Source organism: Nicotiana tabacum, chromosome 4 (genome assembly GCF_000715075.1).
Source record: "Nicotiana tabacum cultivar K326 chromosome 4, ASM71507v2, whole genome shotgun sequence".
NCBI classification, from domain to species: domain Eukaryota; kingdom Viridiplantae; phylum Streptophyta; class Magnoliopsida; order Solanales; family Solanaceae; genus Nicotiana; species Nicotiana tabacum.
In genome coordinates, this window is record NC_134083.1 from 34547088 (window position 1) to 34691266 (window position 144179).

Consider the following 144179-nt stretch of genomic DNA (forward strand, 5'->3'; position numbering starts at 1 on the left):
AATCTTGACTGGTTCTTCACACAGACTCTGATCTGGACCTTGATGCTATCTAGCTGCAGGTGCTAGTTCATTCTTCTACGACTTCTTCTGATCAAAATAGGAAATGTAAAGCTCGTAACTTTAGTCGTCTTGAGCAGTCCATATCCTTTCCATCTGCTTCTGCATTTGGATTCACTTCTCTTTTTTCTTTTCTTTTATTCTGGATTAAGACTTCTTCTTTTGATCATCTCGAACCCTGTGCCTCGAGGTAAACCTGCTCAGACACCAAAACAAACAAATGAACAAAATTTTTCTGCCCCAGTTTTCACTTGGAAAATTTCGTGATTTATTGTAATAATATTCTAAACTAATTCTTTATAGAAAGCAATAAAAGGTCGGGAATGGTGTACCCTCAAAAGATCATGATGATATTTTTTTGGATGGTATTCCTTTATTGTCCAAAAAAGATATCTCAATTAAGGATTGATGTACCTTATATTGGGAAAATGTGACCAGAGAATGGTATACCCTATATTGGCAATTATATCAAGGAGTGATGTACCTTGTATTTAAGATCAAATCAACTAGGGAGTGGTGTACCCAATATTGAAAAACACAGCTAGGGATTGGTGTACCATATACTGGTAAGGAGATTAGGGAGTGGTGTACCCAGCATTTAAGCTCACATCAACTAGGAAGTGGAGACACTATGTTGGAAAGCATAACTAGGGATTGGTGTACCCTATACTGGTAAGGAGACTAGGGAGTGGTGACCCTATGTCGGAAAACACAAATAGGGATTAATGTACCCTGATACTGGTAAGGAAATATAACCAGGGGTTGGTACTTTGTATTACGGGAAAAGAATGTAATCAGAGGTCTGAAAAGAAATGTAACCAGAGGTTGGTACCCTGTATTACTGATATGAAATGTAACCAAGGGTTGGCGCCATATATTACTGAAAAGAAAATGTAACCAGGGGTCGTCACCCTGTATTACTGAAAAGGAAATATAACCAGGGGTTGGTGCCCTATATTATTGAAAAGGAAATGTAACTAAGGGTTGGTGCCCTGTATCACTAATATGAAATGTAACCAGGGGTGGACACCTTGTATTACTGAAGAGAAAATGTAACGAGGGGTTAGTGCCCTGTATTACTAATAAAGAAATGTAACCAGGGGTTAATGCCATGTATTACTAAAAAAGAAATGTAACCAAGGGTTGGTGCCCTGTATTACTGAAAAGGAAATGTAACTAGGGGTTAGTACCATGTATTACTGATAAAATATTGAATCCCCTGGGTGAAAGGTTCTACCTGGGTTAAACTAAGAAAAGCAAGCCTGGGCGAAGAGTACTTCTACCCGAAAATATAAGCTGGATCCCCCTAAGAGAAAAGATTCTACCTAGGTTAAGCTACGTAAAACAAGCCTGGGCGAAGAGTACTTCTACCCGGAACTAAGTGCTGGATCCCCCTAGGCGAAACGGTCATGCCTGAGTTAAGCTACATAAAACAGCTTGAGCAAAGAGTACTTCTACCCGGAAATATAAGTTGTATCACCCTAGAAGAAAAAGTTTTGCCTGGGTTCAGCTGCGTAAAATAGCCTAAGCTAAGAGTACTTCTACCCGAAAATATGAGCTGGATCCCCCTAGGCGAAAAGGTTCTACCTGGGTTAAGATACGTAAAATATCCTGAGCGAAGAGTACTTCTACCAGGAAATATGAGCTGGATCCCCTAGGCGAAAAGGTTATACCAGAGTTAAGCTACGTAAAACAGCCTGAGCGAAGTGTACTTCTACCCGAAAATATGAGTTGGATCCCCCTAGGCGAAAAGGTTCTACTTGGGTTAAGCTACGTAAAACAAGCCTGGGCGAAGAGTACTTCTACCCGAAAATATGAGCCGGATCCCTCTAGGCGAAAAAGTTTATACCCGAGAAAAGCTACGTAAAAGAGCCTGAGCGAATAGTACTTCTACCCGGAAATATGAGCTTAATCCCCCTAGGCGAAAAGGTTATACCTGAGTTGAGCTACGTAAAATAGCCTGAGCGAAGAGTACTTCTACCCGGAATATGAGCTGGATCTCCCTAGGCGAAAAGGTTCTACCTGGGTTAAGCTACGAAAAAACAAGCCTGGGCGAAGAGTACTTCTACTCTAAAATATGAGCTTAATCCCCCTAAGAGAAAAGATTCTACCTGGGTTAAGCTACGTAAAACAAGTATGGGCGAAGAGTACTTTTACCCGGAACTAAGTGTTGGATCCCCCTAGGTGAATAGGTTCTACTTGGGTTAAACTACGTATAACAAGATTTAGCGAAGAGTACTTCTGCTTGGAAATATGAGCTGGATCCCCCTAGGCATAAATGTTCTACCTGGGTTAAGCTACGTAAAACAAGCCTAGGCGAAAAGTACTTCTACCCTGAAATATGAGCTGGATCCCCCTAGGCGAAAAGGTTCTACCTGGGTTAAGCTACGTAAAATAAGCCTGGGCGAATAGTCCTTCTACCCAAAAATATGAGTTGGATCCCCCTAGGCGAAGAGGTTCTACCTGGGTTAAGCTACGAAAAATAAGCCTGGGCGAAAAATACTTCTACCCGGAAATATGAGCTAGATTCCCCTAGGCAAAAAAGGTTCTACATAGGTTAACCTACGAAAATGAGAGGTATGATCAGTAGTGATGCATGCTAAAAATAAAAGAAATTGGAGTTTGCGAAAACTTACCTTTGGTGACATTCGTCCTTTAAGAATCGCCATTCTGCACTGCTTTGTTCTTGCTTCAAAACAAAGAAACATTGTGAGTTTTAAAAGTGGTGGTAGGTTTGTGGCTTTGATGTCTTTGGCAGCTTGGCTTTGTGCCCATTCGCTTTAGGAAAACCAACTGTATTGGTAGTTGGCTACACTATTGGTAGACTCTGTTGTTGCTTTCATGAGACTTTTGCTCTCTGTACCAACCCTTTTTTTTATATCTTGCATGACTTTTGTTTTAAAGCCATTTGTCTATCAGAGAAAATCATAACTGGATATGTGCCTTTTGCATGATGTGTATACACCATAGTCTTTATTCGGTACTACAGAAAATCCATGATTAATCTTGTGGTCTTTTATTTGCTTGTTTTTGACAAGTAGGCCAACATGAGTATTTTTGGTAGGAACCTTTGTATTTCACGAATCCTCAAGATATATCGATTGTATCAACTGAGTGCATGTTTCTCCCTGGACAATGGTATCTTGAATGTTCTAGCCAAAAAATTTTTTGTGCAACTAAAAAGCTGGTAACAGATTTTGAAAATCCTTTCTTGCCTTTTTTTATGAGATTTGACTCAAAAGCAAAAAGACAAAGCTATGCACAAATAGAAGGAAGAAATTTTTAAAAAGAGACGCAACTTTTACGGGAAAGGAAGGAAGAAGGGGCTCATGTGAGTGTGGTAGCCAACCTTAGTGATCATAACATGCATTTTGGACATAACGGCCTGATCTTTCAAACCAATCTAACATTTGCTCTTGTCATTCCATCGAGCTTTGAAACCGAGCATCTTTGTGCCAATTATTTTGCATCAGACTCACGACTCACCTTCGACTAATGGTGCCCCGAGGGGTTTTCACCATCAAGACTCTCTCATTTATTTATCTCTACTTACCGTCACCTTAAAGTGCCCGTGAAGGTTTTTACTAGTAAGGCTCTCTCTCTTCTTCTTCTTTTTTCTTCTTTGCTTTCTTGTGTGAACAACTGGACAGTGTTCTAAGTCGCGTGACAATTATTGCTCATTGTATGCTTCTCTTGGCATTCTTGAAGATTGATTAGGAGTTCTTTATATGAAAGGCTTTTGGATAAGGTTAGAAAGAAATGGTTGCATAAAGGCCTAAAATAGATTCAAGATTGGGGGGGGGGGGAGGGGTGTATCTTACAACTCTTGGAATCGACTCTTCATAAAAACATAAAAAAAAAAACTTCTACCCCAGTTTTCAGATACTGGAGAATTTTTATTTTTGATTTGGTTGGACTGAACCCTAGTATAGAGAGCCTACGTATCCTTTAAAGGAATCAAGTCGAACGTAGTTCAAACATTTGACCTAACTATTTTTTTTTTTTTTTGCAAAATGCCCTAGCTCTTATGTTCTAGGGACATGGACCTTAGACTATTTTTTTTCCAGACTTTAGACTCTAAACTTAACTCCAAGAGAGGGGGGTCAAAGATTATAACATAGGCTCAAAAGGGGCAACAAGTGGTATAAAGTATTTGGGTAGCAGATAAAAGGGCATCCTAGCCTCGAGAACGCCAAACATATTATCTATTCACAATTATGACTTTGATAAACATGTGTCTTCTGGGTCTTGTCCGGCGTGAAGCTGTATAAGCAATAATTTCCTCGCAGGGAATGACCCTTGTTAATTTGGGTGACCTTTCTTTCTTGATATGGAAATGTGCATTTCGATACTGATTGATTCGTTTAAAATTATTTGTATTGCACCTTTTTTTGAAAAAATACTTTCTATCTTTTAGTGCTAAACAAACTTCAACCCATCTGATCATCCTTGAGCCCGATCTTCACAAGAATTTATAGGTAGAGATCCTTAACCTTCATGGGTACGACTGCTTTGGTTCCACGTATACTTGGCTTATACTTATTTTCTAAGTGTTATAACTCTTTATTCATCTTCAAAAGTGTCTCTTTCTTTTAGTTATCAAATTTAAGACTAGATCAATTTTCTAAAATCTGGCCAAAAATTCCGCATGCATGTCATTTCACTAAAACTAGCGGAAAAAGAACTATGCACAAAATGGACAGAACATGACTGACTGTCTTTTATTGAATAAAGAATGGAAGGGTCCGATAACACAAAAAACAAGAAGAAAAGATGATAAAATAAGCTACCATGACTCCTCCCCGGCTGAAAGAGGAGTGACTTTTTGTAACGATCCGACCGGTCGTTTTACTTTCTAGAAACCCGTTCCCCTAAATAAGACTTTCCGTACTTGATTTTACTGATTTATGACTTGCGGGGATGCTTGGTTCGTGATTTGGAAGAGTCTGGGTTGGAATCGGAACCCTTGGTTCCTTAAGGATGGCTTAAAAGGCCAAGTTTGACTTGGATCAACATTTTGAGTAAATGACCTCGGAATCAGGATTTGACGGTTCTAATAGGTTCGTATAATGATTTCGGACTTGGGCATATATTCGGATCGGGTTTTGGATGACCCGGGAGCGTTTTGGCTCCCAATAGTGAAAGTTGATTCTTGAAGAACTTTGAAGTTCTTTAAGTTTGGTTTGGAGTAGGTTTTGGTGATATCGAGGTCCGAATGGAAATTTTGAGATTGGGAATAGTTTTGTAATGTCATTTAAGACTTGCACGCAAAATTTGGTGTCAATCCGAGTAGTCTAAGTATGATTCGACGCGTTTAGAGAGATTAAGAAACTTGAAGTTCAAAGTTTGATTCAATTTGGTTTTGGGGTGTGATTCTTGATTTTGTTGTTGTTTTACGGGTTTCGAGAGTTCGAGCAAGTACATATTATGTTTAAAAACTTATTGGGGTAGTTGGACTGGGTCCCGAGGGGATCGGGTGCGTTTCGGACCGCCCGGAGTTGAGTTGAAACACACCAGATTTCTGCTTCTGGTTTCCTTCTTCGTGAACACGGTCAGACCCTTGCGTTCGCGATGAAGGATTTGGGGTACTGTGCGCTGGGGAGCTTTTACCCTTCGCGTTCGCGTGTGTAGGACCGCGTTCGTGGAGGTCTGGGCCCTCTAGCCTTCGCGTTCGCATGACCTGGCCCACGTTCACGTAGAAGAGTCTGAGCTGGGTGGTCGCTGTTCGTTCTTCGCGTTCGCGAAGAAGCCCTCGCGTTCGCGTAGGGTAGGCCAAGCAAGCCTCCGCGTTCGCGTTGCTCCTGTCGCGTTCGCGATGGGTAAATTTTCCTGGGCCTGTGCCATTTGCCTTCACAATCGCGAGGCCTCTTCCGCGATCGCGAAGAAGGCAGACCTGGGCAGAAACCTTTTAAAAACGGGACTTAGGGTATTTTTGCTCATTTCTTCCATTGTTGGGCGATTCTTGGAGCTCTTAGAGAGGGGATTTCACTTAGCATTTTAAGGTAAGTAATTTCTACACAATGTGAGTTAAATACATAGTTTAAGGGTAGATTATAACATGTAAATTAGTGAAAATCACGGGTTTAGGAGAAAAACTTAGGGTTTTGATAAAAATATGATTTAACCACGAAATTCGTTATGGAATTTAGTAAAAATCATTTATTTATGTTCCTAACAACTTTCTTTAAAAATTTCCGAAATCCGGGCACGTGGCTTCGGGGTGAATTTTAGGAATCTTGCAATTTAGGTTGGGTAATCACTCAAATGGTGGAATTATGAACTTTTGAGCATAGATTGATTACTTTATGTAATGTTTGACTAGCTTCGAGTCGTTTGGCGTCAAATTTGGAGGTTTGAGCGCGTTCTTGAATTGGGAAGTAGACTTTGAGGCGAGGTAAGTCTCTTTTCTAACCTTGTAAGAGGGAATTAACCCCATAGGTGAATTAAATAAATGTTTGTACCTAATTGTGGGGGCTATGTACGTACGAAGTGACGGGAATCCGTACGTAGCTACTATTATGCTATTGTCCGGGTAGTTTAGGAGCCGTATCATGCTATACTTGGAATGTTTGTGCCCTTACTTGCTAATATAATCACTTAAGTCATGATAGAAATTGATAAAAGAATTGTATAAGGTTAAATTCACTTACTTGAAGGTTTGTTTGAGATACTTGACTGTAAATGAGAAACCTGTGTTTTCTTTAAAAAAAATTGTTATTTGTGGATCGGGCCGAGCGCCTAGGTAGTAAATAGATGCATCTATGGTTCGCGTCGTTCGATCCTCCGGCAGTGCACAATTTGAATATTTTGTTGGGTCGGGCCGTACGACCTCGGCATAATTGCGCATGCTAATTATTTGGAAATTTTCCATGATTTATTCTACTTAAATGCCTTGAAATGTAAGTTGCTAAATAGTATTACTGAAATTTATGTCATAATTATGAAATAAGGACTTATCTCTTCCTGTTGTTGAACTGACAGTATCATTCATGATATCCATGCTTAGCATAGTACTTTAATTATATTATTATTGGCCTAGTAAGTGTCAAGTCGACCCCTCGTCACTACTTTTCGAGGTTAAGCGGGATACTTACTGGGCATATTATTTATATACTCATACTACACTTTTGTACTTAATTGTATAGGATCTGAGGCAGGTGCATCTAGTTACCCGCCCGATGCGCATACTTGAGCTTGGACCGAGACTTCACGGTGAGCTACCCCTTCTGAGTCGTTCAGCAGCATGCCGAAGTTTCTCTTTTGTTTTTATCTATCTATTCTGTTTCAGACAGTAGGATAGTCATCTTTTGTTTATTCTACTGGTTGCCCACACATTTGTGACACCAGATCTTGGCACGTATTAGTAGACTTGGGTTTTTGAGTTATAATTCAATAGTTATAATTGTTTTTAGATGTTTCCGTTTGTTTGCCTTAAAAAGAAAAAAATCCTTTATTTACCAAATGTTATAAAATAAGTAAAGCTAAATGGGGAATCACTAAGTTGTTCGATGTTGGCTTGTCCAGCAACGATGCTGGACGCCATCACGACCTGACATGGAGTTGGGTCGTGACAACATAGTCTCCGAACACTAGGTTCACGTAGGTCTCACAAGTTATGGGCAGGCCTAATAGAGTATTGCGGATCGGTGTAGAGACGTCCGTACTTATCTTCAAGGGGCTTTGGGGTGTTAGGAAACTACTCATTTTTTATCTACTATCGTGCAATTTATGGTATACTAAATTTCCTTCTTCTATTCTCTCACAGATGGTGAGGACACATACGACGGACGTTCCAAACCCGGGAGGGGTTGTTCCCCCCGTTGCTAGAGGCAGAGGTAGAGGACGGGGGAGGGCACCGGCCCGAGGTAGGGGACAGGAGCATCCCAGAGCTGCCCCAGTAGCACCACCAGCGGATCCAGTGGAGGATCCCATTATTGAGGAGCAGAGCGAGGCGCCCGCAGCAGAGCCAGTCCTGGTAGATTTCACGATGGCATCGGGCTTTCAGGAGGTCATGGGCCGTATGTTACAGTTCATGGATTCTATGACCCATGCTGGTTTATTTCCAGCAGACCCAACCACATCTCAGGCGGGAGAGGGAGCACAAACCCCTACTGCCCAGGCTCTCGGGTATCCAGCTGCAGTGTATTAGATTTTGGGTACATTAACTGCGGACGTTGCCCAGCCAGTTGCAGCAGTGGCACCTGAGCCTAGACCGACTGCGGACGGCGATCCGCGGAAGTTATTGGACAGATGGACTAGGTTACACCCTCCTGTCTTCGGAGGCGAGCGTCATGAGGATGCCCAGGATTTCATTGATAGGTGCAGGGACAAACTGCACAACATGAGGATACTGGAGTCTCATGGGGTTGACTTCACTACTTTGCAGCTAGAGGGCATGGCCCGTAGATGGTGGCAGTCTTATCTTCTTGGCAGACCGACGGGTTCTCCTCCCATGACTTGGAGCCAGTTCACACAGCTTTTCATGGATAGGTATATTTCACCCTCCAAGCGGGAAGAGTTGCGGTATCAGTTTGTGCAGCTTGAGCAAGGTCAGATGTCAGTGACCGACTATGAGGCAAGGTTTTATGAGTTGTCTTGCCATGCACTTATGATACTTCCTATGGATGCAGAGAGTGTGTGGAGGTTTGTTACTTGGCTTCATTATGATATTAGGACCAATATAGCGCAAGAGGTTGAGATGGGGACTTCTTATCAGCTGGTAATGGAGATTGCTCGGAGGATAGAGGGCTACCGTCAGAGGAGGAGAGAGCATACGCAGCATGACAAGAGGGCCCGTTTCTCTGGAGAGTTTAGAGGTGCCTCGGCTAGGGGTAGAGGTCAGTTTGGGAGGGGTCAGCCTATCAGGCCCCCATATTCATCACCACCACCTCCTTGAGGTGCTCCAGCGCGCCCCTATTTTAGCGTCATGCCCGACAGTTCTTACTACCCACCAGCCATCTAGGGTTCTTCCAGAGGGTACTCAGGTTACCAGGGTTCATCCAGTTCCTATTTTAGTGCTATGCCGGAGAGTTCATACCGCCCACCGGCTATTCAGGCTTCTTCCAGTGGGTCGACAGGACATCAGGGCCAGACATCAGGGCAGCAGATCGCCGCACTGAGGGGCTATTTTGAGTGCGGAGATCTCAGTCACATGAGGAGATTCTGCCCCAGGCTTCGGGGCAAGGCAGTGCGGCAGGGCCAGCATCCTATGATTTTAGCACTGGCTGTCTGGCCGCCCAGGGGCGGAGGGCAGGCTAGTAGGGACCGTCCTAGAGGTGGAGGCCAGTTAGCTATTGTTCAGTTAGGCGGGGGCCAGCCCGCCGGCACTCCAGCCAGATTCTATGCTTTTCCGGCCAGACCAGATGCATTGGCCTCAGATGTCATGATCACAGGTATTATTTATGTACGCGGTAGGGATGCTTCAGTATTATTTGATCCAGTGTCTACCTATTCATACGTGTTATCTCTGTTAGCTCATTTTCTGGATATTCCTCGTGGGTCCTTGGGTACTCCTGTTTATGTGTCCACTCATGTGGGTGATTATGTGATTTTGGACCAGATCTACCGGTCCTATGTGGTCACGTTTTGTGGTTACGAGACTAGAGCGGGCCTTCTACTACTTGATATGATCGACTTTGGGGTCATCCTGGGCATGGACTGGTTATCTCCATATCAAGCCATCCTTGATTGTCATGCTAAGACTATTACCTTAGCGATGCCAGAATTATCGAGATTGGAGTGGAAGGGTTCCTCAGTTAGTACAGCTAGTCGGGTCGTCTCTTTTCTAAAGGCTCGACATATGGTCGAGAAGGGTTGTTTGTCTTATCTAGCTTATGTTCGGGACACCACCGCAGAGTCTTCGATGATTGATTCAATGCCAGTGGTCTGGGAGTTTGCTGATGTGTTTCCTTCTGACCTTCCAGGCATGCCACTAGATCGTGATATTGATTTCCATATTGATTTGGCTCCAGGCACCCAGCCTATATCCATCCCACCATACCGTATGGCTCCGAAAGAATTAAAGGAGTTGAAGGAGCAGTTTGAGGAGTTGTTAGCAAAGGAGTTTATGAGACCAAGTGTATCGCCTTGGGGTGCACTAGTGTTATTTGTGAAGAAGAAAGATGGACTATGCGGATGTACATTGATTACTTCCAGTTGAACAAGGTTACCATCAAGAACAAGTACACGTTGCCGCGTATCGATGATTTTTTTGACGAGTTGCAGGGTCCTAAGGTATTTTCTAAGATCGACTTGAGATCAGGGAACCATCAGTTGAAGATTCGGGACTCAGATGTTCCGAAGACTGCCTTCCGTACCAGATATGGTCATTATGAGTTTCTAGTGATGTCCTTCGGCTTGACTAATGCCCCAGCGGCGTTTATGGATTTGATGAACCGGGTGTTCAGGCCTTATATTGATTCCTTCGTTATTGTATTTATTGATGACATATTGATTTACTCACGTAGCCTGGGGGAGCACGAGCAGCACTTGAGAGTGGTACTTCACACCTTGCGAGAACAGAAGCTATATGCTAAGTTCTCCAAGTGAGAGTTTTGGCTAGAGTCTGTGGCATTCTTAGGGCATGTTGTATCAGGAAAAGGTATTAAGGTGGATCCCAGGAAGATTGAGGCAGTTCAGAGTTGGCCTCGTCCCACTTCGGCGACCGAGATCAGGAGCTTCCTGGGGTTGGCAGGTTATTATCGCCGGTTTGTGCAGAATTTCTCATCCATTGCAGCACCTCTGACTAGATTGACCCAGAAGGGTGCTCCATTCCGTTGGTCCGATGATTGTGAGGTGAGCTTCCAGAAGCTTAAGACAGCTTTGACTACAACACCGGTTCTAGTATTGCCTTTCATCTCGGGGATGTATACGGTATATTGTGACACTTCACGTGTTGTCTTGGGTTGTGTATTGATGCAGGAGGGGTGAGTTATTACATATGCTTCATGTCAGCTAAAGATTCATGAGAAGAATTACCCTGTGCACGATCTAGAGTTAGCCGCGATTGTCCATGCTCTTAAGATATGGAGGCATTATCTGTATGGGGTGTCATCTGAGGTTTATACCGATCATCACAGCTTACAGTATTTGTTCAAGCAAAGGGATCTCAATTTGAGGCAGCGTATATAGCTCGAGTTACTGAAGGATTACGACATCACCATTTTTTATCATCCGGGCAAGGCAAATGTGGTCGCGTATGCCTTAAGCAGGAAGGCAGAGAGTATGGGTAGCTTGGAATTTATTTCAGCGGAGGAGAGGCCACTAGCTTTGGACATTCAGTCCTTGGATAACAGACTTGTGAGGTTGGAAATTTCAGAGCCCAGCCGAGTTCTTGCATGTGTTGTTACTCAGTCTTCATTATTAGGGCAGATCAAGGCCCGACAATTTGATTATCCGCACTTGGCAGTTCTTAGAGAGACGGTACTACAGGGTGGTGCCAAGAAGGTTTCTATTGGCGATGATGGTGTTCTGCGACTACAGGGCCGTCTATGTGTTCCTAATATCGATGGCTTGAGGGAGAGGATTCTAGAGGAGGCACATAGTTCTCGGTATTCTATTCATCCAGGTGCTACGAAGATGTATTGTGACTTGAAACAATACTATTGGTGGCGGCGGATGAAGAAAGACATAGTGGAGTATGTAGCTAGGTGTCTAAATTGCCAGCAAGTCAAGTATGAGCACCAAAGGCCAGGTGGCCTACTTCAGCAGATGACTATACCTGAGAGAAAATGGGAGCGCATCATAATGGACTTCGTAGTTGGGTTGCCACGTACCTTGCGGAAGTTTGATGCAGTTTGGGTCATTGTCGACAGGTTGACCAAGTCGGCATACTTCATTCCGGTTGTGACTATATATACTTTAGAGAAGTTGGCCCAGATTTATATTCAGGAGATAGTTCGGTTGCATGGTGTGCGTGTTTCCATCATATCAGATAGAGGCCCTCAGTTCACCTCACATTTTTGGAGGGCCGTATAGAGTGAGTTGGGGACCCATGTAGAGCTCAGCACAGCATTCCATCCCCAGAACGACGGCCAGTCAGAGCGGACAGTTCAAATATTAGAGGACATGCTAAGAGCATATGTGATTGACTTTTGGGAACAATGGGATCAGTTCTTGCCTTTGGCCGAGTTTGCTTACAATAACAGTTATCAGTCCAGTATCGAGATGGCCCCATTTGAGGCTTTATATGGTCGGCGATGTCGTTCTCCCATCGGGTGGTTTGAGCCCGGTGAGGCTAGGTTATATGGTACTGATCTGGTGAAGGATTCTTTGGAAAGGGTAAAGTTGATTCAGGAGCGACTTCGCATAGCGTAGTCCAGACATAAGAGTTACGCGGACCAGAAGGCGCGTGATGTATCATTTATGATAGGCAAGAAGGTTCTCTTGAAAGTCTCGCCCATGAAGGGTATTATGAGATTCGGAAAGAAAGGCAAGTTGAGCCCAAGATTTATAGGCCCATTTGAGGTGTTGAGGCGAGTTGGGGAGGTTGCTTATGAGCTTGTTTTACCTCTCGGCCTATCATGGGTTCATTAAGTTTTTCACGTATCTATGCTCCGGAGGTATCACGCCGACTTGTCTCATGTGTTAGACTTCAGTACTATTCAGCTAGATAAGAGCTTGGGGTATGAGGATGAGCCAGTTGCTATTGTTGCTAGACAGGAACGCCAGTTGAGTTCCAAGAGGATTTTCATGGTAAAAGTTCAATGGAGAGGCCAACCAGTCGAGGAGGCGACCTGGGAGTCCGAGGAGGACATGCGGAGCAGATATCCACACTTATTCAGCACTTCAGGTATGAATCTAAACCCGTTCAAGAGCGAACGTTTGTTTAAGAGGTGGAGAATGTAATGACCCGACTGGTTATTTTACTTTCTAGAACCCCGTTCCCCTAAATAAGACTTCCCGTACTTGCTTTTACTGATTTATGACTTACGGGGATGGTTGGTTCGGGATTTGGAAGAGTCTGGGTTAGAATCGGAACCCTTAGTTCCTTAAGGTTGGCTTAAAAGGCCAAGTTTGACTTCGGTCAATATTTTGAGTAAATGACCTCAGAATTGGAATTTGACGGTTCCAATAGGTTCGTATGATGATTTCGGAATTGGGCATATGTTCAAATCGGGTTTTGGATGACCCAGGAGCATTTTGGCGCCTAATAGTTAAAGTTGGTTCTTGAAGAACTTTGAAGTTTTTTAAATTTGGTTTGGAGTAAGTTTTGGTGATATCGAGGTCCGAGTTGAAATTCTGAGACGGGGAATAGTTTCGTAATGTCATTTAAGACTTGCACGCAAAATTTGGTGTCAATCCGAGTAGTCTAAGTATGATTCGGCGCGTTCGGAGAGATTTAGAAACTTGAAGTTCAAAGTTTGATTCAATTTGGTTTTGGGGTGTGATTCTTGGTTTTGTTGTTGTTTTACGCATTTTGAGAGTTCGAGCAAGGCGTATTATGTTTATAGACTTGTTGGAGTAGTTGGACGGGGTCCCGAGGGGATCGGGTGCGTTTCGGACCGCCCGGAGTTGAGTTGAAACACACCAGATTTCTGCTTCTGGTTTCCTTCTTCGCGAACGCGGTCAGACCCTCGTGTTCGCGATGAAGGATTTGGGGTACTGTGGGCTGGGGAGCTTTTACCCTTCGCGTTCGCCGAGGTCTGGGCCCTCTAGCCTTCGTGTTCGCGTGACCTGGCCCACGTTCGCGTAGAAGAGTCTGAGCTGGGTGGTCGTTGTTCGTTCTTCGCGTTCACGTAGGGTAGGCCAAGCGAGCCTCCGCGTTCGCGTTGCTCCTGTCACGTTCGCGATGGGTAAATTTTCCTGGGCCTGTGCCATTTGCCTTCGCAATCGCGAGGCCTCTTCCGCGATCGCGAAGAAGGAAGACCTGGGCAGAAACCTTTTAAAAACGGGACTTAGGGTATTTTTGCTCATTTCTTCCATTGTTGGGCGATTCTTGGAGCTCTTAGAGAGGGGATTTCACTTAGCACTTTAAGGTAAGTAATTTCTACTCAATGTGAGTTAAATACATAGTTTAAGGGTAGATTATAACATGTAAATTAGTGAAAATCACGGGTTTAGGAGAAAAACCTAGGTTTTTGATAAAAATAAGATTTAACCACGAAATTCGTTATGGAATTTAGTAAAAATCATATATTTATGTTCCTAAGGTTATGGGCAACAACTTTCTTTAAATATTTTCGAAATCCGGGCACGTGGCTTCGGGGTGAATTTTAGGAATCTTGCAATTTAGGTTGGGTAATCACTCAAATGATGGAATTATGAACTTTTGAGCATAGATTGATTACTTTATGTAATGTTTGACTAGCTTCGAGTCGTTTGGCGTCAAATTTGGAGGTTTGAGCGCGTTCTTGAATTGGGAAGTAGACTTTGAGGCGAGGTAAGTCTCTTTTCTAACCTTGTAAGAGGGAATTAACCCCATAGGTGAATTAAATAAATGTTTGTACCTAATTGTGGGGGCTATGTACGTACGAAGTGACGGGAATCCGTACGTAGCTACTATTATGCTATTGTCCGGGTAGTTTAGGAGCCGTATCATGCTATACTTGGAATGTTTGTGCCCTTACTTGCTAATATAATCACTTAAGTCATGATAGAAATTGATAAAAGAATTGTATAAGGTTAAATTCACTTACTTGAAGGTTTGTTTGAGATACTTGACTGTAAATGAGAAACCTGTGTTTTTTTAAAAAAAAATTGTTATTTGTGGATCGGGCCGAGCGCCTCGGTAGTAAATAGATGCATCTATGGTTCGCGTCGTTCGATCCTCCGGCAGTGCACAATTTGAATATTTTGTTGGGTCGGGCCGTACGACCTCGGCATAATTGCGCGTGCTAATTATTTGGAAATTTTTCATGATTTATTCTACTTAAATGCCTTGAAATGTAAGTTGCTAAATAGTATTACTGAAATTTATGTCATAATTATGAAATAAGGACTTATCTCTTCAAATTGTTGAACTGACAATATCATTCATGATATCCATGCTTAGCATAGTACTTTAATTATATTATTATTGGCCTAGTAAGTGTCAAGTCGACCCCTCGTCACTACTTCTTCGAGGTTAGGCGGGATACTTACTGGTACATATTGTTTATATACTCATACTACACTTCTATACTTAATTGTACAGGATCTGAGGTTGGTGCATCTAGTTACCCGCCCGATGCGCATACTTGAGCTTGGACCGAGACTTCACGGTGAGCTATCCCTTCTGAGTCGTTCAGCAGCATGCCGAAGTTTCTCTTTTGTTTTTATCTGTCTATTCTATTTCAGACAGTAGGATAGTCATCTTTTGTATATTCTACTAGTTGCCCACACACTTGTGACACCAGATCTTGGCATGTATTAGTAGACTTTGATTTTTTGGTTTGTAATTCAATAGTTATAACTGTTTTTAGATGTTTCTGTTTGTTTGCCTTAAAAAGAAAAAAATCCTTTATTTACTAAATGTTATAAAATAAGTAAAGCTAAATGGGGAATCACTAAGCTGTTCGATGTTGGCTTGTCCAGCAACGGTGCTAGACGCCATCCCGGCCTGACATGGAGTTGGGTCGTGACACTTTTTAGTTACTAAGCGATATCTTAGCCAGGGACTTGCACATCAGTATTACTATGGCATTCACTAATTTTGATTGCTTTGGAATCAGCATTCAAATTTTGACTTTTTGATTGAACCGTTCCCAATATTGGCTATCGGATTTCAGGACTGACGGCATGAGAAATTTCATAGCAACAGATTTGCCAAAAGACTTGGAAAAATTCTCATATCTCCCTATCATCACATATCGTCTCACACAAAGCATTGCTCAAACCTGGTAAAAGTCAACCAATGTTTGCCTCTATTTTTCACCACCAAACTGTCTACTTGCCTTTTCGCGACCTTAGTTGGATCAACAATAGCGGTGCTTATTCCCTTGGTTGAGAAGATGATAGAGGGATTCTGGATTGTTTTCGTGATTCACCAGTGCAAACCAATAAACCGACCACCTTTAACTAGCTTTTATTCCAAAATAACAAGCATGTTAGATTGAACACACTCTTCTTCTCTTTTTTTTTTCTTTTTCTCTTTTTTTCTTTTTTTCTTTTTACTTTTTTTCCAAAATTATTCGATCGAACCTGATGTGGGTTGCCTACGTATCATGTGGGAACATGAATCAGATCTTACGTAGTTCGGAAGAATCAGGAATAAAGTAAATAAAATAACTCTTTTTTTACTCATATACAAATAATCTCACAAAAGCTCCTAACAAGGAAAATATTTTGGATTTTTTTTTTGTTGAAAGAAAAACTTCTAAAGAAGAAAGAAAAATATATTTTTTTTTGGATTTCAATTTTTTTTGTTTTTTTTTTGTTTTTTGTTTTTTTGGATTTTTCGAAAGAAAGACTTCTAAAGAGGAAAGAAAGTATTTTTGGATTTTGAATTTTTCCTTTGAATTTCCGAAAATAATTTTAAATTCAGAGTTTTCTTTTTAATTTTTGAAAGAATAACTTCTGAAGATATGTGTTATGAATTGTTGTGGGTTAAAGAGTTTTTTCAATTAAAGTGACATACTTGAGTAGGGATTATTTTATTTACAGAGTCGCCACTTGGAATTGAGTTTTTGGGTGTTCCAAGTCATCTTTTATTTGAATCCCTAATCAAAGGAAGGTTTGACTCTATTATTATTGGTCTACGAAAATAAAGTCCGGGTAAGAAATTCTGTTGACCGGGGAGAAGGTGTAAGACATTCCACGAGTCTCGTGATTCTAGCACGGTCGCTTTATTGACTATATTTGGCTTATATTATTTTTGGATAAACTGTATTTTATTGGTTTTCATATTTTATCTATCTGCTTTTATTGCTTGATTATTCGTTTGTTTAGTGTCACGCGTACGTGTACACAATTAAGAATACTTTATTATTATTGAGATTGTTTCGTCAAAGTTGCAGGGACGCATACCTTGCCTTTATTTTTGAAAACCGATTATGTCACGCGAACGTATACATAATCACAATGGATTGATTAAGAGCGTGCCAAAAAGCACACTACATTTTTTGTGCTATTTTCTTAAACTACTTTTGGATTTTTGTAAAGGCCATGGTCTATGAAATTTATTGAGGGAGGAATGAAGTAAATTATTTATGGAAAGATGCACTAGCTAATTAAAAGGAAAGATGGGCAGCTATGTTATTTAAGGCTTGCTGGAATTAGAATTACTGCTTAACGCTTCGTGGGCCTAGCAGAAGAGAAAGATTCAGCTCATATATATTAAAGGCATGCCTACAAGTCAGATAATGACATACTTGTTTTTGTATTTTAGATAGCCAATATGCCTTAGCTAAATTCACAAACGAAATCATATAAACTAATCAACTTTCATTTTTAAGCTCTTAGGCCTAGATAGAATACTAATGTTCACGTAAGTGACTAATGAAATGCTTCACAACACCAAATCAAGTAAACATGGAAATAACTAATTAAGACTAAAGGAAAGATATTTAAACGTAGAAAAAGAATAAACTAGACCAAACACTTAGCAAAACTAATGCAATAACATTAAAGGACAAGTTGAGAAGTGACCTTTCTTTAGCAAAAATTTCTTCAATAATACTAAAACCTCCAGCAAATAATTTTTACATCGACTGGTTTGTTCGGACGAGAGTGACACCCAAAAGAACTTGAAAGAAACAAAGGTCTCTCGCCGGAGCTCGAAATCTCGCCGCAAAGCTCGAACGGATCCCTCAGACTTCGAACTGGGTTTGATAGAGACAGAAGCGAGCTATTTTGGGGTAGAAATGGAGCTCTGTTTAGCTAGTTTTTGGCTCGGTTTTACTGCGTTCTCTGGGCTGAATTTGGGACAGCTTTTCAGCTGGTTTCGCAGCTGACTTTCAGTTGGTTTCACATTTGATTTGAGCTTGTTTTTGCAGGGGTTCGGGGCTATTTTTAGGGGTGGTTTTGCTACTATTTTTCAGCTGGATTTTGGATGAAGAAACAGTGTGTTTCAACTGCGTTTTTTTGAAGCTGTTTTGGGCTGTTCGACAGCTTCTTTCGGGGAATTTTGAAGCTGCTTTTTAATGGAGTCTTGGACTGGTTTTTGACGGTATCTAGTGGCTGTTTTTGATGGTAAAAATGGAACTGTTTTGTGGGTGGGAAAAGACGATGTTACAGTAGGGTATTAGAGCTAAAAGACGTGAAAGAGAAAGAGCTTTTTTTCTCTCGTTTTTTTAATCTTTTTTAGATCTCCCCTCTCTCTATCTCCCTTCAGTGTGTTTATGTAATGTGAGTGTGTATGGGATGTGAGTGGGATGTGAGTGGGAAGGTGAAAAGTTAGGTATTGAGGAGATGAGTGGAGAAAAATTTAAGTACGGTTAAAAATTAAATGCTTACAATATCTATTACGAGAGCAAGTCCACGTGTGAACACACCTGAAAAGGTTAAAAAAAATAATCATTTTGTCTTCATCCTAACATAGAACTTTGGAAATATTCAATTACTATTAAATCATGGCATTTTATAAAGTTAAAACATACCTTAATATTTCATAGGGACGTGAAAATTATGACAATGGTAAAAAAATAATATTTGTCAAATTCTAATATTTCTCATTTAACCTCAAAAGTCCAAATTTTTGTACTCTAAATTCTCAAAATGGGTAAAGAAAACTATTATTATGAGAAAATAATTTCTATCTTTATAATAAAGAAAATCCCATTTATAAATTTTCTCATATCAAGCGTATAATTTAAAGCATATCCGAAAATAGTAATAATAGTAACTATCCACAATTATACTTGATATATATTAATTTGTAATGGCTAAGGTTAGGGGTGTTCAAAATCGAACCGAAACCGAAAATCGAACCGAAACCGAAACTTAATGGCTTATTGGTATCGGTTTAACGGTTTAACGAACGGGAAACGGATTGAATTTTTTTTATTAACGGCTTATCGGTTTGGGGCCGGATTATTCAATTTTCTTAACGGATAATCCGTTAACCCTTATATATATATATATATATATATATATATATATATATATATATATATATATATATATATATATATATATATATATATATATATATATATATATATGTATATATGTATATAAAATTTATTTTTATCCATATATATATAGAATATATATATATATATATATTAAATAATCAAAAACCCTTCTTCCACTTCCAGTACTCTATCTATTACTAATTTACTATTAGACATTTAGTTATAATTTACTATTCCAGTTAGTTACTATTAGATAATTTTGATGCCATGTGTTATACCCAGTATTCTCTTTTATTTCTTCTGATAGTTATAAGTTATTAATAGGCTCATCCCCAGAGATGATTCTACTGGAAAATACGCTGGAATGTAGCTCTATATTTCTTCTATTTAGCTCTCTTCTTAGGTGCCATATTCTATAGATTAGAATGTAGTCTGCTCAGCATAGGAATTTTATTTTGAGTCACAGCGATCAGCAAACAATCCGATAACCGCCCGATAAGAGCTAAACCGATACCAATCCGCCCGATATCTTATCGGGTGGCTAGCGAATTTATACATTTAAAAGCCGATAACCGATAAGCCAAACCGTTAAGAGTAAATAACCGCCCAATCCGCCCGATAAGCAGCCCTAGCTAAGGTGCCTTGGACGGTGAAAGAGGCAATATTTGTCTTTACTTGCCGATAGATCTTTTACAAAGAATACATATATATACACATAAGCACCCACCATTTCTTTACTAATCATAGGACCTATATTATGCTAATCATGTGTATTATCCATATTTACATGCAAACATATGTTATTTAACATCATTACAAACCCTCATTTTACTACGGAGTATAACTTCAACGTAATACTGCGGGGTGTAACAATTGTTCCCCTAAGCAGGGTTATGTAACATCGACGTAATACTGTGGGGTGTAACAATTGTTCCCCTAGGCAGAGTTATAGTAGCTCTTCTAGAGCCTTCAATTAAATTACTACTATCAGAAATTGTAGTAATATCTGTCTTACACATACTTAAATGAGAGAAATATATATTTTTTTAATATTATATGTGTCGTACATGAATCAATTAAGAAAATATTTTTACAATTGAATTTTGATCCAAGTTTGCTTTGTGAGATATTCATATTTGCTTCCCATTGTTTGACATACAAAAGAAATATACGAATAAACATTAGTATTTTCAGAGAAAAAGGGAAAGAAATAAAGTTAAATCAATAACTCAATAATGGCTTATTCAATTAGTGTGCCGATAATTTTCCGTAAGACACTTTCTTTGATTGAACAACTTAATTAGAAAACAAATGTTGCATTTCAATACCATAGTTTCATACAGTACCAGTCGATTTAAAACCAATCCTTTTCAACATATGGAAAATCTTTAGCAAACAGTGGTACATCAATTTAATTTAGACTATGTACTAAGAGTACGAACTTAAGTCTATTTTGCATGTTTCGAAAAATTCTTTTACCATATATTAAAAATAACATGATCAATTGAATGAAGTAAACAATGGGCAAATCTTTACATCTAACAAAGTACGAAAGTAGATTCTTGTTGGTCTTTTAATAAGATCAATATTCAAACTCAATAAGGTAGTGCGATAACAAGCAGACTAAAACCAAACTTTATTCCATGAAGTATTATACTAATTCGACATACTAATTAATTTTAATTGCAAAACTACTACTCATGTAAATTACGATAGTTACATGATATTTGTTCACTAACTTATACGAATAAGCAAAAATTAAAATCAAACTATTCAATCTTCTTTATTCACGGATCCATCACCGATCAAATGGTCTATTTTTTCATCAGGGTGCTCAAAGAAGTCTGTCACATCCAAGTGAGTGATGTCAAATTCATTGTCAGAGACAAAATTAGCTTCAGAGCCTTTATTCTTTAAGGATGCTTGATAAAGCTCAACCAAATGTCTTGGTGTACGATAAATATTTGCCCAATAACCTTTTCCACCGCAGTGATAGCATTCAATTTCTGAACCATTTGTTTTTGGCTTCTCATCTTTCCCTTTTCACTTTTGGTGGTTATTTTTTGGGGGGATGATTAACACTAGAAAAATTTCTTCCTTGGCCATGACCACGGTCACGGCCATGGCCACGAACAAGGCCACGACCTTTTCACGCTTAGCATAATGGGAATACACCTCATCTACTTCAAGCAATGGTATAAACCCAGTGGGTCGATTTTCGTAATTTCTCATGAGCAAGTCGTTGTTTCGTTCAGCCACAAGGAAAAGAGAAATCAACTCAGAGTACTTCTTGAAACATTTCTCTCGGTACTGATGTTGTAAGACCATATTGGAGGCATGAAACGTTGTGAACGTTTTTTCAAGCACATCATAGTCAGTGATACTATCTCCATAGAGTTTCAATTTAGAAATAATTTTGAACATCACATAATTATATTCAAAAACAGACTTAAAGACTTGGAGCCTCACATGAACACAATCATATCGTGCTTGTGGAAGAGTGGCCAACTTTAAGTTGTCATATCTTTCCTTTAAGTCATTCCACAAAACAAGTGGATCTTTGAATGTGAGATATTCTATTTTCAACCCTTCATCAAGGTGATGGCGCAAGAAAATCAAGGTCTTAGCACAGTCTTGGGTAGATGGTTTATTTTTATCTTTAATGGCGTCTCCAAGACCCATTGCATCTAAATGGATTTCAGCATCCAACATCATGTCATATAGTTCTTGCCCGAAATTTCAAGAGCAACGCACTTTCTTTTCATAATATCAGTCATAATTAAAAGAGGAGAAAAGTTATACCTTAATTTTTTCAAATAGCTTCTTGAAACGGTAGAGTTTCGTGCTGGTAACGTGAAATAAAATAATAAAGGAAAAGAAGAATATTGCATAGAAAAGATAGAGAATTCTATTGATGTTGGGATGATTTACAATGGGGTAAAGCCCCTCTATTTATAGGGAAAAAATGACTTAGCCACAAAGTAATAAACTCTCTTAAAAATAGACATTCATTCTGAGTACAATTCTATTCATAACAAGATTCAAAAAATTATTAGTCAAATTATTGTTTTAATTAATTATTTTCTTAACAGGAATGATGTGTGCGAACGGAGAGAAAGGAAGGAGTTTAGTTTCTTTTTTCTCCTCCAGTCTTATGTTGCCAAGCAGAAACTGCAAAAAGAAATACAAAGCAAGAATATAATGATAGGGATAGGAGCTGCAGCAAATCTTGTGAAAAAAGACAGCAATATGGATTGCCATACATTACACCAGAGTATACTGTATGTTGGGAATTTTCTTTTGTTTACTATATACAAAATTTAAGACTACTACTAGTTTCGTGTCCCACAAGTATGGTGAGATTAAAAACCAGTGAGCCCAACATTCATCTTCTTTCTAAACAAACCCAGTCAAACACTACTAGAGAGTCTAAGCATCAGAGACAAGCAGGAACCTCATTTCCCCATGCCTGAAGAACATGTGGTATCAGGTCCACCTCGTTGCTGTTTTTTTACTAACTTTAATATTTGGTTGTCAGAGGGACATGTTATAGTACTGGAAAAGGTAACAATGAAGTAAAATCAAAAAGACTAGAGTAGTTTTAGAAGGAGAAATAAAGGAACAAGTTTGAAGAAGGATCAAAAACCAGTGACCTCACGATGGCTCTTTCATGCATTCAAATTCATATATATATATGCTAGTTGGAAACTTTGATTCAATATATATGTATATATATGGTCTTATCATTAATGAAAACCCATCTTAGTAATAATAAATATAAGGAGAAAAAAGGTTCAATAGTTCTAATAGGTTGAAAGCTTAAATATGATGAAATGTGTATGCTAATCAGTATAAATAGTTGATGGAACAAAATTGGTCGTGATTAACTTGTATAACGAATAGCTAGTCAGGGAGAAAGGCTCCTTCATAAAATAAGTTGAAAGCATGTATCCTCACAAATTAGGAAATTCTTTTTCATCTGAAAATCCATTAAAAGAAGATTGTGCTGAAAGTATGCCTCACCTTGATCACAATTCACAAACTCTACTAAGTAAAACAGAAAAAGGACTCCAAAATTCCACATAAGCATACATCTAAAAAACATTCTATATATCCTCTTTCAAACACCAGATTGTACATTATTCATGCATATGTACAACATCACCAGCATTTTATACATGTATAAGTCCAATTTCAACGAGTTTCAGGCATGGCAGTGTTTAAAACTCTGTCTGGTTTTACTGGCTAATAAGCTCTAAAACAAGATACCACTCAAGCATAGCAATCTCATGTTCTTTTCATCCCGGGTTCACTATTTTTCAGCACATCTTGATCAAAACCACAAAGGAATATTAAAACTGGTATAAAATAAATACAACACTTGATCATATTATTTTAGACCTTTTTCGCTTTGGAAGATCAAAAGTAGAATTACAGTAACTTTGCTATTAGGACACAAAACGAAGTACTGATCTGCAGTATGCTTGTTGCTAAAATCTAATTCTTGTTCATCAATTAGTGCATTATCACTAGTAAAAAGGATCCTCGGAAAGGCCAGGGAAGTTCAGGAACATTTCGTATTCGCATTCTAGCATGTCTTCAACAAATGATGATGATGGTGATGTACCCTTTGTAGACAACGTGGTTTCAAAATCCTTCGTTGCTGGTGCGTTGTTTTGTCGATATTCTTGAGCTGTCCCAGACACTAGCTTTTCTTCTATGTTTACTGTCTCTTGTTCTTTGAAATTTGATGGAAGCAATACATCGTCAAGAAGATAGTCACACCAGTTGACTTGATTACTGGTTAAAGAATGAGATGCAGATGATGATGAGGACGACGACAAAGGCGAAGACAAAGAGCAATCAGTTATGGGATTGGTATAGGAGAAGATTGCTTTTGGGGAATTGTTATTAGAGGCCTCTGTTACAAATTTTATAGCTTGTAACTCAGAGAGTAGATCAACAGGAGGCTGATTGTTGCTAGAATCATAATTGTTGCTTAAGAAACAATCTTCTGAGGTTTCAGTTTTTTGTAGCCTAATTGTTGTCACACAATGGCTGTTGAAGTTTGGAAATCTTTCTAGAGGATGCTGAAGTTGTTCTGGTGTAGACATAAATGCACCCTTTAACTCTCTGTTAAGAGATACAAAACGAGTTCTGGCTTTTGGGAAGCCACCAATGTTTCCATAGTCAGTGAGAATTTGAGAAAAGGGCTTGTGAGTGACTGGATCAATCCCCATTGCAGACAGCTTCTTTTTCAACTTTGTGTTCCACAAGTTCTTCACTTCGTTGTCTGTTCTCCCAGGTATTTGTTGTGCTATTATAGACCACCTGGGAACATTTGCAACAAGGGTGAGAAACGGACAAAGGAAAGAAAATACCAAGGATCAAACTCGGGCGGATTTAGGCCTAAAATACATGGCACATAAACCCATGGTCTCTTTGCCAAATTAGGTATTTCATATACATATTCCTGTAATATTATCTGTTAGCAGTCCAAACAGGCTGCGCGGTGCACCCATGTTATAGAAATTCTAAATTCACCTCTGATCAAACTATAGGTTTACAACAACAATAACAACCCAGTATAATCCCACTAGTGGAGTCTGGGGAGGGTAGTGTGTACGCAGACCTTACCCTTACCCTGGGGTAGAGAGGTTGTTTCCAATAGACCCTCGGCATCCTTTCCTCCAAGAACTCCCACCTTACTCTTTGGGTGACTCGAACTCACAACCTCTTAGTTGGAAGTAGAGGGCGCTTACCATCAGAGCAACCCATCTTGTCAAACTATAGGTTTACTTGAACAAAAATTTGGACAAGCAATGTAAAGGCAAATATTTGTCCATGCACCTTCTAAAAATTTGCAAATTTACAAAGGTGAGAAGTACAAACGCTTATATTTAAGCATTTAACTGCTTATTTATAAAATCAGTTTTCGCACTTAATACTTATAAGCTACTATATATCAGTTAGGCTAAACGGGTTTTTTAAGTATCAGTGAGTAGTAACTATAAATGGCTTAAATTGTCCAAAATAAGTTACTTGTTAGAAGTCAGTCAGTTCAATTTAGTAAGGTGAGAGCATGATCGAAAGACCAGGAACTATTATATTTGTTTAGGATTGACACACCTGCTTCCTATAGTGGCATGAAGCTTAATGATCAGTTCCTCTTCTTGGTGTGTGAAGCTGTCCTCCTTAAGATCAGTCTTCAGGCGATTACTCCACCTGTTCTTCTGACTCCTCCCACATTTCCCGGTTCCTGTTCAAAATTGCACTCATATACACAAATCTTGAAATTTAGCAGCTGACAAATTGTTAAGGAAATGAACCTTAAGCCTAATGAAAAGACAACATCATATTCCTTCAATCAATTTTGGACAACCTAACATGTTCCGTGCACCTAATCAAGATAACTGGAGTGTGGATAACATAATATACGGCCCAACATTGGGTAAGACGAGAACATGGATGAGTTTTACTCTATTAACATGTTTAAAAAAATTGATTTGTGTATAACTCGTGATGTGAGGATTGTCAAGACCATCTAAGAAGACAACTCATTCTCTTATGTCTTAACCAATTTGGGACAATCTAACACAAATGAACTTAATTATGGATTTCATGTATCAATTGAAAAATAAAACAAAACAAGGAGAGATAGTTAGTTACCTGATTTCTTGGACATGGCCGTCCAATTACCAATTCCATGTTTGGAGACAAATGTAGATGTATTTGCATCCTCTTCCGTCCAATTACATCTTCTACTATGCACCTTATCACTGCAACAAGGTGGCCTCCCCATCTAATTTTCTCTAAAAAAGACTTATTTTCTAGCACTGAAAAAGGGACAGATGAAGGTAACAACAAATGAAAGAATTCAATGTTGAAGAGACAATAATAAAATCCCAATTTTTGAACCTTCTTATTGATTTATGGATGCAACCCTAAAAGGGAGGCAAGAAAAGCATGGTATCACTTTCCATTTAACTATTTAACATGATGGAATGTATTTTCTGTCGAACAGTTTTTAGATGAACTATTAAAAGAAGTAAGAAAGAGGTAAATACTTTTAAGTTACAAAGAGCGTTTCAAATAGGTTCGAATTGGGTGAATGAATTTGGTTAAACATAGAATTATTATTTTGCAAATAAACTACTATATTCTACAAAGCAAAGAGTACTTCATGATCACAAGAAAGTAAATAGATTTCAGCTTTAGTTCTAAAGACACAAGTTTGAGAACTATTATAAACAAATACTGTATTCAACTAACTGAAGAAAAGCCAATATGAAAATGGCCATTTGAGCTCTGCTTAAGAACCCACAGCTTTGGCATGATAAAGAGCTATACTTCATTTTGGAAATTTGTTTGACATTCACTACCTAGAAGTAAAAGGAACCAAACAAAAACCATAAAGCAGAATAAAGTAACTTTAGAAACATTTTCCAAGTTAAAATACTCCCATGCATGTTTTTCATTTGGTGTTCAGTACCTAAGATATGGAACCCGACCAATCCCTATCAGAACTTTTTCTATTCCATACATCTGGTTATATATGCATCAATTTCGACATAGTCCATAACCGTGAATATATAATAGCACAGGGGTAGGCAAATATAATCCTAATTAATTACAATCAGGGTTAAGTAATTTTTAAGATTTTAGGAAGGGGTTAAGCCCCAAGCTTAAGTTTTCGAGGTTTTTCACCTTTACTTGAATTCAAAAACATATATATGGTGGTTATTAGATGATATTTCAAATTTTCAACTAATCTTTGATATATTTTGTATATAGTTAAGTTTTTCCGTTTGATGTACTCGATCTATCAAATAAAATGCTTAAGTACTTATCAAATACATGTTTGGGTACAAAAATTGTTAAGAGTGTTGAAAGGAATAACAAAAAAAAAAAGGAAAACAAATTGAGAGGGACAGTTCGAAGGAGAGTGTGTGGACTGCAAAGATGAATTCCAATTCCAATTGAGAGTGGAAACTAAAGATGTCACGTCCGATATGAAAGGGCAATAGCCGAAAACGGTTATCGTATACTTAGAAATTAGTAAGAAACAACATATGATATGATTTAGTTCACGAATATATTAGAAATAATTAAATTGGAGAAAGAAATAGTCCAACTCAGGAACGTAGTGCAACTCGGTCTATCTTCCATGAACTGGAAAATAGCCATTTAAATATATAAAAAAACGAGTTGTCGACAGCCGCGGCCAGATAGTGACCTAATCCAGGCTCTTAATATTTGAAATCTTCAAAGCAATGCAATCATACAATTATTAGACCTGACAAAAGAGGCCATTGGACAGGTCAAAATTAAGACAAGCTTATGCCAAATGCCAACTCTAAAATACAGAAAATAATAATAATAATAATAATAATAATAATAATAATAATAATAATAATAATAATAATAATAATAATAATAATAATAATAATAATAATAATAATAATAATAATAATAATAATAATAATATGTCAACATAGCCATTAGCCCATATTTGAAGGAAAAATCAAAACCAATCCAAAGGGGTGAGTTATATAATATGTTCATGTAATCATTACAGTATAATTTAAAATCTTACTATAGGCCCTGTCTCTAATAGGCTCGTGATATTCTTTTTGAAGAAGGAATAATACAACATGTGGCACACAGCTTATACAAAAATCTTTCCAGATAACAGTCTAAAGCCCCATCCTCCACCCCATATTATACTAATATTTAGTATTATTACTTTCGTTGTCATTCATTAATGCTGTGACTAATTTATCATGATTTTCACAACATAAATTAGTATTTATTCGCAATGAAATAGTGTTCGATTGTAAAAAAGTTGGGGTGGGGGGTGGGGGGAGGCCTTTGGCAATTTGCTGGAAAACAAAATTGTAAGACCATAAGAGACCGTTTGATTCATAGACAAATTATACATTGATAGTGTTGAGATTTGAATACGGTCAAAACCGGTTTCAACTTTCGTATGATTAGTCAAGATTGGAACATAATGGATCGAAAATCATCTTCATAATATCAGGTATGAGATCAGAAACCAGGTTACCGAGCTCAAATTTCTAGGTCCGATCAAATACCGAACTAGAAGTCATTACCGAGCTCGAATCCAAATCGAACTATGATGCGAAGCGGCGTTATCGAGCTTGAGAGCCAGAAACCGACCAATACCGAGCCCAAATCAATACCGGGTCCCGAGTCAATATCGAGCTCGAGTCAGTATCGGGCTCTAAATCTGGAAACCAACCAATACCAAGTCCGATCAAGATCAAGCCAAGGGACAAGAGCCATTACAGTCGCACTAAGGAGAGAGAATCTCGACGGGAATTAGGAAAAAACTATTCTATCATAGGTTCCCCATTATGTATTTTTAATTATATCCAAAGTAGGATCCCTCCACTATAAGAGGGGTGGCTATTATTTCTGTAAGGGATACAACATTAAGGCATTCATACACTCTCATATTATTGATATTCACATAGAAAAACATACTGATATTTATATTTAGATTATCCTCTTGTGAGCTTTATACATTGATTCATCTTGCTTGTTCATAAAATAGTTTTCTATTTCAATATGGTTGGTATTTCATTCTTCATACAGTCGATACTTAGTATATTTCTACTTACTTTTTGATTTATACCAAGTTATACCACATATCCTTAGAACTACATATAAATTCAACTCTATCCGTTTTTCGGGTAAACAGTTTGGCGCTCACCGTGGGGCTAAGGATAACAGTGGTTGTTTGATATGAATCTCTCCAAAACACAATATTTTACACTTGCTCTCGGAAGTAACTTTGATTTCAGGTTGAAAATGACGAATTCTCAATTAATGGCCCTACCTATCGACAACGAAGTTGGCCTTCAAGATGAGAACAACAACTTAACCCCCGGGGGTGGAAGGCCACTCGTCGATCCCGTTGGAGCTCGGGTTGAAGAGCCAATAAACGTCAATTCACATGCGGCCATTGAGGCGAACCAACGTTCTGACCCTAAAAATAGCATTCATGGTGGAACTCGGTCTACAGCTCGAAATACCCAAAACGCTGAGGAAAACGGAATCAACTTGCGTATGATCTTCGAGATGTTGCAAGCTCAACAAGTAGCAATAGCCCAGTTTCAGAGCCAAACCCAGGCACCGACCAGACTCGAGCCCAGTCCACCTCAAGAAGTCACCCACAAAACGGAGCCAGCTATAGTAAGGTCAAATGAGCAAGAATCGGGGACTAATCCCGAAATTGTTAAGATACTCGAAGAACTGACAAAACGAATAGAGTCAGGAGAAAGGAGGATCGAGACAAACGACAAGAAAATGGAAACATATAACTCCGGGGTTGATCAGATCCCGGGGGCACCACCGATATTGAAGGGCTTAGATTCCAAAAAATTCGTACAAAAGCCTTTCCCCCCGAGCGTGGTTCTTGAACCGATACCAAAGAAGTTTCGCATGCCCGAGATTCCTAAATATAATAGAACGACCGAAACCAACGAACACGTCACCTCTTACACATATGCCATCAATGGGAACGATCTAGAGGACGATGAGATCGAATCTGTATTATTGAAAAAAATTCGGTGAAACCCTGTCAAAGGGAACAATGATATGGTATAATAATTTACCATCTAACTCTATTGATTCTTTCGCTATGCTTGCACATTCTTTCGTAAAAGCACATGCTGGGGCCATAAAGGTCGAGACCAGGAAGTCGGACCTATTCAAGGTAAGACAAAAGGATAACGAGATACTAAGATAATTCGTATCTCATTTCCAAATGGAACGAATGGATATACCACCGGTCACAGACGATTGGGTTGTTCAAGCTTTCACTCAAGGTCTAAATGAACGAAGCTCAATGGCTTCACGGCGGCTGAAGCATAACCTGATCGAGTACCTAGCTATTACTTGGGCCGATATGCATAATCGATATCAATCCAAAATAAGAGTCGAAGACGACCAGTTGGGTTCATGGTCCGTTATAAAAAGGGACATCGACCGAGAACCAAGGTCAATAAGGATCGATATCGGCCGTATAATGGAGATCGTAGGGGGGAGCGAACCTTCACGCAACCCCGTACGAGGTGAGAGAAGAAGTGATCGGGGCCAAGGGTCATGGGAGCTGATGAACAGAAATGGGTTCGACAGGCATACCGAACCTAAGGAAGAACCTCGGTTAACGGAGTACAACTTCAGCATTGATGCATCCGCTATCGTGTCGGCTATCGGATGCATCAAAGATACTAAATGGCCTCGACCTATGCAGACTGATCCTACCTAGAGGAATCCCAATCAAATGTGCGAATATCATAGCATTCATGGACCACATAACGGAATATTGCAGGCAACTAAGGGAGAAGGTAGCCTGGTTATTCAACAAAGGGCACCTTCGAGAAAGTTTAAGTGATAGGGCCAAAACCCATTTCAAAAACAGGAATTTTAATAGACAAAACGAACAAGAAGAGCCACAACACATCATCCACATGATCATTGGTAGGATCGATACCCCCTAGGGGCCGGTGCTTAAACGCACTAAAATATCGGTTGTAAGAGAAAAGCGATCCCGGACTCAGGATTACACCCCTGAAGGAACCTTGTCCTTTAATAACGAAGACGCGGAAGGAATCATGCAACCACATAACGATGCACCGGTAATATCTATACTTATGAATAAAACTCAAGTTAAACGTGTGTTAATTGATCCAGGTAGTTCGGCCAACATCATTCGACCATGTGAAACTACTAAGAGCGAAATAATCCTGCCAGTTAACATGGACGGAACCATCCAAGAAACGAAGTTCCAAATGATCAAAGATGATATGAGATACAACGCCCTATTCGGATGGTCGTGGATCCATAATATGAGGGTTGTACCCTCGACCCTCCACCAGGTTTTGAAGTTCCCAACATCGGAGGGAATCAAAACGGTCTACGGGGAGCAACCGGCCGCAAAAGAAATGTTTGTCGTCGATGAAGTGATTCTGATATCATCATTATCATCAGCAAAATGACCAGATTCGAAGGAGGAACGGAATACCTAATAGCAATCACAAACGTCAGCTTCGACCTAATTAGAGAATTAGAAGACTCACGAAGATAATGAACATAGGATCCCTCGATCTTTCATGGTTCCCAATGATTCCGACACCACCTAATCAACAATCTAAGAACTGGAGCAAGTCATACTAATCGAATATCTGCCCCAAGTAAGGCTTAGTTTAATTTGTTTATGACTAATTATTTCTCTAAATGGGTTGAAGCACAGGCTTTCGAGAAAGTCAAAGAAAATGAGGTGATAGACTTTATTTGGGACCACATCATATGTCGGTTCGGGATGCCATCCGAGATTGTATGTGACAATGAAAAATAATTCATCGGAAGCAAAACCAAATTTCTCGAAGACCACAAAATCAAAAGGATCCTATCAACACCTAATCATGCCAGCGGGAACAGACATGCCGAATTGATCAACAAAACCATCATCCAAAATCTTAAGAAAAGATTAACCAATGCTAAAGGAAAATGGAGAGAAATACTACCCGAAGTCCTATGGGCATACCGCACAACATCGAAATCGAGTACCGGAGCGATACCATTCTCGTTGGTTTATGGCGTTGAAGCTCTTATCCTGGTTGAGGTCAGAGAACCTAGCATCAGATTTCGATAAGCAACAAATAAGTCGAACAAAAAAACGATGAACACGACCCTAGAATTATTGGACGAAAAATGAGAAGCAACTCTCGTCCGATTAGCCGCTCAAAAACAGCGGATTGAAAGGTATTATAATTGAAGAAGCAATCTTCGATATTTTAAAATCGGGGACTTAGTGCTAAGGAAAGTCACCATCAATACCCAAAATCCAAATGAAGGGAAACTGAGTCCTAACTGGGAAGGATCGTATCAGGTTCTCGAAATCGTCGGTAAAGGATCCTACAAGCTCGGTGTGATAAACGGTAAATAATTACGAAGCAATTGGAATATGTCGCACCTAAAACAATACTACTGCTAAGGTACGCCCCTCACATGTTCATCTATATTTCGAAACTAACCCTGGAGTTCGACTAGGGACAGGGATGGATTATCCAACCCGAAGCCTTTAGGCCTAAAAGCACGCGTTGCACTCTTTTTCCCTTAGACCGTTTTTATCCCAAATGGGTTTTTCGGCAAGGTTTTTAATGAGGCAACCATTGATCGTGCTAACTTAGAACAATTCAACAGTATCCAAGGCCCCTTTACAATCAACCTCGAATACTGGGGAGCATTACCGTCGAATATATCAAGTTCGATCGTCAAGTTCGATGCAAGGAAGTTACTTCATGACAACAGGGTTTCGATAGGAAAAATTGTAAGATCCAAATGGTCAAAACGAACCATGCTCGTGTAATTTGCTCGATCCCTGGCACAAAACATGAACACATGTATAATGACATAAAGAGAAATTTCTCCTTTACCAATATCTCATATCACAGAATCTATCCTCTATTTCGTGATCTATTATACAAACAGGCTCAAGGGCCGACCATTACCCCATAAATCGGGGACTGCCAACCGAAAAGTCAACGATATCAAGCCCCACATAAGCCTACGAGCTACATTACTTTGAGTTAGAGCAAACTCTCACTCGCCAATAAAGCCTACGGGATACACCACTTCGAGTTCGAGCAATCACTCACTCGACTACTAAGCCTAAGGGCTAATCTCATTTCGAGTTCGAGCAATCACTCACTCGACCACTAAGATTACTGGCTACATTACTTCGAGTCCGAGCAAATGCTCACTCGATCATAAAGCCTAAGGGCTATATTACTTCGAGTCCGAGCAAACACTCACTCGACTATTAAGCCTACGGGCTACATCACTTCGAGTTCGAGCAATCACTCACTCGACTACTAAACCTAAGGTCAAACCTTTTTCGAGTTCGAGCAATCACTCACTCGACCATTAAGCCTATGGGCTATATTACTTCGAGTCCGAGCAAACGCTCACTCGATCATAAAGCATACAAGCTACATCACTTCGAGTTCGAGCAATCACTTCTCGACTACTAAGCCTAAGGGCTAATATTATTTCAAGTTCGAGCAATCACTCACTCGACCATAAAGCCTACGGGATACACCACTTCGAGTTCGAGCAATCACCCACTCGACTACTAAGCCTAAGGGCTAATCTTATTTAGAGTTCGAGCAATCACTCACTCGACCACTAAGCCTACGTGCTACATTACTTCGAGTCCGAGCAAACGCTCACTCGATCATAAAGCCTACGGGTTACATTGCTCCGAGTCCGAGCAAACGCTCACTCAACTATTAAGCCTACGGGCTACATCACTTCGAGTTCGAGCAATCACTCACTCGACTACTAAGCTTATGGGCTACATTACTTCGAGTCCGAACAAATGCTCACTTGACTACTAAGACTACGGGCTACATTAATTCGAGTCCGAGAAAATGCTCACTCAACCATAAAGCCTACGGGCTACACCACTTCGAGTTCGATCAATCACTTGACTATTAAGCCTAAGGGCTACATCACTTCGAGTTCGAGCAATCACTCACTCGACTACTAAGCCTAAGGGCTAACCTTATTTCAAGTCTGAACAAACGCACACTCAACTATTAAGCCTAAGGGCTATTTTTAATTCAAGTTCGATCAAACGCTCACTCGGTTATAAAGAATACATGTTCCGACTTCGATCAAATTGCCTAAGGCCTCGAACTTATGAAAACTTTCATAAGGCATGAATGAAACAAAATCTTCACAAGGCAGAGAATAAAATAGAGACAAGTCGGGAAAGGAAAAGATCTTTGTATATATATAAGGGTATTTACAACGTCCGATCAGGACCCTACACAAAAAATCAAAATGGAACAAACCCTAAGTTTCCTGGTTATCTCCGGGGGAAGTCTCTTCTCCATCAGGCTCCTCCCCACTCTCAGACCCACTCTTGCTCCCATCATCATCATCGGAAGCTAAGGCTCCGGCATCGACTTCAAGATCTTTAGCCTTTTTTTATCTCTTCGGTAAGATCGGAACCTCGAGTATGGATCTCCTCGAGGGTTTCCCTCCGAGATTGGCATTTGGCGAGTTCAGCAACCCAATGTGCTCGAGTTTGAGCGGTCTCGACTGTCTTTTTTGCTTGTACTTGAGTGGCCTCAGCATCGGCCCGATAGATGGCCACAAATGCATCCGCCTCAGACTTTGCTTTTCCGGCTTCAGATTTGGCCTTGGCAAGTTCAGAAGCCAACCAAGCCTCGAGCTCCTCTATTTTTCTTGCTTGAACCTAACTCTTCTCCTTCATGCCTTGAATTTGACTTTCGGCCGATGATAATTGGGCTCGAGCAGTCTCTTTTTCTGCAGCGAGGCGGTCCATGCCTTCTTTCCACCCTAAGGCCTCCACCCTTATCGTATAGGCCTCCTCACGAAGCAGCCCGATCACCTCAAGCTTCTACTGCAGCTGTGAGATCGAAATATTAGCCACCGTTCCCAAATCGAGCCCATGAGCTTTTAAGATTATCATTACCTGCTAGGTCAGGTCAGTCTGATCTTGGTATGTTTTGGCCAACTCGGCTTGAAGATCTTTGATCTTTTCCTCTTTCTGCCCATTAAGAAGTTTGAGGGCATTTCTCTCTTCAGAAATCCCTCGAAAGTTGGCCTCACGTCGGCTCAGTTCCGTTCGAGACTTGGAAAACTCCTATTAATGAAGAGCTAAAGCCTATACGAAAAAGAGAAAAAGTTAGGTAGAAAATGGAAAAATATGACATCAACAAAGGGAATCGAGACTTGCCCGATTCAGGGTTCGTTGAACTTCGAAGAAAAGACCCAACACGTCACTCGAGCCGGCAACATCCTCAATACCGGTAAACAAATCGCAAAAGGGGTCCTCTCCCTCATGGGCCCCGTTTACCTCGAGGGTCCCCAAAGCTCGGGCTTCCCGAATCGCCCCTTCGGAAAAAGCAGGAGAGTAGGCAAGTCTCCGATTACTATTGCCCCAAGCGAGTCGCTTGGGGCGTTCTCCTCATTTCGAAGAGCTTCAGGGCCGGCCTCTTCGGATATACCCACTGTTTGTTAGCTTCGGTGGGAGGCATCCTCAATCTCCAACGACTCGAGGACTTTGCCCGAGTCCTTCTCCGACATCCCCTCAATTCGAGATGGAGCCTCATCAAACGTCATCGACCCCGCTACCTTTGGGGCATCGATGATTTTCTTCACTCGGGACACCAGTATGGACCCATAGTTTCCTTCTTCCTCTTCGTCTTCATCTCTTAGACGCCGAACTGATTCTTCGATCAAAGGGATAATGTTCTTCCTTGGCTTACAAGCCGTCTTTGTCTTAAGTGTTGGATCCTCGGAGGTAGAGGCCCTTTTTTTTTGTCCTTTGTCGATTTTGGAACCGGGGCCAAAGTCTTTTCCTCGCCATACGGGGGCCTCATAACCGCATCTTTGCCCAGGCCTACACACAAAAAAAAATGGTTAAGTATAAGAAAAATATTTTGTTCGAATCATCAAAGACATGGGAAAGAGGATTACCATGATTTTTGGCCTCCCATCGGCCCTTTGATAAATCGCTCCACGAGCGCTCGGCATATGTAGAGATCGAAGCCAGGTCTCGTACCCAGCTCTTAAGATTAGGAACTGCACCGGGCATCCAAGCAACCGCTGCATCGCAAAATGGATATCAGTGGGAAAGAAACAAAAGAGCAAAACAATAGGAGCTAACAGTAGAATTATACTTACGCTTCATGATCCATTCCTCAGGAAATGGCATCTTCTCGGCCAGGATTAGGTCTGAAGTCTTTATTTGAACGAACCTGCCCATCCAGCCCCGGTCCTTGTTCTCGTCTATGCTCGAGAACATCACTTTGGTAGCCCGGCGCTGGAGTTTTACTAACCCACCTCGATAGAGGCGGGGGCTGTACAATCTAATGAGGTGGTCGAGGGTGAAAGGCATCCCCTCAACTTTGTTCACAAAGAAGCGGATCAGAATAACGATCCGCCAAAAAGAAGGGTGGATTTGGCCTAGAGTTACTTGGTATTGGCGGCAAAAATCGATGACAACAGGGTCGAGGGGGCCCAACGTGAAAGGGTAAGTGTACACACTTAAAAACCCTTTCACATGAGAAGTAATATCTTCTTCGGGAGCCGGGATTATTACTTCTTTGTCCTCCCAGTTGCAATCTTTCCTTAACTGTTCAAGATGGCCCTCGGTTATCGAGCACATGTACCTCGATACTAGCTCGCATCGACCAAGAACCGGCGAAGCTTTGTCGATCTTAAAATTGGAGGTAAGAACACACCCCCGGGAACACACTCCTCAGGTCGTGGCTCCACCGGTGTTTTGTCGCCGACGGGCGGCGAAGAAGAAGCTTTTTCTTTCTAAGGAACTATTTTTGACGTTTTCGCCATTGGGATTTGAAGATTGAAGATAGAGGAAAATGACAAGATTTGGTGTTCTAAAGAGGGATTTTGCAGTGAAAATCACAAAATTCACAGATGAAGAACCCAGAAGATGCGAAAGGGAACTTAGAAGATTTGGAGATGTAAAAGTAAGAAGTGATAAAAAGCGGGGTTATTTATACTTTTATAGGGTTGGCAATGACGGTTCAGTATCAACAATGGTCGACCATCATCTGACAAATATTTAATGCCTTGGTAAGCTGAACCGACGGGACATCTATCACGTACGTCATGGTCGGGCTCGATGCAAACGTCAGTTTGTATCGAGTCATACCGCTTGAAAATTATGTCGTTTCTCGCCACATTCTTCCCGAGAAATGAGGGGACTATCTGTATACGGTCAAAACTGGTTTCAACCTTCGTATAATTAGTCAAGATTGGAACATAATGGACCGAATGTCATCTTCATAATATAAGGTATGAGATCTGAAGCCAGATTACCGAGCTCAAATTTCTAGGTCCGATCAAATACCGAACTCGAAGTCATTACCGAGCTCGAATCCAAATCGAACTATCATGCGAGACGGCGTTATCGAGCTTGAGAGCCAGAGACCGATCAATACCGAGCCCAAATCAATACCGGGTCCCGAGTCAATATCGAGCCCGAGTCAGTATCGGGCTCTAAATCTAGAAATCAACCAATATCAAGTCCGATCAAGATCGAGCCAAGGGACAAGAGCCGTTACAGTCGCACTAAGGAGAGAGAATCTCGGCGGGAATTAGGGAAAATCTATTCGATCATAGGTTCTCCACTATGTATTTTTAATTATATCCAAAGTAGGATCTCTCCACTATAAGAGTGATGACTATTATTTTTATAAGGGATCCAACATTAAGGCATTCATACACTTTCATATTATTGATATTCACAGAGAAAAACATATTGATATTTATATTGAGATTATCCTCTTGTGAGCTTTATACATTGATTCATCTTGCTTGTTCATAAAATAGCTTTCTATTTCAATTTGGTTGGTATTTCATTCTTCATACAGTCGATACTTAGTATATTTCTACTTACTTTTCGATTTGTGCCAAGTTATACCACGTATCCTTAGAACTACGTATAAATTCAACTCTATCGCAGAGTTATTTCTTAGTAAATGCTTTATTTGTTGCGTTTAGAATTAGCATGAATTTGTATAATTTAAAATGTATATTTCTTAAACAAAATAAAAAATTATTTACTATATGAGGGTTATTTTCGTTTTAGTTATTTTAATTCATGTAATACTAATACGTGTAGTATGATTTTGCATTTTATCTCACATTTTAAGATTTATAATATAGAAATTTTCGCATAATGTATGTGAATATCAATTATGAAAAAAAAGGGCAAATGCAACCCAAACGATTTGTTAACGATGCTATATTTTGTATCAAAATTATTTCTCCCAACGCTACCAACCAACCAAATGCCACCTAAGTGACTGACTTCGTCATCAACGACGGAATTTACTAAACAGATTCCTAGTTTCATTCATTTGAAACAAAAAAAGACAACCTTTATTTCTTGTCCATTTTTACAACATTAGTTCTCTCGTGCAACTTTATAAGCAATAACTCTCTTTTCTTCTCTTGGGGGTCCCACCTCTAATGCCTAATGACATTTACTTAATTGAATACTTTTTTGTTTTTGTTGGATATCTTTTTTAATAAAGATTTCTATTTTGTTGGATATTACCACTAACTTATCAACCATCATCAATGAATTATATGTGTAATTTCATTTTGTTTTCAATGATTTAATGAGTAATTTATTGAACATACTCACTAACTCTTTTTCTTCTAGAAATGAAACACTTGTTGACTCTTAGTAAAAATATGTTTCAAAAGGTATTCTATTTACACTTTTAACCGATATTTTTGGTGATAGCAAGTCAGTGAGAATATACAAATTATCATTCCAAAGAACTAAGTAGTGCTTGTTGCTATTATATATCAAGCATTAATTGTTAGTCTCGCTAAAGAAAAGCTTAATATTTTAATATACTTGAAAGCTCTTCCTAACCAAGTGTTAAAGAATAAAATTTGGACGTCTTCAGTTTAAAATTGTAAGACGATTATCCACAAATAGCACAATGGGAACAACACTCCTACTATGAACATTAAATTATATTTGCAAATATATTACAATTAATGTGAACGCCTCCTATTATGATCATTCTACTTAGATAGGAAAATATTCATTAAAACATGTTACTTTTTAAGCTTTAATTACTTGTAGATATCTTGCTTATGTTTTTCCAATTTTGGTTTACCTGTCTTTTCCACTCTGAATGGTTACTTTGTGTTTTTGAATGGTATATGACTTATTCTTGCATTATTTCGCATTTCCAGGCGTTGCAATAATTACAATTAAAATGGCCGATGATTTTTAGTTCTAGTTTAATAGTTACATATGAAACTTCCAATTGCTACAATTATTTTATCCAAATCTGACGAGGTCACCTTCTATATGTAAGCTTAAATACAAGGAAACAAGTTTAAAATGACTAAATAGACGAAATCCAGTTACTCATTAATGGGTCAGATATTGCATTTGGAATCATTGTGTTTATAATATTGTTACTAATTACTTATTACCAAATTAGTTTACATCCTTTTAAGAACTTACCCAACAGAAAGTCTTTATTGACAAGTTGACTTTGATTACCAAATGAGTGATATTTACTGTCTTACTAATTAAGATTTTTTTATTTTTTTTTTGCAAACTGAAATATGAATAAATTAAACATAATGTAATCCATGTCAAATACTATACCATGATTTATTTGGTAATCAAATTTAAACTTGTCAATATAAACTTTATATGATAAAAGACATAGAAAAACCTTCGAAAATTTTACGCAACATAAACAACAAGTAATTTTCAATCATTTCTGCAGAAATTTCTGGAAGAAATTTGAAAAAAGGCTTGTGAAAAATAAAATATACTATTCTACAAGGTCATTCGATCTATTAAGTTTTGTGAATGAAATTGAGGAATTAACAAAACATTTCAAATATAGGAAAAAACTTAAACATTTTACGCATTTAGAAAAAGTAGAGGGTGTCATGATAAATTCGCAAAACATTGAGGTGCGTATATGAAATTAATTAGCAAACAATTTCCAAGGTCTTTCTCCCCTCTCCTTTTCCTTCCTTTTCAGAGAATGAATTAAACATACTACCTGATAAAATATACTTTCGGGCCACTTTCAAACCAGTAACCTTTTCTAATTTGAATTGAAAAAGTATAAAATTTCTTTTGTTCTATGAAGGTCACCGACCCAATAGCCTCTCTTCATTCTTCTAAGTTCAATCTCTCTCTATTTATCTACTTACTATTTATAATTATGGTATAATCTTAAGTTCATATGACCCCCTCTTACTAAACACGTCTGTGATCCTGTTTTGCTGACTTATTAATTCTCTCTTCTTTTCTCACTAGTGCTCTCCCTCTTTCTTTGCCTAGCTGTTTTGTTGCAAAATTTTATTTATGATCGTTGGCCATTGAAAGAGGGGGTTTACAGTTTTGTTTATTGTGGGTTGGGTTTGAATTCTTAAAACATGAAGAGAGCAAAATTGGACATGTTCATGTCTCTGAGTCGTCAAAGATCGGTCCAAGTTTTGATTTTTATAGGCCTTGTTTATGTTTTAATGGTGGGTTTTGAAGTTCCTTTCGTCTTCAAAACTGGGTTCAGTTTAGTTTCTAAGGAGGGTGAGGGTTTTGCTAACCGCCATTTGAATTCCAAGGCTTTTGTGCTTGAAAGTGAAGAGGACGTGGAAGAAAAAAAGGCCCCAAATCGCCCTCTTGATGTCCCACTTAGGGTTGGAATTTCCAATCAATCCAATTCCAGGCCCGAGAGAAAAATCAGAGAAATGCACACTTTGTTATCTAATTTAGTTTTTGATGGCAGTTCCGTAAATATGAATAGCACCGATGGATTTTCTGGGATTTTGAAATCAGCAAAGGAGGCATTTGAGGTAGGGAAAAAGTTCTGGGAAGAGCTTGAATTGCACAAACAAGAAGTGGTTCCTGTAGAAAAAAGTAACAAGACAGAAGAATGCCCACATTCGATTTCAATTTCCGGGTCGGAGTTCCAAGAGAAAGGGAGAATTTTGGTGTTGCCATGTGGGCTAACATTAGGGTCTCATATTACTGTTGTTGGGAAGCCAAGGAAGGCCCACCCGGAGCATGACCCGAAGATATCTTTGCTGAAAGATGGCCAATTCTTGATGGTTTCACAGTTTATGATGGAATTGCAGGGGCTGAAGACAGTTGATGGAGAGGACCCGCCAAGGATTTTGCATTTTAATCCACGACTGAGGGGTGATTGGAGTGGGAAACCCGTGATTGAACACAACACTTGTTATAGGATGCAGTGGGGGACAGCACAAAGGTGTGATGGCTGGAGGTCCAAGGACAATGAGGAGACTGGTGAGAACAATGAATTTTGTTTATTGAATTAACTTTTAAATATTGTTTAGAAAATTCTATTACTCCTATGTTTTATTGAGCAATTGAACTTAAAAGTTTGTTCATTTATGTACTAGTTTAAGTTAAAAATCTGTATATGTTCTTCAGGCGCATTGTGGGGTGGGGTGGGGGGAATAGGAGCTTGTGGTAATGCATTGTAAGAAGCCTGATTATTGATTTTATGGTATTGAAGGAAAAAAGGATTAACTGAGAATGCATTGTAGTTACATCTGTATCTGTTGTCTTGTGAAGTAGATCAATGTATAGGTAACATATGACTCTTTTGCAGTTGACGAACAGGTTAAGTGTGAAAACTGGATTCGAGATAATGACGAAAATCATTCTGAGCAATCAAAGTCCTCATGGTGGTTAAACCGGCTTATTACAGGGCGAACAAAGAAGGTGTCTATTGATTGGCCATTCCCCTTTTTGGAGGATAAGTTATTTGTGCTAACTCTTAGTGCTGGCTTTGAGGGTTATCACATAAATGTTGATGGGAGGCATGTGACCTCATTTCCATATCGAACAGTGAGTAACATACTACTACATTCAAGTTCATACTGGATTATTGAATTGAACTATCCTTAAGGTTCTCCTTTGTGCTGTTAGGGATTTGCTCTTGAGGATGCCACTGGTTTGTGGATGAACGGTGACATTGATGTTGATTCAGTGTTTGCTGCATCCTTGCCGGCTACACATCCTAATTTTGCTCCTCAGAGACATCTTGATATGTCAAACAGATGGAAGGCACCGCCTCTCCTTGATCAGCCTGTAGATATGTTCATAGGTATTCTTTCTGCTGGCAATCATTTTGCTGAGCGAATGGCTATAAGGAGGTCTTGGATGCAGCATCAGCTAATCAGATCTTCAAATGTTGTGGCTCGATTCTTTGTTGCATTGGTAGGTTGCTATATTGGTAGCTTATGGACCCTATTGCAAATATCTTTTGCTATTAACATTGGCACTGGTTCTGTTAAAAATGTTGACTTAAACTTGGGATGGATTTTGACAGCACGCAAGAAAGGAGGTAAATGTGGAGTTAAAGAAAGAAGCAGAATTTTTTGGTGACATCGTCATTGTTCCTTATATGGATCACTATGACCTCGTGGTTTTGAAAACAGTTGCCATCTGTGAATATGGGGTACGTTTCTAGATTTGCCCTTAGATGTTGAAATTAGTTTTGCCCCAAAAAGTTAATCTCATTTATACGTTTGGTTATTTGCAGGTCCGTGTAATATCTGCCAAAAATATCATGAAGTGCGATGATGACACCTTTGTGAGAGTGGATGCAGTTATCAAGGAAGTAAATAAAATACCTGAAAATAGGAGCTTATATATTGGAAATATCAATTACCACCATAAACCCCTACGTAGTGGTAAATGGGCAGTGACATATGAGGTAATAGTTTGGATCTTCTTGTGTGACATAAAGAGTAGTGGTGTAATGAGGACTTCATAATTACCACATTATGGTGAATAATCAAAATACTTGAATTAAGTGAGTGTTCTCAAGAGATTAAATGGAGGTTATTCGGATGAATGATGCACTAGTTTCACAACAAATGCACCAACCAAAATAGTTGTCTTAATGGAGTAGTTTTCTTAATGTTGCCCCTTCACAATCCAAATTTGTCTAAAAAATGCTCTCAGGTTTAATCTCTGTGGCCTTGTTCATTACTATGATACGCTGAGTATCTCATTTCGTTTCCCTTTCACTGTGTCGTTTCAGGAATGGCCAGAAGAAGATTATCCGTCATATGCAAATGGACCTGGCTACATTGTTTCATCAGACATTGCAAACTTCGTTGTCTCAGAGTTTGATAGTCATAACTTAAAGGTACGCAAAAAATTCCCGCTTCCCCTCTGTTTGTGTCAGTTCAATGAAATATCTAACGAAGCTCCCTGACTTGCAGTTGTTCAAGATGGAGGACGTGAGCATGGGAATGTGGGTTGAGAAATTTAATAGCTCAAGGCCAGTGGAATATGCACACAGCTTGAAGTTCTCCCAATCTGGTTGTGTAGATGATTATTATTCAGCTCATTACCAATCACCTAGGCAGATGATCTGCATGTGGAACAAACTACAACAGCTAGGCAAACCTCGATGCTGCAACATGAGATGACAATTAGAGATAAAGAGAAGGGTAACTGAGAATTGAGCAAGGGGAGTTAGACTAGTTTTTGCAGTTATAGAAACCATGATCTGTAAACTTTCTTGAACACTCGGTTTTAGATATGATATATGGGCTGCTCAGGGGCCCTTAAAAATTCATTCTTTTGTTATCTCTACCTTCTCTTTTTTTACTTTCTATTTTTTGATACCTTTTCCAGCCTACCTGTTGTTGTATAAAGGTATGGACATACATGTGCAAAGAGAATATCCAAATACACTCTTTTATGTGTCCTACATAGCATAGAATCAGAGCTTGATATTCCAAGCAAGTTTCTTCCATTTTGCTTAAAGTTCCTTACCCCCCCCCCCCTCTTCTCCTCCTAGCTAGAGATTCATTTTCCAAGTTTTTTGGTTTGTCTTTGAGGTGTATGGTTGACCTATTCAATGTACAAAAGGATGTTACCACCAAATTATTGTGTCAAAGGCAAGGCCGGTTGTTGTGGGAATGTGGGGTAGTTGATGCTTGCTATGTGGTAACCAAAGTTGATTTTGAAACATGAAAAGGACTATTTGAAGCGACAAAACATAGGCAGGAAGGTCAATGGTTATTGGCTATTCATTCCATTTCAAAGGAGAATGACAGTTGCACCAATTAAGATCTCAAATCTTTTAGCAGTGTATATAAAAATAGCGGACTGCAATTGAATTGGAATATGGGGGTTTGCTATCAAAGTCCAAAATCAACCACCTCTTTGTGGGATTGAACCTGTTTCTTCTTTCTTTCTAATTTGGCGACAATATAGCTATCTCCGAGGCGAACGATTTTGAAAAGAAGAATTTACTTAAATAGTGCATGTTCAACCGCTTAAACTGAAAATAGTCGATGAATGTATAGTATATATATAATTCATATATAATGTTTGTATGGATGTGCATAATCCATATAATTTATGTATACTGGATATGAAAAGTAAACAATGAATTTGGCTGGCTATGTATGTAAACATCCCTTTGAAAATGAGCTAACAAGCATGTTAGGAGAAATCAAGATGGCTCGAAAAGTATGTTAGGAATGTGTGACGAATTTTAAATTACATAATTAATGTTTCTCTTAATATAAGTAATTTACTTATATAGGAATGGAAATGCAAGATAGCATGGAAGGTAGATCTTTCCTTTCTCTGTTCAAACTTCAAACGTGAGCTGAACAAACCGTATGTGGGAAATTCCATAGCCAAACATCGGATTGAATAACATAGTGTGTTATGTCGGGTTAACTTTTTTGTAAAACGAGAAATCAAACAAGCTTTAAGGAATTTTATTGATACGAACTCTTCTAAGAACGTGGTTATTGGCATTAATTGGAATATTTAAAAGGAAAAATCAATCACACTAACGACTCATATTTCTTTTCTTCTTCAAATTTATAGCATTTCTAATGTTTTTCTTTGCAAATTTTATCTTGAATACTTTATTTTGCTTGATTATTTTTTTTACTTTCTATTACCTTTCTTTTCTATCTAAAGAAATAAGTCTTTGGAACCAAGTAAAAAATTGTTACAGATAAATTTGTTTCCTATGAAATAGTAGTATAGTACTATAGAGAGCATTTGGTGATATTTATAACGGAAGTTTAGGGGAATTATTGGGTCCCCTATCTTTAAACCGGTTTTGTGAGCCCCACCTAACAGTACTTTTGAGAATTTACTAAACATTCATATTTAATTGAAAAATAAATGGATTTAAACTCGTCACTCCCATAATCCATACCAAACTTTCCTTTAACCCCACTCTTCGTACATGAGTTAATTTTATATATGGTCGTTGAATTTTATTTACTGTTATAGTCAAATCACAAAATTATTTTTATAAGTAATTGAATATTATTTGCAATAATAGTAAAATTATAAAGTTTTATTCATTACACTTATAAAGTCACAAAATTATATTCTAAAATATTAAAGTAACTGAATTATACGCACAATCATACTAAAATCATTAAACTTTGCTCATTAAATGACATGACCGACTCATCAAAGGTGACTTTACTATCACGTATAATGGATAAAATTTTATGATTTTTGTTATAAAAATAATTATATTGTGGATATTCATTTATTACTCCGCTATAGATAATCTTCCTGAAGAAGATTATCCATTTAGTACTATGTTGAAGTTTATCTACAAACTTCATGATGCAGGCAGGTTGCAAGCAGCTCAATAAAATGATTTGCAGCAGCTTCTTATTAAACAGGCAGGTTGCAAGCAGCTCATGAAGACAGCTTACAAGCAGCTAAAGAAAAGCCTTGCAGCTGCTTCGTGAAAAACCTTTCTTCAATTCATTATGTACATAAGTTTGAAGTTTGAATAATATATCAGTTTCTTTCTATACTTGTCTTTACTTTACAGTCTTTAGTTTGGTTATGAGAACATAATCTCATGTGTTGTTGTAAGATTTTCTAAATTGCATACAATATCACTTGTATGCATCAGACCATCAATATATGATAAGTCCTCCCCTCACAGTTGGTTTAGGATCAGAAACCAAATATTTTTACTATCTAATAACTTTTGATGTGTGGTATATGATTAAGTTCTCTACCACAATGCACAAAGATAGATTTTCCAAAGAAGATTGGGGATATGTGTTAGTTTTTCTAACATTTGGGGGATGGAATAAACAGCTGGAAAATATGCTATATGAATCGAATTATCATTAATATGATCCTCACTTAGAATAAAATTCAAGTCAAATGCTAGTAGCATTTGCTGATCCAAAATTAAATATCATATTTCAGCTGCAAATGCTCCTATTAAAATTAAAATCCCTGAAGGATAGAATTTACTGTATGCATGAAGCGTGGTTGACCAATCGGTTCCAAATGTAACAATCCTTGAAAAGAATAGGAGCAAATGATCAAAATGATCATAATAAGAAGGAAATAAGCTCTGGAAGAGCCCACGACATAATATTTCATGAAACTCCACAAGAAGTTCAGGTACCTGAAAATAAAGAAAGTGATGAGATCTCAACAAGTTATGTCGCTTTGGAACCGATACAAAATGATCGTCGACGATATATTTGATACAATATAGTTCACAATATTGTAAAAGATCGTGAGGATCGGACTTGTAGTCCAGACACCTGAAGATTTCATGCCATCTAAATGCAAGTCATAACCTATATGACTCATTTGATTAAGTCTGAAGATCCCTGAAAGATTTAAATGCCTGAAGCATATAGTTCAAAGTATCGTGAAATGTATTCAATCAGATTACAAAAATATTTGTATGATTTAAAACAATCAGGGCGCATGTGGTATAATCGCCTCACTGAATTGATGAATGAAGGTTATATAAATGATGGTATTTGTCCATACATTTTTACAAAGAAAACACCATCAGAGTTTGTTATACGTGCCATTTATGTTAATGACATAAATCTCATAGGAACTCCAGAAGAGCTCCAAAGGGAAAAACTTAGTCTTAGTCTGCAAATTGAATATTTAGCAGACGGGATCTTTATCCATCAATCTGTCTATACAGAAAATATCTTAAAATGCTTTTACATGGACAAAGCGCATCCATTAAGTACACCAATGGTTGTTCAATCACTTGAAGTGAATAAGGACCCGTTCCGACCTCCAGAAGAGGATGAGGAACTCCTTGGTCCTGAAACACCCTATCTCAGTTCAATTGGTGCACTTATGTATCTTGCTAATGCTACAAGGCCTGTCATAGCATTTTCTATTAATTTACTAGCAAGATATAGCTCTTCTCCTACACGGAGACATTAGAATGGGTTTGTTTTATGCTAACAAAGGTAGTGCAGATCTTGTTGGTTATGCAGATGCAGGTTATTTATCTGATCCCCATAAAGCTCGATCTTAAACCGGGTACGTGTTTTCATGTGGAGGTACTGTCATATCATGGCGCTCCACAAATCAATCAATTGTTGCTACTTCTTCAAATCATGCTGAGATAATAGCTATTCATGAAGCAAGTAGGGAATGCGTATGGTTGAGATTAGTGATTCATTTTATTCAAGAAAAATGTGGTTTGGAGTGTGATAAAAGAACCACAATTTTATACGAAGACAATACTGCATGCATAGCCCAATTGAAGGGAGGATTTATAAATGGAGATAGAACGAAGCACATTTCACCAAAATTATTCTACACACACGATCTTCAGAAAAATGGTGACATTAATGTGCTGCAAATCCGTTCAAGTGACAATCCGGCAGATTTATTCACTAAATCTTTGCCAACTTCAACTTTTGAGAAGATGGTATACAAGATTAGAATGCGGAGACTCAAATATTTGAAACAAGGTTTTCATCAGGGGGAGTAAAATACGCGATGTACTCTTTTTTCCTTACTAAGATTTTTTCCCACAGAGTTTTCCTTATAAGATTTTTAATGAGGCAACTAGAAATGCGTATTACTAAATATGTGTACTCTTTTTCCTTCATTGAGATTTTTCCCACTGGGTTTTTCCTAGTAAGGTTTTAACGAGGCACAATACCTTTTAATGAACATCCAAGGGGGAGTGTTATGAAAATAATTATATTGTGGATGTTCATTTATTACTCCGCTATAGATAATCTTCAAGAAGAAGACTATCCATTTAGTACTCTGTTGAAGTTTATCTACAAGCAGCTGATGCAGGCAGGTTGCAAGCAGCTCAATGAAATAATTTGCAGCAGCTTCTTATTAAACAGGCAGGTTGCAAGCAGCTCATGCAGACAGCTTACAAGCAGCTAAAGAAAAGCCTTGCATCTGCTTCGTGAAAAATCTCGCAGCTGCTTCATTTCTTCTATAAATAGAGGAGTTTTCAGTTCATTATGTACATAAGTTTGAAGTTTGAATAATATATCAGTTTCTCTTTATACTTGTCTTTACTTTACAGTCTTTATTTTATAACAATTTTGCTATTATACTAGGTAAAAATTCAATATTTAGTGAGACAAAAAATAATTTTATATCTTTTAGTGTTATAATGATAAAGTTCAATAGTTTACTACAATCAAAAAATAATATTATATCTTTACTGTTATAATAAATAAAATTTCGTGATTATACGTAAAATTAACCCTCCATTTTTTTATCACCATCATACCTTTATTATTAGGCAACAAATCTAGTACTTAACATATATAATTGTGTAAATATTGAGTGGGTTAAGCTACTTTGAAATGGTAAAAGTGTTCCGAAATGCCTTAGCTGCTAACAATGACAAGCTGCAGTTAGGTCGTTAAGACAATTATTTCACTTAGTATTTTTGTAGTAGAAACGTGGAAAGTAGTTTGTGCTAAAAAAGCAACACGTCTCATTAACTGAGCGTACGTGGCCTTAAACCGTTTCACCCTTCCATCAGCATATCTAAAACTGCATCGACTTTATCTTAATTTTCAGTTTTCTCAACTCAATCGGTCGTTGCACCTTTCCAAGAACAAAATTTCTGCCATGGGACTAGGCGAGGAATCAAAGACCAGAAATGAACCCAGCGTTGAAGTTCAGGTACATGTCTACCTTTGACTTTGATTTTTCATTATGTAGTTGCAAATATGTCCCACAAGTTCATGACATATGGATGATTAATGTCCAAAACTAAACGCTACAGGAAAGAGGAGAAATATTCTTCTTTTACCGACCAAAAGTCGGCAAAGAAGAAGCACATAACCCCAACGATGTCCAACGCTTATACATCGTTCTCCGTCCAGAGTCCGGCGAACATTCCGTCGAAGTCAAGCAAGATCCTCATTCCGGCAAGGAAGGTGAAGAGCTCGGCTCTCATACAGACCCCGAAAAACCCAACCGCGACATTTCCTCCGATAAGGAACATTCCGGCGGTGAGGGTGGACATGGAACAGAAGAAGTTAACATTGAGAAGCAACCTTTGCTCCGGTTCATTGTAATGGGCCGGAAAAGTCTCCCGGATCCTAGTAAGAAAACAGGGCACCGACCATATTGGGGTTTCGTGGAAATGGTGACAACGAAAATAGACGATGTAAAAGCAGCTCTCAAGGGCGAAGAATATGACACGTCAACCAGAGGACACCGTGTAGTAGCACCAGCTAGAGCTGTAGGAGAAGGAATATATCGAATTCTGCGGCACAATCCGGGGAAGAGAATGCATACTCATTTAGTTTACAAGCTTGAATTTCCAGCAGAGGATGAGAAAAATGAACCACAGGAGCAGTTGAACATAAAGAGAGAAGGGTCATTTCTGATTCAGATCAAGAATCCGAATTTACATGGAAGTGGAAAAACTCAGTTTAGGGGACTTCAGAACAAGAGGAAGGCCACATTTCCTGCACATTTACAAGGTGAATTTGGGCAGCTGAGATACCATCCAGCGGATCCTCCGGATTTTTTGAACTATGAAGGATGTGAGTTTCTGCTGATATCTGCATCTGATGATATAGAAGAGGAGTTGGGATTGGAACTGAAGACAGAAACTGAAGGAGAAGAAGAAGCAGAACATGATCCGTCTTGTTCGGATTTGGTGAAGACTTTTGGTGAAACTGCTCCTATCCGTGCCCTTCTTAGAGGCACTTGGGTTTGAACTTTTTGAAGGTAGAAGGCGTCTTAACTCTTAGGAGTACTAATTATGTAGATATTAGGTTTGTCTTTTAGATGTAGAAGGGTACCTTGTAAATGGTAGGACTATTGTAATTAGGAACACCGTTCCTGAACCTATATTTTGTTTAACAGTGAATTAGGACGTTTGACAAGTTGTACTTGTACACGGTTAGTGTATTCTGCTACTTGTATTCTATAGATTACTATTATGTGCAAGTCCTTACAAGCTGGCCTGGTTTTACAGTTTAATCTTCGCCGTTATGTTTCGCTCCTATGTTTTAGCTGCCAATTACCTTAGTCTTAAATAAGTGCTCTTTTATAGTGCATCATGTACTTGTTGATGTGGTACTGTGTGTGGAACTAAACATTAGTAGCGCGCATCACCCCGCGGTGCTAAATAAAGCGCGTAATTTCTAGAATTCCAATTGCTTAGTATCTTGGTAGTAATGGTTAATATAGACAGCTCGTCTTAAAAAGATACCCGTTAAAACAAAGGAAAGAAAGTAGTAATCACCCTAAGAGGTGCAAAACCCTTGTAATAGTTCTAACATCATTGGAACACCACATCAGCATAGAAAAGTCTCTTTTATAATTCATGATAACTAAACACATCTTTAAATCTGAATCAGATCTTTTAGCACCAAGACAGCCTTAATTACCTTTTTGTTTTTACTTGGAACCGTTTCGTGCCAAATCCAACTTAGATTGATAAGACGCACTTATTAACTGAAAGCAAACAAATTGGATCCAGCTCTTACAAGGAGTGAAGAAATGAATAAGCACATTAAGCTCTCCTACCGTAGTTTCAGGGCTGGTTTCAAGGTACACAAAAAGAATTACCTGGCTTGGGGGCGGATCCCTTGTTGAATCAGTTGAAATGCTTGTAAAGAGAGACAAAGACCGGACCTTCTCATATTGTCCAGAACCTGATGCCCAAATCTTTGGAAAGAAGATGCAAACAAATCCTTACGAAGATGGTAGAAGCTCTCAACTCAAACAAACAGATGAAACTGATAAAGGCCATAAAGGAATCACAAGACAAGGATTCAAAATAAGTAGGCAAACATTCGCCTGAAACTAAAGAAACTATAACACAATGCAGGGGGGGGAGAAAGGCAATAGCTATAGACCACAAGGTTTTCGTCACTATTGTATTTGACATTACTGGTTGGAGGCTCCAGCGTGGGAATTATAAAAGATCATCGAACTACTTGTGTAACACAAACCCAAAATTTGGAGAACATTACAGCGCAAGCATTACAAACTTCCTGGAATTCAGTCATACTATCAGCAGGCTCAACATCTGAGCTGAGCGACTGTTGGAGGAAAATGATACCAAGCACCTCGCTAAATTAATGATTCTAAACATCTAGAAGTGATATTTCTGTTACAGTATTAGTTATAATGTTATTGTACAGCGAACAAGAAAGAGACTCTCCAAATGCCCCCACCATTTTTCATAGGTGAATGTAGAAATGCTAAAAAATGACTACATCATCTACATAATTTTCTCAGTTCTGATTAAGCTCCCCTTGGGATAAACAAACTGCGTCACAGTTGCCAAAATTCGCCGGGGGGATACTCCTTGCTTCCATCGTGGAGCGGACTAAAAAATTCCAGAGTTAACTACCAGATAATCAGCTTGCAAGACCAAACTACAAGCAACAGGATCTCAGAGTAAAACATCAAAAGTCATCTGGACCTTCATCTTTCATCACTGAATTGGGACCATCATCAAATCCAGAACCTGGGGCAAGCTCATTAAGATCAAGAAAGCGCCTTTTCCCTCCACTTTCAACATCATCTTGATCTGGACTGCTTGTTCTCTTTGGTACATTGTTTTGATCTGCTGTTGTCATCTCAGATGGTACATCAACAGGTTGCTCAGCTTTCACCTCCTGATTGTCATTGTTTTCCTCTGTGTTTTCACTTCCCATTGAGAACTCTGCATTATCACTTGCATCATAGTGCTCATCGGATCCATTTGACTTCTCAGGTTTCATTGACTCGGTCTCAGATTCTGACAGCTCTAAATGGCTATAATTGATACGGTTTCTGGTCGCCCTGTTACTGCGTCTTAAACCTGACTGAAGGTTGCCCACTGACCTCAACTTGGTTTCTCTTCTTGTGCGGCCCGGCAGTTTCTTAAATCTCCGTGGCTCGTCGCTCTCGTCACTGGCACTTAGGGAATCTGCTTCATCTTCATCCTCCTCTTCTTCATCTTCAGGATTTTCTTCATCCCAGTGGTACTCATCATCTCCTTCCGAGCTACTTGACACCTTCCGATGTTTTCGTTTCCTTAAATATTCTTCATCATATACCGCTTCACCCATTATATCATCATCACTGTCAATATCTGCCTCATTTTCAGATAATGCTTCAACAAACTCTGATGCAGAATAGCGTTGGGGTCTCTGCCTCCTACGATTGCTGCATGTAAGAAGAGTACCAGTTAGTCAATTAAGGAAAGAACCAAAGAGATCTCAAAACACATGGAGCAAGTACCTTCGATCTAATAGTTCATCTTCATTGTCTTCGTCATATTCATCGTATTCAGGTGATTTAGGAGAATGCACTCTGAAAGACACATGTTGAGACAAGTGTGGAGGACTACCCAATCTACCATTTGTAGTAGTTTCATGCTTTGTGGCAGCTTCTCTCCTCAAAATAGGTTCTGGGGATGGTTGATTCTTCCTGAAAGGAGACAGGAAAGAACAAACATGTCAGCATATTACAAAAGACACAGACGGGGAGAGACTTTCCAATAGAAAATCATCCTTACTTGGTTAGCTTGATAGCCTCATTAATTGACCGATCGTAATCATCTGTGCAATACCCAATGTCCAATTAGACGTCAAATACTTGACCATCACATAAGCAGGACCAAATAAAATGCACTTACCAAATGTGTAGGTCACAGGCTTCCTACCCCGCAAGGCGCGTCCACCACCAAGACCATCCATATTTAGCATGTTATCAAGCATCAATGCCTGTCTATGTTGTTTCTTCAGCAATTTCTCTTTCCTCTGCACAAAACACAATCTCAGTACCGGTAGTCCCATAATATGAAGTCACTGAAAACCGGAACAGCTCAGAGCTTGGGACAATGAATCATAGATTACCTTGTGGACCCTCTCAACCTCAGGAAGCATGTCATTTTTCAACTTCTTTCCAACAGAAGCCTCTGTTCTATTTTTACTCGAGAATAGCTTCTCCTGCAGTCACAATGAAGGGACTTCACAATGAGGTGATAGCGCTTAAGGTAACAAAAAGTGAAGAAAATAGGGAAAATGGAGCAAAAGGATAACGTTAAAGAAAGCGGTGGCATTAAGCTGGGAGGGATGTCCTCCAAACAAAAGGTGGTTACAACTTTCAAATTGCTTCATTTTAGTAGGGAGCGAAAATTTTCAAATGGAAATTGCAAGGTTCATCTGAAAATCTTACTAATTCAAATCAAACCGTTTTCGACCTGCTGTTGGCTAAACATAGCTTAACCACGAAGTGAAATAGGACAGTTAATCATTCAGACTGCAATTATCAAAAAAGGAAATGCCTTTTGACCCAGATTTAAGTTGACAAGTTATCAACGCAGTTAATAAAGGATAAAAAACCAACCAACCACATTTTCAAATAAAAATAATCTTCTAGGGATAGGACAAAAAGATGTACGTGTGTAGAGTTGATTACCAGACCACCAAAGATGATTTCCGTGGATGTAACTGCTCTTTGTTTGAAATTTTATTTGCAGTACACTGTTAAATTCTTTGTTTGAGAAGGTAACATAGTACACTGTTGCCTTATTCATTTTGTATTTCCCATTATTTCTTTTTTTCTTTGTTTTAAAATCTCAATAGTTCTTAGTCTTCCCTAGTTTGTTTAGGCCCTTTTCTTGGTGCCAATTCTTGGTAAAACTGAAAAATCCAAAAGTTGCCTGTTTTTTCTCTTTTTTTTACCCTGTGAAGAAAGCTGTTTGTCATCTTTTGAGTGTAAAAAAATGGAAGCAAGTTGAGCATCATGATGCATTTGTTTTCCTATATTCATTGGTCAGAGCTAAAAAGTTTTAAATAAACATCTCAGAGTATAATATTACTTTTCTGTGATGAGTTTGCTTGATTAATAGTATTAAGAGTATCTCTCTTCCATCAGTGAGTTCTTGTAGACAAACTCATATTTATTGTTTCATGAATTTATATGAACTTATCTCTTTTTTTCAGAAAGCAAGGTAAATCTCAATAAGTTTATGTTCTTATCAAGAGATAAAAAAGAATCATGATAATTTTGTGATTTCATTTACTTTATAGTTATTAGTGTCTATCCAATACACCAATGCAGCACTCTCAAAATTTGCTATATGCACTAGCTCAATCATCTCATTGAGGGTAAAATGTGAAGTTTAAAGTTAAAATGTTTCTAAAAATAGAAAGGTATCATTCTTTTTGGGACAAACTAAAAAGGAAAGAGTATCAAAATAATCTGGGACAGATGGAGAGTCAGAATTCACAATTTCAAGAGTTAACGAATTTGACAATTAGAAAAATTATAAAAGTTGTATAAAGTAATAATACTAATCAAATAGTGTATATTTTGAGACGTCCCAAAATCAAACAATTGGAGTATAAATTGAAAGAGGGAGTATATGGCAGTGTTATCAAAGGTGAAAAGCGCAAAAAAGCTCTAAGGTCTGTTGGGGCTTAAAGTGCAAAGCGCAAATAAAGCGTGGGCTTTAATGAAAAAAGGCGCAACTGGAGAAAAAGTAAAAATATGTATATGTAGTCTAAGACTAATAATTATAAGCATGAATAACAAATATATGGACAAAGAAATTGAAAAAAATTTACGATAAAGTGAAATATCAATTGTTTAATGATGCATTTTCAGGATTACACTCATTGGCAAGTAAAAGTATGCCTAAGAGCCTTGATGCGATACTAAAGCGCCCACAAAGCGAGGCGAAGCGCTCAACATGTTTTGAGCCTCGCTTCAAGGCTTAAGCGCGCTTTAAGCGCACCTTTGACAACACCGGTATACGATAGGAGAGCAAAGAGCGAAATTCCAGAGCAAGGGACTACCTTTAATCTGATACCAAAACCACAATAGATTAAGCATGATTGTGGAACTCAAAGATCTTCAGATCCTTTTAAGGACATTAATACTAACGAATCCATGACCTTAGTATCCTATAATTCTTCTCAAAGCATCGTTGCACAGACGCAGGAGATTGTGACAATCATTTTTAAGAATTATAACATAATGGATATATAAGCAACAGACCATGATGAGAACTTACAGAAACATCCCCGAATTCATCGAAATTAGTTGCAACAGTTTCCCACTGGTAACATGAGTTAGGTATTGCCGGAACATTCTTGCCCTTTCCTTTCTTGACCTCAACCTTTCTAATCTCTCGGTACAATCGATGCCCAATGACAGGATCATCCTCATACCTGTAAATGAAGTTAAAAGCAAAGAGACTTTTGCAGTGAACAACATCCACCATAGGAAATATCTATTCTCCACCTAGTGCTGTGAGAACCTATAAACAATATTACGTAATATCTAAGAAAAATGGAAGTATTGCGAGTGAAGTTATCTACCAGTACGAAATTCCATGAGAATCACCGCCAATACGTTCTTTTCGGAAAAGTGAAAGGCGAACACCTTGTTTCAAGGAGTCGTCTATGTAGTTACGAATATCTTCTTGCTGCAAAATAACCAACAATATTGGGACCTCAAATGACATTAAAAATTAAAAACTTCAGAAGGGTTAGACATAAAATCCAGAGAAAGCTACATAAGTTTGTATATTATCCAGTACTAGGTGCTCAAGAAGGGGTTAAAGGACTACTCTGCCTCATCACATCCTTGTTTATAAATTAAAAAGAACTTTGCCTCACCACATTCCATCTAATCCTTGATCTTTGGACTAGAATGCTTTTTATACTTCTCTTTTCCTATTGACGGAAGAAAATTACATGTGGTGCACCAATCTCTACCACTTAGGTGCAATGATGTGCTGCATTAGAAGATTCCAAAACCAGATATTTGAATCTCATTGAAGACCACTTAGACCACATTATGAAAAATAGGCTAAAGGTATATTAACAATCACCCAGCTTAACCTTTTGGTAATTTGAAGTGCCTGCTTCTCTTCCTTTTCTTCTTTTGAGAATAAATGCTCTATTATAAACACTATAGATGCCTGTATGATGCAGGAAAGTCCTGTTTAGTCAAGTTTTCTTCCTTTTTTCCCCTCTTTTCTCTGCTTCCTTTTTGTTGGGGTGCAAACACGGCCCCATAGAGTGAAACTAAACTTAATCCCAGAAGAGATCTAACATAACTTAGACACGTCTAGTAATTGGAGAAGAGTCACCACTTGAAAGAGGACAATGATGAACTTCCAAAACTACTATACCCTTCATTTTATGAGATGTACCAAATGCCTGAGAATACTTCTAAGAAAACTACGTCGTCAATCCACAATGGCAGTCCAATTTCACTAATCAAGAGTCAAACAGAATCAATCTCTGCCTATGATTATAACTTATACTTTTTTGGTTGATTGCAATGGGAAAGATTGCAAATTCAGGTAGATTCATATAGTTTATAAGTGTCTAAATTAAAGAACAAAGTTATGTCTGATTCAATTATGATAACTCAGTAGCTATTTTGTTATCTTTTCTGGATAATTAAACCAAGTCAAACTGAACCGCTGAGAACGTAACAAATATGGTTTAAGAAATCAGTAGTCTTCAAAAATCATTGATTACCCAAATATAATAAGTAGCTAATCACAAACCTGTCTCCGGAACCAAGTGAGCTTGGAAATAACACAGTAGATGGCAAGAATTAAAGATAAAATAAAATTTAGATGCAAAATACCTCAACACGAATATCACATAATGCTTTCAAAATCACCACACGAACTGCAGGATCTAGTGCATTATAAGCTTCAATTTCAGCCCTGAAAATTCAAAGGGGCTAGTTAGCATGCATAAACTTTTTTTGATAAGTACATACACAAACCAAATGCACTTCAAGAACAAAAACCTCTCTAACTCACCCATGTGAAGCGACTATAGGTAGTTCCCCTTCAGCAACCTGCAGAAAGTTATCAGTTAGTTATTCAAAAATATGTACAACTAAAGCTCACTTCAGTTTGTTCAAATGGTTAAGTTACCCAATGCCACCAATCTCTTAATTTCCTGCACAAAACCGTAATCCATGTATTGTGTCCAAGTGCCACTCGGGTAACTGGTGGAATTGCCTACAGAGATGGGGAAAAGTAATAGAAATGAGAAAATGGAAAAACCTTAAATTGGTAGAATTTCAATATAAGAGCATTTTAAGTAAATCCACTCACAAAAACGTTAGTCTAATTACTGGGGATGAAATGTGTGTACACATGTACCAGTGGTGATTCAAATCATCAAAACATCTTCTCTTTTATTGAGTGTTAAATCACTGAAATATTAGAAGCACTGCTTTGATATAAAGCTCAAGGAGAGCAAAATTATATCTCTGAAATGGCCTCCCTATAGAGCGTAAAATTCAGTTAGACGAAAGCATCAACAGACCAGTCTCCTTAACCATTAAATGTTAATGTGAAGCTCAAAGACAATAAGAATGGGGATATAGCATGGAGGCAAAGATTGTGTGCCTAAAAATGTTTGATTTGAATGCAGACTTTTGTTATCTGTCAAGCATGGGATGGATTAACAGTCAACTTTGAAAAGCTAAATCATTCTCATGAGTTGTGTTCACCCCAAATGCAATCCATCGTTCTTTTGGTTGTTCCCCCAAAGGAATCATATTTACTTGGAAGCAAATAGGAATCCCTCCCTCGGACACTTGCTCTGTCACGCACGAAATTTCAATGCAAAACCCCTGAAACACTACACCTTCCTCAAAAGAGTTAAGTTTGACCTGACTAAACAGGGAACAAGAGTAGTAAACAGGTGTATGCACACAGCATTTCTCCATCACGAGTAGCACCACACATGTACGGTTTTCTCCTTCGATTATGTGAAAATCAGCAGGACATATGCCCAACTCAAAGAAGACCACCTCTTTGGGTTCTAACCTCTACGTCGTACAAAGGCTAGCAAACCATAAGGCCACTAACATGGTCTACCAAGAAGTCACAAAGAGATCCGGATCAGCAAAGTACTGCTATTATGTTCCAATCAAGGCCTTCACCCATCAGTTTTTAAAAGAAATCTTAATCATTAATGCTCATTTAATCATATCAAGAAAAGATCACCATTGTCTACCGCTACTTAAGATACAACGTGTAATGAAGTAAACCCCATGCTTTCCTCAAACATAATAATGCATTTTAGGCACCGAGTCCCACCCCTATCTTGAAGTGTGACAGGCATGAAATGTCTACCGTGAAGAGACATCTCTTTTAGAATCCAAGTCACAAGACCTTTATTAGCATTTAAGGGTAATACTTAACCTGCTAAACAGTACGTAATTATCTAAAACCAACACCTACAATGCCCAACATCAGCACCATGTGATAGGAAATGCTACTACTTATCTCAACCCCCTGCCCGTTGAATGCAAGTTTGCTGGACCAAAGGGAAAAGACATATATCAAAGGATTAGCTCCACAAAAGACACAAGTCCATCACCAGAAAGAGACTGAAAATGATGGTTCTCTACATAATGCTAACTTCAAACCAACTGCATATTTCAAGGTATAGCTGCATTGGTATGCATGTAAAAAGTCACTCTGAAGTTAATTCTACGTGTTTCATGAGAAACATTTTCATACAGATTACAGGACTTTGCTATATATATAATCGCAAATCAGTATGTCTCTACACAAATAGTCCTCAAAGTAGTTTCATGACCCTTCTAACAGCATTAAAGGTTAAAAGGTGCAAACTTTGCAGAAATCCTCACTTCCAATGAAGAGAAAGACACAGGAGAGCAGAGAATTCTAGTTTAAAAAGTGGGGCACAAACTCTTTTTCTGATTTCAAGCAACAGATAATGCAAGTCAACTTTCCAGAGTAAAATCTAAAGGTTCACAAATACAAAAAACCATTACACTTAGTATAAGGAGTCGCCACAACACCAAAGAGAACTAGAGTTAAGTAGGAACCATCAAATACTAAGTGAATGCAGCACCAAACCTGAGTATGTAAAAGCTCAAATTGCATCAAAAGCAATTGAATTACGACAAAATCACCAACCTTTAGCAAAGGCATATGTATATCACCAAGTGTATCATTTGGAGTAATCAATGCTGTTTCAAATTCCTCCGCTGAGAACTCCACTCTAATATTTAACAAAGGCCTAAAAACCTAAAATCCCCATAAAAGCAAAAAAGTAAGCATTATCACCAAAAAAATGCACATAACACTTAAAGTTACAAACTTTAAGAACATACATTCAAGAAATTCAATATGGAAGCTAACTGCCACATGGACCGCAGGTTCCACCGTGGCAACTGCGAAGGCTCGGGCTCTCCCACAAGCTGTGTGACAATCTTGCTGCATTGTTGCCTTGACGAAGATGGCGACCCGTCTTCTTCGCCTTCCTCATCATCATTATCACCTTCTAGAAACTTCTCCTCCTCATCCTCCTCATCCCTCAATAACCTAGCCGCTAACCTTTCTTTCCTAACTCCAGACTTTTTCTTCCTCACTGCAGCAGCAGCCTCCGCCTCCGCCGCTGCTGCCGCCTGTAACCTCGCCGCTGCCCTTTTCGTACACTCCCTCGCCGGCCTCTCTCTCTTGACAACTATATTATTATTACTACTACTGTTATTAGCATTACTATTACTGTTGTTATAGTTGTTTTCAGCTTTGCTTTCCGAGTGGGTATTGTTTGTATCGTGTTGGATCGAGGAGGGCTGTGGGTCGGACATGATAGTGAGGGGGATCGGAGAAGGGATTGTCTAGGGAGGGTTTACAGGTGGAGATCGTGGGGTTGCATTGAACAAAAGTTGGGGTTTTGGCCAAGAAAATTTTGAAATATTATCGACAGCTGCAATATCTAGGAAGAGGTTCCAGCTACTGCTACTGTAAAAAAAGGAAAGCATCATCCAAGAAAATCGAACATGGGTAATAATCTTGTAATAATGATGGGTGATAATTTTAAAAAAAAAAAAAAGATTTGAGCTTTGGTGTGTTTAGTTCTTGTGGGTGTGTGAAATTGTGTGTTGTTTTTGGGGAGAGGGAAAGAAGAGGGAGGAGAAAGAGAATTTAGGGATATCTGAGAAAAATATTTTGGGGGTAAAGGGAGAGAGTGGCGTGGGATTTGGTGACTGGAACGGTGAATTTGGATTAAATTAGGACTGGAACGGTGAATTTAGGAACTTTCGGAATTGGAATGTGTGTTGTGATTTGTGAATGTATTTAACAACTTTGGTTCAGGGCAAGGGTTTTCACGAAACTGGAAGAATGAAGGATATTCAGAACGACGCCGTGCAATAACGTTGCTTTATATTTGACAGGAAAAATGTTTGGTCAACTTAATGAAGTATGGGAAAAGGGACAAAAGTTGGCAAATTTTTAAGCCTCTAAAAGGAAAGAAAAATAGGAGAGTAGGATTGTTCCCTATAATTTTTTTGTTACATACAAAGAGGTTAGAGGTTGGGGAGACCAAAAATCCCTGACCACATGGAGATTCCATTGATCATTACAGAAGCTAAATTAGATAACTTAGGTTTAATTGTGTTTATGTATCGTTAAAATTAAAATACAACACAAACTACTTCTGTTGTTTCTCTAACTTTTTGTTTCCACCGTTTTGAAACCTCTATGCTCTCTTGAATGAGATTTTGGGTTTTATGTGTCTATCATTTCACCATCAATATATCTTGAAAGTCAATAGTATTTCGTGATGATATTTATCTAATGTGATATATAAAATATGATAAAAGTGAATTTATTGATCGATTGTATTATATAGGTCCAAGTTAGGAGACCGACCCCCAGAATTTTTTTTAATGATCCGCAATTATGTTGAGGTTCGGGGAGTTGATGCAAGCCGATAAATCCTTCAAACATAGTGGGTGTTATTATTAAAGATTTTTGTGAATTTTTCGCTTAATTGTATTACAACACATGTATGAGCAAGGCAACAATTACCGTATATTTGGAGTCCATATAGCCTTTGAGCATTTGGTGGCTTTTTCCCCCAAGTGTTTAAAGAAATCAATTTATTTTTTTAGGGATTTTTTCTTTTCTATATAATATTTGAAGCTTATTTACTAAAATTATTCTAGTTTTATATATTACAAATTAAGAATTACTTACAAATTATATACAATCCATAATTAGTGCCTTAAATTAGGGGATTCAATTACATTATTTTCCCTTTTGTCTCCTCTCTTCTTTCCTCATTTTTCTGCCTCAATTCTATGGAGTTGAATTGCGCTAACCTGAGTTTTTGTGATATACTCAAATAGCGTTCAAAACATTTTGATTCTCATCGTTTTCTCCATTATAGATTCCACTCTTTTTAATAAGTAGTAGCTTTAGTGTACGTACGTTGCACGTGTCTTTCGCGTCAATCAATATAGAATATATTTAAAATAATAAATTGGTGCATACATTGAAACAATAGCTGAATTTTAGTATCTTCTGTGCATGCAAAGATGATGAATTTAGTTGAATTAGTTATATAATATTTGTAACTATAAATATTTTATTATAGTTATGAGATATAAATACGTTATGTTGTTGTATCTCGCCTAATATCTCTTTAGAATACAAGTAATATAAATTTGGACTATCAATTGACCAGTGACACTAATAGCTTGTTTGGCCAAACTTCTAAAATCACCTTATTTTAAAAAGTGTTTCTCGCAACAATATTATTTTAAGAAGTATTTTTGGTGAGAAGCAACTTGTGTTTGGTTAATTAATTTGAAAAGCACTTTTGAGCAGTAATTAGTATTTCGTTAAGCTTTTAAAAAGTGCTTTTAAGTGTATTTTTCTCAAAAATATTTTTCGAAAAAATACTTTTAGGGAGAAGCTATTTTTTCTGCTTCTCGAAAAATTCTTCTGCTCCTACTCAAAAATACTTTTTTCATTCTAAAAGCTTAGCCAAATACCTTAATATAGAGTATTTTTGGTATAAAAAAAAAAGAACTTTTGACCAAAAAGAAGCTTGGCCAAACATGCTATAAGTATTTATATTACATCAGAATTTGTATAACGGCTATTTCATCAAAATATTATAAAACTTAATTACTGAATATAAATATTTATCTAATTTTTTATCCTATAGTGCGCTTCTACATTCCCAAATATATATTTCTTGAAATTCTAATCTATTAAATAATATATTTTTCATAAAATTCTAGTCACTGAATTAGGCCGGTCTTGAGGAAGTTGTTCTTTAAAAAAAATCTAGATCTTTATAAATAGTTATTATTTTCCTTAATATGTTAAAAGCTTGAAAAACTAAATAATAATTTAAAGTTTTGAAAAAGGATATTTAATGCATTCATAATGAAGCTTTAAAATTAACCCTTCGGGGTTGTCATTTGGTTTGGAGGGTGGTCATTCTGGGATCGAATCCCCCCTCAATACCTTCTAGGATGAGCCTATCGCACAGAGTTTGCCTAGTGCGGTTTACATCCCATGTATGATTTGCATGCTATTACACAGGGGGAGGTTTACCTAGTGCGCACATAGTGCTCACCCGAAGGGCAGAGGTTGTAGCGGCTGCGGGTTTCCCCTCTTACCAAAAAAAATAAAACTTTAAAATTAATGGTAACTTTTTGACAATTGATTTATCATCAAGATTCTAAAATAAATTATGTAGAAAAATGAAGCTAAGCTACTTTTTATAATAAAAGAGATTAAAAGTTTAAAAATTTTCTCGACATAAAAAAATACATGGTATATATATTAGAGAATTACATATTTAAAGATTGATTTTTCTAATTTAGATGAAGGTTCAGTAAACAATGCAGTATGTATTATGTTTAGTAAACAATATGTGTTAAATAAATTTGATTTAATTTGTCGAGATTCTAAAATAAATATTTTATGTAGGAAATAAATTAAAGCTACTTTTTATAACATAATAAATTAAAAGTTTAAAAACTGGGTTTTTTCTCGGGTTGAGTCTTGTTCTTAATTTTTTATTTAATATTTATAAGTCTATTTTTTACATGGTAATGAAAAACAAATTGTAACCTAGGGACATAGAATTTGTTCTTTCCAACTTTGTATAAAAACTAAAAGAGGAACCATATAATCTTTACTTAGACAACAAAAGCAATTTTCTTAACTTAAAAGTATGGTGGTTGGTAAATAGAATATGGTTATATGGAATTAGTAAACAAAAAATGGTTACTTGGATATAGTTTCTGGTTATATGGAATTGGTAAACAAATATGGTTACTTGGATGTAGTTTCGTTGGACAATTAAATCAACGTGTAATTGTTGTTTTTAAATTCTTATATATTAGAAATTCTTACATAATTCAAATAAGGAAATATATTTAATAGTCAAAATTTTATTGATTTAAAAGTTCTATTCATACAACGATTCATATATTAAACAACTATTTTTTAACTTTCATACAACAATAATTACAACAGAATATAACTTAAATACGATTTCGTAAGTATATCGTATGTCATGTCTTCTTCTTCTTCTTCTTCTTCTTCTTCTTCTTCTTCGAGTTTCAATCTGCAATTCAGCCAAAATCAAGTCTAATCTTCACCAAATACCCTCAAAAATTGAGATACAAACTCCAAAGAATATTCCCAATTATTTGCAACAACACCCAATCCAAACAAATAATAGTTTTTGAAAACCCAAATTCGAATTCAAAGTTTTAAAAATTTTTAATGGCTATCAATGGTGGAGAATCAAAACACTTTCAAATTTATTGATTGACAATTTCATTCGAATACCAATTGTAAAAATGAAAGAAAATTGCTAGGTTAAAACTCTATATTAAAACAATTAAAATTCATTGATTAATTCTCTGGAAAAAAAAAAGAGAGGATAAAAAGCATAGAAAAATGAAGGAAGAAAAATTGGGGAAAGAACGGAAGAGGAGAGAAAGAGAGAGAGACAGAGAGAAAGAGAAAGAGAAAGAGAGAGAGCAGGGATGAAAAATAACTGATTCTCTAGTCAATTCATAATATAAAAGAGATATTCATTAATGCTAATTTGTATATAATTGGTGAATTGTATATGCTTATGAAATTAAGTTAAAACTTAATTAGGGAGAATAATAAAGTTTAATATGTAGTATATGAATGTAAAATTCAAATGAGAAATACATGAACGGATTAACTTCTTATTCAGAAAGAGAGTGAACACAGGTAATTTAAGAGATCGTCTTTAATGTGATATCATGCGGAAATAAGGAAGACTCTTTAAAACAGTCTTGAATGATTCATTAGTAACAGTGGCGAAAGTAATTGGTGCTTTATTGTCCTTAAGTTGACGCATAGTATAAGTGTATCACTATTTGAAACTTAAAATGAGACAATTCAATGCAAAAAAATAGGAAAAATAATATTGTATAACCGCTCTCAAAATAATAGTCGAATATATATATATATATATATATATATTGGAGGGGTAAGTGTTTTTTTTTGTATGTTTTGCGATGGGGAAGACCTTTCCTTGTTTGATCGTTTCCATTCTTTTCTATTTTTCGGTTGCCCTTATTTGAGCTATTTTTCCATATTTTGTTACCTTTTTGCTTTCTTTTTTTCCCCTTCAAATTCGTTTTCCTTTCTTTATACTACATCACTTAAAAATATTTCAAATATGGAGATTGATGGAGTACTTTTACTGTCCAAATATTGTACTCCATTTAGTTTTTGTTGTAATGTTCACAATAATATATTTTTGAGCAAAGATCACTTTTAGCTCGTGACCAAGATTATTTATCACATAGCCGTAAAAGTGTATAGAATTTATATACTTCTTATATATAACATACAAAAGTGCATGTATATATATATATATATATATATATAACTCGAAACAAACAAAATAAAGGCCTACAGTTGAATCTCTAAACCAAAGCACCCAGCTCAACTTTTATTTCGTGGGTGCTCATCCCTCTTATATTTGATTTTTTCATTAATTTCACATAAAATACACATAGCCTACCCAAAGACAATGGGTGCTTAAGCACCCACACCACTAAAACGCGGATCCGCCGCTGATCAATACGATAGACAATTGTATATACATACATAAACTTGTGTTCCTTGTGGGTTAAAAATAAGACGCGTGCTATGTATGTTTTATTCTCTGACACACATGGAAGGACACGGTGGGAAGCGGAGATAAAAGTAACAAAAATAAGGATGCTAAGATGGATGTGTAAATATATTATGAGAGATATAATTAGGAATAAAGATATTGGGGATTAGGTGCGAGTAGTCTCTTTGGCGGATAAGACGCGGGAAGCGAGGCTGAGATAGTTCGAAAATGTGAAGAGGAGGTGAACACATGCTCCAGTAAGGAGGTGTAAGAGGTTGGCAGATGGTGGGAATGAGGAGAAGGGGCGACTCGACATAATATGGGGCGAAAATAAAAAGTGAGGTCATAAATTTTTTTAATTTTTTTTACTCTTATAATTTATCGAAATCTAAAGAAGTTATAATTAGTTTTAACTATTGTTACTGTCGTCTAACCAAAATTAACCCAAATAGCTGCCCACCTACTCCCGCAAACTAAAAATAGCTGACGAATGTATAATATAAGTATAATTCATGTATAATATAGGTATAATTGTGTATAATCATTGTATATCTATGTATACCGGCTAGAAAAAGTAAACATTGAATCTGGTCGGCTATTTGTGTAACAATCCCTTTGTTTAATCTCTCTTGTGTTATCATGTTGAACTTTATTGATTTAGTTTTGAAAATTTTTTAAACCGAGGCAAGTGATATACAAATTGTTAAAGGTAATTGTATTAACACTTTTTACATGATTGAGTTTGCCAAATAGAGTATTCATCTACTTATACAGTTTCTCTTAGCACTTTTAATTCTAAATATAAGTTGAAACAAATAATGTTGTAGTAACTACTATATTTAAGAGTCATTCAATATTAAAGAAGAATTTTAATAGTTACTTGTCAAAGTAAAAGTATCTACAAAGGCACTCAAAGAATTAAGAAAAATTATTCTAAACTAACATTGTAATCGATTTAAGTTGGGACGAATTAAAAATATGAAATAACTGGTAACTACAATTTAAGATGTGTAAAACTTTAGCTATAACAATTTTAACTAAATGATTTAAAAATTCTATCAATAGTGCATAATTATTAAATACTATATATATTATTTATAGATTTTGGGGGCCTAAGGCCATTGCTTTAGTAGCCTTGGGCTCCAGTCGGCCTATTGAGGAGCGGTAGAGGTAGGCCGAAGAAGTATTTGGGAGAAGTGATTAGACATGACATAGCACATCTTCAATTTACCGGGGACATGACCCTTGATAGCAGGGTTTAGAGGTTGGGAATTAGGGTAGATGGTTAGTAGGTAGTCAAGTCTATTTCTTTCCTATACCAGTAGTATTAATATTATTCTTGTATTTTCTTATCCTTAAAACTCTTTTACTGCATGTTATTTTTTTGTGCTTCGATTATCTTATTATCTTGTTATTATTATTGCTTTTTTTTTTGCTTCTCTACTATTTTTTTTTATTTTTTTAAACTGCTATGATTTTGCTTTTTTTGAGCCGATATAGGAAACAACTCTCTACCTTCACAAAATAGAGCTAATATCTGCATACATACTATCCTTTCACGTCCTCACTTATAAGATTATATTGAATATATTATTTTTGTTGTTGTTGTTATACATACTTTTCTCAAATCAATTATGAATTTGGAATCTAATTTCATGTTGGTGTTATTCATACAATGTGAGACATAAACTCATAATGGTGATTTTTATATGGGGTATAAGTGGTAATGATGGTATTATGTCAGGTTTGATCCTATCCTAGGTATATTTCATAATTTTCAAACCTCATCATATCTTTTCATTTTTCATGTCTTGTCGAGTTAACCCCAAATGAAATCAAACTAAAAGAGCATCCCCTAAAAAGTAAAATAAAGTGAAAGAAAACTAAAGAGAAAAAAAAAAGGACTCATTTGCCTTGCTTTAACAATCACGTAGTAGTTAATCTCTCTTATAGCCAATATGGCCAAGCTTATTTTTTGGCTAAAAATATTTTTTTTTAAAGCCAAAAGTATTTTTGGCCAAAAATTGAGGTATTTGACCAAGCTTTTGGAAGGGAAAAAAATACTTTTGAGGAGAAGCAAAAGCAGAAAAAAGTAGCTTATCTCCAAAAGTACTTTTCTGAGAAGCACTTTTGAGAAAAATACACTTAGAAGCAGTTTTCAAAAGCTTGGTCAAACACTAATTACTGTTCAAAAGTGTTTTTCAAATTAATTAGCCAAATACAAACTACTTTTCACCAATTTTTTTTTTTTTAAAAAGTACTTTTGAGAAAAACACTTCTCAAAATAAGCTTATTTTAAAAACTTGGCCAAACAAGCTATTACTCTTGATACAACCATTTTTCAGAAGGAAAACTAAAGAGATAATAGATATATGTCAACAAATTTAAAAACGGTCAGTTAATATGATTAGATTAATTAGAAAAATAACGCGCGAAAAACATAGAAGATGAATGGAAATTTGTATAGCATTCGTAAATGATCCAGAAATATTGTTAAAAACTTATCGTCCTTGATCCTCGGATTGGTGATCTATACAATGTGGCTGTTGCAAATACGTTCCATCTAACTTTAGCAATAGTTTAATTATATCCGCTAAAGTTTTTGAAACTAAATTTATTTTTTCTGAGTTATATAGTTGATTCACACCTCAATTATAGCATGTTTGACCAAGCTTTTTTTGTGGCCTATTTTTTGGGGGGGTCAATAGAGTTTTTTTTCTAAAGTTAAGGTGTTTGGCCAAACTTTTAGAAGTAAAAAAATACTTTTGAACAGAAGCATAAGTAGATTTTGAAAAACAGAAAAAAATAATTTTCGCAAAAGCACTTATTGAAAAATACTTTTGAGAAAAATATACTTTAAAACGCTTTTTAAAAGTTTGGCTACATACTAATTGCTGCTCAAAAGTGTTTTTCAAATTAATTTACCAGAAACAATAAATACTACTCATACAATGAGCTGAAAGAAAGCAAAAAGAGCATAATTGTATAGTAATACTTAAGTAGCCTATTGAGTTCTTCTATACATGAATAGCTAAAACAGTATCCTGGAATCAACTACTGACCACCATAAACCAAAAAGACAACATGAGGAGTACTAACTTCTTGTATGAACCTGTTAACATAACTGCTGCTGAAGGAGGGGAAGTAGCAGGAGCTGGGGTGCCAAAGTCAGTGGCATTTTCCTTAGCACAAGTGTATTTGCAACGACTAGGACGAACAACCCTGTATACACCACTGCTTGCTAGGAGGTATATATCCTTATTGTTATCCTCACCATATGAGAAAATGTAGCCCAGAGCTGGAACTGAACTTCCTGGAACCAAGGCACAATTTATCGGAGAATTCCCAGCACAAGTGAATGCAATTTTGGTTGTGTTAAATATTCCACTATTCTCAGGGATTTCAGTGCCTGCCCACATTGCACCTGCATATAAATCCGCAAACAGATACCTGAAACAGTTCATGTATGTCATAAACATAAAAGTATATAATACAAAATTTTGGAAATACAAACAGTAACATTCGACCTGGACAACATTGAATTAGTAGACATACCTTCCGGACATGCAAGGATCGCTCATGGACCTATAGAAGTATCCACCAGTGATTGAGGCTGACCCTTCATTCTTATTTACTTCAGAGTGATTATAAGCCATGACTGGGAAAATTGGGTTTATTGAGCTCGTAGATATATTTTTTCCAGGTGATTTTGGAGGAGCGAATGGATGGGCACCCTCGTACATATTCCAGCCATAGTTTCCTCCCTTGGTGATTATATCCACCTCTTCATAGTGATCCTATGGGAAAATCATACAGTACCAATAGATCCAATGTATCAATGCCACAACGCCAACTAAATAAACTTCTGGAGTGAGGAAATGTAAGGATTTTTCGTATAAATCTAACGTGGAGTTTGAAGGTGGACACATAAGAATTAAAGAGCATGGTATTAGCTGTTAAAACATACATGTCTTATGAGAACTGCATGGGGAGTAAAATTGTTGCACATTACCTGGCCTACATCTGCACACATGAAGTAAGATGGCCTTGCAGAATCAAAGCTGCAGCGCCAAGGATTTCGCATTCCTAGTGCCCATATTTCTGGCTGCAATTCTTTATCTTCAATATAAGGATTATCCTTTGGAATGGTGTAGTTTCCCCATAAACCAAGCTGGCTAATCTCTTCAGCACCTAAAACAATCGCACACAAAATAAGAGGCGACTCAGCTGACTAAAAAACGCTTCATTTTCACAGGATTAGAAACTACACGTGGATCAACAGACGGAGACTTTTGGCAAGAAATTCTTCACAGTTGCAAATAAGGCAGAACAGACACAGAACCAGTAGAAAACTTGCATCCTCATTCCTCCAGAAGGCATATTACTTTCTTTTCACCAGTTGCTGCTAGTCATATTAGTTGAAAAATAAGCAGCTAGAATCTTTCCAAAGATCAGGAATGATGCATCTGTTGGCAAAGAGCTTTATCCTTGGCAAAGATGACTACAAAGACAAGAGAGTGCTATTTTCTAATCGGGACTACAAAGATTTAGCCGTTTAGAATCTATTTACAACATGCAGTACGATAGCCTAGAGCAGGTGCAAGACCATCAAAGTTAGCACATGTAAATGGATATATAAAATACTACTCAGTACATGTAAAGGAGGTCACAAATTCGAGCCGTGGAAATAGCCTCTTGCTGAAATACCACATATATACATACATACACCCTTGTGGTCCGGCCCTTCCCCGGACCCCGCGCATAGCGGGAGCTTAGTGCACCGGGCTGCCCTTTTTTTAATATACACACACACAACCTTCAAGTGCTCAAAATTAGAGTACATCCTTGTGTAATATTAGTGAACAAAAAATATCCCTTAACTATCCAAAAAAAGGCAAGAATCATCCTTCCGTTAATTCCCGTTAAGAAACTAACAGCTGCAACCAAAACATGTGTCAAGCACGTGACACTCCCCCCCTCCCCCAATCTCACTATTTTGTCCTTCCCGATCATCTCGTCTTCATCCTTCACCGAAGCTTAGGCTTCTAAAACTTGATTTTTCTTTGAATATAATAAATATTAAAATAATAAACCTTTATATTAAATAAAAGACTTACTAGAACTTTGTAAATTCAGTAATATCAATATAAGTTAATGTGAAAGCTATTGTATATGATATTATCGAATGCTTAAAGATCTGTAATATCAATAATACCATAGTTGGTGTGGATGATTGGCCGTTTAAACTTCGAGCCAGCATTTTCCAATTGTTTCTTATGCTTCAACCCACAAGATCTGGTGCTTTTAACTTTTAAGAATGAGGAAGATGTTTAGTTTGAGAAATAGCAAAAATACTACTCCATACAATGGGAAAAGCCAAATCTTTTTCAATGGCTATTGTTGCTTTTATCTTGTTTGTGAGGTGTGGGAAGATAAGTAATGGAGAATAGCCCTAGCTTCAATTCTTGTTCAAGAAAATAACTTATCTTGTTGCTCTAGTTATTTTCTGAAGTTAAACGTAGAACGTATAGCTTTTGAAGCTTTAATTTCACTGAATATGGAAGAGCGAGATAGCTTCGAGAGGGATAGAATCAGGAGTGAAGGGGGATTTTTTTTGGGGGGGGGGGGGGAAGTCACGTGCTTGGCACATGTTTTGGTTGTAGCTGTTAATTTCTTAACGGAAATTAACAGAAGGATGATTCTTGCCATTTTTTGAATAGTTAAGGGATGTTTTTTGTTCACTATTATTACACAAGGATGTACTCTAGTTTTGGGCCACAGTTGAAGGATGATTTCTGCCAAAAACTCTGCATCGGGCTGCCCTTTACATATTTTAGGAGATACAATTTCCAGGTGTACAGTACTTTTCTAGAAATTGAACCCAACTTACTCGGTGTGCTATCAACATCAAATCTCATAATCTTTCCAAGCAACGACTTCTTGTTTTGGGCAAAATTGTAAGCATCTCCTGTACCTCCACCGTCACCCATCATAAAGTACAAATATCCATCTTTAGGTCCAAAAAGAATCTGGCCTCCATGATGAGATGTAAAAGGAAGGCCCATTGTGAATATTCTTCTGACTTCTTTCGCGCTGGCAGTTTTTGCCTGGAAAAATCATACTTATTCATGATCATTCAGAGTCAAATAAAAAAGGGAAAAAAGTTTACTCCTTTAGACTGAAAAATTACCAGTGAAGGCTGGGATGCAGTCCCATTAACAGTAAATTCTGCTATAACGGATTGATATTGGCATGGCCGAGAACCACTATCAGAAGGTAGTTTTGATGGATCACAATTCACATCTGAGTTACAAGAGCATCTTCCCGCACAACCAGGCCATGTTTGCTTATCACAATTGAACGAAGCAAAGAAACGGCCATTCTGCGAAAATTTTGGATGAAATGCAATCCCCATCATACCAAATTGAGTGTCAAAATGAACTTCATCAGTTAGATCCAGAAAAGGATTTGTTTCATCAAGCTCTAACACCTTTCCAGAGTCGACTTCTGGAATGGTAGCCAACCATATTTTTCCTTGCTGATTCGAGAAAAAGGCACGATTAGAGCCATCAGGATGAGCAGCCATGTCGAGGTAACTACCATTTCCTATTTTCTCGAGGCACAAACCGCCTGGAGGACTTGGAGGTTCAGTGGTATTTAAGGTAACAGGTTCCCCAGCAAAGCATACTGTTCCATCAACACCAGAAGCAGCTCCTCCAAATGCATTACAGAAATCGTCTTGTGATTGCCATAGATCTGTCAACTTGGTGGAATTGGACTTTACAGGTGTTGGAGCTTGACCTTTCAAGGAAGCAGCAAAGGGAGAGTTCATTATGGATACATTTTGACATGTCGTCCATACTTTAGAGCAAAAGTCATCGGTAACTTGTCTAGTTTGCTTAGAATTTGCTGTAGTCGTGGAATTGCACAGTATAGGGAGTTGTCTCGGAGCAGAACTAGTACTAAAGAGATCTGCTGAAAATTGATCACATTTCTGCAGAAGGTGAAAATACAGAAGTCCATACATCAAGACCCAATAAGGAAGGTAGATGCACATTTGAAAATTAATAATTTGGACAGCAAATCCTTTAGTAATATTTCTAGTCATAGCATCTTAAATAACCAGTTACACAAGGTACAACTTGCAAGTCTGAAAAATGAAAGTTCATAGCTTCCAAATAAATCAGAACAAGGATCTCGAGAGCCATCTTGATACAGATGATTGTGGGAAATTGAGTCTTTTGACCTCAGCAGAGTTTCTAAATAGCACAAATTTCTGGTTTTATATAAAAAGAGCATTTAAATAATTAACAATCTAACGAACTATGGATATAATATAGGTCCTTAATACTAAACGGGTATCCTAAAACACATATTTATATAATTCATGCTGCAAGACTAGGAAAATAGGAAATAACTAGATGTTCATGAATCTTAAGGACATTAATTACCTTAAGTTGTTTAAGTTAGTGATGGTTACTCAAAACAAGCAGTTACATTTAGCAAGATAATACAAAATAGCACAGATCATGGATCTTCTTACCGCGCAAAGGATTGACTTTACAAGAGAAGCACAACCAGAATCAGAAATATTCATAGCATCAAATTGGTTCTTCAATTGTTTATCATCACTGGAGCTGCAGCATGAGGTTCCATTGTAGGAGCAGAAAGTCAAAGGAGTCTTTTGAGGGAGAGGAGCCCCTATAAAGCATCAAGAGAACTGAAATTAGAACAAGAATAGATAACTGCAAATGGGAAGTTATGACCAACAGCAAAAACTTACTTGAATCAGTACACAAGGGAAGTGAAACACAAGGATAAAGAAGCTGCAGAAAGTTCAACAGAAGGATGATCAAGAAGTAACTGCTTCCCATAACTACTAGCTGAGAAAACAAAAGTCTAAAGCAGAAAAAACACCTATTTGCAGGCTGCAGCTACATCAGGTTGTTTTCAAGATAAGATACATTTCCAGTTCTTAAGTGGAACCAGATAGATTATAGAGACACAAATATAAAACTATTTTCTAATTGACTGTATCCTTCTTTGCTTTAAATTTCAACACATGCTGCCTGTTGCCAACTCCCTCTATTATTGGTCCAACCCTCTAATCAAAATTCAAAAAAAGAAGAAGAAAATCTCCAGAACATGTTGTCTCTCATTTGTTATCAACCTGTCCTTTTCTCTTCTGTAAGAGGCTTTTGACATTTTCTTTTGTCTACTAAGGATAGACGCTCCAATTGGGCAGTCTAAACAGTTGACTTTAAGATTGTGAAATCTTGGCATAAATACATATACTAGTAGAACATATTGGGTGGTTGAGCAGGAAAAAAGAAGCAACTTTAATTGAGAAAACCCAGGCTGGAAGCTGGATGGATCTTGGTTGGTTTGGCTTCATGTCTTCTGTGTCCACATTGATTGCAACCCATATGTTCTGAATATGCTAAAATATTAGCCGCACTAATATACATTTATCACTTAACTATGATTAAATTATATATAATCACTTTCATTTTTAACTGCTAAGATTAAATTACTTGGTTTTGTGCAAACACCTTATGAGATAAATATTTACTCACTAAATATAGTCAAATCTTGTACTTAACAATACAGATCCCTAGAACAACGGTCGTTGTATATGATATGAATAAGTCCATTTTGGAAATATTATAGAAAACTCAGAAAGGGCACCGTCAAAATCAGCAGAGATGGAGACTGAATACATAAAGAAACAAAAAAAGGAACACAGAGCTCTGTACTTCTAGATAAAGGCGTTAGGCAAATCATAGACATAACCTTTTTAAAGGGAAAGTTTTTTGCTATCAAGCAATTTTTCCAAATGTGTGCTCTGAACATGAAAATCTGCAAGTGCTTGACCAATGCAAAGTGGTGATCTAGAAGTTTAAGTGAGAACTAAAACTGGAAAAGAAGCACAAAGACATTCTTGCTAATTCTATTCCTAATTGCTTAATCATATTAACTTTTTACACATCCTTTAAAAAAATATACTAATTTAATCTTATCAATTTTTGTACTTCCACATATTGACCTCTCTTCGATAAATGCCCACTCAATGGTTACATTAACCAAACAAATGCAAGACATTGTCCTGTATAATATTTATGGTTAATTGATAAGTATTTTTATTTTTGTTTTTAACTATTAATATTAAATTGTTTGATTGAATGTAAAAGCTAAATAAACATTTATGGTATTTTGTAGCATCTTGTTTACTTGTAAAACGGTATACTTGAATTTATACGTGGTTTCTAGACAAATGAATTAATTTGATCCTGAAATAATAAAATAAACGAAGAATTATGCAATACTTAGGCTTAAGATGTAGACGAAACAACAGAAGCAACAGTTTGGGGAACACAATTTTCGGGCACGACAACAACGAAATCAAAAAGTAAGAAGGTAAAAGGGTATTAAGCTTTGTATAGAATGTAGCATAAGTTTGCCAGAAAATTTGTGTCGCTTACAATGATAATTGAGCTCACTATTTATAGCTATGTCTAGGGAAGAAGGTCCTAGGATCGTGCCCTTCTTTAATGTCAATTATGAGGGACAGTGATGAAGATGTAACGGTGAACATAAATACCAAATTCTCTATAACGGGTAATTGCTCTTAATGCCATGGAATATTCTCTATTAAATGCTACCGAGAGAAAAGCATTTATCACATCTTTATGAGCGTTATTCTTTCCGGTGACAAACGAAACAGCTGCCTTTGGTCTTTGCCCATCCCCCCGTTTTGGGTTCCACATATCCCTTTTTTTTATGGCCACGTGTCATAGCATATTTTACCCTATACAGATAGTCCCCATGCTTTCCGGTGACATAACTTTGTGTTACCAGAAAGTTGGTAGAAATACTCTTTTGGCGGGAATTACTATAATTCCCTCTCAAGGCTTTTGACAGTTGATTAGACAAACGTTTCTTCGCATTTAATGCCTCGAACATGCGTCATCCCATGATTCAGCACAACTTTTCCCGATTATCGAGGTAATCATGGCCATGAATTTGGCCGCCAAAACTTTTACTTATACGTATCAACCTTCTCCCATATACTTCATAATTTTTCAAGTTTCCTTTATCTAATTTGCATCTTGCTCTTCATATTTTCTCTAATTCTCTTCAAACAAAAAATCTTCTCTTTCTTCCATACAATAGCTTTTTCCTCAAAGCGTACCGATTTTTCAAAAAGCAAGATCAAAGCCAAGGACTCTGCTCATCCATCCTTCGCCTGTTTCAGGTCTACCCGCGGGCTCTGTTATTGTTCCCGAGGAAGATGTCTTAGCTGATCCTGATTCTTGCTGATGCACCGAGGCTGCTTCAGGAGGCACTTACTCGAACAGGTATTTCCGGGCCTGCTTCGGGAGCAAATGTTTCTTTACGGAGTCCCCGACCGGAAGACAAATAACCAAAGAGAAGACGCTCCTCCATAGTCGGGGAAAAGAATAAGAAGGCGATGACCGATTCCCCAGAGTCATCTCCGGTAGTAGACACCGTGACGATCGACGATGATGAAAAAGTTAGTGATGAGGGAGCTTCTCTACTATAACGACCCGACCGGTCGTTTTGAATATTTACACTTCGCTCGGTTGTTTGAGGGCATGAGTAGCTCCGTATGATGTACTTTGACTTGTGTGAATCATCGTTTTTGGTTTTGCAGGTATTTCGAAAGCGAATTGGAAGAAAGAATTTCATTGTTGAAGCTTTAAATTGGGAGAGTTAACCAAGTTTGACTTTTTAGCATTTGACCTCGGATTTGAATTTTGATGATTCTGTTAGCTCCGTTAGGTAATTTTGGACTTAGGAGTGTGTCCGGAATGTGATTTGGAGGTCCGTGGTAGAATTAGGCTTGAATTGGTGAAAGTTGAAAATTTGGCGATTTTGGTCGGTAGTGAAAAATTTGATATCGGGGTCGGAATGGAATTCCTGAAGTTGGAGTAGGTTCGTAGTGTCATTTGTGACGTGTGTGAAAAATTTGAGGTCATTCGGGCGTGGTTTGGTTGGTTTCGACATCGGTTGTCGAATTTGGAAGTTAGAAGTTCTTAGGCTTGAATCCAAGGGTAATTTGGTGATTTGATGTTGTTTTGAGTGATTCGAAAGTTCGACTAAGTTTGTATGTTGATATATGACTTGTTGGTATTTTTGGTTGAGGTACCGAGGGCCTCGAGGCGATTCCGGGTGGTTAACGGATTTGTTGAAGTTGGAAAATATAGCTGAAGCTGCTGTTACTGATATTTCCGCAGCTGCGGAAGGAGGAGTCGCAGGTGCGTTTGGGGTAGCCGCAGATGCGGAAATGGAAGGCCAAGGCTGCGAACGCAGGTGCGAAGGATTTGCCGTATCTACGAGCCCGCAGGTGCGAGGCCTTGAGCGCAGATGCGGAAAGAAAGGGTTGAGTCGGTTCCGCAGAAGCGGAAGTATTGCGCAGGAGTGCACCCGCAGGTGCGGAACCTAGGGCGCAAGTGCGGAATTTGAGGACTTAAGTGGTTCTCGCAGGTGCGGTTCCGCAGGAGCAGACATTTGGCCGCAGGTGTGAATGCGCTGTGTAGAAAAGCCTTAGCTCGTGGTTTTGTCTTCATTTTTCAATTTTTGGATTTGAGAAACTCGGGAGAGAGGCAATGTTTCAAAGGTTTTCAAGGAGCAACGTTGGGGTAAGTGATCCTAACCCATAATGGTATAAATTTCATGAATCTATGGCTTTGTTCATCATTAATTAGTAGGATTTTGGAGTGAAAATGAGGGGTTAAGGCTTGGAATTTTGGAGAATTTAAATTAAGGTTTTGAGGGACCAAACAATGTCGTATTTTGATGAATTTCGTATGTATGGACTCGTGAGTGAATGAGCTTTCTAGTTTTGTAAATTTTGTCGGATTTCGTGACGTGAGCCCGGGGGCTGGGTTTGAGCCAATTTCGGGCTTTGGGCCAATTTGATAGTTTTTCTTGTGGAATTCATCCCATTAGCGTATATTGATGGTATTGTAATGATTGTGAATAGATTTGGAGCATTTGGAGGCCGAGTCCAGAGGCAAGAGCATTGTGGGGTAGAGATTTGACCGGTTTGAGGTAAGTAACGATTGTAAATCTAGTCCTGAGGGTATGAAATCCCGGATTTCGTATCATTCTACTATTTTAAGGTGACGCACATGCTAGGTGACGGGTGTGTGGGCGTGCACTGTTGGGGATTGTGACCTGATCCGTCCCGTAGCAACTGCAAAGTTGCATATTTTGTCGAAATTATATGATACTTATATGTTTTAGAAAGAGTTTCTGTAAATTGGGTTGAATGCCACGTTTGGGCCTTGTGTCAATGTTGTTTGGACCCTTAGGGGACTTTACTTACTATCCCCTCACTATTTTCTATTAAAAGTTTATACTCAGTCATGGTTATACCTGTTTACTGCATAACTCAGTTTTTCCTTACTCTATTTTGATCCATATAAATATTGTTTTGGGCTGAGTACCCCCCCCTTTTTTTTTACTGAAATGCCCGAGTGGCTTGAGAGGTTTATGACTGAGTGAGGCCGAGGGCCTGATTTGTGAGGATATTTATGGGATCGGGCTGCACGCCGCTGCATATTCGATATAGGCCGAGGGCTTGAGTGATTTATGCCATGATTTGGCTTGATATAGCGCTTGGGCTGAAAGAGCCCCTCCGGAGTCTGTACACACCTCCAGTGAGCGCAGGTACCTACTGAGTACGAGTACCGAGTGCTAAGTGACTGGGATGCATGAGTGATTGTGAGGTATGCCTGAGTGGCATGAGTGATTGTGAGGTATGCCCGAGAGGCATGAGTGACTGTGAGATTTGCCCGATGGGCTGTATACGAGTGATTGGGAGGTATGACCGAGGGGCTGTTGTTTATGATTTCATCATTTTTCTCACCTTTTCATTTAGCCTCTGTTTGAAAACTGTTGAAAAATATCTTTAAATGATTTTACTGGAACTGGGTTTAAACGAGATGTTTTGATTCAAATCCTGATTTTTAAAGCATGTGGTATTTTATTGAGATTTCATGATATGAACGTTTTATGCTTTATTGCTCGTCACTACTGCTCAGTCTTTATTTATTGTTGTTACTTACTGAGTTGGCGTACTCACATTACTCCCTGCACCTTGTGTGCAGATCCAGGTGTAGCTGGATAAAGTAGCCATTGTTGATTATTCTGGCTGCATATCCTTCTCGGGGATAACAAGGTAGCTGCCTGGCGATCGCAGCCCTACTCTTCTCCATCCTATCTTCCTTTAGTTGTATTAGCTATTTTCCAGACTATGTTAGTCTTGATATTGTTAGACAGATTGCAGTACATGCTCATGACTAGTGACACCCCGATGTCGGGCTTTTCTTTTACGCATTTTTGTTTTGACTTGAACTCCTTTACAGAGGTTTTTACGCTATATAGCCTTGAAATTATCCTTGAAATGAAAATATCGGTTTGTTTTGGAATGAGTCGGCTTGCCTAGTTCCACGATAGGCGCCATCACGACAGGTTAGGTTTTTGGGTCGTGACAGATTGGTATCAGAGCCTAGGTTACATAGGTCTCACGAGTCATAAGCGGGCTAGTAGAGTCTTGCAGATCTGTACGCATATGAGCTCTCGGTATCAGTTGTACATCGCCAGCTTGTGATTCTACGAACGATGTTTGAGATGTGTTATGTGTTTTGGTAATGGGCCAGTCTGGAGGACTTGAGGCCAGGTTTAGACTCCAGCTTTGGCTCGGTAGCTTCAGTTGTAACCTGTACATTTGGACTCATATGTCCGGTAATGCCCCTACAAGTGGAATTTGTGGCTCGATGAGCGGTGGAATGGCTTTGTGATGAGTTTGATGTAACTGCGGGATGTGTTAAGACGATTGGAATATGACGAGAAGTGTTTCCTTGAAATGTAAAGGAAGACCATTGGGCGCTTGATTTTCGTTTTGATGTGACGTATAGTCTCGAGTGTGAATATTTTGAAGGATCTTTCATGTTGTTAAATTTTGGGACAAATTAAATTCTCATGTCTTGTCAATGAGTCTGGACTCAATAAGAATAAGTGATTGTGTAGTAATTGTGGTGGGTATTTCTGATATTGATAGCTCGAGAAAGATGATCTTCGAAGAGACTTACATTCGGTAACATTTTATTGGTTTAGGTGCGACAGAGATGCATTTCGATTTGATGCAGTAGTTGGGTAGCAAAGTATAAGGGAAGACATGACGGGAAGTGTTTCACGGTGGTTGAAGTACTAGCAGGTCAAGTAGGAGAAGTAGCGGTTGAGAAGTTTCTTAAAGGAGATGATTTAACCGAAGTAAGAGTGGCAGATTGGCATATAAATTCAATGGTAAGGTAGTCGTGCACCTTGAGAAAGTGTAGAACAGTTTGGAATCGTGATAGAATGTGATTTGGCCTGCAGACTTTATTTGGAGTGATGGTTACTGTACAAAGAAAGATTGAATATGTCAGAAAGGAGTTTGTTTGAAACGAAGAAGGATGTGAAGATTTGATTATCGTTTCAGGCGCAATATGACTTGAGTTCGGAAGGTATTGTTGAACTTTCAGTTAATGTCAATAGGGAAAGTACAAACTTATACAAATGGTAGGCGAGCATTAGCTCAGGAAAAATTTGATGATTACATAGTTGTTGCACCCAGTGCAACATCGTTGGAAGATGTCGGTAAGGAATTCCATATGTGGGTTATCTCTGGTGAGTAGTTAGCGGTGACGTGATAGTGATGAAACTTTTGCGAGAAATATTAGTTGCTACCTAGTAAGAGGTCGAATGTGTGATTGTGGCTGGCGATTCAGAATGTTATGAGAAGCTTAACAAAAGACTTCGAGAAGTCTGGCGGGTTAACGGTGCGAGATCTTGGTAATTGAGAAGGAGAAATCCTTGCGGGTTCTAATTTTATATAATTGCAGCTTGAGTCTAAGTGGGGGAGTCTGCTATCGACGAGTTGATTGCACAGTTATATGTCATATTAGTTTCGGTTCGGGGTATACTGGTGAATCAATTATGACTTGCAGAGGTCGAGATCGAGGATGACTCGGGTAAAGGAATTTCTGGACACAAGTTGTATTACACTCTATGGTTATAGAAGGACCATAAAATAATTAAGTGGTTATTCACGAAGAATGTAGTGTACATGGAGCGGGAATTTACTCGGTTGCGTAGGAGTGTGGGTTACTCTTTATTTCCCTTGGGTGTTGGTGTGCTAATGGGGAACAGGTCGTTTCGGTCTGTTTGGTCGGTTAATTCGAGATTTGAGTAGAGTAGATGACTCTCAAGAATAGTTCTAATGGATTCAAGATTTATATGTTGCAATTTGGAATTTTCAAGATTTATATATATGGCTAGAAAACTGGGAGTTGCATTGAACAGTGTCGAGACTCGTGGCATTTTATATCATTGTGAATTATGCATTTCAGTATCAAAAAGGTGAAGGAAACAGTTTTAGGTTCACATAAAGTCTCTTCGGAGTAAGCATTTTTGGTTGTGGTACCTATGAGATACATAAAAAGGGAATTCAGCGGCTTATAAGCCTTAGGGCGGTGTGATTCTATGCTAGAGTTCGTGGGGCAAATTTTAGTTAAGGATAGTAGTGTTCTAACAAGGAAAAAGTAGCAATTTGAAGGCAATTTGGAAAGGACTTGGAGAAAAGGACAACTTGGTAGTAGGTTGGGGTAGCACAGTAATGGGTATGATCGGTTCTTTGGGTACTTATGACGTGGCTAGTATCTACAGGCGTTTCGTGGCAATGCTCTCGGATTTGGCAACCTGTATGGCTTGGTGGAGTTAGAAGAATTCAGTTCAGATAACTTGGTTATGTGCAAATGGATTTCAAAGTATTCATGATGGTTTCTACCATGGTTTGAACCAGATATTTGCTACCGGTGTATGGAACGTGTTGTGTGTTATGATTTCCTCCTAGAAAGAAGCAAGAAAGAGGTTTCTGACTAATAAGGTATGTAATTTTCTAGTGACTCAGAGTTGATAATGGAATTCTTATGCTTGTCACATGATGGCATAATAGATGTGGTGTGTTGTGCGGGAATAGGATTTACATGTACAAGGTCACAGTTCAATTTTGAAGGGAAGGACATAAATTCTTAGGCATCATGGACGGTTTTTGATGACTAGGTAAATGATATTACTATTTGGTATGGCTTGATGAGAGTGTACATTTCAGAAGGGGCAGTGTATTTTGATTTATGGGTACTTCGCTGGTATTGCGACACTCTCCCGGTTCATCGACTGTTGATATTCAAATTTTTGCCAGGCGACACGGAAGAATTTTTAAAGTATTTCTCGTGGGATGATTGTGTATGAGAGATATGTTAGGCATTCGGGCGGTGGAGGTGGAATCAAATATGGTGATTCATGTGTTCTATGGAATTGGAGATTGGGAGTTCTCAGGAGCAGATTGTTTCATGGTTGTGGACTGTGAAGTTGTGGCCGGAGCTAGCCAGATGATAGAAGGTGTTATGATTCAATCATTGTGTACTTTCAGAGGTTATTTATCTATTGGTGGCTGACCATAGTTGATTTGAGGCCCATTGGTAGGTCCAATTAGGATGTGTATTCTACACCGAGCCGGATTGATCGGCTCCATACTGCTATTGTTAAAGGATGTGCCATTCAGTTGATGTGAAGCTTATTCGTGTTCTGAAATGATTTATGAGTTACTCTTCTATGCTACGAGGAGTTGTGATTCGTTGGTTATATGCACATATGGTGCGGTTATATTGTGGCCTTATAGCGGAATGTGAGCGAGAATAATATTGGATATTGCTTGGTTGATGAGGTATTGGTCATGTTCTTTCGGGTTTTGTGTGGCATGGTGTCGTTTGCTTCTCCGTGGTTATGGTAATGCACTTTGGGTACTTGATGTCGAATTGCGCATGGTTATTGATTTTAGCAGGGTGTCATGAGGTGTTTCATATGGATCAGTATTTGGATAGGGTCGCGTATTACAGAAGAGTTATGTGGAAATATAATCCTTTGTGTAAGATTCGTATGTTATGGTTCTACGGTGTGTGATGGGTTCTTAGCATTGTGTCGGGGTGGTACCCGTCGAGCTTGCGGAACAGTTCTCTTGTTTGGGTCATTGTTACAATTGGGTACATTTGGAATGTTGCTATCTGGTGCACGGATTGCACGGGTTATGGCTTTAGATTGTATTGTTGTGTCATGTCACTAGAGTGGTCGTGTTGGATGAGACGAGGTCATTGGGCCTAGAATGGATGCTATCAGATTTGATTGTGATATAATTAGGAGGATAATATCAGAAGTCGGTTTTGAAATTGGCTATAGTTCTTGTAGAAGGAACGAGAGCTCCATGACATGTTGGTCTAATGAATGGTTATGAATTCGGTATGTTTCTTTCATCATCAGCAGTGTACGAAGGTTTTAGAACGAGGTTTTGTCTGATATGAGATTTATTACCGGCACTGGGTTGATTTGAGTCGATACTGTGATTTGAAATCATTGCTTCGAGTATTCGAGCTATGCTGTATTTGAATTTGAGTATTTAAGTTATGGTTATGGCTTTTGGTACAGCTTGTTCAGACTTATATGGTATGTAGATGCGAACTTCTGATCTTATAGGAAATTTCGGATGTCAGAAATTTGATTCGAAGGCTTGTGGGCTAGGTTGAATTGAGAAATTTTAGTTATGCTGTGCTATCGGACCTGTATGGGATAGGGTTATGTGGGATCAGCCCCGGGTATGTACATGGGAAAGTTACACAGCGATTTGATGGCTTATGGAATAACTCTAGGCACATTCGAGGACGAACGTATGTTTAAGTAAGGGAAGATGTAACGACCCGACCGATCGTTTTGAACATTTGTACTTCGCTCGATTGTTTGAGGGCATGAGTAGCTCCGTATGATGTACTTTGACTTGTGTGAATCATCGTTTTTGGTTTTACAGGTATTTCAAAAGCAAATTGGAAGAAAGAATTTCATTGTTGAAGCTTTAAATTGGGAGAGTTGACCAAGTTTGACTTTTTAGCATTTGACCTCGGATTTGAGTTCTAATGGTTCTGTTAGCTTCGTTAGGTGATTTTGGACCTAGGACGTGGTTTGGTTGGTTTCGGCATCGATTGTCGAATTTGGAAGTTTAGAAGTTCTTAGGCTTGAATCCGAGGGTAATTTGGTGATTTGATGTTGTTTTGAGTGATTCGAAGGCTCGACTAAGTTTGTATGTTGATATATGACTTGTTGGTATTTTTGGTTGAGGTCCCGAGGGCCTCGGGCGATTCCGGGTGGTTAACGGATTTGTTGAAATTGGAAAATACAGTTGAAGTTGCTGCTACTAATATTTCCGCACCTGCGGAAGGAGGAGTCGCAGGTGCATTTGGGGTAGCCGCAGATGCAGAAATGGAAGGCCAAGGCTGCGAACGCAGGTGCGAAGGATTTGTCGCATCTGCGAGCCCGCAGGTGCGAGTCCTTTAGCGCAGATGCGGAAAGGAAGGGTTGAGTCAGTTTCGTAGAAGCAGAAGTGTTGCGCAGGAGCGCGCCCGCAGGTGCGAAACCTGGGGCGCACATGCGGAATTTGAGGACTTAAGTGGTTCTCGCAGGTGCGAGGATTCGACCGCAGGTGCGGTTCCGTAGGAGCAGACATTTGGCCGCAGGTGCGAATGTGCTGGGCAGAAAAGCCCCAGCTCGTGGTTTTGTCTTCATTTTTCAATTTTTGGATTTGAGAAACTCGGGAGAGAGGCAATTTTTCGAAGGTTTTCAAGGAGCAAAGTTGGGTAAGTGATCCTAACCCATAATGGTATAAATTTCATGAATCTATGGCTTTGTTCATCATTAATTAGTAGGATTTTGGAGTGAAGATGAGGGGTTAGGGCTTGGGATTTTGGAGAATTTAAATTAAGGATTTGAGGGACCAAACGATGTTGGATTTTGATGAATTTCATATGTATGGACTCGTGAGTGAATTGACTTTCTAGTTTTGTAAATTTTATCGGATTCGAGACGTGAGCCCGGGGGACGGGTTTGAGCCAATTTCGGGTGTTTGGGCCAATTTGATAGTTTTTCTTGTGGAATTCATCCCATTAGCGTATATTGATGGTATTGTACTGATTGTGAATAGATTTGGAGCATTTGGAAGCCGAGTCCAGAGGCAAGAGCATTGCGGGGTAGAGATTTGATCGGTTTGAGGTAAGTAACGATTGTAAATCTAGTCCTAAGGGTATGAAACCCCAGATTTCGTATCATTCTACTATTTTGAGGTGACGCACATGCTAGGTGATAGGCGTGTGGGCATGCACTGTTGGGGATTGTGACTTGATCCGTCCCGTAGCAACTGTAAAGTTGCATATTTTGTCGAAATTATATGATACATATATATTTTAGAGAGAGTTTCTGTAAATTGGGTTGAATGCAACGTTTGGGCCTTGTGCCGATGTTGTTTGGACCCTTAGGGGACTTTACTTACTATCCCCTCACTATTTTCGATTGAAAGTTTATACTCAGTCATGGTTATACCTGTTTACTACATAACTCAGTTTTTCCTTACTCTATTTTGATGCATATAAATATTGTTTTGGGCTGAGTACCCTATTTTTTTTATTGAAATGCCCGAGTGGCTTGAGAGGTTTATGACTGAGTGAGGCCGAGGGCCTGATTTGTGAGGATATTTATGGGATCGGGCTGCACGTCGCAGCATGTTTGATATAGGCCGAGGGCCTAAGTGATTTATGCCATGATTTGGCTTGATATAGCGCTTGGGTTGAAGGAGCCCCTCTGGAGTTTGTACACACCCCAGTGAGCGCAGGTACCGACTGAGTGTGAGTGCCGTGTGCCGAGTGCTGAGTGACTAGGAGGCATGAGTGATTGTGAGGTATGCCCGAGTGGCATGAGTGATTGTGAAGTATGCCCGAGAGGCATGGGTGACTGTGAGATTTGCCCGATGGGTTGTATACGAGTGATTGAGAGGTATGCCCGAGGGGCTGTTGTTTATGATTTCATCATTTTTCTCACCTTTTCATTTAGCCTCTGTTTGAAAACTGTTGAAAAATATCTTTAAATGATTTTACTGGAACTGGGTTTAAACGAGATGTTTTGATTCAAATCCGAATTTTTAAAGCATGTGGTATTTTATTGAGATTTCATGATATGAACTTTTTATGCTTTATTGCTCGTCACTATTGCTTAGTCTTTATTTATTGTTGTTACTTATTGAGTTGGCATACTCACGTTACTCCCTACACCTTGTGTGCAGATCCAGGTATAGCTGGATACGGTAGCCGTTGTTGATTATTCTGGCTGCAGATCCTTCTCGGGGATAGCAAGGTAGCTGCCTGGCGATCGCAGCCCTGCTCTTCTCCCTCCTATCTTCCTTTAGTTGTATTAGCTATTTTCCCAACTATGTTAGTCTTGATATTGTTAGACAGATTGCAGTAGATGCTCATGACTAGTGACACCCCGATGTCGGGCTTTTCTTTTCCGCATTTTTGTTTTGATTTGAACTCCTTTATGAAGGGTTTTTACGCTATATAGCCTTGAAATTATCCTTGAAATGAAAATATCGGTTTGTTTTGAAATGAGTCGGCTTGCCTAGTTTCACGATAGGCGCCATCACAACAAGTTAGGTTTTTGGGTCGTGACATCTACATAGAAAACGACGATCCTCATCATCTCAACAAGATGCTCGACCTGTTGAGATAGTTAGACCAACCGAGGACGATGCCTCGGCACTTTGGGGAGAGTTTGATTTGGTAGATAATGTCAACTCTCGTTTTCGGGGCCCAATTGATGTGCCCAATACTACGGGGCTGAGTACCGGGTCCCTACCGTCTTTGGTTGGCGAACATCCAATAACGAGCACTGCATTTGATGCAACTGCTTCTCACTCTTCAACTCCACCTGCTTTATCTCCATCTTCACTAACACCAGCAACTGCTACATCATTTCCATCTTCATTGACTCTTCCACCATCAATTGCTACATCATCTCCACCAGCCGCATCTGACCACGAAGAAGGTGTTTCTCTTCCACAGTTCCCAGTTCACGGGAATTTGGGGCAAAATTATGCTGCCCCTTTTGAAGATCCACAAAGGAGGAGGAATGTTACTCTATCGGTCTCTACCAAATGCAACATGTTATCCCGTCCGATGGATCTTGCTAATTATCTAAAGCCTTTTGCTTCAGAGAAAGACTGGGAAAAGATTCAGGCACTATCGAGAGAGTGTTTGTTGAACAATTCCATGCACAACGTCACAACAGTATATTCCTTTATTCTTTTATTACTCCTTCTATTTTTGGGTATGAACATATCTTGAATTTTACCCTTCTTACTTTGTAGGACAACTTTCTTGCTTCCGAGGGCCTTCAGAGATTGATTCGTGAAAAGGAAGAGATTATCTCCGCACGAGATCAGCTTTTGGCAGAGCAGGAACAACACGTCGCTTGCCTTTCGGAACTGGAAGCCAAAGCTGCTGAGGTTGTTGTATTGGAGGCTCGTTTGCAGCAAAGCGAGCAAGAAGTGGTAACCCTTAACCAAGAAATTGGCCCGCTCAGGGTTAGATTTGACGAAGCCAGGGCCAAATGGGCTGAAGTCCATAACGCCGTTCTTGCTGCAACCGAACGTGAGGCTGCCTCCGCTGAAAGAGTGACCAACTTAGAGGCAGCCTTGAACTCCAAAATTGAAGAGCTTGCTGCTACGGGGGCGAAACATGCCCAGCTGGAAGAGAAGTACATGAAAATTATCAAGCATAATAGGCTTTTTAGTTCAACTGTCTGTGACCTTGATGTTAGCCTCAAATCTGCTAGGTCCGCTTAGGAAAACCTTTTTGCCGAGGTAACCCACCTCAAAGAAGAACTTAAGTGCCAAGCAACTTCCCTTGTTGTTGAGAAAACTTATGCTATGTATAGCATGAGGAGAAAAACCTTGGAAGAGGCCAAAACTGGTGTCATTGATTTAGATGCCGAAATTGCTAAGGCCAGTGAGCTTGAGTAAGCTGCTAAAAATGGACTCCTAGCGAGGTCCGATGCACCTGGTCCTTTTGGTTCCGGTTCCGAGTTCTCGGGAACTGAAGAAGAATCGGAGAATGGTGATGCTGAAGGCCAAAATGGTGAAAATGTTGAGCCATTAGTTGGTCCATCTACTTTTCCCCGGGGCGCGGGAACTTCTCTTCTTCCTGGTTCCTGAGATACTGAAGTTTAACTTTTCTTTTCTTTTCCTAATTCTTGTACTTGCGCCGTTTAAACATGTTTTTGTAAATAAAAAAATCTATTGCTCAAGTATTGTTTGAGTCTTCCTTTCGTTTGAATATTCATGCAAGTCTATAATCTTTGCATTTTTTTCCTTTTGCTTAAGAATTTTGCGCAAGCTTTTCTATTTTGCGTCTTATTATGTGAAGCCTTGGGTGTATTTTCACCGAAGGCATTTTTGGCTCTGGGCATCAGCCCTTTTTTGTGAGGGCTTTGATAAGTATTTGCGCAAGTTTACTTTTTGCGTCCTTTCACGTGCGGCTTCGGGTGTATCTTTCCCCGAAGGCATTTTGATTCCGGGCAAAAAATCTTCCGGAACTAACCCTTTAATGTGAGGGTTTTTATAAAAGAGGGCCCTCTTATGTTTACGGTGCTCTTGAAGAGGACGCCTCATGTTCATTACGGCACTAGAATTTGAAGTACTTGTTTAACTTTCAAATGACAAGGTTAATTCATCGTTTAGACAAGAAACAAGATAAAAATAAACATATTTCATTTCATTTCATTTCATTCCTTCTATTTTCAAAAAGTACATAAGCATTTGCTATGCTGAAAAGGAATTGCCATTACTTGTGGCTAACTCATACAACTTGTTTCTACGGGGCTGGCCGCGTAGTCCCCGGCCCCGATGATGCAATTATATTTCTGGTTTTTCGTTTCCCCATCGACGTGGCAGTCATTGTTGTCGTATCCTCATATCATTTCCCCCAGTGTTCGAATGCGAAGAGTGCGAATTGGAACACTGAAAGTCTTATGTATTTGAAAATTCCACTAATGAATTGCTAGATAATCCTTAACTTGGTAACACACTTTACTTCCCCTTAGGAATTTATGCTATCGAGCGAAGGATTATCTAATAACCTTCTAGTGGTTTGTGCTCGTGAACGATTGGGTAACCTTTGCTCAATAGCAAACTTAACTTCCCGATGGAAATTTGCTATAGAGCAAACGATTATCTAACCATCCCCGAGTGGATCTTTGCTTGTGTGCCTTGCTATTAAAGGTCTTATTGTTGCTGTCTTCGGAGTATGCTTTCTGTTGCTGCCTCGTTAAAAACCTTGTCAGAAAAATTCAATTGGGACAAAAACTGAACGAAAGGAAAAAGAGTGTAGCACATACTTTCTAATCGGATAATGTTCATCAGCAATAATATCTTTTGAGGTGTTCCATGTTCCAATTGCTAAGCAACTTTTCTCCATTTTGGTTTTCCAACTCGTATGAACCTTTCCCGGTGATAGCTGAAACCCGGTAGGGGCCTTCCTACGTTGGACCTAGCTTCCCCGCGTTGAGCTCCCGTGTGTTTTGTGTTACTTTCCTTAGGACCAAGTCTCCTACTTTGAAATAACAGAGGTTGGCTCTTTGATTATAATACCGCTCAATTCTCTGCTTTTGAGCTACCACTCTTACATTCGCCAAGTCCCTGCGTTTATCGAGCAGTTCCAAGTTGACTAACATTGCTTCATTGTTCGATTTTTTATCTGACTGGAAATATATCAAGGTGGGATTAAAGCTTTTGCACCATACACGAGGGACAAATGGGTTTCCCCTGTGCTCGACTTGGCCGTAGTTCGGTATACCCATAGAACTCCGGGTAATTCCTCGGGCCAGTTACCCTTAGCCTCTTCCAATCTTTTCTTGAGGTTTTGAATAATCACTTTGTTATGTGACTTCTCTTGACCGTTTGTGCATGTATGATAGGGTGAAGATGTGATCATTTTTATTTTTAAATCTTCGAGGAACTTTGTAACTTTTACGTCGATAAACTATGGCCCAATGTTGCATGCTATCTCTTTAGGTATTCCGAACGTGTAAATTATATTTTCCCACAAGAAATCCACAACCTTGAGTTCTCTGATTTTCTGATAAGGACCTACTTCCACACACTTAGAAAAATAGTGAGTCAAAATTAAAAGAAATCTTACCTTTATGGGAGCCGGTGGAAGTGGTCCGACGATGTCCATCCCCCATTTCATAAACGGCCACGGTGACAGAACCGAATATAAGGGTTCTATCGGTTGATGCACCAGTGGTGCGTAACGTTGACACTTATCACATTTTTGTACGAAGTCTTTGGCGTCTTGTTCCATGCGGGGCCGATAATATCCTGCCCTTACCAAATTCAGCACTAAGGAATCTGCGCCCGAGTGATTGCCGCATATTCCTTCGTGAACCTCTTTCATGACATAGTTAGCTTCGGATGCCCCTAAGCATCGGGCCAGCGGGCTTGAAAATATTTTCTATATAATTGGCCTCTCTTGAAGCTATATCGCGCCACTTTGGCGCGCAGTGCTCGAGATGCTTTGGGGTCTTTAGGTAGCTTCCCATGTTCGAGGTAATCGATGATTTCATTTCTCCAGTCCTAGACCAAATTAGTCAAATTTACCTCAGAGTAACCATTTGTATCCAGGACTGAGTTCATTAGTTGTAATACCGTCCCGGACTCCGATCTCTTTATTTCCGTCGATGATCCTAGGTTTGCCAATGCGTCTGCGTATGCGTTATATTCCCTTGGGATATGAGTAATTGACCACTCCCAGAATTGTGCTAACAGAGCCTGAACCTTTACCACGTATTGTTGCATGCGCTCCTCTTTGGTCTCGAAGATCCCCTAGACCTAATTTACCACCAGTTGTGAGTCGCATTTGATTTCAATGACCTCAGAGTCAAGTCCCCGGGCCAATTCGATCCCTACAATCAAAGCTTCATACTCTGCTTCATTGTTTGTTAAAGGGACCGTTCTGATGGCTTGCCTTAGGGTTTTCCCCGAAGGCGTGATTAAGACTATACCGAGCCCGGACCCTTTTACGTTGGAAGCCCCGTCTGTAAATAAGTTCCAAACCCCTGATGTCAATTCTGACACCATTAGTGCCTTCTTGGTTGCCAGAGGCAATAATCCCAAACTGAAATCGGCCATGAAGTCAGCCAAGACTTGCGACTTAATTGTAGTCCTTGGCTTATATTCTATGTTGAATTCACTCATTTCGACGGCCCATTTGGCCAATATACCCGAGAGCTCGGGTTTATGGAAGATGTTCTGCAAAGGGAAAGCAGTCATCACAGTTATCGGGTGCCATTGGAAGTAGGGCCTCAGCTTTCGAGCGGCGATTACGAGAGCTAAGGCCAGTTTCTCCAAATGTGGGTAGCGAGTTTCTGCTCCCGTTAAAATTTTACTAACATAATAAATTGGAGATTGCGTACCTTCGTTCTCTCGGACTAAAACCGCACTTACCGCAACTTCCGAGACCGCGAGATAAACTAGCAACATTTCACCTTCTTTTGGTTTTCAAAGCAATGGAGGGCTTGACAAGTACTTCTTTAAATCCCTTAAAGCCTGCTGGCACTCCGGGGTCCATTCGAAATTATTTTTCTTTTTGAGCAGTGCAAAGAAACAATGACACTTTTCTGGTGACCGGGAAATGAACCTACTCAAAGCTGCCAATCTCCCTGTAAGCCTTTGGACTTCCTTCACGTTTAATAGTTGGTCGGGGATGTCTTCTATGGCCTTGATTTTATCGGGATTTACCTCAATTCCCCTTTGTGATACCAGAAATCCCATAAACTTACTAGAGCTGACCCCGAACACGCATTTCTCGGGATTAGGTTTCATATTATGCTTTCTTAGGATGTCGAAAGTTTCTTGAAGATGTTTAAGATGATCACCTGCATTTAAAGACTTAACAAGCATATCGTCTATATAAACTTCTATAATTTTTCCTATTTGATTTTCAAACATCTTGTTCACGAGCTGTTTATAAGTGGCTTCGGTGTTTTCAACCTGAAGGGCATCACATTGTAGCAATATATACCAAAACTCGTTATAAACGAAGTCTTTTCCTGAACCTCCGGGTTCATCTTAATTTAGTTGTACCCGGAATAAGCATCGAAGAAACTCATTAACTCGTGCCCGGCCGTGGCATCAATTATTTGATCGATGTTTGGCAGTGGGAACAAATATTTCGGGCACGCCTTGTTAAGATCTTTATAATCTACACACATGCGAAACTTATTGTTCTTCTTAGGAATTTCTACTACATTGGCTAGCCAGTCTGGATATCTTACCTCTCAGATCGAACCAATATTAAGTAAGTAGGTTACCTCTTGTTTGACGAATTTATTCCTGATTTCGGCAATCAGGTGTTTCTTTTGTCTTATCGGAGGTATGTTGGTATCACGTCCCAATACCGAGGAGCGCGACCGGCGCTCAACCGAGTGAACCCGACCGAGCAAGCCTGTTAGATTTTATTCTACCCAAACTCATCCACGAATGGAGATAATGCATATTTTCCTTAATTAGACAAAATGTGTTCACATCTACAATACCAATTCATTTCCAATAGTTTCATTATTTTTAAAGTCTCAATTGGACAAGTAATACAACCACAACATAATATATATATTTTGACTATTCCAGCACCAATACACAACCCACATTATGTCTACGGAACTTCTATAGATAAAGAAGAGTACAATGATAATGCCGGCAACAAGGCCCCGGCTATACCTCAAACAGAATACACAAGTACAAAAGATTCATGACCCCAGAATAAAGTGGGGCTCACCAAGTCAGCTGGGAAGAAGGTACACTGCTATCACTGATCAATATCGCTTGCTGTGGAACCACCTGCATCCATTGAAAGATGCAGCGCCCCTGGCAAAAGGGACGTTAGTACCGTCGAATAGTACTAGTATGTATAATTAAACACCCTCTCAATAAAATGGCAATTAATACAAACAAGATTATCATAATATCAATGAAAGCCTTAATCAACATCAAACCTCACTTTAGGATCAAGACAGTGTTCAAATTAATTTCCATATCTCATATTGGAAGATTTTTAGTATCGATATACCATTGTCCGCAATACCAGTGTTCATAATACCAATGCCACCGTACTTTTAGCACGGAGTTCGATCACGACCCGATCGGCTAGGTATCTTATTAGAGAATCAATCACAATTACTATCAATACCAATACCATTATAAATTTAGTACGGAATCCGATCACGACCCGATCGGCTAGGCCATCTCATTAAAGACATCAACCACAATTACTATCAATATCAATACCACCGTAAATTTAGTACGGAGTCCGATCGCGACCCGATCGGCTAGGCTGTCTTATTTGAGACATCAATCTTTTTATATCAATCATCATATTTCATAATACTTTCACATCTTTTTATTTCATTGGCACTAGTGGCCATAATTATAAGATTATTCTTGGCACGTTGGCCATATTCAGTATTTCATGCTCAACTTATCAATTTCAAACATCATTATCATCATCAACAACAAATACAATTCAAATCAAGGTGTGTAGTACACATGTGAGCAATTTAGAGTCTAAGGCACATAGATATATTTCACAAACTTTGGCATAATAGCCTTCATTTAAACTTGACTTAAAGTCGAAACATTATTAATGCACAACCCATATTTTAACACATCCTCAATTGGTAACATAACATGAATAACGCATTTGGGATGCTTGTTGAACATATTTCTTTCAACCCAATCTTACTCGGAATAGCCAATTTCATAATGAATCACCCGCGACTTACGTAATTTACATGAATATCGTGGGATTCAATTCTAAGAGAAGAGTTTAGCCAACATACCTCATTTGAGCTTCCTTAAACTCTAAAATGTTCCGGAATTCTTAGCAACTTCAATCTATTTTAGAAATATAACAAATTGAATCAAAATTAGGAAGATGTTCATAGTTCTAGCTTATTTGAGCATTTTATCAAACACTAGGTGTGCACAAGGTTTCAAGGTCTTTTTATTGAGGATTCCATCATCCCACAACCCAATCTTCACCATGCTTAGTTCAACAATCTTCCTACAACCCTTGATATCACATGCATGTAAAATAATCAACTCTCATGCCCAAAAATTATCTTGCTAATTACCCATTTTCAGATGATTTCGAAATTAGGGTTTAGGGTGTAGAATCTTACCTCTAGGATTAAGACCTAGTCAGCTTGCCTTCTTAATCTTCCAAAACTTGAGCAAGAATTGAAGAACAATTATTGAAGAACACATTCTCACTCTAGGACACTCTCTCTCACTCTAAAATGGCAGATTATATCTAAAAATGGCCCAAAACGTGTATTTAACGAAGTAGGGTTGGATTTTAAAAACCCAAAAATGAAGCTCCGGAACAGGTTCTGCGGTCGCATATGCGACCGCATAATGGTTTTGCGGACCGCATATCGGTCGCATAATTGGTGTCCAAAATGACAAAAAATCTGCCTGAGTCTGCGGTCACTATGCGGTCTGCATAACTGTTCTGCGGATGCATAGTGCACCGCATAATAGTTATGCGGTCGCATAGTCAACCGCATAATTGCTTCCAACTGACCCAATTAGTTGCCTCACTCTGCGGCCATTATGCGGTCCGCAGAGTGATTCTACGGTCGCATAATGGACCGCAGAAATGCAATATTTTGCCTAAAATTTTTTCTTTACTTTTTCATGTAGTGTTCAACCCAAAAGGTCCGAGCCTTCTATAATCCTCAACACGTAAAACCAATTCGGCGCCACGAAATATTATTTTCTTTTGCAAAATCTTGCGGGGCCTTACAGTTGGGATCCAAGCTTAACTTGTGTATGGCTACCTCTATCGGGATACCTTTCATATCCTTATGTGACCATGCAAAACAATCAGAGTTAGATTTAAGGAATTTAATAAAGTCGAACCTGAGTTCTGGGTGCAGTCTTGTCCTTAAGTGGAATTTCCTTTCTAGTAATTCTTCGAACAATGCCACTTGCTCCAGCTCTTCCGCTGTGGACTTTGTTGCATCGGTCTCTTCTGGAACTTGGAAATATCTTGGCACTTGATAATATTCCGATGCCTCTACTCCCGAGCTAACTTTATCTAGTTTGGGAGTAGGTGTCGGTCCCTGTAATTGCTATACAACGTGTTCCTTTCTTTCGCTACTGGAGATCGAAATTTTATTCATCTCCCTTGTCGTCGGTTGATCACCCCTTATCTGCTTAATTCCTTTGGGCGTTAGAAACTTCAGCAATTGATGATATGTTGATGGTATAGCTTTCATCTCGTGCAACCATGGCCTTCCTAGAATGATGTTGTATCCCATATCACCATCTACCACTTCGCAAAGAGATGTTTTCATTACTCTTTTAGTGTTCGTGGGTAATAAAATTTCTCCCCGGGTTATCACACTTGCGAGGTTGAATCCAGCGAGGAGCTTTGTGGACGGAATAATACTTCCGGTGAGTTTAGCTTGGTCCAATACTCTCCATTGTATGATATTAGCCGAACTTCCTGGATCCACTAGAACACGTTTAATCTTAAAATCTAGCACATTTACAGAAATTACTAATGCGTCGTTGTGTGGTAGCAGCAATCCGTATGAGTCCTCCTCCGTAAAAGCGATATCGTCTTCCTGAAGCCTTTTGCTATGCGTTATTGATACTTTTATCTTCTTTGCTGCTGAAAAAGTGACCCCGTTAATCTCGTTACCTCCGAAGATCATATTGATTGTTTGATGCGAGGGATCTTCTCCTGCTTTCGAGAGTTCCGCGTTATCCCGGTTATGACCATAATTGTTCTTAGCTCGATCACTCAAGAATTCTCTAAGGTGACCATTCTTCAATAATGTTGCCACTTCTTCCCGGAGGTGTCGACGGCTCCCTGTCCGGTGGCCATTCGTCCCATGGTATTCACACCACAAGTTGGGATCCCTCTAGCTGGGATCAGATCTAATCGATTTCGGGAACCGTGCTTCTTTGATGTTTCTCATGGCCGACACCAACTCCATTATACTGACGTTCAAGTTATATACCGATAACTTGGGGTAAGAAGGATCCCGTGACCCTAACGCTTCTTTATACTGCAGTGATCAATTGTTCTGACCGCGATCAGTCCTTCTGTCAAGGGCGAACCTGTCCGCTGTCCGGAAACCTCTACTGCGGCCTTAGGTCCGTTCGTAGGGCAAAAACCGACACTTCGAGGTCCGTCTGTCCGCGTCATAATCATCCTTTGATTTTTCTCTGTTCTTTTCTCGTCATTTGGTCGACGACAGAAAACCAACTTGATCATCTTCGATCCTTATATTTGATTCATACCGATTATGGACATCCGCCCAGGTCATTGCTTGAAACTCGAGTAGGCTTTCCTTAAATTTCAGGGAAGCGTCTAAACTCCTTGGATTCAATTCCTTGGTGAATGCTTCAGCCGCCCATTCATCCGGGACAGCCAGGAGCAATATTCTCTCCTTTTGCAATCGGGTAACGAACTCTCAAAGCAGCTCGAACTCTCCTTGCACAATCCTGAATATGTCGGCCTTTTGGGCCTGTACTTTTCTATCCCCGGCATGAGCCTTGATGAAAGAATCCGCGAGCATTTCAAAGGAGTCTATGGAATGCTCGGGTAACAGCGAATACCACGTCAAGGCTCCCCTCGTGAGCGTTTCTCCAAATTTCTTTAGCAACACAGATACAATTATGTAAGGAGCTAAATCATTTCCCTTTACCGTTGTTGTGTAGGTGGTAATATGCTCCTGGGGGTCTGAAGTTCCGTCATACTTTGGCACGTCAAGCATTTTGAACTGCTTCGGGATTAACTCGGTGCCACACTTGGCTTGTATGACAATTCAATATACTTTTTTGAGTCAGGACCTTTCAGCACTAGTGGCGCACCGGGGATTTGGTCGATGCGAGCGTTCACTTCCCTCATAAACCGTAAAAGTTCATTCTTGAAAGGATCATTCTCGTCATTGAGGCCGGATCCGCTCCCCCTCACCCATCAGAGCCAATTTCACCCCTGGGAGTGTTGTTGTTGACTCTCTGCGTTGTTTGATTCGCGGGAGCCCTGGTAGGAATCAGATCTCGTCTGTTTGCATTAATTGGAGCTCCTGGCAGTGCCTGCTTCAACTCCGTCATAACCTTATCCTGTCGCGTGAGGTGCCCCAGAATGATCGCATGTTACTCTTGCAAGACTCTTACCATGTCAATGACATGTTCCTCATCAGCATCATCGGGAATTGTTTCTCGAACATGTTGAGGATACTCCATGTCATGCACCAGTATGTCGCCATTCGGCACATTATGAGTGTCACTGATTGAATCCTCGAATTGAGGATGATCCCCCCGAATCTCGGGGTTGTGCATGTTGTTAACAGTGTTATCTGCTATTTTTATGATTCTTTTCTAAGACAAAATAATCAAAACACGTTAGTAAAAAAAGTAAGGATCAATTTAATTACACGACTGTCTAGGCTCTACGGTGGGCGCAAAATATTTTACCTGTAAAACGGTACAGTTGAATTTATACGTGGTTTCTAGACAAATGAATTAATTTAATTCTGAAATAATAAAATAATCGAAGAATTATGCAATACTTAGCCTTAGGATGTAGACGAAACAACAGAAGCAATAGTTTCGGGAACAAGGTTTCCGGGCACGACAACAACAAAATCAAAAAGTAAGAAGGTAAAATGGTACTCCATCTCTTTCAATTTATATGAACCTATTTTCTTTTTAGCCCGTGCCAAAAAAAATTACCCCTTTCCCTATTTGGAAATAATTTATCTTTATGCAATGATTTATAGCCACACAAAATATATATGCCTCATTTTATACCACAAGTTCAAAAGTCTTCTCTCTTTTCTTAAACTCCGTGCTCAGTCAAATGGGTTCACATAAATTGAATCGGAGGGAGTATTAAGCTTTGTATAGAATGTAGCATAAGTTTGCGAGAATATTCGTGTCGCTTACAATGATAACTAAGCCCACTGTTATAGCTATGTCTAGGGAAGGAGGTCCTAGGATTGTGCCCTTCTTTAATGTCAATTATGAGGGACATTGATGAAGATGTAACGGTGAACATAAATACTAAATTCTCTATAATGGATAATTGCTCTTAATGCCATGGAATATTCTCTATTAAATGATGCCGGGCGAAGAACATTTATCACATCTTTATGAATGTTATTCTTTCCGGTGACAAATGAAACAACTGCTTTCGGTCTCTAGTCATCCCTATTTTGGGTTCCACGTGTCCCTTTTTTGGACGGCCACGTGTCATAGCATATTTTACCCTATACACGGCTATTTTTGACGTCATAATAACAGTTTGGGAGGTGAGTCTCAAGAAAACAGAAAAGTCAACATCAAATCATTTTTAAGAGAATAGGAAACTCGTTTTCTTACCAGAGTTTTCTTAGAGGTTCGTGCAAGGAGAGAGAGAAATTAAAAAAGAGCAAAATGGAGGAAACAAAATCAAGTCGACGATAATCTACAATAACGAAAATACTTGTTTTGTTACTTTTGTGCACTAATTGCACAATACTTGTTCTTTCTTTTTTCCCCATCGTATTTGCACAATACACTCGATATGAAAAATAAACGATTAGAACAACTAAAAAGGAAGTGGTTAATTAATTTCTTCGTTTAATATCTTACATCTACTTCAAAATTAATGGTCAAATTAATCAACTTTTCATCTTAAATGGACACATATACAATTTTCCAATATGAAATTTATATGTATATAAAAACTGTGAAGAAATATCTTTCTTATTTCAAGTTGGCGCATAGTACAATTTTAATTTTAGTGAAATATCACTCTCTTTGACTCTTGGGGTGGGGGTGGGGGTGGGGGGAGGAGTAGTCCTAGAATACAGAAGTAGTAATAGGTCGTTATAGTGTCGTCATTTAAAATAATACTCCTATGATTTTAAGAAGAAAAATGTTCACAAAATAATAGAACAACGACAAATTAGAAACTGATATAGTTATTTTATTGCATGGTTTTGACCAATACACTCCATAGTATATATATATATAGATGAAGAGTTGTTTTATTCTGAAAAACATTAATATAATGAAGAGTTGTTTTATTAAAAGAGAAGCATTTTACCGGCCTAGATATAGGGAATACCTATATATGTAAATGGACTTTGACAATATTGTATCATCAATACATAGTCATTAGAAAATTCAATTATAAGTGGCGCGATATGTGATGTTTGCTTTATGAAAGTAAAGTTTAAATTATTATTTTAATATTTTCTTTTACCATCACTATTTTAAATATATAAACAATTATACTAATATCTTAAATTTTCCTTGCACCTTTAAATATGGTCAATAAATTGAAATTGAGGAAGTACTTTCTCATTAATGAAAGTTGACTTTAGTCCTCCCTGCGCTTCACTATAAATGATTTTTGGTTATTTTCACATATATTAAAAAAATTACTTTTTAACATTAATTAATATTGTAATTGATCATATTAACATTAATTTGTTAATTAGAAATACAGCAAATACCCCCTAGGCTTTTTACTCAAATGACAACTTTAAAAAAAATTAATTATTTCTTGATATTTGAAAAAATCAAATATTGTGTACTATAAAAAAAATCAAAAAATCAATTAAAGTGGACCGGACGAAACATGAAAAGAGTGGCTAATAAAGCTTGTTTTCCCAAATCCGTGACAGTAAACTTTTCTCATTTATTTCTAGAAACCTTATCCAATGTACATTTAATGTAACGCGTTTTACATTATTAATATCTTGTACTAAAAAATATGTAACAGCGAACTCTGGAATTTTTATTTGAGAGTTGTGGTCTAGTGTGCTTCCTTGCAATAGTTTAATCTTAATTTCCATCTGTCAATAATGTTGGCTCCTGTTGGAGGAATCCGACATGCTCCAATAATTAATAATTTGCAAGTTATTTATATTTCTTTCTTCAATATGTCATTCATGACCTAATCCAAGTTAAATTTCTCCATGATTTAACCAAAAAAATAAAATAAATTTCTCCATGATCGCCCACGGTTAAATTGTAAAGGACAAAATAGGCCTAATTATTTTGTTAATTCTGCTTATGATTGAAAGTAAGATATATATATATATATATATATATATATATATATATATATATATATATATATATATATATATATATATATATATTGTCAGCTATTATTTTTTGAAGCGACTAAAGATATATTTCTTAATTGTTAAACATCGATCGAGTGTGGGTAAGTATTTACCTTCGTTGAACTCTTATATATCTAGTTTGAAATCTCATTCCTAAGGTGCATACGGTTCTTCTTTTTCTATAACCCAAATCATGGGGCACGTGAATCTATGATATTTCGATCAAATTAGGTATTTTATGCATGTATTTTCTAGAATTTGTCTAATATTATGTGTTGGCACCTATGTTTCAAAAAGACTAAATGGTGCACTTTATTGAATATTTGGTTATTCACCTAGAGAAACATGGATCGATTTCCACCTAATATATTTTTTCTACTTTTTTAGTGGTACACCCATGTTCAAGAAATTCTAAATCCGCCTATGCAACAGGTTCCTTCTTTTTCTAATATCTTTTTCTCAAAAACATTTCTGCAAGTTGGTTTTAGCATTCAAAATGCAAATGCACATCAATCTTCGTTGAAGCATGTTTATTTTGCTGTTTTGTGTTTTGGAAAGAAAGGGGAAAAAAGAAAGTTCTATCTAACAAACAGAGGGAAATAAACATAAATAAAAAACCAATTTTGTTCGTCTTAAATAAAGTTCAGTTTGCTTTTTTGCAACTCTTAGTTGCATATCCCATTACACAAGACTCAACAAAAGCAGCATCATGGACGAAATTAGAAGAGCAAAGAGTTTTGCACTGTCCCATAATTTTCCAGAGAAGGAAACAGGAGGAGAAGGTGGTGGTTTACTAGCTACAATTCTTTCTTTGGGACAATGATAATTACACCTACTTGGAGGTGCAACTCTGTAGACACCGGTGGTTGTCAGTATATGAATGTCCTTTTTATTATCTTCCCCTAAGGATGCAACGTATCCTATATCAGGCACAACATCCTCTGCAATTGATTCACAATGTATTGGAGAATCTTGCGCGCACCTGTAAGGGATTTTTGAACTTGTGAAACTTCTACTATTTTCAGGATTTTCAGTACCTGACCATATTCCATCTGGATACAAGTCTATGTACAAGTACCTGAAAGTTTGATTGGAAATAATGTTGAGCTGATGTACCGAATTATCAAGTTTGTTAGCAAAGAAAAAGATGCAAACCTTCCATACAGACAGGGATCAGTGTGAGACCTATAGAAGTAGCCACCAGTTATGGAAGCTGAACCAATTGCCTTATCAGCTTCAGAGTGGTTGTATCCCATGACTGGGAATATGAGACTATTGGAGCTAGACCAAGTGCTTTCTTTTGTGGCATTGCTTGTTTTGTAGGGAAAAGGGCCTTCGTAGATAGACCAACCATAGTTTCCACCCTTTGTTATCATATCAATCTCTTCGTACTGGTCCTATAATAAGATTCAGGAAAGGAGATAGTAACTTCAATAGGTGCAGACAACGCTGGATCACGCAAAAGGCTAATATTCTACTACTGTTTTTTGGAGTTTCAAATTAAGAACATGATCAGATTAACAAGTCAAGTCAATGCCTTCTTGTGAAGTAATTCTTTCCAACATTACTAAAGCTTTCAGAGACCTCAGCCTTCTCAATTAATTTAGAAAAATCTTGTCTTGCTTGAAGGCAACTGATTTCCAGCAGTTGTGTTTTCTTCTAAAGAATCCTGGAATAAAAATATTCACATGCATATCGATATAGCAGGCTGAAGACCTTGTTCCAAGAACTGATTGTATGTCCTACTCTGTTTGATATTGTTTGTTTGAATTTATCAAAATTTCCCTAAATTAACTATTATAATCATATAAGTATTGACTATGCTTATAAGAGATAGTGAACTTCCTAACCTGTCCAGCATCTCCACAAAGGAAGTAGGAAGGTCTTTCTGAATCGAAACTACAACGCCAAGGATTTCTAAGACCCAACGCCCAGATTTCAGGCGCTAATTGCTTGTCATTGTTGTACGGATTATCTCTTGGTATGGAGTAGTTTCCCCAAAGCCCTTGAATGTGCGCTTCATTTCCTGTCAGTCATAAAATGAGAAAATTGCAGAGTTCAGTTGTTACAGTGCAAGAAACATGCAGTTTGATCATCCAATCTGTTTCTACCTACTTACCTACCTACACAAAAGGATAAATGTTCTTTCAAGATGCTACGGGAACAGTATGTAGTGATTGCAAAAGTTCCATTGTTAAATTTTGTTTATATTTTTCGGAAATTAACAAGTCTACGCAATAAACATTTTAATTAACATACTTTGATCCACATCAATCCTCAAGATCTTTCCGAGCAATGATCTCTTGTTTTGTGCAAAATTGTAAGGATCCCCTCGATGTGTACCAATTCCAGTCATAACATACAAAAACCCATCCGCAGGGCCAAAGAGAATCTGCCCTCCATGAACTCCCCTATCCGGAAGTCCCATTGTAAATATCCTCCTCACTTCTAATGGACTAGCAACTTCTGCCTGTTAAGAAGATGATCAAATCAGGACATTAAGGGAACTTCAGTCAAGAAAATCCATAAATTCATATAGCGATAAGGCGAGTGTGGAGGTATACCATGGAAGGTGTTGATGTAGTACCATTTGCTGTGAACTCTGCTACCACAGTTTGATACTGACATGGCTCAATGCCACTCTCTACTGGAAGTGTTGCTGGATCACAATAAACTTCCGAGTTACATGAGCATCTGCCCGAACATCCTGAGTGTTGCAACTTATCACAATTGTATGAAACGAAGAAACGACCATTATTCACAAAATTAGGATGGAATTCCATTCCCAATAACCCATATTGGGTACCAAAAAGCACCTGATCAGTTATATCTAGAAAGGGCTTGGATTCATCAAGCTCCAATACTCCATTAGATTCACCCTCGGGAACATTGGCAATCCATACTTTACCTTGTTGATTCCACAAAAAGACACGGTTAGAGCCATCAGGATGTGGAGTCATGCCGATGTAAGATCCATTTCCAATTTTGTCAAGGCAAACACCATTTGGGGCTTGATTATGAGCTTCACGAATACCAAATGATTGAGCACCATTTATTAAGTCCTATAAGTTGATTTCAAGACAGGGAACAACTCAATGAGAGGAAATGTAGATATCTAAACTCAGCAAAGCATTAAGGACTCTTACTGAACAGAACTCGGGATCAGAGATATTCACTGCAGCAAATTCCTTCTCCAATCTTAAGTCATCTGCAAAGTCATATGAAACATTTTCATTAATTAGAAAGAAAAAAATCAGTTTCATATCTAATGTGCCCCTAGGTCCATGTCCAATAAGTAGAAAAGAAAAAAATGGAAGAGAAAATTAAGACAGGGAACTGCAACCTATACATAAAAAGAGTGATGATAGAGCCTTACTTAACTGATCAGTGCACAAAGTGTAGGATGATAAAAAACCATAGAGTAACGAGAGATTCAGGAGAAAAACAGTGCCCATAGTAAACATAGCACTAATGATAAAGGATGGAACTCCAATTTATAATGTATGCCTTATTATAGGAATGAAATTAAGAACACCACAGAAACACAACTCTTGGATGATATGTGATGCACAACATTAATTCCTATAAAGGCCTTTTGATCTGAATCTTATCTCTTCATATATAATGGCTCTACAAAAATAGTGTAAAATTTTAGGAAATGTAATTATATTACTACGTTAATCTCAGTGCACACGCCGATCTCAATGCTATTTTAATAACACAAATGCATGCATGGGGAGTCAAAACCTTTGCGTCCCGGTGTTTGTATCCCGTCGATCTAAGGTTGATTACCTACAGGTTTTTCTTTTGTTCGTACACCTTATTGCTAGAAAATTACAAATTGGAATACTCACAACAAAACAAAAAATAGAGAAAAGCACAACAACTAGTATTATATTGGCTCTGCTAATACATGGACCATGGTTAAGCAGGCTCAAGCAACTAAGCTTCATCACTTAACCAGGGCCCGTGTATTGGAACTAGGAAGCATTGTTATAAAAAACGTACTACTCCACTATAAAACAAAAAAGGGGGAATTTAAAGAAGAATCACTTATAAGACTCCTGATTTCGATTTTTAAGGTGATTTTGTAAGGAAGATATCAAAAGATTCAAACTGCAGCTATTTGGGGATAAAGTTAGTCTCTTACGAGCATGAATAGTACAACCTCACCACCAAGTAAAGCCCAAACGCAAGCAAGAACCAGATCAAACAAGAGGGTGAAAACCAAATTATAGCCGCTGACAAAATGAGAGTCATGCCAAGCCTAAAACAAGACGGCACCAGCCATATAATAAGTTTTACATTATTAGAATTTTAAACCAATTTAATATTATTTATTAAAAAAATCATCTATAAATTATTTAATAAGTGATTTAATTATATAAATATTTTTAGGCTGTTAGTAAAACGAATTAACTACCTCTTTCCACGTTTGCTTTCATATCACTAACCTATCTCGTTGTTTGAGATATTATACTTACCTCCTTATTTTGATTTTCTTGTAATAATACTAATTAATTTAAATGACAAAATTTTATAATATTCCTACCGTACCCTTTGTTGTGCAATTGTTGATACTACGTTCTTCAACATATAAAATGCCCCTTCAAATGTTCTCTCTATTACATATATAGTTGGTGCAAAGAATATCGAAAATCCTTACTAATAATAAGGCAAAATGGAAATAAATCTTTTTCTTTATGCTTGGATTTTAAATAAAGTGGAAACAACAATGGTTATAATAGACTTGAATGTAATATTATATGTAATAAGTATTACCTTAATCTCAGTTAATCAATGAAAAAGTTATTTGTTTTCATGAAGCACTGCTAACCTAACAATAAATCTCTAATGCCACATGTTTGCATAATCATAACAAAAGTAAGTTCAAGAGAAATTGAAAATTAGATTTTAATTCCCATCACCTAAGATGTGTTGCTTATGCCCCCTTTTTGTATTTAAAAAAAATAGAAAATAACGCATGCATCAGGAAAAATAAGTAAACATCCCTATACGGGAAAAAAAAATAAAAAATAAAAATAAAAACAGCACCAAGCGAAGAAATATAAAATTAAAAAATGTGTACATCAACCAGAGTTGCACCTTACAACTGTTTATGGCAATTGTTTAAGAAAATATGACAATTGTGTACGGTAAATCAATATTTTTTAAAGATTTTATATAGCATTATACTTGTTTACATTTTTTTCCTTTTCCTAATTTGAGAAATATCAAAGTACCAGGTGAACTTTTCTCAATACTGTTTTAAAGTTTTTCTTGATAATTTTATCATATAATATTATATCTTACAATTTAAAATAGTATTCTTGACCATAAATTTGTTTCAAGAATATCAATTAATAATATTTTTTAAAATTTAAGCAAATAGAATCCAACAAATAGATTCTCCTTTTAATAATATTTAAATACTCTCCTTTTATTATAATATAGATATAGATTATAACTTTGAAACCAATAACCTATGACCAAATAGCAATGAGCAAATAACTATATCTTAGGTTTGATATATTTTACCGCAAACACATGCGTGAATTTATATTACATGTTAGTAACTTTTCAATTTAAAATAGAATAAGTTTCAGAATAATTAATTTCTAATATATAGAAATTATTATTTCCTTAAAACAATAGAATTTTTTTACTTTTTAGTTCATTATTACTTGTCATTATTGCATTATTCATTATTTAGTATTTTTACATTTTTATGTGATTTTTTATTAGTTTACTATTTGATAAAATATCCTTTCTTAATATAAAAAGTACAATATATATTTTAAATTACTACATAAGAATTTAAATTATATTTTTATATTATTTATTGGAATCATTATTTATGTTTTGTTTTTAGTTTTATATATTATAATATTTTTAGTTACATGATCTTATCCATATATCAAGACCATATGAATTACTGTTCAAAAACTTTCCCATCTCAAAAAATAAATTAGTCTTATATCTCTACATTGAAGTTATTTTTTTCCTTTTTTATAATAACTTTCTTAAAAATATATAGATATTTATTTTTTGTTAATTCAAATTCAAAATAGTAACTAATTATTAACTAACATAACTTATTTAATCCTAAATGTCTTTCTCCTATGTTTCCACTTATTATAAACTTACTTGCTTTTAATAATATATAAATATATAGATATAAATAGATATAGATTGGTGCTTCGTACTTGGGTTAGGCCAAAATTGCTTTACTTGCATCTTAAGTTACCAAAAATTTCCTTAATTTCAAAACTTTCCGGACAATTTATGAAATTTGAGATTCATATTTCTACGCTAACCCTTACCCTGCTTCTCAAGTTACCATTTTATTTCCTTATTTCAAAATTTTCCGAAAGAACTTAGGAAAATTGAGAATCCTATTTTCTACACAAACTAGGCTTTCCTCAAAGTCTATAAAAGCGTTACACGGCTTGAACAACTGATCACCATCTTCTCTTGCATTCTTTTTGGCTTACTAAATTGCTCTCTGTATTATCGCCCCAACAGAAATTGAAGATGGTGAATCTACAAACTTCTGTTGAATATAGAGTTATAACAGACGATTCTATCATTCCAAGGACGAAGAACAGCAACAACCCTTCTTCTGAGACGTTTTTCATGATCCAAGTTCGGGTTCAACAATTCCTTAAGTATCTGCAAGAGGAAGGGGATTCTATAATGGAGGCACCAGACAGTCCACTAACTGTCAAATCTTTCTACTTGCCGAGTGACGCTGTGATTCACGACGATGATAGCATTTACGAAATACTATGCTCTGTTGGTGTGCCGCTTTATTCAATGGTGCCCATCATCCGACGCGTCTCTTCCTTTGCTCGGAACCTGATGTCTCAACCTACCAATTTCGGCCGCCCTCTGATTCCTATTGTTCTGGGCATTGCGGTTATTACTTGGGATCCCACAGACGCTGTGACGGCGCACCAGAGGAAATTTGGTGAGATTGAAGAAGAGCCCACGGCTAAACGCCAAAGTAAAGATGAACGCCGATACAGGGTTTGCCTTACACCAGTTTTAGGTATAAGGTATAAGGAGGAGAGAAAGCTGTCTAATTTTTGATTATTTTTTAGTTTCAGCCAATATTTTTGTAGACCGTGATTAAGCCAAATAATATGGTTTTTCATTACCTCCTATAGCACTTAGCAGCTGGATGTAATTAATTACTCCTTTTAGGTATTTCAATTTTCCAGTTCATCTTTATACATCTCTTCGATCATAAATTAGTGCCATAAGAAGATTCTTTAAGTTCCAGATTTGTCAATTTATTAGCTGTACAATTACTTTGGTTATGAGGATAAATCTTTTTCAAGCATAAACCACTAGCTAAGGTTAATTTTTTATGCTTTGGCAAAATTATTAGTTTGACAGTTGTTTATTATAGCTCAAACATGACAACTCCATTAAAACTACGCTAGGCCCAAAAGAACAGACAACATATTTTAACAATATATGAATCAAACTGCGCGAATACTATGTAGTATAATCTTTCCTGAAATATCTAATATACTAATCATGGACATTTTCTTTAAATGCTTGGTTTTCTATAGTTCAGGACTTGTAGACACACTTGCTTTTATATGCTTAATTAATTATTTTCTATCACCCAATTCCTAGTCAATGAAGCTAAAAGATGAGGGGTCACTCTATGGCAAGTGAAGTTTGGTGAAAGTACCTCCACCCACGACCGTTAGGTCATGGGTTCGAGTCACGCTGAAAAGGAAGTGTAGAAACACTATAGATCCTCCTAATTAGGGAGAGGTTAAAAAAAAAAAAATTACAACATGCCACTACTTCTCCAATTGTAACTTTCAATTTGCTAAATCACAAATATAATTTAAAAAAAAAAACATAATTTTACATGACTACTCTAATTTGAAATGCACCTAAGAGAAGAGCTACAAGATAAACAAAAACTCACATTCAAATGAGACACAACTTCTTTGGTTCTTTCTGTTTCACAATGAACTATTTGGAGATGGAAGAGAGAGCAAGCCACCATCCAGCACCAAGTCATGCCCACTCACAAATGCAGAATCATCTGAAGCTAGAAACAGAACTGCATCCGCCAAGTGCTTCACCGTTAGCGTAATTCCCTTCAAACAAGTCAAGTTCCCATACATTTTCAAAACCTTCAATGATGTCTCCTGCTCCGCACTCAACATAATTGGCGTCATTACTGCAGATGGCGAAACACTATTCACCCTTATTCCATATTCACCTAATTGCCTTGAAGCTGATTTCACTAGTCCTAAAACAGCGTGTTTCGACATTACATAATCCGTACGCCATGGTCCTGCCCTGCTTGCCGCAATACTGGCTGTACAAATAATGCTCCCTCTAACGCGCTGCTCCACCATGGCACGTGCCGCGTGCTTCACACACGCCGCCATGCCTCGTGCGTTGACTCTTAACACACGGTCGAATTCCGAAAGATCAAGATCGATTACCTTTTGACCTGAGTTACCAACGACTCCTGCGTTACTGAACATGATGTCGAGTTGACCATATTTCTGGACCGTCCAATCCACCATGGCTTTCACTTGAGTTTCATCACTGACGTCGCAGTGCACGTAGCTGCACCTCTGGAAAGGGATGGATTCCGCCAAAGCTCTGCCCTTTTCATCTTGGATGTCGGCGATGACGACGCGCGCGCCGTGATGGGCAAAAAGGCGTGCTGCTGCTTCCCCAATGCCGCTGGCACCACCCGTCACTGTGGCAACTTTGCCTTCAAGCTTTTGCATGGTCACTGCAAATTTTCTCCGTTTTCTTCTTTATTTTTAGTGGTATTTCTGGAGACTGGGAAATATGTTTCTAAAAGCTGGGTTATCCGGAGTTGGTGGCCTAATAATGCCTCAGCCTCAAACTAGCCACCAATTGCAGGTAAGGTAAGGGGTCCGCAGTCACAATCCTAGTACAGCCTCTTTTTTTAATAATTGAGTTGACATATTTAGCATAAAAATGCTTTTCAAATATGCTATCCAGCTATAGTTGAGTGACATGACTTATTTTCATCAATTCCTATTAAACAACTTTCTTTGGGGAGACCTAAATTCTTTTATAGGTGAATCAATCCGGTAATCAATAAATAGAGTTAGGACTTAATATGTCAACTGCAAGAATGTGAAGATATCTACACAAAAAGGTGGAAGTAATGCACAGCGAACATTAGTAAGAAAAGCTACGGGCTCCAAAAGCAAGGAGCATAGAGTATCTGCAATCTCAGACTACACATTTCGGCATTGGGCTAAAATGTGTTTTCTTAGTATTTGGTCCCAGGAAACTATTTCATACATCAAGAATAATCTGAATGAGACTCGTCGTAGAAATCACTGGGACATGGTGACATGACCTCTTGCTCCAAATATTGCAGCACCTGTTGCATTGAAGGTCTATCATCTGGATTTGCATCAGTGCATCTTGCAGCTATTTCCAGAATTGCTTCTACTGTCTCTACGTCTGCATCTGTGCACCTCTTATCTAGAATGTCCTCCAGTCTATTCTCCTTCAGCAAGGTATTCATCTGTACAGTTTTCACATTGTGACACTATCAGTTTGTGGAAATAGTAGAGCTAAATACTAAGACAAGTTCCATATAACTATCACATAATCTCCAACCAAGGTCTTCTATGAAGTTTTAAAAGTCAATGAGAAGCATACCCAGCCAACCACATTTAGGCCTCGATTCACGAAAGATGGATCTGTTGGCCTTTTCCCTGTCACAAGCTCTAAGAGGAGAACTCCAAAGCTATACACATCAGACTTCTCTGTCGCTCTTCCACTTTGCAAGTACTCTGGGTATGTTACCAACAAGAAATTGTTGGTCAGACATTTCGGTAGAAGATGAGTAGAGGTTGAGAGACTTTACAGGAGAGGGAAAGCCTTAAGAGACCAACACCACCACAACATATGGCAAGTGGAAATCAACAGAGGTTTCAAGAAAAGTAAAAAAGGAAACTGGTCCAAGAATGATAAACTTCTATCAGCATCCAACACAACACAAGCATAGCATAGTCCATAAGAAAATAGGTCAAGGCATTTTGACCAAACAAAAAAAGAACCATCCAAACTTACTTTACAGCCAACATATACATGATTATATGTATCATGTATGTATCTATCATTATAGGTGCTTATTTAAAAAAGTGAGTATGCATACCTGGTGCTAAATAACCAAAAGTACCAGCAACCACAGTAGTAACGTGAGCTTCCTCATCAACCAAAAGCTTGGCAAGTCCAAAGTCTGAAACACGAGGCTCTAGATTCTCATCAAGGAGTATGTTGCTTGATTTAATATCTCGATGAACTATTTTAGGACAGCAGTCATGGTGTAGGTAGGCCACCCCTCTTGCAGAACCAAGAGCTATTTTCAAACGTGCATTCCAGTTCAACAAACGATCATCCACACGTTCTGCCAAAATGCACAAAAGATGCACGCAATGAATTGCCAAGAAAAGCAGATTGTTTAAGCAACAGAAATAGCATTTTCCTCCCCTCCTCTCCAGATTCTTTTTCTGTTTAACTCTTTTGTTAAAACACAGAACTTGAGCAATGTCTCACAGATAAGGCATATATCTCCAGAAAATACTGGGCAACTGATAAAGAATAAAATCTGAACCACTAATAACAAAGAATAAAATCCAATTCATATATTGCCATGGCCAACGAGCTCAATGCGAGTGACTTCTCTCTGAACCAGAGAATACCAGTCAGATGTGCTCCAAGCAACTTTAAAAGGGTGTAAAAAATAAAGTATCATATTTCTTGCTTTGCATCTGCAGACTCTACACTCAACAACAATGCACAGAGAAAAGGTCCCCCTTTTAATTGTTACCTTTTTCAGCTCTTCCTCTTAATGCATATACAACGGATGACTGAAATTAATAGGTACATTTGGGCCTAACCAAATAAAAGAGATGTATGGCAGAAACACTTCTTTTTCATGCTACACCTTAAACAATTTCTATCGTTGATGTCTTCTATAAGTTAAGAAGAGAAGTAATGATGAGGAAAGACTTCCACAAGTTTAAAATTGCAGGAAACATACCATGCAGAAAATTGTCCAAGCTTCCCATGACCAGGTAATCATAGATGAGAAGCCTTGCAGTAGGAAGCCTGCAGTAACCTCGAAGGTTTACCAGATTAATGTGTTTGATGCTACCCAATATTTCCAGCTCTCTCTCAAAGACTTGATCAGAGCCTTCACGACTCCGGTCTATTCTTTTAACAGCAAATGTTCCACAATCATTCATAACCATCCGATACACAGTACCGAACCCTCCTGCTCCAACAACATCTTCCTCATCAAGGGATTCAATCTTCTCTATTAGCTCACATGAAGGATAAGGAAGATCGCCGTGGAAAGTAATAAGTTTGGCACCTGCAGACTTGACAAATTAAGGCAAAAATATGGAGAAGGAAAAAGAAAATGGTAATTGTACTATTCACCCTCTTACTTGGCTCTTTGTAAACTTGTTTCTTGACTTCTGTGTATTTTTTTGCTGCCCTTTCCTTCTTTGACAACAACCAAACCCAGAGGAAAATAAAGAGCACAATGAGTACGAAACCCAATGTAGATATTGCACCAATAACTGCTGCTCTAACATAGTGAGAGGATCGCTTAGTAGGGACTGCACAGAAACCACATTAATTTAGCAATAAATCAGACTTTCTACAGAGAAGTAAAGGAGAAAACAGCAGAATCCACTCAGTTCAGGAAAGGGAAGTTCCAAAGTCAGTGAACTTCTAAAATGTAGTAGAAATAAAGCAGATATAACAACCTGCAGCCTCATCACTTTCAGCATGAGGCAATACTACAGGGAATCCCATTGATGTTCTGCAAGGCTTGACGACCTGTTGGCCACAGAGATCTAAGTTGCCAATAAACCTAAGCATAAGCATTATCCTCATCAGAATAGTCTTCTATAAGATAGCCATTAATGGCAGAATTAAACAGTGAAAATGTCATTCATCTCTCCTAAGATTATAAAGAATAAAAGTAAACGGCAATCCAGTTCACGAGACTCCAATTAAACAGTTGTTTCCGGAAACAAGCTTGTGTTGGTGATTCTAATTCGCTGATCTTTCGACGGGTACTCTTCTTAGTTTGTTTTTACTAGATATCATTGTAACACTGCCACAAACCTAACATATGTAGCAAACAATATTTACTTACAAATGTACCTGGTGAGCAAGTACTCGATTCATCTAGTAATTTATTTCTTAAAATGTGATTGGGGTGCCAAGTGGATGCTGAAAAATTATCTTCACTTCTATACAGATAATAGGAAGCAGTATTCAAGATATATTTTATACTCTCTGAGTTTCGAAACATCTATCTAAATTCATTTTCAGCCTACAAGAAAATATTTGAACTCATCAGGTGATATCAAATGTGGGATTAAATTCCAAAGGAAGGAGGACTTACGATTTGTTCCCGAAAGTGCTCAGAACTCCAACATCAGGAATCTCTCCCGAGAAGAAATTGGTTGACAAGTTGCTGAATTGATTTGCAATTTTAACACATCAGTGTAAAGGCAGTAACTTGCTGGGTTAAGAAATTATGATGAAAGGAAATTGGACTTACAGATGACGAAGGTGTCTGAGACGACCAAGAGAAGAAGGTATGGCACCCCTAAGTGAATTGCTTGATAAGTCCCTAAGAAAGATTAAAAGACAGCAACCAATAAAACAACCTAATCGATCAAATAATCAGATGGTGAATTAAAACATTTTGAAATCTTACAATATGGTCAGCATTGAAAGATTTCCAATATCTGATGGTATGCCTCCTTGAAGATAGTTTGCTCTGAGGTATCTGTATTAAATAGTATCTAGCTTGTGACAACTTTATCAAGAAACACAGGGAATCTCCAAGAAAATATGCTATCACTCGGTTATAGGAAACTCCAACTTACATAGCTCTGAGTTCAGAGCAATTGCCAATCTCAGTAGGAATCACACCGTGCAGACTGTTTTCGTGAAGTGCCCTGGTTTTAGGGAAAGAACACAGTTTTATCAAGGGAAGCACAAGAGATAAACATTAATTTTACCTAGAATTAGCAAGAGCCCACACAAAGAAACAATGCACCAACATAGATAATTTTGTTGCATTGCCCCAGTAAGCTAAGTGGCATGGAGAAAGGCTATGGGACTTACAATCTCTGCAGTCTGGTGAGTTTTCCTATGCTGGGAGCTATAATTCCTCCAAGTTGCATATAAGGTAAGTTGCTGAAAATTCCAAAAAATAAAATGCTGTAAATTAACCCAAGCAACCAAAGCAAAACGAGTGAAGAAAGCACTGATAGAGGAAATATAAAGAGAAGTGTGCATACATAGATTGAACTCTTTGGTCATTGGGATGGCAAGATATGCCAGTCCACCCACAAGGTGACTCATCCGAATAATTCCAGTTGCTCAACACATTTTTGGTGTCATTCAAAACGGTTCTCATTTCCAACAAAGTAAAACCTAAAAGGAAACAGAGAACAAGAATCAAAGTTAAGACCTTTTTAGCTCAAGAACAACATACATTATGAAAATAAACCTAGATAATGCCCATAAACAAATAAACTTACCATCTGGGGTTAGAGAAAGAGAGCTTTTGCTGAAAATGGTCATCGTAAACAAACCAAAAAGGGCCAAAATCCGCAGACCCATTTCGATTTCTTGAGCAAAACCGCAGATTTGAGCTTAGTTTTCACTTTGGAATAGTAGCCTACTGTCTACTAGTCCTTGAGTTCAGGACTAAGTGTCAAGTATATAGAGGAGTGGTAGCAAGTTTACCAATCAAGACAGATCTTGAAAGAGTAAAGCTATAATGAAGAAAATGGTGGGGTTAGGGTAGAAGTATTTAAGATGATTAAAGTTCTTACAAACGGAAAATCCATAATAATGAAATGTCAAGCACGAAGTGAGAAAGACGAGGGTGGGGTGGTGTGTATTTTGAAAAGGAGAAGACTTTACTTTGAAAGTAGTATAGAAAGTTGTGTAATAGAAAAAGAGAGAGCCGTTGTTCAGACAGCCGTGGAGTTCAAATAGAGTAATGAAGTTGGACTACGCTCTCGCGCGTTAAATATTTGTGTACTCGCTAGATATTGCTGGATGCGTGTAAAATTATGTTAAAAGAGGAGTGTGTGTAAGTGACAGCTATAGATGTGCGAATGGGGAAATCTTTTTGTTGGAAAAAGGACAAATCTTTGCACTGCCCGAGTCTGAGCAAAAACTTGAACATTTGATGACCTATGTTTGGAGTGTATGTACTCACATTTGCATTCAAAAGTATCACCAACCCTTTTAGTGGGACCTTCTTAAATGGGTGTGTTCTATATCACTCATTTTCGAAAACAAAAACACGAGCTGGAAATATGAAAAAAATGAAAAGAAATTGAACTACGTAAATCCGATAATTTTATGTGTGAGAGATTTATAGAGTTTAGTTGATAAAAATTGAAAAGCAAATGAACTACTTAATTAATTTTATGTGTGAAATATTTGTAGAGTTTAGTAGATTGAATGCATGATAGGAGTGGCGGAGCTAGGGGTGGATCCACTCTTTTAGGATGGGCCCGCTAAGATGATAAAAACGTAGTATATAAAAATAGTTTAACCATCAACCTTGTACCGAAATTCTTGTTACACACTTCTCGTTCACAAATTTTTTTTTACACATTCAACCTTTTAAAAGTGTGTCTAAGCTAGTGTTTGGCCATAGATTTCCAAATTTATTCTGAAAAACCTGATTTGGGTGAAGTTTGGTTTGAAGATGAAAATGTGTTTGGACATCAGTTTTCAAAACATATTTCCCAAATTTATTTTGAAAAAATATGAAATATGACTTATACCCACAAGTTCTAAAAACTATCACAAATACTCAACAGGATCATTATCAATAACATTCATTATATTATCGCAAATCATAGTCCTAAACATAAATAAATTTGATACAAAATTATCATTTTTATAATGAACTACATGATATACTATCAGGTGACCGAGAATACGAAGCAATATTATTACAAAATAATAAATGATGGGCTCTTTTATAAAATACAAAAATTTGGGACAATTTTAGAAAAATACAATAGTGATATTTTGGCCCAAAACCAGCTATTGAGCTGGTTTTTGGTCTACTCCGTTTGTTCCATTTTATTTACACTATTTCCACATTAATCGTTAAAAAAAATGTCAATTTTGTATTTGAAAATAATTTAACTTTAAACATGTAAGAGCCCGTTTGGACATAAGAAATTTTTCCCTTTTTTCCAAAAAAAATTCACTTTTTTTCGAAATAAGCGGTTGTTCATAAAATTTTCAATTTTCACTTGAAGATGCATTTTGGAATTTTTCGAAAATTTTCCTCAAACCACTCTCCCCCTCACCTTCTTCCCCACATAGAATTGTTGAAAGAACATAAAATTTCAGATCTAAAAATTGAGTGATTTTTGTTAGTTTATGGTCTAAATATTGTGAAAACCATTTATCAGTGGTAGATTTAAAACCTTTAACAATATTATTGAAGGTTTGGTAAAAAAATCTAGAATCCACTATTGTTGGGGTATTGAAAAAGCTTGAAAATTTAATTGGGTCTTGTTGATTATTGGGTTGTTGAATTTGTTGCACGATTTTTTTCGGCTAGTTATTTAGATAGTGTGGTTGAATTTTGGTATTGCTGGAAACTTTCTCACAAACAACCATGGTGTCGGCAACAATGGTGCTTAAGATAGAAAATGAAAAGATGAAGAAGATGGGGCTTAATTGTAATTTTTAATATTTGTTTTCTTTTTTAAAATCAATGACACGTGTCACGACCCTATTAGGGCGTGAATTTCACGTTATCTGAAAATTTGGCACCTATCTCAATATTAGGCAAGCCAATAACCTCAATAATCTTTTAAATTTGAAAACATAATATTTCAATTTAATAGAAAATTCCATAAATATTGTTATAAATACACTCCCCAAACCCGGTATCACTGAGTACATGAGCATCTAAATGATAACATAGTCGGACTGATACAAACACTATCTGAAAATGTAAAACAGTACAAATAACTGAAAGGAAAGAGAGTCAAGGTCTGTGAACGCCAAGCAGCTACCTCGATAGTCTCCAACAGATGAAACTCCAAAATCTAGCAACCGCCGTATCCGAAAGTACCTAGATCTGCACACGAAGTATAAAGTGTAGTATGAGTACAACTGACCCCATGTACTCAATAAGTAACAAGACTAACCTTTGTGCTGAAAATAGTGACGAGCTCAACAAGTACAGTCCAGTATAGAAATAATAGTACAGAAATATAGGTATGCTTTCAAGTTCAACAGTTAAACTCAGTACAAGTAAAATAGATAATTCTGATTGATATGAGGAATATGACATCTCTATATCTACATGCCAATGTACATGCTGTATGTGATGCACCTTAGTGGGAACCTCGTGTACTCACAATCTCAAAATACTCAATCACCCAGTACTGTATATGGTCAATCCAGTCCGGGAAAGATCCATCCCATATATATATACATCAACTGACAGTTAGTCACTCAGTACTGTATAAGGCCAATCTAGCCCAGGGGAAGATCCATCCCCAAATATATATAATTAGGCAAAATCCATGCCAAGAAAAATCCATCCCAAATATATAAATAAGGCAACTCCATGCGCTAGGAAGTCCATCCCAAATATAAACATCAACTGCGCTCACTGTGGGGGTGCAGACTCCGGAGGGTCTCCTTCAGCCCAAGCGCTATATAAAGCCAATATGGCCTACTACGACGTGTAGTCCGATCCCATAATAATAAATCCTATAAGGCCTGCTGCGGCGTGCAACCCCGATCCATATAATAATAACTATAAAGCCAATATGGCCTGCTGCGGCGTGCAACTCGATCCCATAAATATACTCACAAATGGATGAACATGACTGAGTATGAAATTTATATTTTAAAATAATTAATTCAACAGCAACATGACCCTGTGGGTCACAAAATATCGGCACGTAGCCTAAACAAACAACAACAACATACCCAGTAAAATCTCACTAGTGGGGTCTGGGGAGGGTAGAGTGTACGCATACCTTACCCCTACCCCGAAAGGGTAGAGAGGCTGTTTCCGGGAGACCCTCGGCTCAGCAGAAGAGACAATAATATCAGAAAAGAAACGAAATAAAAGATCTGTAACAACAAAAGAAGCCAGAAAAGTAATAATATCATCTTAAGAGACACCAAATAAGTGAAGGGAATGCAATAACACAATACTATGCAAAACAACAAAATAGTGTGAACACAATATAGACCGCTAACATATATAGATAAAACTCTATCAGACTACCCGGTACAAAGAGGGAAAAACTCTCTACTACCCCTAGCCTACAACCCTAATGTTCGACCTCCACACATTCCTATCAAGAGCCATGTCCTCGAAAATCTGAAGTCGTGCCATGTCCTGCCTAATCACCTCGCTCCAATACTTCTTAGGCCGTCATCTACCTCTTCTCGTGCATGCCAAAGCCAACTACTCGCATCTTTTAACCGGGGCATCTATGGTTCTCCTCCGCACGTGCCCGAACCATCTAAGTCTCGCTTCCTGCATCTTGTCGTCCACGGGAGCAACGCCCACCCTCTCCCGAATATCTTTATTCCTTATCTTATCCAGTTTAGTAAGCCCGCATATCTATCTCAACATCCTCATTTCGGCTACTTTCATCTTCTGGATATGTGAATTCTTAGCTGGCCAACACTCAGCCCCATATAACATAAACGACCTAACCATCGCTTTGTAGAACATACCTCGGCACGTAGCCTAAACATGATCTTTAATACGAGCCTCAGCTCAATTTCTCTAACACGTGGGGAACATATGAATAATGACATGATTCTTTGATTGTGCAACTCTACGAAATTTATTTTAAGTCACAATTTCTAAGGTGCACGCACACACGCCAGTCACCTGGCATGTGCGTCACCTCAAAAATCGTGTTACTTACCTCAAACCGTACAAGCTATTTATTCCAATATGCCTTTGTCTCACGAATTGGCCTCTAAATGCCTCGAATCTAATCACAATTAATTCAATACAGTCAACACAAATTATAAGAATTAATTCCATATGAAAATACAAATTTTTGAACAAAATCTGAAATTCAATTCAAAAATCGTCAATGGGGCCCACGTCTCGGAACTCAACAAAAGTTACAAAATATGAACGTCCATTCAACCACGAGTCCAACCATATCAAATTTACCAAATTCCGACATCAACTCGACCTCCAAATCTCAAATCTTATTTTCAAATCCTTAGGCCCAAATTCTTGAATTACACCTCAAAAATACGTAATCTAGTCGAAATACTCGATGATAATTCAATATTATTGACTAATAATGATCACAAGTGACTTACCTCAAGATTTTCCGTGAATATTCTCTGAAAAATTGCCTCAACCCATGTTAGAAATGACCAAAAATGGCAAAAATGTCGGAACCCCTCTGTTTTGTACACTGCCCAGTGTTTTCGCACCTGCTGCCCTTTTAATCGCTACTGCGGTCAACACTTCCGCACCTACGGAACTTCCACTTTTGCGGTCCTAAATCCGCTTTTGCGAGACGAGGACCGCTTCTGTGGAGCCCCTCATGTCAGGCCCTTCCGCTTCTGCGCTGCCTCTTTCGCATTTGCGATCTTGCAGATGCGGAACTTCACTCGCATCTGCGACCTCTGCCCACACTGCTCCATCCCGCTTCTGCGATCAACGCGTCACTTCTGCGGTCGCGCACCTGTGACCAATTCCATCGCAGGTGCGATTGCACCAGAATTGGAAATTTTTTCAGAATTTCTCCAAGTCCAAATTTTGATTTGTTAACTATCCGGAATCCACCCGAATCCCCCGAGACCTCAACCAATTATAACAATGAGTCCCAAAACATCATACGAACTCAGTCGAGGTCTCAAATCACATCAAACAACGCTAAAACCATGAATCACGCCCCAATTCAAGCCTAATGAAGACTAATGAATTCCAACTTCTACATTCGATGTCGAAACCTATCAAATCAAGTCCGATTGACCTCAAATTTTGCACACAAGTCATAAATGACATAACGGACCTATAAAAATGTTCAGAACTGGATTCCGACCCCAATATCATAAAGTCAATCTCTCGGTCAAACTTTCAAACTTTAAATTCCTATTTTCACCATTTCAAGCTTAATTTAACTACGGACTTCCAAATAATTTTTCGGACACATTCCTAAGTCCAAAATTACCATACGGAGCTATTGAAATTATCAAAACTCTATTCCGGAGTTGCTTACACATAAGTCAACATCCGATCAACTATTTCAACTTAAGCCTTAAATCTTAAAACTAAGTATTTTAATTCATTCCGAAATTTCCCCGACAAATCACATAATTATAATTGAACACAGGATAAGCAGTAAATGGGGGAACGAGGTTGTAATACTCAAAACGACCAGCCGGTTGTTACATTCTCCCCCTCTTAAACAAACGCTCATCCTCAAACGGGTTTAGAATTATACCTGGAGTCTCAAATAAGTGTGAATATTTGCTCTGCATCTCTCGCTCAGTTTCCCAGGTAGCTTCTCCGATTGGCTAGCCTCTCTACTGCACTTTCACTAAATCTATGTTCTTTGATCTAAACTTTCGAACTTGCCGGTCCAAAATGGCCACCGGCTCTACATCATAAGTCAAATTGCCATCCAACTGTACTGAAATCCAAAACATGAGACGGATCTCCGACATACTTCCAGAGCATAGATACATGAAATATTGGATGAACACCTAATAGACTAGGAGGCAATGCAAGTTCATAAGCCATCTCTCTAATCTTCTTAAGTATTTCAAAAGGCCCAATATACCTAGGACTCAACTTACCTTTCTTTCTGAACTTATAACACCCTTCATAGGCGAAAGTCGGAGCAGTACTTTCTCTCCTACCATGTAAGCGACATCGTGAACCTTCTGGTCGGCATAACTCTTCTGTCTAGACTGCGCAGTGCGAAATCGATCCTGAATCAATTTAACCTTTTTCAAAGCATCCTGAACTAAATCATTACCCAATAGCCTAGCCTCACCTGGTTCAAACCAACCCACCGGAGACTGACATAGTCTTCCATATAAAGCCTCATACGGAGCCATTTGAATGCTCGATTGGTAGCTTTTATTATAGGCAAACTCTGCAAGCGGCAGAAACTGATCCCAAGAACCCCCAAAATCTATAACACAAGCGCGTAGCATATCTTCTAATATCTGAATAGTGCGTTCGGACTACCCGTCCGTTTGAGGGTAAAATGTTGTGCTCAGCTGAACCTGTGTGCCTAACTCTCGCTACACTGTTCTCCAAAACTGTGATGTATGCGTGCCCCGATATGAAATGATGGACACTGGCACATCGTGTAGGCGAACAATCTCGCAGATATAAATCTCGATCAACCGCTCTGAAGAATAAGTAGTGCCGACTAGAATAAAATGAGCGAACTTGGTTAACCGATACACAATCACCTAAATAGCATCAAACTTCCTCAAGGTACGTGGGAGTCCAACTACGAAGTCCATGGTAATACGCTCCCATTTCCATTCCGGAATTTCAAGTCTCTGAAGTAATTCGCCCGGTCTCTAATGCTCGTACTTCACCTGCTGACAATTTAAACACCGAGCTACAAACCTCACTATATCTTTCTTCATTCTTCTCCACCAATAGTGATAAAGACTTCGATGATCCGTAAATACTTCACAAGACACACTATAGAGATAGTGCCTCTAAATCTTTAATGCATGAACAATGGCTGCCAATTCTAAATCATGAACAGGGTAGTTCTTTTCATGTGGCTTCAACTGGCACGAAGCATAAGCAATAAGTCTGACCTCCTGCATTAAGACACACCAAATACCAATCTGAGAAGTATCACAATACACTGTATAAGAGCCTGAAGCTGAAGGCAAAACTAGAACTGGAGTTGTGGTCAAGGTAGTCTTGAGCTTCTGAAAGCTCTCCTCACACTCATCCGACCACCTGAATGGAGCACCCTTCTGGGTTAATTTAGTCATAGGCGCCGCAATAGACGAGAAGCCATCCACAAAGCGACGATAATAACCGACCAAGCCAAAAAAACTCCGAATCTCAGTAGCTGAAGATGGCCTAGGCCAACTCTGAACTGCCTCTATCTTCTTCAGATCCACCTTAATTCCCTCACTGGACACTATGTCCCAAGAATGCCATCGAACTAAGCCAGAACTCACACTTAGAGAATTTGGCATAAAATTTCTCCTCCCTCAGCCTCTATAGTACAATACTCAAATGTTGTGCATGTTCCTCATGATTACGTAAGCACACCAGGATATCATCAATAAATACTACGACAAACAAATCAAGATACGACTGGAATACACTATTCATCAAGTGCATAAATGTTGCTGGGGCGTTGGTCAGCCCAAAAAATATCACGAGAAATTCATAGTGACCATAACGGGTACTGAATACCGTCTTTAGAATATCTGAGTCCCGAATCTTCAACTGATGATACCCAGACCTTAAATCAATCTTAGAGAACACCCTCGCTCCCTGAAGCTGGTCAAATAAATCATCAATACGAGGCAAAGGATACTTGTTCTTGACTGTAACTTTGTTCAACTGCCTGTAGTCAATGCATATCCGTATAGTACCGTATTTTTTTTTCACAAATAGAACTGGTGCACTCAAAGGCGACATACTAGGCTTAATAAATCCCTTATCCAGAAGTTCCTGAAGTTGCTTTTTTAATTCTTTCAATTCAGTTGGTGCCATACGATATGGAGGAATAGAAATGGGCTGAGTGCCCGGCACCAAGTCAATACCAAAATCAATATCCCTGTCGGGTGGCATACCCAGCAGGTCTGCAGGAAATACATCCGGAAAGTCTCGTACTATCGGTACAGAATCAATAGTAGGAGTATCTGCATTAACATCTCTCACAAAATCTAAATATGACAAACACCCCTTCCCAACCATCAGTTGGGCCTTCAAATAAGATATTACTCTGCTGGGAATATAATCTAGAGAACCTCTCCATTCGATCCTCGACAACCCCGCATTGTCAACGTAACGGTTTTTGCGTGACAGTCCAAAATAGCATGACATGGAGACAACCAATCCATACCCAAGATCACATCGAAATCAACCATACTAAGCAATAAGAGATCAACTCTAGTCTTCAATCCCCTGATAGTTACCACACATGATCGATACACACGGTCCATAATAATAGTATCGCCCACCGCCGTAGACACATGAACAGGTGAAACTAAGGACTCACGGGGCATATCCAGATAACGAGCAAAATATGATGATACATACGAATATGTGGAACCAGGGTCAAATAATATAGAAGTTTCCATGTGGCACACTAAGACAATACATGTGATCACTGCATCAGAAGCAACGACATCTGGCCTAGCAAGAATAACATAGAATCGAGCATGACCGCCACATGATCAACCTCCCCCTATAGGGCGACCTCTGGCTGCTTGAGCCCTACCCCGATCTAACTGGGCGGGTGGCATAACAGCTGGTGCAGGAGTCATATCCTAACTCATCTGCTGAACTAGACCTCGCGAAAGGGACAATATTTCCTCTCATGACCCAGCTCTCCACACTCATAGTAATCCCTCTCAAAGAATGGTGGCGAGTTCTGAGGTGGACCTCGAGAACCAGAATAACTACCAGAAGAACCTGGTACAGATGAACCCTGAACTGATATGCACGAGATGAACTCTGAGCTGGAAGTGCATTAAGAGAAGATTGACTCGGCCGAGCACTGTATGAACCATGGCTAGCTGATGTGCCACGATGAGCTGGACAAGCCATCTAAGCGGGCATATAAGGTCGCCCCCAGTTGTGATAGGACTGTCCCCCAGAAGGAACACCGCTGGAATTACCCAGACCACGAGACCTCTTGGCATCCCTCTCCTCAGGCTCCTGAGTAAGGACCATTTCTAACCGCCGAGCACTATTAACCACCTCGTCGAATTTAGCACTTGCTATATTTCCCAGAGTCATAACAAAACGGAACTGATGGTTGAGGCCATTAATGAACCTCCTGATCTTCTCCCTCTCAGTAGGAACCAACCTAAAAACCGCATCTCATACTAGGTCACAGACAGATCCTTCTGACGTAAATGCTCAAACTGCCTACGCAGTTCCTCTCTGCGGGTCTGTGTCACAGACTTCTCCAGAAATAATACGGAGAACTCATGCCATAATAGTAGTGCTGCACCAACTGGTTTGCTCCTCTCATAAGTCTCCCACCATATGAAGGCTGCTCCGGACAGCTGAAAAGTAGTAAATAAGACCCCACCGATCTCCAGAATACCCGTTGTACGAAGCATCCACTGGCATATGTCTCAGAAATCCTAAGCATCCTCTGACTCAGTTCCACTGAAAGATGGAGGATGGAGTCTTTCAAACCTCTCTAATCTTTTCTGCTCCTCGTCATTCATAATAGGACCCACCCGGGCCTAAGCAGCTGCAACCGGCTGGACTGGTTGTGCCCCAGGTATCTGAAGTCCCTGTATTACCTGCTCTGGAGTACGGGCGACATAGGTATGAGTACCTCCCCCAGCCTGAGAAGTGGCTAGTGTGGCCTGAGCCTAAACTACCTAAGCAAGGCTAGTGCAAATAGTCAATATATGTGCTAAAGCCTCCTGAAATCCTGGAATCACGATAGGCATAGCTGGTGCCTGAGCTGGTCCTGCCGGCTCAACTATATCTGGAACCTACTCCTGAACTAGAGCAACTGGTGGTTCTACAGGTGCTTCCCCAACTGTTGTACGAGCTACACCTCGACCTCTACCACGGCCCCAGCCTCTACCGCAACCCCGACCTCTCGTGGCCCTAACTGGTGGCATTAGTGGCTGGCCGTCCGATCCGGTAGTACATGTCCTCACCATCTGTGAGAGAATAGAATAACAAAATTTAGTTTCCAGAATCAACAAATTCGCACGACTGAATACAAGAAAGTGAAATTTTCCTAAGGGTTCGACAACCTCTCGAAGATAAGTACAAATGTCTTCGTACTGACCCGCAAGACTCTACTAAACCTGCTCATGACTCGTGAGACCTATATAGCCTAGGCCCTGATACCAACTTGTCACGACCCAAAATTCGCATGTCGTGATGGCGCCTATCTCAATACTAGGCAAGCTGATAATCTCAATAATCTTTTAAGTTTGAAAATATAATATTTCAATTTAATAGAAAATCCCACAAATATTGTTATAAATACACTCCCAAAACCCGGTGTCACTGAGTACATGAGCATCTAAATAATAACATAGTCGGACTGATACAAACACTGTCTGGAAATATAGAACAGTATAAATAACTGAAAGGAAAAAGAGTCAAGGTCTGCGAACGCCAAGCAGCTACCTCGTTAGTCTCCAATAGATGAAGCTCTGAAATCTAGCAACCGCCGTATCCGGAAGTACCTGGATCTGCACACAAAGTGCAGAGTATAGTATGAATACAACCAGCCCCATGTACGCAATAAGTAACAAGACTAACCTTTGGGTTGAAGGTAGTGACGAGCTCAACAGGTACAGCCCAGTATAGAAATAACTATACAGAAATGTAGGGATGCTTTCAAGTTCAACAGTTAGATCAATTCTGATTGATATGAGGAATATGACATCTCTATATCTACATGCCAATGTACATGCTGTATGTGATGCACCTTAGTGGGAACCTCGTGTACTCACAATCTCAAAATACTCAATCACCCAGTACTGTATATGGTCAATCCAGTCCGGGAAAGATCCATCCCATATATATATACATCAACTGACAGTTAGTCACTCAGTACTGTATAAGGCCAATCCAGCCCAGGGGAAGATCCATCCCCAAATATATATAATTAGGCAAGATCCATGCCAGGGAAAATCCATCCCAAAAATATAAATAAATAAATAAGGCAACTCCATGCGCTGGGAAGTCCATCTCAAATATAAACATCAACTGCGCTCACTGTGGGGGTGCAGACTCCGGAGGATCTCCTTCAGCCCAAGCGCTATATAAAGCCAATATGGCCTACTACGACGTGTAATCCGATTCCATAATAATAAATCCTATAAGGCCTGCTGGGGCGTGCAACCCCGATCCATATAATAATAACTATAAAGCCAATATGGCCTGCTGCGGCGTGCAACTCGATCTCATAAATATACTCACAAATGGATGAACATGACTGAGTATGAAATTTACATTTTAAAATAATTAATTCAACAGCAACACGACCCTGTTGGTCCCAAAATATCGGCACGTAGCCTAAACATGATCTTTAATATGAGCCTCAACTCAATTTCTCTAACACGTGAGGAACATGTGAATAATGACATGATTCTTTGATTGTACAGCTCTACCGAATTTATTTAAATCACAATTTCTATGGTACACTCCCACACGTCTATCACCTAGCATATGCGTCACCTCAAAAATTGTGTTACTTACCTCAAATCGTGCAAGATCTTTATTCCAATATGACTTTGCCTTGTGAATTGGCCTATGAATGCCTCGAATCTAGTCACAATTAATTCGATACAGTCAACACAAATTATAGAAATTAATTCCACATGAAAATATAAATTTTTGAATAAAATTCGAAATTCATCTCAAAAATCGTCAATCGGGCCCACGTCTCGGAACCCGACAAAAGTTACAAAATATGAATGTCCATTCAACCACGAGTCCAACCCTACCAAATTTATCAAATTCTGACATCAACTCGACCTCCAAATCTCAAATCTTATTTTCAAATACTTAGGCCCAAATTCTCGAATTACACCTCAAAAACACGTAATCTAGTCGAAATACTCAATAATAATTCAATATTATTGACTAATAATGATCATAAATAACTTACCTCATGAATTTTCGTGAATTTTCTCTGAAAAATCGCCTCAAACCGTGTTGGAAATGACCAAAAATGGCAAACAATGTCGGAACCCCTCTGTTTTGTACACTGCCCTGTGCTTTCGCACCTGCTGCCCTTTTAATCACTTCTGCGTGACTGCTTCTGCGGTTAACACTTTCGCACCTGCGGAACTTCCGCTTTTGCGGTCCTAAATCCGCTTTTGCGTGACGAGGATCGCTTCTGCGGAGCCCCTCATGCCAGTCCCTTTCTGTTTCTGTACTGCCTCTTTCGCACTCGCAGATGCGGAACTTCCCTCGCATCTGTGACCTCTGCCCACACTACTCCATCCTGCTTCTGCAATCAGCGTGTCGCTTCTGTGGTCGCAAACCTGCGACCAATTCCATTGCAGGTGCGATTACACAAGTACTGGAAATTTTTCCAGAATTGTTAACTATCCGGAATCCACCCGAAGCCCCCGGGACCCCAACCAATTATAACAATGAGTCCCAAAATATCATACGAACTCAGTCGAGGTCTCAAATCACATCAAACACTGCTAAAACCATGAATCACATCCCAATATAAGCCTAATGAAAACTAATAAATTCGAACTTCTACATTCGATGCCGAAACCTATCAAATCAAGTCCGATTGACCTCAAATTTTATACACAAGTCATAAATGACATAATGGACTTATAAAAATTTTCAGAACTGGATTATGACCCCAATATCATAAAGTCAATATCTCGGTCAAACTTTCAAACTTTAAATTCCTATTTTCACCATTTCAAGCCTAATTTAACTACGGACTTCCAAATAATTTTTCGAACATACTCCCAAGTCCAAAATTACCATACGGAGCTATTGAAATCATCAAAACTCTATTCCGGAGTTTCTTACACATAAGTCAACATCCGGTCAACTATATCAACTTAAGCTTTAAATCTTGGAACTAAGTGTTCCAATTCATTTTGAAACTTCCCCGAAAAATCACATAATTATAACTGAACACATGATAAGCAGTAAATGGGAGAACAAGGCTGTAATACGCAAAACGACCGGCCGGGTCGTTACAAAAATGGTGCAAAATTGGACTCAAAATATAAAAATAGGTAGAAAAAAAGGTTTATGACATTTTTATATATAGCGCATGTTTTTCATGCATTATACCTTAACGATCAGTTACCCCGTTAAGGTATGGCGCATGAAATACATGCGCTATGCTTAGTATTTGCTAACCCATAATAATTGATGAGTATAACGCATGTATTATATGCACTATATGTACAACACATATAATAAATGTGCTATACTTACCAATTGTCATCCCCTCGCATTGAATATTTGCTTACTTATGGTCCAGCGTTTGTTCCTCAAAAAATCATTCTGAAAAAATCACTTTTTAGCATCTTTTATATCACTTCATATTCAACAATATTTTTAAAATTTTCCTAGAATGTCTGAAGAGCGAAAAATTAGGGTTGTATTATATTAGGATGGTGAGGTTGTGGTGGAGAATAACTCGGTACACTATAGTTGTTCTCCATAGAGTATTGTTAAGTTGCCACTCACATTGAAGAACGACATATTGATATCTTTGATTTGTAAAAGAATGAGTGTGAGTGGACGTTCGGTTAATATTAAGGTAGCCGTAAGATATCCTTATTCGCTTACTCCACTTGTAACGACCCGACCGGTTGATTTGAGATCTAACATGTAGTTCTGTATTTTGAGGCCTTGAGTAGCTTCACTTCATGTATTATGCCTTGTACGTGTGGTCGGTTTTGATTTTCGAGAAGTTCGGAGTTGATTTGGAAAGAAAATTCTCAATTAGAAAGCTTTAAGTTGAAAGAGTTGATCAAGGTTTGACTTTTGAGTAAACGACCTAGGAATCGGGATTTGAAGGTTTCTATATGTTAGTATGATAATTTTGGACTTATGCATATGTTCGAATTAAGTATCGGATTGTCCGAGAGTATTTCGGCGCTTATTGTGGAAAGCTAGAATTTTGAGGTTTTAGAATTTCCTAAGTTCGAGTTGAAGTGAACTTTGGTGTTATTGATGTCCGTTTGGGATTCCGAGCCTTGGATTAGGTTCGTATTGTGATTTGTAACTGGTACGCAAAATTTGGCATCATTCCGAAATGTTTAAGTGTGATTCGGACGCGTTCGGCGAAGGATGAAGGTTTGAAAGTTAAGAGAGTTTAAGAAATTGAGTTTGATTTTTAATTCTTGTTTTCGATGTTGTAATTTATGTTCCGAGCCTTTGAACAAGTTTACATAGGATATATAAACTTGTTAGAATGATTGGACGAGATTCCTTGGACCTCGGGTAAGTTTTAGGGTGGCTTCGGACCACTTTTAGACCATTTTGAAATGTTGTTATGTGATGTGAGGGGTGCTCTTCGCGATGCGGAGGTCTTGGTCAAGATCGCGAAGAGAAAAATTTATTCCAGGCCTTTGTGAATCGCGATCGTGGAGGGATGGTCGCGATCACGTAGAAGGATATTTTGCTATTAGTAGTGTGAATTCGGGAGCTTATATCTTGCAATTTATAAAAAAATTGGGAATGATCTAATAATAAAAGTTATAGCCCTTTGAATCTAGTTTTCAGAAAACTAAACTGTTTATTATTTAAAATTTTGTACAAAAAGTTATGACCTTTAAACTGAAGGGTGTCTGTGAAGAAGAAAACATAATTTGTACATCGCGATCGCGGGATATTGGCCGTGATCGCGATGAAGGAAACGATGCTGGAACTTTTGTTAACCGCGATCGCATGGCTAATGACCGCGATCGCGAAGAAGGAGGCCTAGCATGTATATTAAACATCTAATTTCGGGATTTTGAACTCATTTCTTCACTTTTAAGTTCTTGGAGCTCACGTGAGGCGATTTGGGGTGATTCTTAAAGAACATTTTCGCCATATATCATAAGGTAAGTTATTTCTACTTGTTTCTACTTCTTCTGTCTAATCTTGTGAACGGGTATTTACCCCATAGGTGTTATACTTATTACATGCTACATGTTATGGGAGCTACGCACATATGAAGAGACGAGTGTACGTGTGTATGCTAGAGTTCCTGATTATGTCCGGGTAGACTTAGATTCACGTCATGCTTTAATTATACTAATTGAGTTATTCTTGCCTGTTTAATTACTTTAATTCGCATTATGACCTGAGACTAGACTCGCTATTTTAGATATTTGACGAGCTACTTGATCAGCCGTAAGAATTGTACTTCTCTTTCAGATTTCTCCCATGTTGTGCGTATTCATTAGAAAGTTTCTCTTGAGTTCCATAACTCACACGTATATTCGTGAGTGGGGTCATAGACCTGTAAAAACTTCACACTCTTATGGGATCAGGTTGTTCGCCTCGGCAGGATATTATAACACACTCTTATGGGATACGGTCGTTCGCCTCGGCAGGATATTGTAACATACTCTTATGGGATCGGGTCGTTCGCCTCGGCAGAATATTGTAATACACTCTTATGGGATCAGGTCGTTCGCCTCGACAGGATATTGTAACACACTCTTATGGGATCGGGTCGTTTGCCTCGGTAGTATCGCATATCATATTCTTATGGGATTGGGTCGTTCGCCTCGACATAATTATGTATCACACTCTTATGGGATCGGGTCGTTCACCTCGACAGTTCTATGAAACACTCTTATGGGATCAGACTCATGAGTTTCCTGACTTGAGATGTGATCATTGATTTGGTATTGACCATTACGTATTCCATTTGAGGTGGTATCCGATAATTGAGGACTTTTATGTTTATTGTTCTGTTGTAGTCCGTATTATTTGCCTATATCTATACTCATTGTTTACTTATCATGTTTCATACTTGTCTACTTTATTATATTTGATTTACTAAACCACTAGTAAGTGTCAATATCGACTCCTCATCACTACCTCTTCAGAGTTAGGCTAGATACTTACTGGGTACGCGTTGATTTACGTACTCATGCTGCACTTCTGCACTAAATGTGCAGGATCTGATAGGTTCATTTGGTGGTCATTTGAGCACGTAGGCGCAGCTGCTGAAGGGACTTTGTGGTGAGCTGCATTCCATGCTACGATTCGCAGCACGCAGAGTTTATCATAATTATTTACTTTATCCTGTCTATCTTGTATTACCAGACAAATATTGTATTATTATTGTACTTCCTAGTAGATGCTCATGCACTTGTGACACTAGATTTTGGGGTGTTGTAGAATTTGTTTATGGTTTGCTTTACATTGACAGACTATTACTTTATATTGTAATTAAATTGTACGTATCTACGCTTTTTTTTAATGCATTGATCTCTCTATCTAATAAGATTCATGATTTCAAAAATAATAAATTGAATAATTAAGTTGGTATTCACCGTTGGCTTGCCTAACGACGATGTTGGGTGCCATCACAACCTATATTGAGATTTGGGTCATGACACCGCAAGGGGTTGCTTGTCATGCCGAGTTTAATATCGAAGACGATGAAACTCAGCAAGATGTTTTGAGACTCCGGAAGAACACCGAGATATTCTTGTGTTAAAAATATTTGAAAATATACGTCAAGTCTGAAGATGTCAACAATATTGATATTCCGCAAAATATGGATACCAGACAATCATTTGGTGGTATTTTTGGAGCCGTTTTATCCGAACATGTTCCATATGAAAGAGTCTGGCAAGATATAAACTTATCTCTATGGGCGAATGAGAAGCGATGACATAATTTCTCCCCAATGCAGCAGCATGGAGGGTCGCCAAGTTTACACAATTCACATGCCGAGTGGTAAATTTTAATTTTCCTTGTTGTAGTATAATTTTTTATTTTATGTATCTTATTCGTACTAACACTTATATCTTTCAAAGGGGTTATAGGCTAGAAATGAATTTATAAGTTATAAACCAACCAACAGTTGGAATATACCTAATTTTGGAGGTTTGGATCATGCTGGTCTATCCGCGAGTCATCAACAACTCGATAATGTGCATCATTGGCTATATGCAGATTATATATTGTAAGTTAAGAGATAAAGTTAACATATTATGATGTGATAACGCCGAGAAACTCATTATTTTATTGGTTGTGCAGTGAAAACGAGCAACATGACAGTTATGTCCTAACTCAGTTGTGCGATGATGATATATTGAATCGGGATATGGCAGATGCACATAGTGAGGAAGATGATAGTGATTATGACAACAATGTTGATGAGTCTACAGATGATACACCCTTCCCTTATGAGAGCGACAATGAGGAACCACACTTCGTAGATGAGAGTGAGAATGAGCAACCCGATTTGACGAGGGAGCATGATGTCACCAATGACCATACTCCATATATGCAGACTCCTCCTACCATTAGACCCAGAGTGTATGAGTCCTATGTGCCCTTTCATTCAAGAGAGATTCCCTACCTTGATCAGTTGTCCAGTATGCCGGTTGTGGATGCCCTCACAAGGGATCTTGATGATATTTGTACAGCAATGTGAAATGAATCTAGACTAACAGAGCTCTGTAAAAATATGCTTTTTGGTGACAAGTCGCACCTTAGCAGGACGGTGCGAATTTTCAGCATAAAACATATTCGTGAGATCGAGGTTGTTGAGTCATCTAAGCTAATATATAAGGTTGTTTGTCGTAGATGAGACCAAGATTGTAAGTGGATAATACTTATCCCAAGTGTCGGAATGATGGTGCTCGCGATCAGTAATGAAGCTGTCGGGGTAAATCATGAAGTCCCCGGTGACAACAGTCTGAATGTAGGTATATCATTGCCAGTATCGTATGCCTCAGCAAAGTCACCCGACAGATCCTCACCAATATCCTCTACGGTTGCGTCAGTGCCCCCTTGCTAGAGACCTCGTCCTCGCAGACCACCACGACCACGCGAGCCACCCCCTCCTCTCTGGACATGCCTGGCACATCTACCACATGTTGGGGGCACGCCTGGCCCATAATGGTAATCCTTAAGCGGCACATACGCAGCATCAAAACCTAATCGCGCATCCATTCGGACAACTACCAATGTGGAAGCAGCAAGATCAGCAACCTGACGACCTCATGCCTCCCAGTGTATGGAACGTACCGATCACCCTCCCGATGAACATGATTACCGATCAAAGTGCGAGTAACATGACGATACCAAGCCATGTACCCACGCTCACTGTCAACACGGTCATGTAGAGGGTATGGCGGAATCGGGCCCAATCTCTGATCTCAGTCCTCTATCTGGGCCTCTAGCCACGCCAGTATGCATGTTCAACTCTGCTGCGATCATACCGCTTGAAATATGTGGCATGCCAATTAGGAGGAGCAGGTATAAGCTATCAGCGACCAAACTGTCGCGGGACTCTTTCGATCGGATGATGCTCGACTATATCGAGATATATCAGTGGGACCTCAGCCATCCACACAGCTCGACCACGTGAGCAATAATCTGGCAAACTGTCGATGAGCTCGTCGCTATATGGCCTCCATATGAACTATTTATTAAACATAAGACAATGAGTAAACGCAAAACAAATCAAGCATTATCAAACCAACATAATCAAATATTTACATGAGCATCTTTAGGTAGATCCAATAGATCCCTATAATAAGGGAGATGATGTCGAGCCTCGACATCGCGGGCGCGACGTCTCCAATCTACCCTCCTCCTAGCACTGGTAGAAACGGTAGAGGTGGTTCATCTGGAGCTAGCGGTCGAGGAGGGGGCTGCATCTGCAAGAATCTCTCCCAAACCCAAACCTAATATTGATTGTGGAGGTAAATTTGAGTAATTTTTACTATATCTATGATAATCTTGAAAAGAATTGATAATGTTATCACCTGCATTAGCGGTATAAATCCAGCGATGTCTCTCACACGACCCATTGACGCCTTGCACAACTGCCTATAAAGGTACGGTAGAACGGCTCTACCCTAGCTGTACATGGGTAAGTTATCTAAGCGATCCAGATGATACAAGAACCGTTGGCTCACAAGGTTTCCCGAAGTGTTCGGGAAAAGAATTCCACCAAATATCATCAAGATCAACATCCTCGACTGCCGCTCAATAGCCTCAAGTGGTGACTCATCCGTGATCTGTTCGTGCAGTGCCTCCAGATACTGCCTAACAGGCGATTGTTGCAATCAACTAATGCCACTGATAGCAGTCTGCTCCACCGGCTGCAATCCAGTGAGCCTCTGCAGCATCTGTAGATAGTCGTGCCTCCTTTACTCCCTAAGAGTAGGCAGGTAGTGGACAACAAAACCATCAACGGGAAACCCGAATAATAACTCCACGCTCTCTAGCATGATGGCCTCACCGATAGACAAATGAAATATATGAGTCTCAAGACTCCACCGTTGATCAGAGCTGTGATCAGGGGTCAATCGAACTACAACCGGCCGACCTCTACAATCTGGTAAAAACCAGTCCGTTGAAGGCACGCAACTGTACGAGGATGAAATGGGTGGTCCCTAATAAGCTCCCAATACGTCTCGGGTGGAAGTTCTCGCTAAGAAACTCCCCATCCCAGATGTTGATGACTATGGGCCGCCTGGAGGAAAAGCAGCTCTCGAGAAGCAGGTCCAGGATGCACAGACGGACGATCCATGATGATGTTTGTAAATTGAATAATATTAATTAAAATATTATTCTTTTTAATCGTTTAACGTCTCAAAATATCTTGCGATATTTTTTATATTATTATTTAATTCAAAATTTTTATATTATTACTTAATTTGATATAAAGTATTTATTTATATTTTAGTTTATTATAACTTGAATAAAATTTGACAGAATTTTGAGAAATATTGATGTGTCTAATTCGATCATCATTATGCTTAATCACTAATATTTAATTTATTTAACTTATCAAGATAATTTTAAATATTTTTAATAATAATTTTTATATAAAATACTATTAAGTATTTATTGCGTTCGTAACAAATTATATGTTAATTTGTACCTTTTACCAAAAAACACGCCATGGTCTCTTTTATGTACTGTCAATTTTTTAACAATTTTATTCGTCATTAAGATATTACTAATACTTAATTTGTTTAACTAATCGATATAATTTTTAAAGTCTTAATAATTATTTTTATATAAACTATTATGAATTATTTATTTCGTTCGTAACAATTTGTATGTTTATTTGTTATATTTTACACAAAAGTCCGACAGAGTCTCTTTTATACTAACAACTAATTATTTTATGATTCATATCTGATAATACTTTTACTATACGACTAATAATTGATTAATATATGATCCGTAATTGATTACTCTAACCGGCTACGTTAGTGATGACACGTTGTTATTGTTCTACACTAACGAATACTAAAGAGCACTAAAATAACACTAAAGGAAACTAAATAACACTAAAGGCACATCACTCTAAAGGGCACTAAATAACATCAATTAACATAAATTATAATGTATTTATAGTTCTACTACACTAAAGGACATCACTAAATGGCACTAAATAACACTAAAGGCACATATTATTATTGTACAATTATAAAAATAATCAACAAGTAACACAAAATATTCAAAAAATATATAACAAAGGTATAATAAATAATTTTCACACAAATTTCCTAAACATTAAATTAATTCGGATTTAAAAAAATCACAAAACAAGCATAAAATTATACAATACATTAAAATCTATAATTACACAAATATATACATATATATAATTACACACACACACACACACACACACACACACACACACACACACACACACACACACACACACACTATATATATATATATATATATATATATATATATATATGCTGCTTTAACAACCGAATCGAGCACTAAGTGAGTTCTACTCTACGAGGCAGCCTTGGATCGGGTTTTTGATCGATAGAATATGAACGACATAAGATTTCGGGGAAGATTGTGAGCTCCAATGGAGTTTTGCTTTAGAAAAAGGGAGGGGGCGTTGGAAGAAGATGGCTATATTTAAGTATGTATAGCGCATGAATTACATGCGCTATACTTGACCGATTGACCGCCTTTTCACGTTCAAACATAGCGCATCTAATTCATGCGCTATATTAAGTCTTTTAGAATAATTTGATCTCCTTTTCATGCTCAAGTATAGAGCATGTATTTCATGCGCTATACCTTAACGGAGTAACTGCCGTTAAGGTATAGCGCATGTTTTACATGCGTTATATATAAAAATGTTATCAACTTGTTTTTCCCGACCCGACCAGTCGTTTTGAGTATTATAGCTCAGTTCTCCCATTTACTGTTTATTCTTTGCTAAATTGTTGTTATGTGACTTTTCGGGGTAATTGGTTTGGTTTCGGGGATGTTTCGGAATGAGTTGGGACACTTAGTTCTAAGGCTGGAAGCCTAAGTTGAAAGAGTTGACCGGATGTTGACTTATGTATAAACGGCTCCGGAATAGAGTTTTAATGGTTCCGATAGCTCCGTAGGGTGATTTTAGACTTAGGAGTGTGTCAAGATAGTGATTTGGAGGTCCTTAGTGGAATTTGGCTTGAAATGACAAAAGTTAGAAAATTAGAAGTTTGGAAAGTTGAGAAATTTGACGGAGAGTTGACTTTGGGGTTGCTGGGCTCGAATTTTGGTTTCAGAAGTTGGAATAGGTCCATTCTATCATTTATGACTTGTGTGCAAAATTTGAGGTTAATCGGAGTTGATTTGATAGGTTTCAACATCGATTATAGAAGTTGAAATTTCTTAGTTTTCGTTAGGCATGAATTGTAGTGTGATTCGTGTTTTTGATGTTGTTTTAGGTGATTTGAGGCCTCGACTAAGTACGTATTGTGTTGTAGGACTTGTTGGTATATTTGGTTGAGGCCCCGAGGGCCTCGGGTGGATTTCGGATGGTTAACAGATCGAATTTGGAACTTAAGGCATTGCTGGATAGACCTGGACTGGTGTGATCACACCTGCGAAGGTCATGGTCGCAGGTGCGAGGCCGCATGTGCATGGATGGCATCGCAAAAGCGGCCTGGAAGGAAGTGGGCAGTGATCGCATATGCGATGGTTTTGTCCGCACCTGTAAGATTGCAAATGCGGAGAAAAGGTCGCAAGTGCGAGGTCTGGGAGTGAGCCTGGGGAGCGCAGGTGCGGATCGTGTTCCGCAGATGCGGACTCGCATTTGCGCAAGTTTGATCGTAGATATGGAAGTGTGCTGGACCAAGTGGATAGTAGAAGCGATGGAAATCTCTGCAAAAGCGAAATCGCATGTGCAGTTAAATGATCCTCAGAAGCGAGAACCTCTGGGCAGTGTATATTAACATAAGGTTCCGAGGTTTTATCATTTTTGGACTTTGCAAAATTCGTATTAAGGCGATTTTTGATAGGGATTTCGAGGGGTTTCTTGAGGCAAGTTACTCTTGATTATTTTTATGCAATAATATTATTTACCCATTGAATTTACCACCTAGTTTGTGTGTTTTTGAGGTGAACTTTTAGGAGTTTTGGGCTAGGGAGTGGAGAGTGAAATTTGGGGATTTGAGTGACGATTTGGTTTCGAAATTTGGTAAATTTGGTATGGTTGGACTCGTGGTTGAATGGGTATTCGGATTTTTGTATCTTTTATTGGATTCCGAGATGTGGGCCCAAGGTTGACTTTTGAGTTGACTCTTGATTAAGAACCTAGAATTTTCACATGGAATTAATTTATATAGCTCGTGTTGATTGTATCGAATTGTTTGTGGCTAAATTTGAGGCATTCAGAGGCCGATTTGCAAGGCAAGGGCTTGCTAGCGGAGTAATTCGACTTGCTTGAGGTAAGTATCATATTTAAACTCGGTTGAGGCACCAGTTGCCTGAATTGTTATGATAGCCACATGATTTTGGGTGCGCACATGCGTGGGGATGAGCCTATGTATGGGTACCGGGGTTATATATTCATGTTCGGGTTGTGCTCGGGATCTTATGAGCCTAGAATTGACTGTTAAGCTTTTAAGATATGATATCTCACATGTTGTAACAGTTTATGTGATCTATTTGAGGCATGCTGAGACTACTTAGAGGGTTAACCAGAGAACGATCTTGTTAAATGTGTTTATGTAATGAAATTGCCGATTTGAGCTGCGCTAGCACACTTTGCACATGCCTGTACTTTAGCATGTCATTTATACCAGTCCAGGGACATGAGAAATCTTATTTCATTCATCATATACATGTACACTTGCTTTATTGCTTATGTATGATATGTTTGGACTGGAGGCCTGTGACTATGCCAGGCGGATTACGTTAATGGCACGTGAGTTGTCCGTACAGGACCTATTGTTAGCACGTGAGTTGGCCGTGGGGATCCATATATTGATATTATTGGCACGTGAGTTATCCGTGCAGCATATAAGTTGTCCGTGCTGATCCATATATTGATAATATTGACACATGAGTTGTCCGTGCAGTGCGTGGAATTTGTATTTTCTTGATCATTTATCGGATTTACTTGTTTCCTTCCTTTACATGCCATAATATTGTCTAAGCAGGGTATTTGAGAAACTGTGCACATGCACACATAGATATTCTCCTCACGAAGCTTGATGAGTTAGTTTTAAATATTGTGTTGTGCTGGTTTAAAAGGGCAGAATTACACATGAGTAACTAGTATCCTCAATAATTTAAGCTTCTCTTACCTTGCCTTGTTTATTTACGATACTTATTCAGTTGGTTATACTCACGCTACACCCTGCACTTCATGTGCAGATCCAGGTATTTTCGAGCACAATGGTTGTTGATCTTGGAGTTTCAGCCATATTTCGGAGATTTTTTGAGGTAGCTGCCGTGGCGTCCGCAGACCTTGACTCTCCTCCCCTATCTCTCAGTTTTACTTATTCTATTCTACTTTCATAGACAGTGTATCGGACTATGTTATTATATAGATACTCATGTACTTAGTGATACCCGCGTTTTGGGAAATTCTGTATTGAGTTGTGGCATTTTCATCCAGTTTTATGAGATTTTTACTTACTTAAACCTATTTCAGTATATTTTGAATTTAAAAATACTGGTATGTGTGAGTTGTCGGCTTGCCTAGTATCTTGATAGGAGCCATCACAATATGTTGAGTTTTGGGTCGTGACAAGTTGGTATTAGAGCCTAGGTTACATAGGTCTCACGAGTCATGAGCAGGTTTAGTAGAGTCTTGAGAATCGGTACGGAGACGTCTGTACTTATCTTCGAGAGGCTGCCGAACCCTTAGGTAAAACTTCACATTCTTGTATTCTTGTCGTGCGAATTTGTTGATTCCGGAATCTAAACTTCTTGTCATGACCCAAAATCTCACCTGTCGTGATGGCACCTATCTCAATACTAGGCAAGCCGAAAATCTCAACAAACGACAATTTCTCTCAAGATTGAAAATATAATATTTAAATACAATACAAACACTTCCTAAAACCTGGTGTCACTGAGTTCATGAGCATCTAATATGAATACAAGTCTGGAAAATACTCAAACTATAATAGTCTGAGACCAAATACGGTAAACAAATAGATAGAGAAGGAGAGACATGGTCTGCGGAATATGGCAGCTACCTCAAAATCTCCTGAAAATCAACTGCTCTAAAGGATCAACACCCGCTATGTCTAGGAACACCTGGATCTGCACACGAAGTGCATGGTGTAGTATGAGTATAACCAACTCAGCAAGTAACAATAATAAATAAGGAACTGAAGATAGTAACGAGCTGCACAGTTATGGTTCATTTCCAGTAATCCCAACAAAGAATAGACATGCTATCAAATCTGGCAGTTTAATGTCAAATAAATTTTTATACAGTTCTTGTTCATGTAATCCGTATATCAACAATCTTTCAAAAATTTCACAACAATGACAGATAGCAACTAAGTGCAACAACAAATGGAATTCAAGTACAACCTCTCAGAACAACAATCACTCACTGGTATCCCAACCCTCATCACTCCCTAGGCTCCCAGCCCTCATCACTCACTCAATGGGTACCTGCGCTCACTGGAGGTGTACAGACTCCGGAGGGGCTCCTACAGCCCAAGCACTATAATCTGCATGGATAACTCACGTGCTGCACGAACAACTCACGTGCCATAATATAATTATCTGGATCCACACAGCCAACTCACGTGATGCACGGTCAACTCACGTGCCATAGTATAATATAAGGATCTGCACGGTCAACTCACGTACTATAGTATAATATAAGGATCCGCACGGCCAACTCACGTGCTATAGTATAATATAAGGATCTGCACGACCAACTCACGTGCTGCACGGATAACTCACGTGCTATAGTATCAATATCTCACAATCAAGCCCTCGGCCTCACTCAGTCATAAATCTCTCTAGTCTCTCGGGCTCTCAATAATTATGAAATCAGCCCAAACAACAATGATATGATGTATTAATAATAATAATAATAGAGACTGAGATAAAATGTGCAAGTAAAAACTGAGACTGAGTACATATAGCATTTAACAGGCAATTCAACAAGTACGCGACCTCTGTGTGTCCCAACAGTACTGTCACATAGCCTAAGCATGATTTCTAACATGATTTACAGTCAAATTTTATCAACAGATAGAGAGCATATAGCTAACAATAAAATATTCAACTTTATAGTTTCTCGGGACGGACCAAGTCACAATCCCCTCGGTACACACCCACACGCCCGTCAACTAGCATGTGTGTCACCTCCAAAATAATCACATGATACCAAAATTCGGGGTTTAATACCCTCAGGACCAGATTTAAAACTGTTACTTACTTCAAGCCGTGAAATTCTTATTCTGCAATGTCCTTTCCTCGTGAATTGGTCTCCAAACGCCTCGAATCTGGTCATAAATAATTCGTTTCAGTCAATAAAATTCATTGGAATTAATTCCATAAGAAAATAATGATTTTTCATAAAAATATAAAAATTTGCTCAAAAATCGCCCGTGGAGCCCACATCTCGGAACTCGACAAAAGTTACAAAATCCGGAAGCTCATTCAACCACGAGTCTAACCATACCAATTTTACCAAAATCTGACCCCAACTCGACCCTCACATCTTAAATTTAAACCAAGAGGGTTTTCAAATTTCCCAACTCAATTCACCAATTAAATGATAAAAACAACCATGAATTTAGGTAATTTAACCAATATTGAGTTAAGAACACTTACCCCGTTGTTTCCTCTGAAAATCACCCAAAATCGCCTCAAATCCGAGCTCCAAATCGCCAAAAACTGAAAATGGGACTTAAACTCACTGCCCAGGCTTTTTTTCTTCGCGAACGCGGTCAGTGCCTCGCGTTCGCGAAGCACAAAATATCTCCCGTCCAAATTCCTCCTTCGCAAACGCGACATCACCCTCGCGTTCGTGAAGCACAAAATGCCTCTGCCTCAATGCCTTCTACGCAAATGCGTTCAACCCATCGCGAACGCGATGCTTCGTTCCCCCTCACTACGCGAACGCATAGAGCAATTGCCTGGGGTCCTTAGCTGCTTCCTCTCTTCTTCGCGAACGTGTAACGCCTCTCGCGTTCGTGATGTACACCCGGTCCACCTTTCGTGAATGCGTGCTTCTCTTCGCAAACGCGAAGAGCAAATATTGCCAGCCTCTCAGTTCCTCTTCGCGAATGCGAGGCTCCATTCGCGAACGCGATGAAAGAAACCACATAGTGCATCAAAAAATTTCCAGCAGAGTTCCAAGTCCAAAATCCAAGCCGTTAACCATCCGAAACTCACCCGAGCCCCTCGGGACCTCGACCAAATATACCAACAAGTCCTAAAATATCATACGAACTTAGTCGAATCCTCAAATCACCTCAAACAATGCTAAAACCATGAATTATACCCCAATTCAATCCTCTAATGAACTTTGAAATTTCTAATTTCTACAAAACGACTCCGGAACCTATCAAATCACGTGCGATTGACCTCAAATTTTGCACACAAGTCATAAATAACATAACATAGGTATTCCAATTTCAGAATCGAATTCCGACCCCGATATCAAATAGTCAACCCCCCGGTCAAACTTCTCAAAAATTAAACTTTCGGCATTTCAAGCCTAATTCATCTACGGACTTTCAAATAATATTCCGGACACACTTCTAAGCCCAAAACCACCATACGGAGCTATTGGAATCATCAAAATTTGAATCCGAGGTCGTTTACACATAGGTCCATATCCGGTCCACTTTTCTAACTTAAAATTTTCGATTATGAGACTAAGTGTCTCATTTCACTCCGAGTTCTTTCCGGACCCAAACCAACTAACCCGATAAGTTATAAATCAATTGCAAGACATAAATTGAGCAGTAAATAGGGGAATGAGGTTATAATATTCAAAACGACCGGCCGGGTCGTTATACTTCTATTATTCTATTCTCTCACAGATAGTGAGTACACGTGCTACCGAATCGGGTGGACGGCCACCAGTAGCACCAGCTAAGGCCACAAGAGGCTGGGGCCGCAGTAGAGGCCAAGGTATAGCTCATACAGTAGTTAGAGTAGCACCTGTAGACCCACCAGTTGCTCTAACTTAGAAGCAGATTCCAGGTGTAGTTGAGCCGGTGGGACCAACTCAGGCACCAACAGTGCCTATTGTGATTTCAGGCCTTCAGTAGTCTTTGGCCTAGATATTGACTGTTTGTATTAGCCTTGCTCAGGCGGTTTCAGTTCAGGCCGCACCAACCACTTCTCAGGCCGGGGGAGGTGCTCAAACTCCCGTACTCTAGAGCAGGTGGTGCAAGGACTCTAGACACTTGGGTATTACCAGCCTAGCAGGTTGTAGCTGTTCAGGGCCATGTGGGTCCTGATATGAGTGACAAGGAGCAGAAGAGGCTAGAGAGATTTGGGAGGCTTAGGCCTCTATCATTCAGTGGGGCTAAGTCAGAGGATGCTCAGGACTTCTTAGATAAGTGCTAGTGTATTCTTCGCACGACGGGTATTCTAGAGACTAATGGAGTCTCCTTTACTACTTTTCAGCTATCAGGGGATGCCTTCATATGGTGGGAGACATATGAGAGGAGCAGGCCAGTCGGTGCAGCACCAATTTCATGGCACGACTTCTCCGTTCTCGTTTTGGAGAAATTTGTGCCACCAACCCGCAGAGAGGAGTTATGTAGGCAGTTTGAGCAGCTACGCCAAGAGGGCATGTCTGTGACACAATATGAGATGAGATTTTCAGAGTTAGCTTTCACGCGATCTGGTTGGTTCCCACAGAGAGGGAGAGGATTAGGAGGTTCATTGATGGCCTCAACTATCAGTTGTGTTTTGTTATTACTCGAAAGAATGCATCAGGTGCTAGGTTCGACGAGGTGGTTGATATCGCTTGGCAGCTAGAGTTTCTCCATAGTCAGGAGTGTGAGGAGAGTGAGGCCAAGAGGCCTCGTAGTTCGGGTGGTTTCAGCGGTGTTTCTTCTGGGGGTTAGTCCCACCACAACAGGGGTCGTTCTTATAGGCCCACTTAAACGGCTCATCCAGCTCATCGTGGTGCATTAGTTAGCCACAGTTCTTACAGTGCTCGTTCGGGTCAGTCTTCATTCAGTGTATTACCAGCATAGAGTGCTCACCATGCCTCGTCTACTCAGGTTTCTATAGGCAGTTCCTCGGGTTACAGGAGCAGTAGCTCCGTCAAAGGAGGGTTGTTTCGAGTGCGGGGACTTGAGTCATCTCAAGAGGGATTGCCCTAGATTATTGAGTGGGGTTCCACATTAGAGTTCTCAGTCGATGATACCAACACCAACAGTTACACCACCCGCTCAGCCAGCTCGGGGTGGGCCATAGGAAGTTAGAGGTCGCCCTAGAGGGGGAGGCCGATCAGATGGTGGTCAGGCTCGATTCTATGCTATTCTTGCCAGGCCATTGCTTCAGACGCAATGATCACCGGTATTGTTTCAGTATGCCACATGGATGCTTTCACATTATTTGACACTACTCTACTTATTCCTATGTATCATCCTATTTTACTCGTTATTTGGATATGCCCCGTGAGTCCTTAGTCTCACCTATTCATGTATCTACATTAGTGGGCGATACTATTATTGTGGACCGTATGTATCGGTCGTGTGTGGTGACTATTGGGGGAGTGGAAACTAGAGTCAATATATTATTGCTTAATATGGTTGATTTCGATGTGATTTTGGATATGGATTGGTTGTCACCATGTCATGCTATTTTGGATTGTTACACTAAGACCGTGACGTTGGCGATGTCGGGATTGCCAAGGATCGAGTGGAGAGTTTCTCTAATTATATTCCCAGTCGGGTGATTTCATATTTGAAGGCCCAATGGATGGTTAGGAAGGGGTGACTGTCATATTTGACCTTCGTGAGGGATATTGGGGTTGATACTCCTGCTATTGATTCTGTCCCAATAGTGCGAGACTTTCCGGATGTGTTTCCTGCAGACCTACCGGGCATGCCACCCGACAAGGATATTGATTTTAGTATTGACTTGGTGTCGGGCACTCAGCCCATTTCTATTCCTCCATACCGCATGGCACCAGAAGAGTTAAGGATTTGAAAGAACAACATCGGGAGCTTCTTGATAAGGGATTTATCCGGCCTTGTGTGTCGCCTTGGGGTGCAACGGTTCTATTTGTGAAGAAGAAGGATGATACCAAGCGGATGTGCATCAACTATAGGTAGTTGAACAAAGTTACAATCAAGAACAAGTATCCTTTGCCGCGCATTGATGATTTATTTGACCAGCTTCAGGGAGCGAGGGTGTTCTCTAAGATTGATTTGAGGTCTGGGTATCACCAGTTGAAGATTTGGGACTCGGATATTCTGAAGATGACATTCAAGACCCGCTATGGTCACTATGAGTTCCTTGTGATGTCTTTTGGGCTGACCAATGCCCCAGCAGCGTTCATGCATCTGATGAACAGTGCATTTCAGCCACATCTTGATTCATTTGCCATAGTATTCATTGATGATATCCTGGTGTACTCACGTAGCCAGGAAGAGCATGCTTAACATTTGAGGATTGTACTACAGCGGTTGAGCGAGGACAAACTTTATGCCAAGTTTTCCAAGTGTGAGTTTTGGCTTAGTTCGGTGGAGTTCTTGGGGCATGTGGTGTCCAGAGAGGGTATTAAGGTGGATCCAAAGAAGATAGAGACGGTTCAGAGTTGGCCCAAACCGTCTTCAGCTACTGAGATTCGGAGCTCTCTCATCTTGGCTGGATATTATCATCGCTTTGTGGAGGGTTTCTCGTCCATTGCAGTGCCTTTGACCAGGTTGACCCAGAAGGGTGCTCCATTCAGGTGGTCGAATGCGTGTGAGGAGAGCTTTTAGAAGCTCAAGACTGCCTTGACCACAACTCTAGTTCTAGTTTTGTCTTCAGCGTCAGGTTCTTACACAGTGTATTGTGATGATTCTCGAATTGGTATTGGGTGTGTATTGATGCAGGGGTAGAGTGATTGCTTATGCTTCATGCCAGTTTAAGCCTCATGAGAAGAACTACCATGTTCATGATTTGGAATTGGTAGACACTGTTCATGCATTGAAGATTTGGAGACATTATCTCTATGGTGTGTCTTGTGAGGTATTTACGGATCATCGGAGTCTCCAGCACTTGTTCAAATAGAAAGATCTAAATTTGTGGCAATAGAGATGGTTGGAGCTGCTAAAGGACTATGATATTACCATTCTGTATCATCCTGGGAAGGCCAATGTGGTGGTCGATACCTTGAGTCGAAAGGCGATAAGTATGGGTAGACTTGAATTCATTCCTGTTGGTGAGAGACCGCCTGCATAAGATGTTCAGGCCTTGGCCAACCAGTTCGTGAGATTAGATATTTCGGAGCCTAGTCGGGTTCTAGCTTATGTGGTTTCTCGTTCTTCCTTATGTGATCGCATCAGAGAGTGTTAGTATGATGATTTCCATTTGCTCATCCTTAAGGACACGGTTCAGCACGATGATGCCAAGGAGGTTACTATTGGAGAATGGGGAATTGGGGATGCAGGGTCAGATTTGTGTGCCCAATGTGGATGGGTTATATGAGTTGATTCTTGAGGAGGCCCATAGTTCGTGGTATTCTATTCATCCGGGTGCCGCAAAGTTGTATAAGGACTTGAGGCAGCACTATTGATGGAAGAGGATGAAGAAAGACATAGTGGAATTTGTAGCTCGGTGCCTAAATTTTCAGCAGGTGAAGTATGAACATTAGAGACCGGGTGGATTGCTTCAGCGGCTTGAGATTCCGGAGTGGAAATGGGAGTGTATCATCATGTATTTCGTAGTTGGGCTCCCATAGACTTCGAGGA

The 144179-nt window shown here is 38.7% G+C and overlaps 8 protein-coding genes across 10 annotated transcripts; 2 read left to right on the top strand and 6 right to left on the bottom strand.

Moving 5' to 3' along the window:
- Positions 1–23413: 23413 nt before the first annotated feature.
- Positions 23414–26621, bottom strand: LOC107777603 (transcription factor MYB8-like). The gene is made up of 3 exons (XM_016597657.2): positions 25719–26621; positions 25179–25308; positions 23414–24380 (listed from the first exon to the last, which is right to left on the bottom strand). Exons 1-3 carry the CDS (start codon positions 25849–25851, stop codon positions 23579–23581), a joined length of 1065 nt encoding a protein of 354 aa, XP_016453143.1. The 5' UTR covers positions 25852–26621; the 3' UTR covers positions 23414–23578.
- Positions 26622–39676: 13055 nt separating this feature from the next.
- Positions 39677–43388, top strand: LOC107777601 (hydroxyproline O-galactosyltransferase GALT6-like). The gene is made up of 7 exons (XM_016597655.2): positions 39677–40944; positions 41273–41511; positions 41593–41883; positions 41996–42124; positions 42209–42382; positions 42713–42820; positions 42897–43388. The coding sequence occupies exons 1-7, from the start codon at positions 40074–40076 to the stop codon at positions 43104–43106; spliced, it is 2022 nt and encodes a 673-aa protein (XP_016453141.1). The 5' UTR covers positions 39677–40073; the 3' UTR covers positions 43107–43388.
- Positions 43389–48460: 5072 nt separating this feature from the next.
- Positions 48461–49899, top strand: LOC107777600 (uncharacterized). The gene is made up of 2 exons (XM_016597654.2): positions 48461–48618; positions 48722–49899. Exons 1-2 carry the CDS (start codon positions 48565–48567, stop codon positions 49664–49666), a joined length of 999 nt encoding a protein of 332 aa, XP_016453140.1. The 5' UTR covers positions 48461–48564; the 3' UTR covers positions 49667–49899.
- Positions 49900–50872: 973 nt separating this feature from the next.
- On the bottom strand, positions 50873–60054 carry LOC107777602 (DDT domain-containing protein DDR4-like). The gene is made up of 12 exons (XM_075251658.1): positions 59083–60054; positions 58886–58996; positions 56861–56947; positions 56744–56781; positions 56563–56644; positions 55278–55384; positions 54971–55127; positions 52806–52898; positions 52586–52709; positions 52466–52508; positions 52189–52377; positions 50873–52113 (listed from the first exon to the last, which is right to left on the bottom strand). Exons 1-12 carry the CDS (start codon positions 59560–59562, stop codon positions 51369–51371), a joined length of 2256 nt encoding a protein of 751 aa, XP_075107759.1. The 5' UTR covers positions 59563–60054; the 3' UTR covers positions 50873–51368.
- A 7792-nt stretch (positions 60055–67846) lies between these two features.
- LOC107764350 (HIPL1 protein) lies at positions 67847–73831 on the bottom strand. 3 transcript variants are annotated; one of them, XM_075251659.1, is made up of 8 exons: positions 73683–73826; positions 72673–72715; positions 72433–72590; positions 71080–71883; positions 70780–70996; positions 68902–69080; positions 68445–68686; positions 67847–68339 (listed from the first exon to the last, which is right to left on the bottom strand). In XM_075251659.1, exons 1-8 carry the CDS (start codon positions 73740–73742, stop codon positions 67940–67942), a joined length of 2103 nt encoding a protein of 700 aa, XP_075107760.1. In that variant the 5' UTR covers positions 73743–73826; the 3' UTR covers positions 67847–67939. The 3 variants fall into 3 exon arrangements, with proteins under 3 accessions (XP_075107760.1, XP_075107761.1, XP_075107762.1); XM_075251661.1 differs by having other exon boundaries at positions 68152–68313; positions 73683–73831; XM_075251660.1 differs by lacking the exon at positions 72673–72715 and having other exon boundaries at positions 73683–73822.
- Positions 73832–99209: 25378 nt separating this feature from the next.
- On the bottom strand, positions 99210–103468 carry LOC107769576 (HIPL2 protein-like). The gene is made up of 7 exons (XM_075250756.1): positions 103447–103468; positions 102170–102231; positions 101588–102085; positions 101283–101493; positions 100874–101049; positions 100179–100420; positions 99210–100101 (listed from the first exon to the last, which is right to left on the bottom strand). The coding sequence occupies exons 1-7, from the start codon at positions 103466–103468 to the stop codon at positions 99705–99707; spliced, it is 1608 nt and encodes a 535-aa protein (XP_075106857.1). The 3' UTR covers positions 99210–99704.
- Positions 103469–106853: 3385 nt separating this feature from the next.
- On the bottom strand, positions 106854–107924 carry LOC107769567 ((-)-isopiperitenol/(-)-carveol dehydrogenase, mitochondrial-like). Its single transcript, XM_016588794.2, has one exon. The coding sequence runs from the start codon at positions 107795–107797 to the stop codon at positions 107012–107014; it is 786 nt and encodes a 261-aa protein (XP_016444280.1). The 5' UTR covers positions 107798–107924; the 3' UTR covers positions 106854–107011.
- Positions 107925–108117: 193 nt separating this feature from the next.
- Positions 108118–113141, bottom strand: LOC107769566 (LRR receptor-like serine/threonine-protein kinase FEI 2). The gene is made up of 13 exons (XM_016588793.2): positions 112631–113141; positions 112388–112523; positions 112212–112283; positions 111971–112042; positions 111799–111870; positions 111640–111711; positions 111481–111552; positions 110834–110940; positions 110510–110683; positions 110101–110433; positions 109213–109464; positions 108714–108847; positions 108118–108576 (listed from the first exon to the last, which is right to left on the bottom strand). The coding sequence occupies exons 1-13, from the start codon at positions 112710–112712 to the stop codon at positions 108349–108351; spliced, it is 1806 nt and encodes a 601-aa protein (XP_016444279.1). The 5' UTR covers positions 112713–113141; the 3' UTR covers positions 108118–108348.
- Between the last annotated feature and the right edge of the window lie 31038 nt (positions 113142–144179).

What these genes read in the sequence shown, in the direction of transcription:
- LOC107777601 (XM_016597655.2), top strand. Translation starts at nt 40,074, where the DNA reads ATGAAGAGAGCAAAATTGGACATGTTCATGTCTCTGAGTCGTCAAAGA. An exon ending in CAAGGACAATGAGGAGACTG is followed by an intron (nt 40,945 to 41,272) that starts GTGAGAACAATG and finishes ACTCTTTTGCAG; the next exon opens with TTGACGAACAGGTTAAGTGT. An exon ending in AATGGGCAGTGACATATGAG is followed by an intron (nt 42,383 to 42,712) that starts GTAATAGTTTGG and finishes GTGTCGTTTCAG; the next exon opens with GAATGGCCAGAAGAAGATTA.
- LOC107777602 (XM_075251658.1), bottom strand. Translation starts at nt 59,562, where the DNA reads ATGTCCGACCCACAGCCCTCCTCGATCCAACACGATACAAACAATACC. An exon ending in TAAGAGATTGGTGGCATTGG is followed by an intron (nt 56,782 to 56,860) that starts GTAACTTAACCA and finishes AACTTTCTGCAG; the next exon opens with GTTGCTGAAGGGGAACTACC. An exon ending in ATGAATTCGGGGATGTTTCT is followed by an intron (nt 52,899 to 54,970) that starts GTAAGTTCTCAT and finishes TTGTGACTGCAG; the next exon opens with GAGAAGCTATTCTCGAGTAA.
- LOC107764350 (XM_075251659.1), bottom strand. Translation starts at nt 73,742, where the DNA reads ATGTTCAGAGCACACATTTGGAAAAATTGCTTGATAGCAAAAAACTTT. An exon ending in TAAAGTCAATCCTTTGCGCG is followed by an intron (nt 71,884 to 72,432) that starts GTAAGAAGATCC and finishes CACCTTCTGCAG; the next exon opens with AAATGTGATCAATTTTCAGC. An exon ending in TGATGTTGATAGCACACCGA is followed by an intron (nt 69,081 to 70,779) that starts GTAAGTTGGGTT and finishes CGATTGTTTTAG; the next exon opens with GTGCTGAAGAGATTAGCCAG.
- LOC107769567 (XM_016588794.2), bottom strand. Translation starts at nt 107,797, where the DNA reads ATGCAAAAGCTTGAAGGCAAAGTTGCCACAGTGACGGGTGGTGCCAGC.
- LOC107777603 (XM_016597657.2), bottom strand. Translation starts at nt 25,851, where the DNA reads ATGGGGAGGCCACCTTGTTGCAGTGATAAGGTGCATAGTAGAAGATGT. An exon ending in GGCCATGTCCAAGAAATCAG is followed by an intron (nt 25,309 to 25,718) that starts GTAACTAACTAT and finishes AATTTTGAACAG; the next exon opens with GAACCGGGAAATGTGGGAGG. An exon ending in CATGCCACTATAGGAAGCAG is followed by an intron (nt 24,381 to 25,178) that starts GTGTGTCAATCC and finishes AAATGTTCCCAG; the next exon opens with GTGGTCTATAATAGCACAAC.
- LOC107769576 (XM_075250756.1), bottom strand. Translation starts at nt 103,468, where the DNA reads ATGAAAGCAAACGTGGAAAGAG. An exon ending in CTACATCAACACCTTCCATG is followed by an intron (nt 101,494 to 101,587) that starts GTATACCTCCAC and finishes TCTTCTTAACAG; the next exon opens with GCAGAAGTTGCTAGTCCATT. An exon ending in GATCCCTGTCTGTATGGAAG is followed by an intron (nt 100,102 to 100,178) that starts GTTTGCATCTTT and finishes TCAAACTTTCAG; the next exon opens with GTACTTGTACATAGACTTGT.
- LOC107777600 (XM_016597654.2), top strand. Translation starts at nt 48,565, where the DNA reads ATGGGACTAGGCGAGGAATCAAAGACCAGAAATGAACCCAGCGTTGAA. An exon ending in AACCCAGCGTTGAAGTTCAG is followed by an intron (nt 48,619 to 48,721) that starts GTACATGTCTAC and finishes TAAACGCTACAG; the next exon opens with GAAAGAGGAGAAATATTCTT.
- LOC107769566 (XM_016588793.2), bottom strand. Translation starts at nt 112,712, where the DNA reads ATGGGTCTGCGGATTTTGGCCCTTTTTGGTTTGTTTACGATGACCATT. An exon ending in TCTTTCTCTAACCCCAGATG is followed by an intron (nt 112,524 to 112,630) that starts GTAAGTTTATTT and finishes GTTTCCTTTTAG; the next exon opens with GTTTTACTTTGTTGGAAATG. An exon ending in TTTTGGTTATTTAGCACCAG is followed by an intron (nt 108,848 to 109,212) that starts GTATGCATACTC and finishes TAACATACCCAG; the next exon opens with AGTACTTGCAAAGTGGAAGA.